Below are 136,224 nucleotides of genomic sequence, written 5' to 3' on the forward strand. Positions count from 1 at the left end.
TAGTAACAACTGCTGTTCCACACCGGGGAGGCCGGGTGCCCCAGCATGGGGAACAGTGGCTGTCACACCCTGGAGACGGTGACAATCCAGTAGTTGCTCCGTCCCTGAGGCCAGGTTCCTCCGTAGTCCCAATCTGGGGCTGGTGACCTGGAAATTTCCTGCTGCAGAAGCCCCTGGTCCTTAGTCCATGGTGGGAGCCTGTCAACACTGGTTCTGCCAACAGTAAAGGAATCAGCGGAGCAACAGAGCCAGCAGCTCGGGAAGACTGAGATGGCTGAGCAATGGTGGGGGATCTTCCTCTTGCCAGACATCTAACGGAATGTGCCACCCATGCTTGGGAGACGGGTTGTCCCACATCAATTAAAGTCACTTCTACAGGTGAGGCTCCCTACTTCCTACTCAAATGAACTTTTTTTGAAACAGGATTTCTCTATGTAGCCTTGGCTCACAGAGATCCACCTGCCTTTGCCTCTGAAGTGCTTGGATTAAAGACCTGTGGCACCACACCCAGCTCAAATGATTCTAATTTGTGGCAAATTGACATTAAAGCAGCCGTCACAGGCTCCCTGTCTGTCCTGGGGTGCTCTCCCGAGTCTGACCACCTATGAAAGCAACGGCTGCACAGACTGTCCCCTGCCACAGCTCTGCCTTGGACTCACGGGTCTGGCCAGGGACCACCACCCTGCCCAACCATCAGTCCCAGCTCCAGGGGAGGCTGCTCAAATCTCAGTCCTCCCCCTCCCCCCAGCTTCCTGCCCTGTTGACCCAGGATCTGAATGAATGTCTGGGTCCCGGCCCTAACCCCCCCTCGTCACAGGAAACACATCACTGGGGGACTATGGGACCACAGACCACGCAGAAGGCATTGAGGGCAGGGCCGAGGGCTCTCGCCGGAAGTGGCCGCCCAGCTCTCTGAGGTTCAGGAAGTAGGGGTCTCAGAAGCTTCCTCTGGGCCAGACGTGCCTCGGTGGAGCTGGGCAGTGGAGGGTCAGAGGCCTGGCCGCAGCTGCCCCTTCCTCGCCAGTCAGTCACCAGCTGGGTGGCCTGGATGTATGGGCTGGGAAGCGGGGGTGGGGAGGGTCCCCTGGGCTCCCACAGGTGACCAGCAGTCAGACCGGAAGACTCTGAGCCCAGCATCGTCGGAAGATGGGGGAAGGACTGCCTGAGACAGAGACTCTGGTGCACATGCGCCCACCTCAGCCCGGGCCTGTACGCTTCTTGCCAAGATTGGCCTCAGCCTCAGTTTACCCATCTGTACAGCAAGACGCCCATCACTGTGCTCAGGGTCAGAGGGGCTGACATGGAACTAGAAACTTTGTAGGTGGCTAGGTCTGTGAGACACGTCAGCCCAGGCCTGCTCCTCTGTACACACACACGCGCACGCACGCACGCACACGCACGCACGCGCACATACACTGAGCTCCTCTTTTCTCTACCTGATGCCAAGTTCACCCCACAGTCATAGCACTAAGGGACCTGCTTGGGCTCTTCTAGGGCCTGGGCCGTGTGCCCGCTCACATGGGTAAGTGTGGGTGCAGGCAAGGGCTTGGGGGGGACCTCAGCCCACAAGGCCAAGAGTGTCCTGGGCAACAGTGGCAGCTAGGTCTGGAAGGCCCACACTCCAGCTTGTCCCTCACTTGCAGAAGAGGCCTGGAGTAGAACTCTTACACACCGCTGGGCATGGTGACTCCAGGGAGCCCCCTGGTTGTCCACCCTGGAAGAGTCTCAGAGGAGGTGGGGCCGGCGCCTCAGCTCATGTGTGTCAGCTGGCCTGGCCTGGCCCACACATGACGAGTGGCTGTCCATCAGCACGGCCAGCCACTTTGGCCATCCATCAGCAGCCGGCAGTCACAGGAGGAGCAGCCTGTTTGTTTTGCCAGGTCTGTGCCGCTCCCTGGGGCGGGGCCAAAGGAAATGCCATTTTCTGCCTGGGGTGCAGGGTGGACAGCAGGGGAGGCAGGCAGATATCAGGAGGGGTGGAGCCCCAGGGGCAGGGCCAGGCTGGGATATAGAGGGACCCCTGGCTAGTCCAAGCTCCATGTAGATGCCCACAGTCTGTCCCTGTTCTGTCCCTTCTGGAAGCAGGAGTGTGACACTGAGGTCTCCTGGTTCCCATGGTGACTGTCTTCAGCCAGGTCACTCACCCCTGTTCCTGGCCACTGGGTAGGGCGGACTCAGGTGTCAGCTGCCACCAGTTGGGGGGTGTCTCTGTATCTGAAATCCAAGATGCTTGATCCTAGCTGTCCACACTGGTATGGGAGCTGCTCCGGGGATGAGGGCTGGGACAAAGACTAAATGTTTTGGCGAGGTGGGGGCTACCAGGAGATTTAGAAGGGCACTGACTTGGAAGCATCCAGCCTTAGAGTCAGAGCCAGGGATACACGAGGCCACATTAAAAGAGGCAACATATACATAACTGGTGTCCAGACCCTGGGACAATGTCCTCAGCATCCACACTTGCTAAGTCATCCAACTATTATTTGTATTAAACGGAGATTCAGTCATACGTGTGTCTGCATATGAAGTATATGGAACAAGTTATTTAGTGTGCTGAGGTTCAATGATCATTTGTTTCTTTTTCAAGATTTATATATTTCTATTTTATATGTTTGACTGTCTTGCTTGCAGGCATGTATATATACCATGTGAGTGCAGTGCCCAAGAAGGCCAGAAAAGATGTTGGATCCCCTGGAACCTGAGTTACAGACGGTTGTGAGCCACCACATGGGTGCTGGGTACCCAACTCTGGTTCTCTGCAAGAACAGCAAGTGCTCTTATGTTCTTGCAGTGCTGAGCAGCTCTCCAGACCCCTATCTGTTCTCACCGGGCCATGTGTGTGTGTGTGGGGGCACACCATACATTGATGTACGTGGGGGTTTGGAGTGTTTTTTAAAAATGGGATCTCACTATGTTGCCTGGTCTGATGCTGAGCTTCTGGGCTCAAGTAACTTCTCTCTTTTTTTCTTTTTCTTTTTCTTTTTTTTTTTTTTTTTTTTGGTTTTTCGAGACAGGGTTTCTCTGTGTAGCTTTGCACCTTTCCTGGAACTCACTTGGTAGTCCAGGCTGGCCTCGAACTCACAGAGATCCACCTGCCTCTGCCTCCCAAGTGCTGGGATTAAAGGCGTGCGCCACCACCGCCCGGCTCAAGTAACTTCTCAACTCAGCCTTCTGGTAAGCCAGGGCTACAGTCTCCCACTCCTGTGTCCAACCTGGGATATGTGTGTTCGTCCATCTGTCTGTCCATCCACCCATCCATCTGTCCATCTGTCCGTCCGTCCTTCCTTCCACTGCAATGTTGAAAACTGACCTTAGCCCCTCCTCTACCATGTGCTCACACTATACACCTCCAGTCCTGGGTGACCAAGGACAGTCTATGTACAGTGAAGATGAGGCTCAGAGTCCATGGCATCTTGGCAGGCTTTGGTGGTCTCTGCTCCCGGGGCAGATGCTGACACTGGGACCAGAGTTTGGCTCTGTCGCTGGGATGCAAAGCCAGGAAGTACTGGGGTCAGGATGATGCCTGTTACCTTAACCCCTATGACGCTGTCCTGCTGCCCACGGGGAAGGAGGGCTTCCGGGAAGCACACCTCTTCATGAGAAACTTTCAGAACATTCCTCCCTTCCGCGAGGACTGCTTCAACATGAATGTGACCTCATGACAGCTCTGCAGGTGTTTGCAGGGTGTGTCTACCTTGTGTGGCCTCCCCAGACGAAGAGCTGCTGTCAAAAGCGTAGACGGCGAAAGTAGACAGCAGGGATGCCACAAACTGGATGCGTCTGTGCCGACAAAACAGAGTTGTGAGCAGAGCACAAAGAGGCTGCGGTTCTCCATGGAGGGAGCAGAGCCCAAAGAACTCAACAACAAAGCCAAACAGCCACTTCAAAAACCCACGGGAAGCCCTTGGAAGACTGAACATGGGCTTGGGAATGTGGCTCCGTGTATAGAGCATTTCCCTTGCATGCATTAAGTCCCAGGCACCATTTCAAGGACTGCATGAAACCAGGCACAGCGGAACACACCTAAGGCCAGCACATGGGAGGTGGAGACAAGGAGAATCAGAAGTTCCAGGTCATCATCCTTAGCTACACGGTGAGTTTTCCAAGCCAGCCTGGCACACATGCCATCTTGTCTCAAAAAACAAAACCAGGCTGAATAGATACTTCTCAAAAAAGACAATCATGTGGCCTGTAGATCTAACACCAAACACTCAAAATAAAGGGTACAGAGAAAGGGGACCCTTACACACTGCTGATTGGAGTGAAAAGTAGTGTAGCCAGGCAGTGGTGGTGCACTTTAATCCCAACACTTTGGAGGCAGAGGTAGGTGAATCTCTGTGAGTTCGAGGCCAGTCTGGTCTACATAGAGAGTTACAGGCCAGCCAAGATTGTTACACAGAGAAACCCCATCTCAAAAAAAAAAAAAAAAAAAAAAAAAAAAAAAAAAAGAATTAAACTCCCATTTGATCCAGCAATCTACAACCAAAGGAAATGAAAGAGGTGACATCTGCATGCTCATATTTGTGACAGCTGTGTCCATGATGGCCCAAACCTGGCAACAACCGAACATCCAACAAACGATGAGTGGAAAAAGAAAGCACAGTAGAGCTCTTTAGTGGTAGACCATCCAACCACTGGAAAAAAAAAATGGAGATCCAGGCTGGGCTTGAGTACTTGCCTGTAATCCCAGCGCTTGGGATGTGCAGACAAAATAATCAGTAGTTCGTGGTCTTCCTGCCTGCACAGGGAGTTCAAGGACAGTGTGCAGTACGTGAGACCCCATCTCCTAACACACTGGGCTGTCTGGGGAGAGAGCTCTGTCAGCTAAACGTTTGCTATGCAAACATGAAGACCTAAATTCAATCCCAGCACTCACATAAAAAAAAAAAGTGGGTGCTAGGGAAATGGAGACTCCTTGGAGCTTAGTGGCCGGCCAACCTATCCTAACGGGCAAGTGCCAGGTCCTGTGAGAGACCCTGTCTCAAAGAAATGAGGTAGATGGCACTCGAGGGACACCCCTAAGGTTGACCTCTGTCTTCACAAGCACTGACAGGCATGCACATGCATGTGTGCCCATGAACACATGCAAACATGCATACTCACCTGCACACCACACACACACACACACACACACACACACACACACACACACACACACACAAATAAGAATAAAAAAGAAACAAGATCTCCATTTGCCACAGAGTAGATAATGCTATATCCAGGGGACAAGCCAGCACAGGAAGACAAATTCCACATGTTCTCACTTACGTTGTTCTAAAATGTTTGTCTCCTAGAGAGTGGAGCTGGGGAAGCTGGGGAGAGGGGAGTTAGGATGAGTAGTTACAGTTAGACAGGGCGAAGAGAGCTGGGGGCAGCATGGCGACTGTGGTCCATAAACCACGATCCTGAAGAATGCCAGGAGACCAGATAAGCGTCCCAACAAGCACTGCAGCTCTTCAAGGCCATGCATTTGCTGGCTGCATCTGACGTTTCCACAGTGCACATATACACACCTCAGTGTGCTGTACTGCACATGAGAAATACGTACTATCTTACCTGCTGATTTGAGACGTAAACACATTTGAATTCTCTAAAAGTAAACAAATGTTATTAAACTCTGGCTGCTCAGAGCAAATGTTTGCAAAAATGTGCAATTGCAGAAGTCCCCTGTGAGGTGGGGGTGACAGCCACCCCGTTTGCAGGGACAGAGCTCCAGTGGTGGCAAGAGCGCCTAGCCTGTGCTAACTTGAGCATTCTGGAGCGAGAGGACCCATGGGCTGGTCCTGCTTGTACTCAAACAAAGGGGGACTTCCCTGCACCCCCAGGCCACACCGCCCCAGCTCCACCTCATGAGCATTGCCTTAACTGGCCTCTTGGGCCACTCCCTGATGGTTTTGGAATCCACTCACCAAGACGTCCATTTCCTTTTGCACATTTCTCAGCTGTGGGCCAGTTCCCTAGCTTTGGTGTCTTGGAGACCTTGAGCTAGCCTGGAAGGAAAAAGTCACACACTGGCAAATGCTGTGAGATTAGAGCTGTTCTGAGGATCCCAGAGAGCAAAGGAGCATGAGACCAGAGCCCAGGGCACAATCCTGAGATCTGCGTACCTTACCACGGAACGGGACAGAGAACCCAGAGGGGACATAGGGCCACGGGGTAGTCCACATGGGATCCGGGACCCAGGCAAACAGGTGATGCATAAAGCCCACACGGTGCCATCTACCTGGCCTGCTCCCTGCTGTCTTGTTAAGGGAGTGCTACCTCAGTTTCTCCAGGTGTGCCTTGACCTCCAGCTTCAGTGGGCACCATGGCTGCTCCCAAAAGCCTCAGGGCCTGCTTGTTCCCAGCGAAGCATGAGACAGCCTGGCGCCTGCCCGCCCACACACTGTGGGGTGGCCTCTGGTCACTGGGTCCTGGCAGACACCATGGAGGGAGGGGCTGAATTGTCTTCAGGACTCCAATAAGGGCTGCTGTCCATCTGTCTGTCTTCTTAGAACAGCTGGTACAAACCACACCCAGAAGGATGCTGCCTCCATGCTGCCTGTGACCCTCCCTACCTGACCTCCTCTCAGCCTCAGTTTCCCCATCTCTAGGAGAATCTCCTGGGGAAAAAGACCAAGGACTAAGTAGAATGGACCCTCCCCTATTTCCTAGTCCCAGGGTTAAGCTGGCTGGGGGAGGCAGAGGGGTCCATGCCTGCCCAGAGGCCCCCTCCCCGCCATGTGTGACCCTCACATCACCTCAGAGCCTTTAACAGCTTAGTGGGCACCCACATGGGGTAGTGGCTTCTACCGAAGCAGAGTGGACCCAGCCCCTGGCCTGCCTTGGAGACCCCCATGCGCAGTTGTATGCCAGGTCCTCCCAGCTGAGGAAATCTTTGTAGCAAAGCATGTAGCGGAGGAGATGGCAGAACCAGCCTAGCCTGGGGTGATCCAGGGTGATCCAGAGAGACGGCTCCACAGACAGGGACTCCGGCCTGGGGCCCCTGGGCTGTCAGGACAGTTCGCTGTCCCACAGCTGGCTCAGCTCCCATCTCCCCCACCCGCCCCAGGATTCCGATTTCACTGAAGAGATTAAGACCACCTGGCAAGAGCCCCCTCCCGATAGCCCGCCCTGGCCCCAGCCCCCCCCCCCAGCTCTGGAGCCCCTCCCCCAAACCATCTCTCCCATGCCCACATTCCCACAAAGCCTCCACACCCTGTTCTGCTGTGGCCCCAACACCACGGCCCCCTGATGTCTGCCTAGAGTCACCTCCACATAAAGCCAGGCTGCCCTCTGTGCCCCACACAAGCCCAGCCCTGCCCAGGGTGAGTCCTCAGCCCAGGCAGTCTCCGGTAGCTGTCCTTGCAGTGAGTCCTGGTCTCTGGCTGCCTGGGCTCCTGCCATCCGCAGCTGATGTTAAAGAGGCAGGACTGGCTGGTGCGGCCCTGACTTGAGGTTCTGAGCCTGGGTGCAGCCAGCAGGCCTGGAACCTCAGCCAGCTCAGACTCAGACAGACCCAAGAAGAGCCTCAGCTCTGGGAGCCACAGCTCTGAGCTCCTCGTTTGTTTGCTTTGAGAAATTCCAAGCCGGCTCAGCAAAGCCTCAGAGAAGGGATTTGTCAGGGCCTGGGTGGGGCCGGGCCATGCTCTTGGACCTGGGAAATCCAGGCTGCATTGTGACTCATGGACCAATGGAAATTGAGGAGAGGAAGCCTAACTGGACATCCCTGGAGGGTACTCCTGGGACTTTCTCCCAATCCAGGCAGACTTGAGCGGTGCAATGCCGGCATTGGCCATCATCTCACGGCGCTCAGGGACCCACCAGCTGAGATATAGGAAGGCCCAAGGAGTCTGAACAGGGACAGTGGCGGCATCAGCAGAGGAGCTGAGGAACAGCTGCATTCTTCCCATTGTTCAGGTGAAAACAGAGGCAGGAGAGGCCAGCCTGTCTCCTAGCACAGCACTCACCATGGTGAGCCCTGCGCCTGCCTCATCTCACGAGTGGGCCACATCACCCTCATGGCTCCCCCCTGCTCTGCAAGGTCAAGAAGACAGGGCCATTGCCTCAAGTGGTTCTCCTTTCCATACCCCATGCCTTCTCCACATCTGTGTGGGGAGGCACTGGCAGAGCTGGCCAGACCTGGCCAGCACCATTGTCCCCCACCAGCCTGTGTCCCAGGCCTCTGTTCCCATCAGTCCCTGGTGGCGTTGGCTCTCCTCAGGCCTGTGACAGGCTGGCCAGCTTCAGTTCCAGGCTGGTGGGAGCTTCCTGAAAAAGTGGGGCCAGGGAGAGGTGGAGATTTGCCTGCATGGCCACTGGGCACACAGGCTCAAAACATCAGACCAAATTTCTGGCCACAGCCCATGCCGGTGGGGAAGCCAGAGCCCTGGAGGACAGCAAAGGGCCAGAGTGGACAGGGAAAGCAGAGTCCTTATGGGACAAGCTTTCACCACGCACTTTCTCCAAGCAGTTCAGCTCTGCTGTTGCGACAAGTATGAGGGCACGAACTGACCGCTCGCTTCACAAAAATCCCAAGTTCATCTGGGCATGGTGGTATACACCTACAATCCCAGCATTCAGGCAGTGGATGCAGGAGTATTAAGGGTTCAAGGTCGGGCTGAAGAGGTGGCTCAGAGGTTAAGAGCACTGCTTTCTCTTCTAGAGGTCCTGAGTTCAATTCCCAGCAACCACATGGTGGCTCACAACCATCTGTAATGAGATCTGGCGCCCTCTTCTGGCCTGCAGGCAAACATGCAGACCGAACACTATACATAATAAATAAATAAATCTTTAAAAAAAAAAAAAAAAAGAGTTCAAGGTCATCACTGGCTTTATGGTGAGGCCCTGTCTCAAACAAAAACAAAATGTTCTCAGTTTGGGGGCGAGAGGGGTGGCTCTGTGTTTAAGAGTACTTGCTGCTCTTGCGGAGGCCCTGAGTTCGAATCCTAGCATCCACACAGCAGTTCACTACAATCTGTAGTGAGTACAGCTGCCTCAGGGGACCTGACCCACCCTGCTGGCTTTCACACATGGCTCACTTAAAACACACAAAAACGTACATGCACACACATAAATAAACTAAATCTTTCGAAAAATATTCTCAGTATAATATGTTTATTTTGCTACTTTGACGATCTATAAGAAAAGCAACATATGGAATGATGGATCACCAGGATCCTAGGCCTTCAGAACTGGCTTATTTACCAACATGCCAGACCCAGGACCAGCAGCTTAGCATGGAAAGGGCCTTCCAGGTGGATCCATTCCAAAGGGCCGTCTTTATTGTGTTTTCCCCGTGGGATACTCTTCTAGTACGTGTGTTCAGGACACTGGCCCTTCCCCCACAGCCCGTCACCTGACTGTGTTACCTTTAGCAAACAGCAGACATGAATGGACTAATATATTCTTCCCTTACTTCGGGGCAGCAGGTTCCACAAGGGCCTTGTCAATCAAAGGTCCACTTACGTTTCCAAAATGTGTGTCAACATCAGAGACGACCAGTTATAGCAAGCCTACATGTGTGATGCACTGTGTGTGTACGCTCCGGGCAAGTGTCTGCATGTACAGGATGAATGTGTGTACCTGTGCTCATGTGTCTTTGTCCCTGTTCAGTCTTTGCGTGAAGACAGCGATGATGACATACATATTATAGTATGTTCACCTATGCTTATACACGTATTCATGTTTCAATCAGTGCTCCCAAGTGCTCATGTGTGTGTGTGGCAGTATGTATACCTGGCATCCTATCCGGTGGGGGTGCCCTGCCGATGAGGGGAAGCTTGGATGTTTTGGCAAGATCTTCTGGCCACTCAGCCTGAGTCAGCACACCTCCTCAGAGCGGGCTGGCTCCTTCTTGAGACAGTGTGGCATCTCCTGCTGTGGCCAGAGAGGGCAAGGGAAGAGGTTGTTTTCCTCAGCTGCCCGCTCCACAGGCCACCTCCCACCATCCCTCTAGCCTGAACCCAGGCCGTCAGAGGCTCTGTACCACACCTCCGCCTGACAGTACCTGGGGTAAGAGGCTCTTATGGCCAGAAGATGGACAGCTGACTCCCCATGTGGCTGGCTTCTTCCGCCAAGTGGGCAGCTAAATCAACAGGCTCAGAAACTGGAGAGGGGCTCAGGCCCGGGCTGTCCATCAGTCTGTCTGTTTGTTTGTTTGTTCTAGAGTTGTGGGGACTTCTAGCCTGCAGGGGGCCCTGGTGACCTGGGGGGATAGTATTGCCCATCCAGCCTGACCACCCTTCTCTCCAGCTCCCCTCTGGACATCTTCTCCGACACTTGGCCCAGAACACAGCAGCCATACTGTTTCCGTGGGAGGCAGGAGGCCAGCTGTGCATGGCGGTCCTCCCAGGAGGTGAGAGTCCTCTTCTGTGACTGTATCTCTTGTCTTATTTGTCCCTGTTCACCCTGAAGTCATCAGGGCCTCAGGACCTAGACATTTCAGGGTCTGAAGTGGGTCAGCCTTTGCCTGGTGGCTCTGGGGCACAGGGAGAGTCTCAGTGAAGAGGAGCATGTCAAGTGACTCAACTCTCCAGGCCCTCCCCGAACTACAGGCTGCACACAGGGAGCTGTTCGCCAAGCTGCCCAAAAGCCTGCTCGGGGGTGCCCAGCCGGGCCCCTGAGTCCCCTGATCCTCCTCTGTGAAACCCCGCTGCAGAACTGGATGCTACTCCTCTTTTCCAGGGGGTCCTGCTTGCAGCTGTCTGCGGCAGGCCACAGTGCTGAGCCCTGAGTGGAACTCAGTGAACTCCTGGATGAAGTTCCTGTGAAAGGCTTCACACGAGGGTAGGCTTGACAGGTTTCAGCAGTGGGTCCGGGTCAGAGAGGTAAGGTACCAGGAGAGGAAAGGGTCAAAGGCCAGCAGGAGAATTTGAGTTAAGAAAGGGGAGATCTCAGGGAGCGGCCAGACAGGGAGGGAGCGCTTATCTCTTCACTATCTCTGGGCAGTGTCCCTGGGCTCATAAAATTCACGTGCTGGGCGCAGGGCACAGGAGCCATGTCGCACCTCCTGGCCCCAGCCCTTCTCTTGCCATGGGCCTGGCCCCTCTTCCAGCTCCAAGTCACACCAGGACCCACCAGCGCCTACTCCTGGCCGGGTACAGCATTTGCACACGCGGCGCTTGTGCTCGTGGGGCTAGTGGTTGCACGTGCAGGTGCTGGCTGGATGTACGACCCAGATTTCGATGGGATCCCGAGCCGCCAGCGCTCTCCCCAGGACAACTTACCCCCACAATTTTCCCCAAGATTGGGCGGCTGGAGACCAGGGAGGGCGGGAGGCCACAGTCATTTGGACCCAGCGACTGCGCGGCATGGCACGTTTCTTACCAGCGTGCCTCCAGAGCTGGGGTCTCCCGATCTGCCTTGTTCCCTAGGGTCACCCGGAATGGCTCAGTTACAGCCTCGGGCCAACCACCTACAGGGCGGACCGACGCCGCCGCAGCGCGCCCGAAGGGCCTGGGTCCCTGCGCAGGCAGCCGCCAGGGGGCTGGGAGCGGGGGAAGAGCGCAGAGCCTCCCGCAGGCCCGCGGCTCCCGGCTCCGGCGAAGGTCGAACTCCCACCCCGGCGCCTCGGAGACTCCCGCGCGTCCGCGTCTGGGGCGCCGAGGCAGAGCCGCCGCCGACGTCAACCGAGAAGCCGGGGAAGCTGTTCCTGGCGTGGCCACCGGCTTCCTTTGAGTCCTTGAGGCCGCGTCCAGGCAGGCGCTGGAGGCAATTCCCAGCTATCAATCCTGAAGTGAATTAACCGGGTCACGTAAAGCCCAGCCTCTCTCCGAGCCTCCCTCGGCGCCTTGAGGGACGTAGCCTGAGTCTGCCCTCCATGTTCTGACTTCTGGAGGAGGGGACCCCAGCGCCCCGACCTCTGCACGGATCCACCTGTGTGCATGTTTGCTCCAAGGAGCCCAGAGTCGACGCCGGGAGCCCCCTGGGCGCGCGCACTTTGTTCGGGGAGCCGGTAAGCCCTAAGAGCCGCCGCGGGCTGTCAGGCCGCCGGAGACGACGGTGCGCAGGGACTTGGGCTGCTGGCAGCCAGGCTCTGAGAGGCCCGCGTCGGTACAATAGACGGGGAGTGAGGAGTGGGGCCAGTGGGTGTGGGGGGCTGGTCTGCCCGCTCCCCTGGGGCAGCCACGTGTGCCCAAGGGAGGCGGAGCCGAGCCGCAGCGAAGCAGGCCCGCAGGATTCTCTAGGGGTCTGTCTCCTGCGCACCGGGAACTTCAGGAATTCGACTGGCTTCGCCTCCGACCCTACAGATGGCCGACCAAGGGGTGTGTGAGTTGAGGCAGAGTCCAGCGACGGTGCTGGGGTGCAGCCAGACGCCCATATGGCCTGCCGCGGGGCCCAGGGTTCAAGGCAAACAAAAAAACAAAAAAACCCAGCTGCCCAGCTTCTCAGCCCCATTCCGCTCCTCCATCTCAAGCCTCTGCTCCCCACTCCTTTCCTACCAGCCGTCAGTCTCGAAGCTAAAATTCAGTTTTAGGGCCCGTGAAATGGTCTAGTCAGGGATGTCAATCCCCTGCCTCAGCTTTGAAGAATTGCTCTTGTCGCTCTTCCTGGCACGTGGAGGAGCGGAGGGTGCAGCCCAGGCCCCAGCCACGCACTGCGCCCTCAGGACTAAGATGTGCAGCTCACGACCCCTGCGTGCAGCCTGGCTCTGTGGGGCTGCAAAGCACCGGCTCGCAGCCAGGCCTCCTACCGCCACGGTGGAAGCGCGGCCGGCAGGGGGAGCGAGGCGGAAGGGAGCGGCGGCCGGTGCAGGTGAGGGAGGAGCACTTCCCGAGGGTAAGGCTCTGCGTTCCTTCTGAACCTGTGCGCGCGGGGTGTAGGGCTACCAAACGGATTCGTTCCTTCGCGCTGCGGGCGAGAACTGGCCGTCAGGCAGCGACGGGAGGAGAGGAGCTCAGGCCAGTGACTGGGCGACAGGCACTGACCTCACAGTTTCGGGGCAGCGCCCAGGGTGGGGGCGGTCCTAAGAGCCGGGTCCTGAGGTCTCCACTGCAAGCTGGAGGCTCACTCGGGTGGACTCTCACTTGCAGGGTTTCGAGTTTCTTAAGCCAGTCTTCCTAGGGGTTCCAACTTCCTACTGTAAGGAGAGTTAGGGAGGAAGGGATGCCGGCCACCAAAGGGGTGCGCCTCTGCTGCTAGTGGAGCGGGTTGGCCACACACAGAACAGGCTGAGTGGGGCCCCTCACCCGTCCCCAGCGAGCCTCTGCTCCGGGGATCGTTTGCATCCTGCCTGTGTCTTTGCTGTGACGCGTTTACTGACCCACAAGTGCGGCCACAGCAGGAAGGGGTTAATGGAGACTAGGGAGGCTTCCCCTACCACGGCAGGTGAGGGCTAGGGGCATCAAGACAGACCCCAGGGCTGACGCAGAGTAACCAGGGGTTCCAGAGGTTTTTCACTTTCACTTCTCAGTGTTGGCCTCATTGGGGCCCAGAAGCTGGCTGCAGCCCTGGGAAGGGGGACTGGGGGAAGAGCCCAGCCACTCCACCCTGGGACGATGTACGTCCCAATCATGCAAGATCACCTGCCAGAGCCCTCCCGCTACATCTCTGCACAGAGCCTCTGTGGACAAGGATCTTGATGCTGCTACATCTCTGCACGCTGCTGTGACCTTTATGCACCTGCCCACCTGCCCAAGGCTGGGCTAGACTACGGAGGCAGTCCCTTCTGGGGTTCTGGAGGCAACTGGGGTATCCCTGCTCAGAGAAGAGGAAAATAACCTGTGGCCCGCCTAGACTCCACACTACACTCCTTAGGTCTGCCCCCAGGCCAGTGACACAGGTCACTATCAGTCCTCTGAATGGCCAGCCACTCAGCAACCAAGGAATGACCTGGTGACAGCCTCCCTTTCTTAACATGCGGTGTCCTTAAGCTCCCAGCTGCAGATTGGGGCAGGCTGAGGGTACCAGTCCAGTTACACACACCACACACACCCCACCCCGACCCATCTCACACAGCTCCTGGGGACCCACTCCCTGCACCCCTGACCTTGATCCTCCCTAGAATTCAAGTCTCCACCTAGTAGTAGCCGCTGCAGCCCAGGAAAGGAGGCCCTGAGGTTGTAAACACCCCAGGAGAGGCTGCCTGCATCCCACCACATCCCGAGTCAGCTCAGCAGGAGGCCTGGGCCGAGGAAGGCCTTGGAAACAGGGCCTTGTCTACTAGTCTACAGCAGAGTCAGGGAGGTTCTGGGCTTCATATCCTGAGCATGAAGGGCATGGGCATCCTGAACGGGTCAGAGAGGCCCCAGAGTTAGTACAGAAGGTGCAGGACAAGTGGGGCGCTGATGCACTGACCTTGGACCTTGAGGCCCAAAGGCTGAGGGCCTGGCCCTGCACCTTAGCAGCTAGGCCTTGCTGTGGGCAGGCTGGCTGCAGGGTGGAGAGGGGACAGCACCCCACCATGCGGTCTGCATTTCTCCGACGTGTCCTCAGCTCCCTCGGCCGGCCAGGCCCCGCCCCGGCCCTCCCTGCGCCCCGCTGGTGCGCAGGGAGGTCGGAGGAGCGGGCACTGCCCACCCTCCGGATGTAAAAGCGTCCTGGCCAGAGGCGGGCGGTGCGCGCGGGGTGCGCGTGACGCTGGGGCTCCCGGGCTGTGCGGCCTGGGCGGCGTCCCACGGCTCGCTTCCCCACCACGAAAGCAAGCTGACCCAAGGGGCCTGTAGGGGCATTTGCTGGTGAGGTCCAGCTCTGCGGCCGGAGGGACGGAGGACTCCGCAGCCCTGGGGCTCTCTGCCTGTGGCCTGTGCGAGAGCCGGAGCCGCTCTCCTACCCAGGTGCAGGGGCCGCTGGGGAGGAGGTGGAGGCAGGTGGGGCCAAGGGCAGGGCTAGACTTAGGCAGCCCCTCGGTGCCTCACCAGTGCCCTGCCGTCTCAGACTAGGACTGAGTGCTTGAGACATAGCGGCTTCTCCTTTGGGGCTGTAGACTCTGGTGGCGGCTTCGCCTAATAGAGGGGACGCCCAGCCTCCGCAGAAGCAGAGGGATGTTCAAGGGGCATTGGTCACATAGAGCCCTGGGAGCAGAGGCCAGGGACAGAGAGCTTGGAAAGCAGGAGGGCCCTGAATTTCCAGGGCTCTTCAACAGTTCGGACTCCCGGGCCAATACCGGCTGAAAATGGGGGGTCTCATGACGCCATAATCTCCCGGGCCTGGGACCGACGGCTGTGAGTGGCACCACAGGCCCCCGCCCCCGGGCCCCCTGCGCTGGGCTGGGCGCGGTTCTGCTGGGCGTACGCAGTCGGAGGCGGCGCCGGTCAGGCCCGGGTGCCTATGGACGCGCGGAGCCCGCTGTCTGCCCGGGCCAGCGCGTTCAGCATCGCCTCTCTTGTTGCAGCCGAGGCCTCGGAGGGCACCGCCCACCGGGGCCCCAGGCCCTCGGACTGGGCGAAACTTCGCCGGCTACCAGGATCCCCAGCCGGGATGCACTTCAGCACAGTCACCAGGGACATGGAAGGTGAGCCTTCTGTCCGCGTCTCCACCGGCCGGCCGCCCGCTGGCCCCCTGCTGTGAGGCCCTGCGGCCCAGCGGGTAGGAAGGAGCTCTAGGCTGGGTGGGCGCCAACCTTGAAGCTGGGACTCTGGGACAGGGAGGAAGGGCCGGCATTCCCCAAAGTCAGTCCACCCACCATTCTGGGACTCCAACCTCGGGGACCGAGCACAGCAGCAAGGTCTTCCAAAGAGAGGACAACGGGAGGCTTTGAACCGGCAGAAGGAAAGATGGTTAGAGAAGAGTCAGGGAACACAGTAAGGAGGTGGGGGGGGGACAAAAACAAACAAACAAACAAACAAAAAATACAAAGTATCGAGATCATCCCAGAAGAAAGTAAACTGAGAAAACAGAAAATACAACAAAGGTAAGAGAGGAAGAAGACACACACACAGGAAATAAAGATAACGAAAGAGAAAATGAAGGAAAACTTGAGACAGAAAAAGTAACGCTATTAAAGAGGAAGACTAAGAGAAAGACTTTAGATGTTATTTACCTTTAAAAGGGCAAAGACAGGAATAACAGAGAACGGACAGGAATAAGAAGAGGTTAGACCAAGGGGAGGACCAGGAGTTTTCAAAGCGGAAAGAGTGACACCGAGAAAAGAGAGAGAGAGGCAGGGGGTAGGAGAAGCTGCGGCCGCAGAAGAGGGGACGGCAATGAGACGAGAAGCTGAAACCAGGGACACAAAAGGTAGAGGAGCAAGAACTCGGGGAGCGTCTGGCGCGGAGCAGCAGCCAGCGCGCGCTGGCGGCGAGCAGGGGCCGCGCACCGGCCCGCCGTCCCCGGAGCCGGTCGGAGCGGTCGGGGGGCCCGGGCCCGCGGAGCCGCGGCGGGGGAGGGGCGGGGGGAGGGGCGCGGGCCATTGTCTCGGCGGGGCGGGGCGGGGCGGGGCGGCTCCGCGGGGCCGGCCCGCGGGGTGGGGCGGTGCGGCCCGGGGCGCGTGCGGCGCAGCGCCCGCCACTCGGCCCGCCGCGCGGGACGGCGCTCTGATCGGCGGCGGGCGGCCTTCGGGTCATGATCTCCGCCGTGTCCAGCCCGTGGCTCACGCAGCTCTCGCACTTCTGCGACGTTGCAGCCTTCGCGGCCAGCAGCCTGAGCGGCCTGGGAGCCCCGTCGCCTGCGCCGACCCGTTCGGCCCGCGCGAGCCGCCGCCTCCGCGCTACGACCCGTGCGCCGCCGCCCCGGCGCCCCGGGCCCGCCGCCGCCGCGCGCCTACCCGTTCGCGCCCGCCCCCGGGGCGGCCAGCAGCTCGGCGGCGGAGCCGGAGGGTCCGGGGGCCACCCGCGCGGCCGCCGCCAAGGCGCCGGTGAAGAAGAACCCGAAGGTGGCCAGCGTGAGCGTGCAGCTGGAGATGAAGGCGCTGTGGGACGAGTTCAATCAGCTGGGCACCGAGATGATCGTCACCAAGGCGGGCAGGTCAGGCGCCCCTTCTCCGCGCCCCTGCCCACGTGCGTGCCGCGCCTCTGACTTGAGTGTCCAAGGGATGCGCTGGAGCCGGGCGGAGAAGCGGGTGGAGGTGCGGCCCGGCCACCTGCGGGTCCCTCTGGCCTCTCTGCTGACCCGGCTCCAGCGACAACCCGCGGAGCACCAACCGCGAGTCCCGGGACTCTGCGAGGGAAATCTGTAGGCTGAGAGTGTGCCCGGCTGCGGCGGTCAGGCAGCCGCCACCTAGGAAACTCCGCGTGAGTTCAGTCTGTACGGCGGCGATCTCAAGAGCAAACACCCCCTAATTGTATGAATAATTTTAGGAAGGAATTAAGACCCTAAAAAGCCAGTGCGCTCAGTTTCCGGGAACTCGAGACCCGGTTTTCTTGGGCCTCAATTTCGGTCGCTTGTGGGCCCAGTTCTCCGTAAGCCTGGCAGGGTATCCGTGCCAGTCACCCTGTTATTTGTTTTAAGGGCCGAGAGGGAAAGAGAACAATTGCAGATGCTCCCGATTTGACCGGTAGACAAAGGCGGGTGCTGGGTTGTGTCTAATGTACACACCAGCTCGGTGGCCAAGGAGGCTCAGGGCCTGTTTGCAAAGCCTTCTCGAGGTTTCTGTTTCCCTGCTGTGCAGCCGTCCCAGGGGAACCTAGGGCCTGTCCTTTGCTGCTGCTCTGTGGATTTTCTCCAGGTTCTTTTTGCTGTCCATACCCACACAGCCTACTGAAGAAAGCGGCTAGGCCTCTTGGCCCCGGGGCAGAAGAACAAGGGCCTTGAAAGTCACTGGAGGGGTTCAGAGTAGAGAGAGGGAACCGGGAACGCATAACCTAAGTCCTTTGCAAGTAGATTCTTGGGGGAAGTGGGGACTTGCCTGTGCCCTACATAAGGTGGGAAGACTCTGGCCAGGTCTTGGGAGCTGGAGATTGGAGTTCTGAGGTGTCGGCTTTACTGGGGGCACTGGACACGGTAGCAGTGGAGACTTTTGGAATCACTGCAGCGCTCGGTTTCATTTTGTCGGAGCCGGGAACTCTTTCACTTGGCTGGATCAAGCAGAGGAGGCTCTAAGAAGTCCGGAGAAGCCAGGGTCTTAGGTATCCTGCTGCTGGTTTAGGCTAAGTCCAGAAGCTTAAGGAATTCCTTGGGCAAGGCTGTCTGTGTGGGCAAGGAAGACAGAATAGGCTCTGGGACCGTGCAGCTGGGCACCTGGTTAGCTATTTCTGTGTTTCAGAGAGGGACCCGGGCCCAGCCTGCTCCTGCCTTGCCCATGGTTGGATAAGGGCCTACTTGAGGTTAGAGGGCGAGACCTACTGGAGGTCTGGGCTGAAGACAGCAGCTGAGGAGGGGCCCGAAGGCAAGGCTGAAATAGGGGCTGCTGGGCCAGAGAAGTCAGAGCAGAGGGCAGTCCTGTCCACCCCCACCTGAGGTGACCCGACCTCCCCCCAGGCGAATGTTTCCCACCTTCCAAGTGAAGCTCTTTGGAATGGACCCCATGGCTGACTACATGCTGCTCATGGACTTTGTGCCTGTGGATGACAAGCGTTACCGGTGAGCCAGCCCTTGGGACCACTGGGACAAGCCGTGTGTCCAGGGGACAGGGAGGGTGTCCCTGGCTGCTGACAGACTTCCAATGCCACACACGCCAAGTAACTCTTTCGTGACCGGGTCCTCCTGTGCTGGCTGCTCCACTGACCGCTCCTGCCCGGCTCCCCTTCGCCCCCGCTCAGATCCCACCCCGGTTTATTCTCTAGAAGTGGCCTTGGAAACCCACTGTAGTACCCTCTTGAGCTTCCGGCAACAGGCAGCTCAGATGCCTTTGCCCCTTTACCCCTGTCTCCTGGTGAACGTCTTGTCCCCTTCCCCCATCTCTGGAGAACCGTCAGTTCCAGAGCTATGCCGGAAAGGTGGGGTGGCTGGTAAAGATTATGCAGGGCGGGCCTGGGCTGCCCGGACAATTAACAGTAATTAATAAAGGGAACATGGGCCGCCCTGTGCCCAGAGCCACTGGCCGATGACGCCAAAACCAGTCTCCTGCCTCCTGGGCCCCGGGGCAGGCAGACCCGCTTGTAGCGAAATGCGAGAGAGGAGTGGCTTCCTCGTCTTCCGCCGCAGCAGGGCCCGGACTCCCGCACCTTTGGTGTGCTGCAGCCCTAGGAAGGTTTCTGGTTTATCCACAGCCCGCTCTCTAGCCTGTGACTCGGGAGTCTTGATTTCGCCGTGAACAGAGACAGCCCTGAAGCCCGGGTCTTCTTGTTTGCCTCTACGTAGTATGACACCCCCCCCCCTCCGGTGTTCCCCTAGGTACGCCTTCCATAGCTCCTCCTGGCTGGTGGCAGGCAAGGCAGACCCCGCCACGCCTGGCCGAGTGCACTACCACCCTGACTCTCCGGCGAAGGGCGCACAGTGGATGAAGCAGATCGTGTCTTTCGACAAGCTGAAGCTGACCAATAACCTGCTGGACGACAATGGCCACGTAGGAGACCCCTCTCCGCCTTCCGGGCTACCCCCCTGTGGCAGGCCTTCCCCACGGACCAGAGGCAGAGGCAGTACTGGGGCAGCACTGGGGTGGCCTTGGCCTGAAGGGGGGTCACCTTCCTTCTCTCCCTCCCCCTCTGAGCTCACGGTGGGGGGCTCTTTAATTAGAAAGGATGGGCCCTTCATGAGAAGAGGACCGCGAGGCCTGTGCAGTCCCAGCCTGGGGGCCACTCTCCAGCTGGGTGGAGCTCTGTCTCTTAGCTACAACCCCCTGCAGGCCTGGGGCAAAACTAGGGGTCCTAAGGAAAGATCAGCAACCCCATCATTTACCAACAGAAGCATCCTTCCCTGGAGGTCCTAAATGGGCCCCGCTGCCCTGTGCCGTCTGGAGAAGGGGGGAGTTCGCCCAAACTAGCTAAGGAGATTCAGTGCATCCTCGGACTTTGTGATTCTGGCCCGAATCTTCCTCCAGCCTCAGGCTGGAGCTGACTCATGCCACCCTTGTCTTCCAGATTATTCTCAACTCCATGCACAGATACCAGCCCCGCTTCCATGTTGTCTACGTGGACCCTCGCAAGGACAGCGAGAAATATGCAGAGGAGAACTTCAAAACCTTTGTATTTGAGGAGACGCGCTTCACTGCAGTCACCGCCTACCAGAACCACCGGGTAAGGGCCTGCTGGGGGGTCCTGGTTGGGCCGGCACACCACTGCCCTCTCCCTCCGCGGGCCGGCCCAACCTCCTGTATCAGCTTGACCTCTGTAGCAGCGACTGTCACTGCGGCCTGAAAGTTTGTTTTCCAAACCATTCCGGAAACTCCCCATCAGAGGCCTGATCAGAGCTTCACCCAGATTCCGAGGGCGCCAGCTCCGTGGCCCTCTTCGTGCTGGGGGGCTGAGGAGGGCGGAGGTGACCGCATTCCCATGCCAGCCAGGGACACTCTCCCTCGTCGCTTATTTGGGGAGGCAAAGACAGGTCTAGTGAGAGAGGCGCACGGTGCGGGGGCGGGGGCTGTTGTGGGCCCCTTCTCCTCTAGACAGCGCACAGAGCCTACCCCTCCAAAGCCAGAAACCCTCCCTTGTGCGCCGCTGCGGAGGTCGGGCTGCTAGCACGGCTAGTTTACGTCGGCTTCCCCGCAGATCACGCAGCTTAAGATCGCCAGCAATCCCTTCGCCAAAGGCTTCCGGGACTGCGACCCCGAGGACTGGTGAGTGCCCTCCGAAGAAAAGGCCAGCGCCTGGGCGCTTGGCCTGGACGCCGGTGGTGACCCACTCCCTTCCGCAGGCCCCGGAACCACCGCCCCGGAGCGCTGCCGCTTGTGAGTGCCTTTGCTCGCTCTCGGAACCCCGTGGCTTCCCCCACGCAGCCTAACGGCGCGGAGAAAGGTAGGACCCGGGGTCGTGGGATCTCGGCCGCAGCCCGTGCGCGCTCCGCCCGGGTCGGCCGCCGCACCCGGCCTCGCCTGCACCCCGGGGCGTCGCGGCTTCACCAGTTGCACAAGGAGGTGGCGGGCGGGCAAGCGGGCACTCGTCCTCCCGCCCTCTGTCCCGCCCGCCGCGCCCCGGACGTCGTGGACCCGGGGTGGGTTTGGGGACTGTGGTTCGGTTCGGCAGGTGCGTCCCGGACGGTCCCTGCCCGGCTCTCACCCCCGGCTCTCCCCGCAGACGCGGCAGAAGCCCGGCGAGAGTTCGAGCGTGACTCCGGACCCACAGCGCTCGGCGACGCCGCGCACCCGCCGCAGCTGCTGGCGCGCGTCCTGAGCCCCGCACTGCCCGGGTCTGGCGGCCTCGTCCCACTACCCGGAGCGTCCGGAGGCCGGCACAGCCCCCCGCACCCCGAGCTGCGCCTAGAGGCGCCGGGCGCGTCCGAGCCGCTGCACCACCATCCCTACAAGTACCCGGCCGCCGCCTACGACCACTACCTCGGGGCCAAGAGCCGGCCGGCGCCCTACCCACTGCCCGGCCTGCGCGGCCACGGCTACCATCCGCACGCGCACCCCCACGCGCACCCGCACCACCACCACCACCCCGCGGTGAACCCGGCCGCCGCCGCCGCTGCAGCAGCAGCAGCAGCAGCCAACGTGTACTCGTCGGCGGCCGCGCCGCCTGGTGCCTACGACTACTGCCCCAGATAGTGCGCCCGCGCGCGCGCGCGGCCCCAAGGGCCACCTAAGGACGCGCTCCCCCGCTGGGGAGCCTTGCGGGCCTCCTGCCCGCCAGTGCCAAAGCTCCCGTCCGAGGCGGAAGGAAGTGGTATTTATTGTTCTCCGCGAGACCGCGTCGCCTCCGGCCCGGCCGGCAATTGCAGTGTAGACGACCCGAGTGAGCCCCGCCTGTGGGCGGTGTAGATACGTGTAGATATGTGTAGATACTGTAGATACCGCACCGGCGCCGATTTCATAAACGGTTTCGCCTCTTTTGGAAACTGCCAGTGTGGCTATTCATTTGCATCCCCTTCCAGCGGGCATCTTTGGGAGAGAGGGACTTAGTCTTTCCAGGCCTGGTCACTGGTGGGGGCTTGGAGCAGGGGTCTCCACAGCTCTAACCAGCCCTCCCCTCCAGTTGGCCTCTCTGCCTCTCTCCCGCAGCTCCCCGGGTCCCCCACAGGCTGGCTGGCTGCGGGTTCCCCAGGGCAGGCACTGGCTTTCCCTTCAGTTCCCCACACCTGAAGCTGCTGCAGGACTTGGGCCTGAGCGCTGACCTGTTTGCAGGACTAGACCCTACAGTTTTTCCGAGGAAGCCGGGAATGATGGTCCGGACAGGACACTGTCCATCCGGCCTCCGATGGCATGTGGGAAGACAAAAACAGGCGTGCTTTTCCAGCATTGCCCTGGCTTGGCACCAGCCCAGAGTTGAGTTCCTCCTGTTTATTGACTTTATTCACTGAATGTCCCCACAGAGTGACCGGAGAGGGGTGGGGGGCGGGCGTACAATGACAGTGGTCGTGAGTCATCTTGAAACTCCCGTGTGAAGCAATTTTCCCCAGGCCAGGTGGCTGGGTGACCTGTCTCCATTAACTCAACACCATCCAAGTGGCCAAAGGAACCCTTTGATCCCTCCCTTCCTGAGCAGGAAGGGCCAACCGAAGGCCAGCCAGTCAAGGCTGGCTTATGCCTCAAACGAGCGGGAAATGCCAGGGTCTACCCCTGACCCTCTGTTGCAGTGTGTTCATGGCACTTGCTGCCAGCGGAGACACCCCTTTCCCAGGCACTTCCAGAGGTTAGCCCCAAGTCTAACTTTGTCTCACATCTGACCTGTCCCAGGTTGGTGGCCAGCCCCTTCCCTCCAAGGGCATCTAGCACCAGGGCATGCAGACTTCTGCAGCATCTGTCCGTATGTCCAGAGGAGACATAGCTGTGGGGCATTCTCCTGAGGGCAGTTACGGACACTTACTCCCAAGTCCTGCCCCTACCATACCTTCAAATGCAAGTTTTCCTTCTGCAAGTGACAGCGGGCTCTGCTCAAGGCCACCTGTTCCACATTGGCCTCATACTTTAGTCCCTGGGAAGCCAGGGACTCCATGGCTACTGGAGTAGTAGCCTGGGGTTTGTCCTGCAGAGGGCAATGGTCAGCTTCAGGCAGCCCTTCTCCCCATGGAATGCAACCATATCACATTCTTTCAACATGCAGGGGAAATGGGGAAGAGCTGTTTCATTAGGGACCTCCACTTTGGTGTTCTTTAAAGCTGAAGAGAGCTGTCCCAGCACCTGGCTTTTGTAAATAAGAGGTGGAACACATCACAGAGCAGAGACCCTAAGTGTGCAACTCATTGGCCTTGAAAATACCCCTGCTCCCACAGAGCTGGCTCCCAGAGCTGGCTCACTCACAAGGAGAACTGGGCCATGGTTAGCCACACAAATGCACATTTTACGACTCAGGTCCTCACTGGTGTGCCTCCTAGTGTCGACCAGAGGCATCGGGGAAGGATGCTGTCTGCACCATGTAGAGACCTTTAAAGACCAAGGACTTCTCCCTCTGCCCCAGGGATGAACCTGAGAGCATCTTGTAAACAGAAGGCCATGCAGGGCACACTGATGCCATGTTCTCCTTGCTCCTTTATGGTTTGCTGTGTGTCTGCTTGGTGCTGCCTGGCCGCTGATCTCATGGAGCTGATCTCCCTATGGGCAGCTGCCTCTGAACAGCCCTTAATTGCCTTATGGGAGGCGGATTTCCAGAAGTTTCTTTTTCTGTGATGGCCAATCTGGGTTTTTGTTTGTTTGCTTGGTGATAGGTGTGTGTGTGTGTGTGTGTGTGTGTGTGTGTGTGTGTGTGTGTGTGTGTATGTATTTATATATACAGGCACACTATATATGCATACATGCACACACTATCTATCTATCTATCTATCTATCTATCTATCTATCTATGGAGAGAGACAAAGAGAGAGATGAGGTGAGGGGGTTTCACCATGTAGCCCTGGCTGTCCCAGAGCTCATTATGTAGACCAGACTGGCCTCAAACTCACAGAGACCCACCTGCCTCTGCTTCCTGAGGGCGGGATTAAAGGTATGCTCCACCACACTCTGCCTTGTTTCTAAATGTGCACAACCCCAGTTCAGACTCTGCGCTCCCAATGTGATGGTATTCGGAGACAGAACCTTTAGAATGTGACTCAGGGGTGGGGGCGGGTGGGTGGGAGCAGGCAGAGCTCCCCTGAGAAGGATCAGTACCCATTTAAAAGATGGTATGGGTGCTGTAGAGATAGCTCAGTGGTTAAGAACAGTGGCTGCTTTTCCAGAGGGCTGGAGTTCAGCTCAAAGCCACCTGTAACTCCAATTCCAGGAGCTATGGCAGATGCCCTCTTCTGGTCCCGTCTCCACAAGCACTACACACACATGGTGCATAGGCAAAACACCCATACACATAAAGTAAAAATAAATTTTAAAAAAGAGGCCCCTCGGGCTGGAGAGATGGCTCAGAGGTTAAGAACACTGGCTGTTCATCCAGAGGTCCTGAGTTCAATTCCCAGCAACCACATGGTGGTTCACAACCATCTGTAATGAGATCTGGCTCCTTCTTCTGGCCTGCAGGGATACATGCAAACAGAACACTGTATAGGTAATAAATAAATAAATCTTTAAAAAAAAAAAAGGGGGGGTCCCCTCATTCTTCTGCCACAGAGAGACTCAAGAATGTGGCCATCTGCGGCCCTCATGAGAGCAAACCACTGCACCACCCTGATCTCCACTTCCAGCCTCCAGATCTAAGAAAGAGAAATGAGCACACCTGTAATCCCAGCTCAGGAGACAGACAGGTGGGTCTTTGTGAATTCTAGGTCAGCCTGGTCTACATAGAGAGTTCTAGGACAGTCAGAGCTACAAAGACCCTCCCTTCAAAAGGAGACACGCCTCCTGCTCCTGTTGCTAGCCAATAGACACGCCTCCTGCTCCTGTCGCTAGCCAATAGACACGCCTCCTGCTCCTGTCGCTAGCCAATAGACACGCCTCCTGCTCCTGCTGCTAGCCAATAGACACGCCTCCTGCTCCTGCTGCTAGCCAATAGACTTTGGGCAGTCATTAGAGAGCCACTGTCTTCCCCTTCCACCTTAAGGGCTCTGCAGCCACACTGCCTGCCCACGTCAGCTGCTGTACTGTCTTCTAGGGGACAGAAGGTCTTCTTCTTCCTGCATCTCCTTCATTACCCACACCGCAGTGGCTGAGCTCCCCCGTGATGTCCCCAGGGATCCCTAGATGGTACAGATGGTCTGGGCTCCTATTCACGCCTCAGAATTCTTCAGAAACATAATAAACACCCAACTGGAGAACCAGACCAACTAGGGGAGGATGAGACGATGTCCAGAGCCACAGGCAGCCGGCGAGGGGTCCCCAGGAGCGCCTGCTCGGCAATGGTGCCTTTGTGTAAAGGAAAGCAGGGGAGCACCATGCTGCCCTGGGTCTCCCCCAGGGGAACATTTGGGATGCAGAGGACAAGGGAACCTGCGGAGGGGTGCCTAGAGTGGTGCTGACAGGGAGACCCTGGCTGTTCTGCAGCTCCAGCCCCCAGCCCCAGCTGGGGGTGCCGAGTGTGTGTGATTCCCGTGATGACAGTGTGGAGGATGAGACACCCAGCTCCAGGTGAACTAGAGATCCAAGTGGCAGCCAGAAGGAGCAGGGCACCGGCAGGGACGGAGGGATGGCCAAGGAGGCATGATGGCAGGACAGGCTGCTTGGACTGGGCTGTGCGCCTCAGTTTTCCCTCTGTGCTGTGGTGGTGCTGGGTCGGTGTCAATGCTGGGGAGCCACGTGGACTCTGGGCTCTGGGCACTCTTTTTATGTTTCCTGCCCTGTGTGTGTTTCTTAGGGTCCCATCTGAGCTTGGCCAGTGAGTCCCCTCCCTCCCCACCCCTCCTCCAGCATCTCTCAAGCCACCTTCACATCCTGCTGTGGATCCAGCCCAGAGCAAGTAGAGACTGGGCCCCTGGCCCTGAGAGGCTGCGGGACCTTCCTCCTGGCAGTGAGTCTCACGTTCTCTGCGTTTCCCTAACCACACATCAAGCCTTTGATTCAGTTCCCTTTCCTGCTTGTTGTATTACTTCAAACCAGATGGGCTCCTCAGATGAAGTCTGGAGACTCCATGTCTGTGTAATGCTGCCAGGTCTGTGTGTGGGAAACAGCAGAGGCAGAGGTATTCTGCTCACATCAGCCGGGCTGGGGGAGGGGATTCTAAGCTCTCACAGAACGAATTAAGCTGCCCTCTTAACTGTAAGGGATGGTATTGCAACACCCTTTATCAGTTTTTGTTTGCCAATTTCAGGTACCAATTGCATCCCCCTTCTACTATTCCCTGCTCCACTCCGGGACTTTGGGTTCAGGCTTTAGCCTGACAAAGTCCCCACCTGTCAGAGACATGACTGCCTGTGTCTTTTACTGGGCCCTTGCCCACACATACCCCATACCCTCCTGCTCTCCGCCATTCTAGCCCTGGTTCATGGCAGCACCCGCCTTCCACGCTTACCTTTGATCATAGACAGGTTTCTTAGATCCCCCCCCCCCCCCGCCCAAGACAGTTTCTCTTATGCTATCACCACACAGCAAGGGTGCCAATGCCCCAGGCTCCTGAGATGACTGCATTAGAGGCCTCGCCCCGAGGCCCTGGTTCTGCTCCTAGGTGGGTGGAATAGAATCATTCCCTGTACAGCTGACTCTTGGAGGCTGGTGGGCTGCTCTGGTGGACAGGGACAGCCTGGTAGACTTGGGGACATAGACCTGCCACCCGACTCTTCCTGTCCCGTCAGCTTCTGGTCCTCCTCTTGTGGTAAAGGCCCCTCCCTCAAGGTGAGCTGACTTTCCTGAGGTGGGAGTATTCACAGGAGGAGTCAAGCCCACAGCCAGACCCCATCTCACAGGAACTGGCTGTATCTCTCCTGGCCCAAGAAGCTCTCAGTGGGCGTCTGAGACCAAGCACAGGCCTGCTCCCCTCACAGGCTGCTGCTCAGCAGCTCCAGAAGGGTGTGGCCTCCTGGGGACCAGGTGCTGGGCCACAATGGCCTCTAGGCTCCTTCATGTGACTGATCTGCTGCTCTGTCGCAGGCTGTCCCTCGCTCTGGGTGCCTCAGTTTCCCTCCGGCACCGGTTCAGGGGATTCCCAGTCTATGGTCTTGCCTCTGTCTAGACTAATTGACTGTCTGGAAGGCAAGGATCCGATCACCAAAGGCTGGTTTACAATAACAGAAAGCCTGGGTTAAGCTCCGATGAGATACTACCTCACACCCACTAGGACGGCTGTTAGTATTTGTTCGTTGTTGGCTGGGTTTTTGTTTGTTTTGTTTTTTGAGAGAGTGTTTCTCTGTGGAGCTCTGGCTGTCTCAGAACTCATTTTGTAGACCAGGTTGGCCTCAAACTCAGAGATCTGTCTGCCTTGCTAGTGCTGGGATTAAAGGAAGATGGATATCCTTAGAAACAAAACAAACAGAACATAGCAGTGTGGCTGAGAGTGTGGCTTAGTGGTGGGCCTGTGCCTAATACCCGAGAGACAAAACCCAGGTGAATTCAGTCCCCAGTTCTGCAAAAAAGGAAGAAAGAAAAGCCAGCTGTGGAGGCTCTTAGCTGTAATTCCAGCTCTTGGGAGGCCAAGGCAGAGGACTGGACAAGTCTGAGGCCAACCTGGGTAAAACAACAACAACAACAACAACAAACCCCACAAATGACTAGCTAAAATAAAGAGTAACTGTAGAAGGAGCACGCAATTGCAGGTCCCAGGTACCTCAGGGGCAGGTGTACCTCCGAGCAGCTGGGGCGGGGCAGAGACTGAATGATTTTATCGTAAGTTCTGGCAGTTCTGCTTCTTGGGACACCTCAAAACAATTGAAATAGGGGCTCCACCCTGCATGTGCACACCCCTGATCACAGCTGCATCACTAACTGAGAGGCAGAGGCAACCTACGTGACCCCGGGGTGGATACATAAACTAGTGTGTTCATCCACTCCGTGGACCATCACCCGGCCTTCAGAAAGGAGGCAGACACCTGCTGCAGCTTGGAGGGGCCTGGAAGTTTGCTCAGGACACCAGCCAGTGATTAAAGGACCAGTTCTCAGTGACGTCAAGGCCACCAGAGGTCTGGAGACAGCTCTGGGTTAGGACCCAGGTCGATTCCCAGCACCCATGTGTGTCTCACAAGCATCTGTAACTTCAGTCCCAGGGGATTTGAAGCTCTCTTCTGGCTTCCTCACATGCTAGGTACTCATGTGGTACATGCAGGTGAAATACCCATGCAAATAATATAGAATAAAATAAAACTCTGGGTGGTGGTGGCATATACCTTTAATGAGAGGCAGGCGGATCTCTGTGAGTTCAAGGCCAGCCTGGTCTACACAGAGACTACTGGGCTAGTGAAAGGCTACATAGTCTCAACACACACACACACACACACACACACACACACACACACACACACACACTGAATGAAGTAAGAATAAATTAAAAACAAAGTAACTGAATTTTGTTTTTAGTTTTAGTTTTTAAAGACAGGGTTTCACACATCTGAAACCTCCTGCCTTCTTAGAAATGACAAGATGGCACCATTTGACCCTAGTGTGCTGATGACATAATTTGGTGTTGCAGTTTGAATGTGTCCCCTTCAAATGCCACCTGTGGGATATTATTATGAGGTGGGGCCTTTAAGTGGAGTCTCCTTCCCCTCACAGGTCCCTCCTCCCCTTGTAAAGAAGTTTCACATGTAGCCTTATGGTTTGGATGTAAAATGCTACACACACACAAAATAAATAAATTAATAAATAAATAAAGACAGAGTTTCTCTGTGCAGCTCTGGCTGTCCGGGAACTCTGTAGACCAGGCTGGCCTCAAACTCGGAGATCCACTTGCCTCCTCCTCCCGAGTGCTGGGTTAAAGGCGTGGAGCACTGTGCCTAGCTGAATTAAAATTTTGAATGGGGAACTGGGGAGATGGCTCAGCGGTTAAGAGGACATGTTGCTCTTGCAGAGGACCTGTACCACATAAAGGTTCACTACAATCCATAACTCCAATTTCAGAGGATCTGAAGCCCTCTTCAGATCTCTATGGGCACCAGGCACAATAGTACATATACATACATGCAGGCAAAACTCTCGTACACAGAAAGTAAAATAAATCTGAAAAAAATTTTGAATGGGAATTTGAGTGGAATAGGTTAGCACCCCCTCCCCCCCTCCCACCCCCCTCCCACCCCCCTCCACACCCCCACACCCCCAGCAACAGCCCTGTCTGTCCTGGAACTCGCTCTGTAGCCCAGGCTGGCCTCGAACTCACAGAGATCCGCCTGGCTCTGCCTCCCAAGTGCTGGGATTAAAGGCGTGCGCCACCACACCTGGCTCAGGTCCGTACTTTTAAGAAAGAAACAAACAAAAACCTTCAAATAAAATAAGGAAAGTAGAGTGGTGGGTGCCAGGGGCCGGGAGGGGGGTGGGGCTGTTTACAGAGTCATTTCAGTTTTGCGCAATGACATGTTCTTGAGATGGATGCTGGTGACAGTCGCACAAATTTGTGCACTCAGCACACTGGCCCACACTTACAAAGGGGTCCGGTGGCCGTGCTTATAAATGGGTCGGGTGGACGGCAGTATTGTTGGGTCCGGGGGCGGTGCTTACAAAGGGGTCAGGTGGACGGCAGCATTGTTCTGCTTTTTGCTGGAGCTGGAGCTTGGTGCCTTTGGACATGCCAGGCAAGTCCTGCACCACTGAGCAAACCCCTAGCCCCAAGTTGCGTGCATTTACATCCATTTGACAATAAAATAGATGCAGCCTTTGCAGACCCCACCCCAGTGTCCCTCCCTACCAGGAGTGATTCTGTCCCCTACGAGGTTTCAGCAATGGCTGGGAATGCTTCTGTTGTCTGTCACTAAGGCGGGGTTGTATCCAGGTAAATGGTAAGTAGAGACCAGGAACGTTCCTCAGCATTCTTCTGAGACACAATCTCTACATAGATAGCCCTTGCTGTCCTGGAACTCTCTCTGTAGATCAGGCAGGTCTCAAAGCCACAGAGACCCACCTGCCCCTGTCTCCCTAGTGCTGGGGATTAAAGATGTGCTCCACCATACCCAACTCTGCTCAGTGCCTTACAATGCATGAACTGCCTCTCACACATGGCTATTGGGTCCAAGCATCAGAGAGTCACAGTGGAGAGGTATGTGATAGACCCTTTCAGACAGCTAGTGTGTCCCAGGCAAGAGTTCAGCCCGGAGCCCCAAGTCCTACTGAGCATAATGCTTTCCCGTTCAGTGGGAGCTGTCTTCTGGAGCTTCTGCCCCAGGTAGCCCTACACCTGCTGGTGAGGCTGCTGCCCAGAGTGGATTACCCGAGGGGGCCCAACTGCAGTGGAGGTATCCTTGAGAGACTTAGGAAGGCTGGTGATTGCCTTGTGGGAGCCCAGCTATTAGTACCATTTCCTTAGACGTGGCCTCTGCAGACACCCCTGCTCTGGCCATGTCTCCTTGGCCCCAGAGTGAGGGTATCCATGAAGCCACACATGGGGCTGGTCAGTACTGCCATGCCACTGCCACCAAGAAGACAGGAAGTGTCCCAGGGGCCTTCCTCGAGACCCATGCCCACCCAGCTCCTGGCCACTTGAGGTCCCCTGATGCCTCGCTCTCAGTTCCCTCCTTGTGCAGTGTTGAGATCATAGACGCACAGTACGGGTCCCTGACCCTAGGGGACCAGTGACACTACTTGCTCTGTCTGGGTGGGCCCAGTCTGCCCCAGTAGGGGGTTGGCAAAAGTGCGGAGCATGGGGCCGTTCACACCGCTGATGGTATCGGAAGTCACAGCTCCTGCTCTGAGGAGCCACGTGTGCCCTTGAGGAGAGAGGTAATATTCACAGGTAGCCAGGTCGCTGTGTCTGGCAGGATAGAGGAGTTCTGCTGTGGATGTCTTTCTGCATGCTGTGAACGTGTTGCTCTCATTGGTTGATAAATAAAGCTGTTTGGGCCGATAGCCAGGCACAATAAGGTTAGGCGGGACATTCAAACTGGCGGTGAAGAAGGGCTGAGTCAGGGCAGGCACCAGCAGCCGCTGAAGGAGCAAGATGCCAGAGTACCAGTAAGCTACGGTCCGCATGGCAATACAAGGATTAATAGAAATGGGTTAACTTAAATGTAAGAGTTAGCTAGTAATAAGCCTGAGCAATAGACCAAATGGTTTGTAATTAACATAAGCCTCTGAGTGATTATTTAAAGGTGGCTGCAGGATGGGGCAGGACAGACAAAAGCCTCTGGTTACAGAGTTCAGTAGTGGGTAGGGGATGGATGTAGGGAACCATGATGCTCCCACATCTGAGGTTCACATCAGCCTGGGATCAGGCAGTGGAATCTAGGAACAGCTGGCATGCTGCCCAGCAGCTGACCCAGTTGATTGGGTGAGGCTTGGAGCAAGTATGTCTGCAAAGAGGTAAAGAGATGTGTGCTCACCTGTCACAGCAGCCCCTGTCCAGCCCAGGACAAAGCCCAGGTGTGCCACAGCAGCAGGGTGGTGACTGTGCCAGGAAGAACAACCCAGCAATGGAAAAGGAAGGAAGTGCTGACCTAGGGACTACAGAGGCCCCAGCCATGGTGTCGAGTAAAGGAAGCCTGGCCTGGCTGGCACTACGCTGCAGGACTCCACACATGCACAGAAAGGACCAAGCCACGGTGAGGGTCAGCGTGTGCCAAGGGCTGAGGGCGTGGGAAAGGCCAGTCACCACAGGGCGGGAGGATTTTATTGGGAAATAGAACTTTTGCTAAAACTTTGTCAAAACTGGGGCAATGGCTCAGACAGTAAAGTGCTTGCTGAACAGGCAGGAGTTGGATCTGCAGAACCCAAGTGGAAAGCTTCATGCAGCGGCACATGCCTGGAACCCAGCACCGGAGAAAGGGGGACAGGAGGAGCCCTGGGACACTGGCTGGCTGACCCAGCTGAATCTATGAGCTCCAGGTTCAGTGAAAGACCCAACTCAAAACATAACATGGTACATGACCGAGGAAGACACCGGATGCGACCTCTGGTCTGATACCCATGTGAGTGCATCACACACACACACACACACACACGCACGCACGCACGCACGCACGCACGCACGCACGCGCACACACACACCCCTTGTCAAAACTCACAAAACTGGACAGTAAGAGAAGGTGAATTTTACCAAATGAAATTTCTCTTGTGCTAAAGAACGACTTGCTGGGGCCTTTTCCTCTCATCCCAGCCTCTTTCTGGTTATCTTCTTTTCCTCCTCTCCTGCTATAGCATGAACATGGTTTGTCTCTCCAGACTGACTGACATCCTGCCGGTGTTGGGCAAGACTGACCGACACCCTGCTGATGTCAGGTGGCTCACGCAGAGGAAGACTGGTGATCTTTGCAGGGTGAGTTGTTCTCTCCGGAGCAGCTGGGAAGGGAGGCTGCAGTGTGCTCTGCCTCTGGCACATTCCTGTACCCTCCTACCCTGTGTCATAACCTGAAGTAGTGCAAGGCCAGCTACGTGGAGCCTTACCATCTTGGACCAGTCAGCCTCTTCTCTAAATAACCTATCTTGTCTCCTATTTTGTTACAGCAACAGAAAATGAACCAGCCATTGCTTGTCCTCTCAGCCCCTTTACCTGGGCTTCATGGTGTGTTTGGTATAGCCTTGAGTATTATTATTATTATTATTATTATTTTATTATTATTTGTTGATGGTGCTGTTCTTGTGCTAAGGATCAAACCCTGGGCCTCATGAATGCTGGGCAAGGGCTCTACCACTTAGCCAAGTGCCAAGCTTTTCCCACCCCAGGACTTGCAGAGCCAGAAGGACAAGGGATGGAGAGGGGACTACCAGCAAGGCCTTTGTTTAACACTGAGGATGGGCAAGGCCTGCAGGGCTGTGTTTCCCTTTACTTTGATTTACGTTGGAAATGTCCAAACCAAAAAGCTAGTATATTAGTTACTTTTCTGTTGCTGTGCTAAAACAACGTGACCAAAGCAACTTAGAGAAGGCAGGGTTTGTTTGGTTTATGGTTCCAGAGGGCTGAGAGTCTGTCGTGGCAGGAAAACGTGGCAGCAGGCGACAGGCATGGCGGCGGGATCAGCTGAGAGCTCATACCTCAAACCATAAGCAGGAAGCGGTGAACTGGGGATGTGACCTCAAAGTCTGCCCCCAGTGGCAGACTCTTCAGCAAGGCCACACATCCTAAGCCTCCCAAAACACTGCCACAAACTTGGGACCAAATATGCAAATGCCCGAGACTATGGGTGACATCTCATTCATACCATATAGTCATTCAATAAATGCCCAGGGACAGGAGACTGTGTTGTACAATTAGCAGCTCTCTAGCCAGCCACAGGCTGACTCAGTGGAGTGTTCACATCCAAGCGCTGTGGATGTAGAAGTGTAAAGTCCCTTGACATTGAAACATTGTAACGAGGCCGTTAAAACACTAGTAGAAGGCTCGAGCTTAGTGTCTGGTGCCTGTCTACCGTGATGAGGTCTCAAGTTTGATCCTGTACTGCAGAAAAACCTACCAACCAAGCAGCAAACAGAAGCACCTAAACCAAACCCACCCAAAACAAAAGTCAGCAAACATGAAACAAAAACCAGAGGGCGAGCATTTCAGACCTGAGGACGATTCCAAGTCTCTGGGAAGACACGCTTGTCAGGAAAGAATGAGTCTCTGAGATTACTTGGAGAGTTTGCCCATCTGCTCTCTACAGGGCGTCACTACACAGGATGGTTAGCTTTAGACTGGAGATTCTCCTGCCTCAGCTTCACCCCAGAAACATTACAGCAAAAGAACATGACATATCTTTCTTTTCTGTTTTGTTTGTTATTTTGAGACAGGGTCTTTCTTTGTAAACCTGGTTGGTCTGGAAGTTGGTATGTAGACAAGGCTGACTTCAAACTCAAACATCTGCCTGCTGCTGCCTCTTGAGTGCTGGGATTAAAGACGTGTGTCACCGTGCCTGGCCAATTTGTACTTTCTCTTTTTTCTTTTTTTCAAGACAGGGTTTCTCTGTGTAACAGCCCTGGCTGACCTGGAACCAGGCTGACCTTGAACTCACAGAGATCAGCCTGCCTCTGCCTCCCGAGTGCTGGGATTAAAGGCGTGTACCACCACTGCATGGCTAGACTTTTCTTTAATCGCTTTTTATGATGCTGTGGATGGAAGTCAGAACCTTGGGCATACTGGGCAAGCTTTACCAATGAGCTACATCTGTAGGCTAAGTGTTTGTTTGTTTGTTTGTTTTTCAGAGCTGAGGACCAAACCCAGGGCCTTGTGCTTGCTAGGCAAGCGCTCTACCACTGAGCTAAATCCCCAACCCCAGGCTAAGTGTTTTTTATTTTTGTTTGTTTTTGTTTTGTTTTGAGACAAGGTCTCACACTGTAGCCCTAGCTGGACTGGAAACTGCTATGTAGGTCAAGTTGGCCTAGAACTTGAAGGCAATCTTTCTGCCTCGCCATCCACAGGGCTGGGATAACAGGCATGCCAGAGCCAGCCTAAACCTGTTTTGTTTGTTTGACTTTTGAGACAGTATTGTGTGGTTTGAATGAGATGGCCCCCACAGGCTCATATATTTGAATGCTTGATTACCAGGGAGTGGAACTGTTTGAAAGGTTTAGAAGGATTAGGAGGTGTGGCCTTGTTAGAGGAAGTGTGTCACTGGGGTTGGGCTTCGAGGTTTCAAAAGCCCATGCCAGGTTCAGTCATATTCTCTCTGCCTGTGGATCGGGATGTAGTTCTCAGCTACTGCCCAAGTGCTGTGTTACCATGATGATAATGGACTAAGCCTAGGAAACTGAAAGCAGGTCCCCAACTAGTGCTTTCTTTTATAAGAGTTGCTGTGGTTGTGGCGTCTCTTCACAGCAGTGGGGTATTGCTGTGACAGGGTGACCACGCTGCTGGTTGGCAGAATGTGGACTTTGGGATCAGGAAAGCAGCTGAAGGCTTTAAGTAAGGCTTAAGAGGCCATGGAGCATGGACGACAGCGGTGCTGAGAGCAATGTAAATTATAATGGCCCAGCTCAACAAGTTTCAGAAGGGAAGACTTTAGTGGGTGGCCTAGAGACAATTCTCGTGATATTTTGGCAAAGAATATGGCTGCTTTTTGCCCTTTGTCCTAAAAATCTGTCTGTGGTTAAATTGGAGTTTTGGACTCATGGCTTTGGCAGAGGAGATTTCAAGATAACCTAGTATTGATTGTTCTGTGGTTTTTAGTAATCACTCTATAATGATCTATAATGAAAAGGAGCTAGCCAGACAAAGAAAAATGCAAAATGTACAGTTTGAGGAGAAAAGGAGCACCAGAAAATGCTTTGTTGGAACCAAGTGCTGTGCTCAAGGAGATAAAAAGTTTAAAGAAAAGCCTGATGCTAAATGGAATAAAAGGAGTGTGACCTCAGGGCCAGACCCCACCAGCTAAGCTTCAAACTTGTGGAAAGGAATTAAAGAAAAGCTTAAGCAGTGAAGGAAACCATCAACAACAGAAAGATGATGCAGATGTGATTGAACGAAGGGGCCAAGTTCCAGCCCCATCAAGCCACAGGACTAGGCAGGCTCGGCCACATGATTTTGGAGTCAAGGATAGAAGAAAGGGGTTGTGGAATATCTGTGACTAGGAATGAGGCTAGGCATGTGTCAGGGTGTCCCTGCATGGAGGCCTAGAGAGGCCATTGCATGAAGCGGTGAAGGTGAAGCCTGGATTATATAGGAGACCCCAAGATGTTGGAGCTGCCGAGGAGAGCTGCAGACGGGGAGTGGACCCAGCCCTGGGAGAGGAGTGTTGCAGTCAACAAAGCAGAAAGGAGTTGTTGCTCTCAAGAGACAGCATGTTAACACTGGGCACTGTTGGGATTTTTTTTTGGGGGGGTCTTTGTTGGTTAAGTGGCGGTGCTCGTGGGCAGCGGCCATGCCAACAGATGTTGCAGTGGCAGAAGAATCACGAGCCATGGTTACCTTTCTAGAGCTTTATTGGGAGAGAAAGGGAGAGGGAGAGGGAGAGAGAGAGAGAGAGAGAGAGAGAGAGAGAGAGAGAGAGAGAGAGAGAGAGAGAGGGAGAGGGAGGGAGAAGGAGGGAGAATACAGAAGGAGGGGCGATACAGAAAAAAAGCAGAGAGGGGGCATGCCCGCTTTTTAGGCTGGGACGCCGTCGCGGGCTGGTGACGTAATTAAGAACATAATCTTTACAGTCTTGTCATCCAGGTCCCAAATAAATCACACACGGAGGCTTTTTCTTTTCTTTTTTTTTTTTCAGTTTGGTTTTTCGTGACAGGGTTTCTCTGTGTAGTTTTGGTGCCTGTCCTGCTCCCTCTGTAGACCAGGCTGGCCTTGAACTCACAGAGATCCGCCTGCCTCTGCCTTCCAGTGCTGGGACTAAAGACGTGCGCCACCACTGCCCAGTCACAGAGGCTTATTCTTAATTATGATTACCGGCCTTAGCTTGGCTTAGTTTCTAGACAGCTTTTAACTTAAATTATCCTATCTACCTTTTACCTCTGGGCTTTTCCCATTCTCTTACTCTGTGGCTTGCTGTGCACCTGGATGGCTATTCCCTACAGTCCTCCTCCTTTTCTGGCTCCTAGATCTCTTCTCCCAGTTTTCTCCTATATATATTCTCCGCCTGCCAGCCCCGCCTATCCTTCCTCCTGCCTCACTACTGGCCATTCAGTTATTTATTAGACCATCAGGTGTTTTAGATAGGCACAGTATCATAGCTTCACAGAGTTAAACAAATGCAACATAAATAAAAGTAACACACCTTAAAATAATATTCCCCAACAGGACACAGAGATGCAGAATTTGGAGTTTGTCTTGCTGGGTTTTAGCCTTGTTTTGGTCCAGTATTCCCTCACTATGCTCCCCTTTCTTCCTTTTGAAATGGTAATGTATATTCTGTCATTGAATATATATTTTAAGTATGTGATCTGTTCTTTGATTTGATTTCACAGGGGGTTATAAATTGCCATGAGTCTCAGAAAAGACTTTGGACTTTGAAACAGTGTTGAGGCTGTTATAGACTGTGGAGACTTTTGAAGTTGGACTGAATGCATTTTCCCATTATGGTATGTCTACAAGCCTATGGGGGTCAGGAATTGGAATGTGGTGGTTTGAATAATAATGGCCCCCACAGACTCATCTATGTGAATGTTTGGTTCCCAGTTGGTAGACTATGTAGGAAGGAGGATCAGGAGGCATGGTCTTGATGGAGGAGGCACATCACTGTCGACTACAAGTATCATAGAGAGCTCTGGGTTACCCCTGGCTTGTTGGATGTGCTCTTGGGGACTCCATGTAAGAAGTTTGCCTCCCCTGAGATCATTCTGCCATGAAAGAAAGTCCTTTGTGCAGCCATCTTGTCACCAGTCCCTAGCAGCCCCTGCCGAGGGGCCGGGTACATAAATGAGGACACTGAAGGCTGAGGAGGGAGAGCAGATGCTTCAGACATGACTGCTATGTGGCAGAGACACACTCTGTGGCCAAGCTTCTCTTAGACCCCTGACCACAGCCTGGCAGATGGCTGTCACACCATCACTTTATTATCCAGCAACAGTGACAGGACAGTGTTTACAAAGACAGAACTAAATACCTCTAGCCTTATGCCCTGGGTAAATGCCCTCCTGTGCTGGGCCCACCTTGATGCTGAGGTCCCTCAGATCCATGCAGAAGCCCCAGAGATGCCCTGGCATTGTGAGGCAGAGTGCTTGGTAGCAGCAGTCAGGACCCCTCATCTGCACACAGTGGAGGTGAGCATCTTTTAAAGTGAAGGCTGACATGCTTTCTCTGTAAAAATGGCTGTGGCTTGGGTTCTGTCATCCCTGACTAGACATCATGGGGCACTGTGGGCTGTAGGCAGAAGTTTCTGTCCCACCAGCAACTCCCTAATACCCAGTAGCCGCTTCCCAAATTACCACACAGAGGCTTGTATTAATTATAAATGCTCAGCTGATAGCTCAGGCTTGTTACTAGCTAACTCTTATACTTAAATCAACCCATATTTCTATTTATGCTTTGCCACGTTTGTGGCTTGTTATCACATTTTTTACACGTCCTGCTTATTTGGTGGCTGGCTCCTGACCCTGCCTTTCTTCTTCCAATCATTCTCAGTTTGGCTTTCCCACCTAACTTCCTGCCCAGCTACTGGCTTGTCAGCTTTTTATTAACCAATGAGAGTAATCCATATTCATAGTGTAGAAAAGGATTGTTCCACAGCATTTCCCTTTTTGTCTAATTAAAAAGGAAGGTTTTAACCTTAATATAGTAAAATTATATACATCAAAAAACAGTTACTAAGTAAGAACTACAGTAACACTATCTAATCCATTTGCATTTGGCAAAATTAGAGAAAATACTTAATTACCTATCTTGGTGAGTCTAAAGTTTTGTATCTAATTTACTTTCTATTATAACTAAGGAAAAATATAACTATCTAGTCTTCAACACCATCAAAGACCCCAGAAGGGTGAGATGTTATCTAATGACAGGGACATGAGGCTATCTGGACAGTCACCCAAAGTTCCTCCGCAAAGTTGGGGCATCCATCTTCGGTCTATAGGTCTAGCTTATCTGACAGACTTTCCTGTGAAGCAGGAAATTTTGAAGAACTGTCCTACTTTGTCTTGGCAAAGTTTGGCAGTCACCTTTCTTGTGTCCTGCTGGTCCGGTTTGGACAGTAGCTGTCAGCAATTGAGGCAAGGGCAGTTTCTTTGCCCATATGGCTAGCTTTTGCTACAAAGAAAACAAACTCCATATGGAGATTCTTTGATGCCCGTCATCCTCTTTGAATTAATTGGTGCTGTGAGAAGCAAATGTGTCTCACTGTCAAAAGCCTAAGTTCTTGAAACATTTTAAATGCCATATTCTGTATGTCTTTGAAGTGTTTGAAGATTGCCTATCTATCTGAAATATATCTCTGTATGACCTTGAAAACCTAACTAACATGACTATAAGTTTGCTACTATAAATGACTATTAATATGTATTTCTTAATTATATGTTATATTTTTAAATGAGCTGCAAAAACACAATACCTTAAACAAGAGCAGAAATATGCATATAGTATAAAATTAAATTTGAATCAATAGACCAAAATCCATACTAACATAAAATATTTAAGATTAATAGTTGTTTTTCAGATTAAAGTAGATTCAGTATCCTATCATTTCTATATTCTTCCTTTTGTTTTTAGAACAAGATCCCTGACTCTAGTTTTCTTTGTTTAGCTTTTTTCCTGACCATTATCCATAACAACTTGTAACTAACCCTCCTCAATGATGACAAACATTCATAATTTATTTTTTTGGAATGTGGCATAGTTCTCTAGACCATTTCCTGTTCATTGGGAGTGCTGGTAATCTTTGGGGAACCCTGAGAAATTTTAGGATTATGGTCAAATCTTGACTGGAATATTCTGTGAGGCTGGATCATCTCAGCCAGTAACTCTGAAGCTGTTCTGGATGCAGAACTCAGAGGAAATTGCAACAGTGACACTCTGAAATGTTGGATCATCTGGGCCATCCATTCCCACTGGAGATTTTCCAGGGGTCTTCCTTGATCAAACCTGATTTTTCTTAACCAGAACAAATCCACAGCCTCTCATTTCCTGTGTAAATAAAAGCAGAACTTCTTTCCCAAAGTAACATATCTTTTGACTTAAATTTTGAAGTCAAGATATTTTAAAAATATATAGGTTGGTTTAATCTAGCAGCTTTCATAATCAAATGTCTCTCAGCAGTTATCATCTGTTCATTAGCAGTCAAAAAATTAAAAACAACACAATAACATACAGTATCCAGACTCTGTATTTTCCATCTTTATGTGGCTTATTTTTTATTACTCTATTCCTTTTTAAAGGACTTTCTCTACGCTTTTCCTATTTTCTCCCAAGCCAACACATGTTTTTAAACACACTGTGACACATTTAGAGGCTCTTTTTGTCTGAATCTGTCCTTACTGTACATCTGTAACCTTTTGTCTTCATGAGCAAAAAAACTGCTGTGTAACTTAGATCATGGCATGCTGGCTCTGGCTCCTCCCCCTCGGTTCCCTGAGAGTCATGGTGGAGGCACATTTACTGCCAGCTCTGAGAGTCTTGTTTACCGTCCCAACTCTGGGAAGTTTCTAGATGCATGTTGCCACAGAGCAGCATGCTTCTGGCTGTTCATAAACACCAAATAAAAGTGTTTGGTGGTTGAGCCTCTTAAAAGAGCTGCCTGGTTTTGCTGCTAGTACCAAGCCAGGAAGCCATTTCTTAAAAGAGTCATGCCTCTGCTCATGGCCAGCGGACAGAGCCCACTGGAAAAAAGGCAGCTACCAGGAAGCCATGCTTGACTCTGTTCTTGTGTGACTAGAATCCATTTTTAAGCTTTGTCAGGTTTTATGTGGAAATTTCGGCCACATGTTGAAATGCCACATGTAAATGGATGTTTCCTGTCTCGACTGTCTAGTCCCAAATAACTGACTCAGAGTGAATATAAATTATAAATGCTCGGCCAATAGCTCAGGCTTGTTACTAGCTAACTCTTACAGTTAAATTGACCCCTATTTCTATTTATGTTTTGCCATGTGGTTTGTGGCTTGCTACCTCCCTTATTTTTTACACATCCTGCTTGTTCAGTGGCTGGCTGGCCTCCCTCCTGACTCTACCCTCCTTCCCATCATTCTGAGTTTGGATATTGTACCTAACTTCCTGCCCAGCTACCAGCCTGTCAGCTTTTTTATTAACCGATGAAATTCATATTCACAGTGTGGAAAAGGATTGTTCCACAGCACTGGGCCGTGCACTGGGGACAGCTGTGGGCAGTGCATGGGCAGGGCAGCGCATTGAGCACAGCTATGGGGGCAGCTGTGGGGGGGCAGCTGTGGGCCGTGCCTCGGGCAGCAGAGAGCAGGCATGCTGCTTCTCCTAGGCCCCCTCCCTGGCAGGGGTGGACCATGAAAGCACCCTGCTTATTTTATTCTTTTGGTTTTTTTGAGATAGCTTTCTCCTGCTGAAGCACCCATTTAGATACCATTTTTTCATTTTATTTTTTGGGGGACAGGGTCTTACTATGTACCCCTGGCTGGCCTGAAACTCACTATGTAGACATGGTTGCCTCCACACAGGTCCACTTGTCTCTCAGGTGCTAGGATTAAAGGTGTGGGCCACCATAGCTGTCTCGTTTCTAATTTTATTTACTCTTATTTCATTTTTTTGTGACATGGTTATCTTGCTGCACAGCCCAGGCTGGCTTCAAACTTGTGCTCTTCCTGCCTTCACTTCCCAATGGTGTGAGCTTCCATGGAAATAAGCGTCTGCCTCCATGGAAATGAGCGCCTGCTACCAACCCTGGCTTGATACTGTTAGCCACACCCTGTCCCTCATGGTCCATAGTGTTACATGTTCCCTGAGCAGAGCTGAGGAGTCTTCCCTGTAGAGTCCCTTCAGGCTCTACCAGGTAAACTCCCCACCCTTCCCATCTATCCATCCTGTCCAGACACTGCCTTCCTGTCTGGTTCCTGGGCCTCGCTCAAGGCCAGAGAATAGCTTGCTGACTCCAGAGAGCCAACAAAGTGTTAGGAGGGCTCATGTACCAAGCTACCTGAGACGCCCAGAGTCCTTGGGCAACTATGGGGGTTGGGGGTGGGAGTGGGGGTGAGGGTGGGGGCCTCACAGCAGAGGCGGGCCTGCAGACCCTGCAGTAACATGCCTTTCCCAGAGCTGCTAGGGTTGGTGGTTCTGCACCTTGTCTGCACGAGACACAGGCATGCAGCAAGGTCAGCTTTAATGGCGTCATTGATGCCAGCTTGCTGTCTGCCACGTCGGGGTTCCGCATGAAGTTACACCTAGTTGAGAATCAAGCGTTTCTAACGAGCCCCGAAGGGATATTTTCCCTTTGTGCAAACAGTCCTTTTGTGCAGAGGGAATTCTGTGGCTTCTTGGCAGACACAGGTGGGAAGCACTTCAGCGAACACCTCTCACTCCCTGCAGTTCAGAGCGATGCGCTGCATGTCAGCACAGCCAGCCCAGGCGGCAGGTGGCTTCTCTGCATGCTGTGCTGGGAGCCCCTCCTTGGACGGCTTCACAGCCTCTGACCCCTCAGTGTCCAGCACTAAATCCAGATGCAGTCTGTTTAGCTTCCTCCCAGAGGTCTGAGCTGCAGACTCACTCTGATCCCTGTTGTCTTAGTTAAGAGCGTCCATTGCTTGGATAAAACACCATGACCAAATGCATCTTGGGGAGGAAAGAGTTTATTTGATCTTACAACTCTCAGGTCACAGTCCATCACCAGGGGAAGTCAGGACAGGAAGTCAAGGCAGGAACCTGGAGGCAGCAACTGAAGCAGAGGCCATGGAGGAACGCTGTTTACTGGCTTGCTCCCCATGGCTTGCTCAGCCTGCTTCTTTGTACAACTCAGGACCACCTGCCCAGAGTTGGCACCACCCGAGTCAGTCATTAATCAAGAAAGTGCCAGGCAAACTTGCCATATACAGGTGTTTTCTCAATTTAGGAATTCTTCCCAAATGCCCCTAGCTGTGTCAAGTTGACAAACAAAACAAAACAAAACCCCCAACTAGCCAGCTCACTAAGTTAACCAGGGAGCAGAAGACAAGTGCTCCCAGGGTCACTTGTCCCAGAGGGGCCGAGCTAGCAGCACAGCACTAGGCAGGTGCTGACTACTCGCGGGCCTCACACCTCTATTCAGGTGGCTACACCACGACGCCAGGGCTTGAGTCCCTGTGAGTCTACCGGGTCAGCAGCAGCAGTGAAGCTGCTAGGCATCTCTGCCAGAGCTCACAGACTACAGCAGCAAACAAACCTTAGACCGAGCTACCGAAGTTACCAAGCAGGAATTCTTGAGGCTACCCTATTTGCCAGACAGAGGGAATGTGGGGCAGGACTTGGGGCAGCTCCTCTGGAGTTCAGAGCCCTGCTCGTCAGCCACAGCATCTGCTAGGATCAGGAACCATCCTTCCATCACCTGACTGCCCCCCTTGAAATGCTAAGAATAACTATTTCATGCCTGTGCTCCTGACTCAGAGAGACACCCAACAGGAAAGTTGGGTATGGAGGCAGACGGGTAATCTCATACTTAGGAGGCAGAAATAGAGGGACAGAGTTCTAGGGCAGCCTTGGCTACATAGAAAAACCAGATGGAAAGGATGTTATGACGGGATACACCAACCCGGAACCAGCACTGAGCACAAGAAATGCTGCCACTATTTCCGGCACTCGTTTTCCATGGCTGTGAGTGGTCTCCCGTGACGGAAAAGGATGTGGGCAGATAAGTGGCAGGTGAGTGGCGTCTGCCTCTCAGGTGACTGGCCAGCTGGCCGGGGGCTCTGCCTCTGCCTCCAGGAGCCCTGGCTCGTTCTGAGAACAGCACAGTGCAGGCATGGAACCTCCGCTGCTGCTCCTGGGCCGCAGTTCTGGTCTGGGACTCCTTTGCTGCAGCCGGCAGGAAGCCGCTGTTTGCCCAGACCCAGGGACAACCTTCACGGAGGCCTCATGGCTCAGCCAATGTGGACGGTGCAATTTAAAATGACCCCCAAAGGAAACAAGAAAGAAAACAGCAAGTTTCCAGGATAGGCATTTGGGCTTGGGAAAGAAACCCCAGGGTTGGATCTACACGGCCCCCATCATGCAGACCACGTACTGAGTACAGGGGGACCCAGAGCATCCCACGTACAGATGGGTGCTGGGGTTCTTCCCCATCCCACTCCCTCTGTGGTATGCCTTTTCCTGGGGAGACATCTATCCACCCCACACTGGACACAGACAGGAAAGGAAGACGTCTCACCCGAGTCTGCCCAGTGAACCGATGACGTCACTGGAGTTTACCTGCAGAAGCGTAGGTGGCGCAAAGGCAGCTGAGATGACCCAAGCCAGCGCCGGGGATCTCTCACGAAAGCTGCATGCCTGCAGCTCCCTGCCCAGCCTGCAGGCAGCAAAACTGTTCTCTCCCCAGGAACCGACACTGCTTCCTGTGAGCCTCCTTCCTCGAGGCAGGCGAGGACGGTCCCATGTGGAGGAAGCAGCTGTCTAACCACCAGGCCATGGACAGCAGGGTCCCAGGAAACCCATGACAGCTGCCCACTGGCTGCCACCTTCAGGTGTGTGACAGGAAGGGGCGGGGAGGGTTCGGCAGAGGTGTGAGATGAGGCTTCCAGAGCTAGGCTTCCTGAGGCAGCCCCAGGGGCCCACACAGGCTGGGAGGTCATCTCCAAAGGCGCTGGGGAAAGGACAGCGCTGCACAGTGCTGCTGGGGTATCACAGCACAGTCTGGGCGTGACAGGAACTGGGCTATCTTTCCCACTCATAGATGGGCTCCCCAATTTTCCTACAACCCTCCCCCCCCAAACACACACATACACATTCTTCGACCAGGTCTTTCTTCATAGCCCAAGCTGGCCTGGCCTCAGAGATCCACCTGCCTCTGTCTCCTGGGTGCTGGGATTCAAGTTCAGGCTCCGCTGCAACTGCTCTTAAGGGGCCACTGAAGCACCAGCCTGTGCCCTACAAAGCGGTCAGACTTCCTTTGTACCGCCAGTCCCCAAATGAAGGCACAGAGACTTAATATTATGAAAGTCTGGCCTTATCTTAGGCTTGTTCCCAACTAGCTCTTATAACTTATATTAACCCATTTATGTTAATCTATGTTCTGCCATGTGGCTCGTTACTGCTCCATACTGAGGCTTGCTGGCTTAATCCCGCAAGCCTCAGATTCTTCCCTAGTTCCCCTCTCTCCCCGGAAATCCCGCCTATCCTCTCCTGCCTAGCTATTGGCCATTCAGCTCTTCGTCAAACCATTCAGAAGGCGCCTTAGGCAGAGACACATTTTCACAGTGTACCAAAGGATTATCCCACAACATGGATAGCTGTGACTGACTCTCCACCCCTGCCGTGGGCTCCCTGGGGATGGAGAGCGGCTGTGTAAGTTGCATCACTGAGATGGAATACCTTCACAGACGCACCTCAAGGGAGGAAGGGTTTACCTGGCTGATGGTTTGAGGGCACACAATCCACGTGGTGAAGTGGGAGGTCACACTGCACTAGTCAGGAAGGGCAGTGGGGAGGAACTCGAGGCCCACCCCAGGGACCCACTTCTTGCAGAGTCTCTCCCTCCTAAAGGTCCACAACCTTCCCAACTGGCGCCACCACCTGGGGACCAAGCGTTCAGACACACGGGCTGATGGGGACAGTTCACACTGGGACTGTAAGAGGATGCTCCTGCTCCTCCCTGCCCGAGACACACGGGAAGCTCTGACATCTCCCCCTCTCCCTTTCATGTGTCTGTCTTCCTCCCTCCTTCTCTCCTCCCTTAGAAACTCTGGAAGAGGGTAGGGGGAGGCCAAGGCACCCCACCCTTTACCTTGAGAAACTTGGGGGCCTTGTCCAAACTTCAGACACTCAAAGCTACAGGGCCTAATATTTAGGGACTTGGTATCAGAGCTTAAACAGGGTAACACAAACAGGACACTTGGGACAGGTGTCAGGTCCCCGGGGGGAGTCTGGGAGAGGGATGAGCAGTGTGTCTTGCTGGTACTCTAGCAGGGACTTTCTTCAAAGAGTGAAGAGGCCTGTGCCTGTGGTCGAGGGCTGCTTTGGTGACCAGGGTCAGATTGCTCACTAGATCTACACGCTTCCGCCTATGTGGATCAGGTTGGCCGCCCTGTCTCTGGGACTCCAGGGCAGTCAGCCCTGTCACAGACCTCTGCTGGTCAGATTCTGCTGAGGGCGGCTCCCAATTCATAGCCTATTGCAGGAAGCATTCCCGCCTGTCCTTGGTGAATAAGTGCCACCTTTTATACATTGGCAGCTTAGATCCCCACTGCATTTAGAAATTCCAAGCTGGGGCTGCAGTTGCTGTGGTAACATCTCATGGCTTCAGTTGGAGCCACACCTTTCACAGGCATACAGAGAGAAGCAACCATGAAGCCCTCTGAAGATGCTGGGCTCCCTGGCAACTGCCTCCCTCAGTGTGGGGCGAAAGGAACGTCCTCCCAACCCTCCTGAAGAAGGTCACGTTCCCATCTCCCAACCATTTCCTCTTCCAACCGGGCTTCTTCGCTTCCCATCACGGACACCTCTGGACTGAGCCTTCTCTGGCCCTGGAGCTGTGCACCAGACCATAGTTTCTGCTGCATATGTCTGACCCGGACCACACACTCCTTCGCTGTCCTCCACATGTGCCCCCAGCTTGGGGACATCAGGCTTGGAGACATCATCAGGCTGCGGCAGACATATTTGGCCTCAGCAGGCTATGTGTAGAGTCTGGTCACAGACCAGAGCCCCAGAGTGGCGTTGGGACTCTTAAGGTCAGCGGAGCCTGGCAGGGCAGGACTGGGGTGCTCCAGCTCTTCAGGGTACAGGATTCTTCTAAAGAAGGCCCACGGTCCCCACTCCTTGGCTGCTCCCTCACCTCTGCAGTCTACAACCCCACCTGTCGACCCCACCTCAGAGGCTGCTCACCCGTCGGCCACATGCTCAGAGAGGCTTTGGGCGCTCACTCCTAAGTAAGGCCTTCTCACTCCATGTTCCTTATGGCTGTGCTTGTGCCCTGGGTACTGCCGAGGGCTCTGGCTTGTGGCCTGTCTCAGCTGGTTTCTGGGCTCTCCCCTTTACCTTCTCCCTTCAGAGGCTGGCGCCTCCTTTCTTGGCCTTCTGTCTGGCTTGTGCTGCAATCCACAGTACCTCCTTCCCTGGCCACGTGGTCACCCCATCAACCCACTCCCGCCTCCCTTTAGGGAGCTCAGTTTCATCCTTTCCTCATCCTGGCCCTGGATGTCAGGAGTTCCTGAACATTTCTGGGACAACAAGGCACTGTGGGGTTGACAGCCTCCCAAGGCCAAGCCCTGAGTACCTGCACCTAGAACTCCCTGCTTAAAGGAAGACTGATGATGGCCCTTGGGATCTGACCGCTCTGACTCTAGGGAGAACACAGGGATATCTCCATGGACAGTTCCCACCTTGAGCCTTCAGGTCGGCAATGGGAAATTTATTGTCACATGTTCAGGCTGGCCATCCTACCAGGTCCAAGCTATGCCTCTTACCAAGCTTCAGGGCCAGGTGTCTATCATCAGGTGCTGTCATCTGAATGACAGGTCACAAAAGGAACACAGAGCCTTATGAAGAAAGTGGCTGCCACAGACCTCTGGCCACCATCTGCCGTCCTCAGAGGCCCCTGCGGACTTCCCACAGGGCCAGGTCAGGACTGGAGTAAGACGGCAGTGTCCGACAGCCAAGTCACGGGCGGGGGTAGAGTGACCAGATGCTGATACGCTGGTCCTTGGACCCCGCAGCAAGCAAGCCATCGGTGGCGAAGGCCACGCAGTACACAGAGGCGCTGTGGAAGGCCAGAACAGCCAGAGGCTTCATTGTCCTCCAGTGAAACACACGGATGCGATGGTCCCAGCCTGCCGTGGCTAAGATCTTGTGGTCTGGCCGGATGGTGACTTCGGCAATGCCAGGATTGGTGAGTTCCTGAGTCTTGTTCACCTGTCAGTGGGCAGGGAAAGAAGAAGAATTAGGCTGCCCTTGGGTCTGCTGCAGTCCTTGGCCACAAATATCCGTTCCCTGGCTCTACTCTGCCATAGGCTGTGACAGCTCCACATTCTTGTCCATCTGGCCTCTCCCTCAACCCCACGGTCTCAGCAGGGGCCTCCCTAAGCACATACAAGGCCACAGGGCTATGCTGTGCTCCTCTGCAGGCTGCTTGGACAACTCTAGCCCTGGAGGAACCTGGGAGGCCAGCTCCTGGGTTCTCAGTGTGGAGGAGCTAGCACAGTCAACATTTCTCCTGGAGGGACCTCCACTGACGTTTGTGGAATATGGGTGATGCCAATTCCATCAATAGTAACACTGAGTCAGATGAGAGCCCGAAGCAGGGAAGGGGTTCTTGGACTGCCCAGAGAAGGGAGTGGCAGAGTGGACGGGGTGGCTTGACTGTGTCCCTCAAGAAGTCACAGTCAGAAACCCAATTCTCAAACTCACCTATTAGTGCTTTCTGAGGTAGGGTATTTGGCAGGGAAGTGGGATATGTGAGATGACGAGGCCTATTAGAGACTCTCTCGGAGGAGGAGGAGACCTGTTCTGTCTTGTCTCGGGATAGTCCCCATGTTGTGACTGGAACTCAGCAGACACAGGCTTTCCAGCTGCCTGGACTTCAGCATCACCAGCCAAATAAACTTATTTTTAAATAACAATTTTATTTTTATTTTATGTATTTGAGTGTTTTGCCTGCACATATAATCTGTGTACTATGTGTGTGTAGGGCCCCCAGAGGCCAGAAGAGGGCATCGGAGCCCCTAGGACAGGAGCTACAGAGAGCCGCCATATGGTACTAAGAATTGAACTTGGGTCCTCTGCAAGAACAGCTAGTACTCTTGACCACGGAGCCATCTCTCTGGCCCTAAGCCTCTGTTCCTTAGACACTGCCCAGGCTTGGCAGTCTCAGGCATTTGGTAATAGAAAATGGAGTTAGGTGCAGGGGAGGGAAACAGCACTGGAGGAGGAGGAAGGAATCCAGATGTGCTCCTCACTGGCTATGGACCCCGTTTCTCAGGCTCGGCTGTCAGTGCGGTCTGTTCCTCTGTATACCCTCCGCAGCGCCGTTCATCACTGCGCCCTGCCAAACGCAAGACCAATGCGGCCACCCAGACTTTAAACCCGGAACATCAAGTCAAATAAAAAATTCCTTTATAAGTTAGCCTGCCTCGGGTTCTTTGCTACAGTAACGAAGGCAGCCCTCTTGTTACACAGGCCTAGCCTAGGTTCTTTGCTACAGTAACGAAGGCAGCCCTCTTGTTACACAGGCCTCGCCTGCCTCAGGTTCTTTGCTATAGTAATGAAGGCAGCCCTCTTGTTACACAGGCCTGGCCTGCCTCGGGTTCTTTGCTACAGTAATGAAGACAGCCCTCTTGTTACACAGGCCTCGCCTGCCTCAGGTTCTTTGCTATAGTAATGAAGGCAGCCCTCTTGTTACACAGGCCTCGCCTGCACTCTGAAGGCCAGCTCTGTTCCTGTGAGTGGCCTGCCTCTGAGCCACAAGCTTTCTGTTAGTCTCTTTGTCTTCAGTGCCTTCTTGCAGGAACACATCTCCCTTTGTAGACAACGATTCATCTCCACAAAGATGACAAGGAGGCTGGGCACGGTGGCCCGTGCCTTTAATCCTAGCTCTCTGGAGGAAGAGGGACAGGTGGTCTCTGTGAGTCTGAAGCCAGGCTGGTCTACATAGTGAGATTTTGCTTTAAAATGGAAGGAAGGAAGGAGACACAAGGAAAAATGAGTGACGGTACCCATGGGAGTGAGCAGAAATGGTCACAGAGCAACTGACTACAAATTAACAAAACACAGCCCGATGAAGTAGGCTATTCTTAAAACAGTCACTGTGGGACTTGGCAGGGCTCAGGATGAGGCCGAAAAGGATGATAAAGGGAATGAGCACCAGTGGAGACCTTGAATGAGGTAGGATGGGGTTCAGGAGGGCAGGAAGATCAGAAAATAAACCAAGTGAGAACAAAGCAGTTACAATGGACCAGAGAAAACATGGAGGGCAGCAGAAGAGCACTCAATAGTAAGATACACTCTAAAATTATTAGGGCTAAGAGTAAAGAGAGACCTTCCAATAACCAGGCAAAAAATCACATGGCAAAGCACAGTAGAAGCTGTCACCAGGAAGTTCCAGGGCTACATGTGTGCCAGCAGAGGGCGGGGCAGTGCTCTTACAGGCAGAGGGGAACATGGCCCAAGAGTTTTATATCCAGCCAAACTGTCACTCAACTGTGAAAACAGTAGACAAACATTTTTGAACATGTAAGAGCTGAAAGAATATTGCTCCCGTAAGTCCTTCTGGAAGAACAAGAAGATTAACTCCAGTCTTGCAGGAGATGGCTAGAGGACTACAGTGAACGGTCTGGCAGACAGCACTCATCTACTCACCTACAGGATTAGGTCCAAGACATGGGGATTATGGCTAGGAGAACCAGTTATGTAACTAACAGAAGCATGGGCGGTGATGAGAAAGACGGGGTGCTGCTCAGGACTTGCTCACTGTTTGACCTCACATCTGAGATGATCTGACCCCCACCATAAATGATGGCAACTCGGCACATCTCTTCTCCTCTTCCACCTGAGAAGAGATGCCTTGGTTTTCTGGTATTTGCTTTGCATATCTGTATATGATAATACAAAGCAATAAAAGTATAAATATTCTCTGACTTTAAAGATTAAATTCCATCCAAAGTTAAATCAAATCTGAGCTATGTACAGAAGGACTTCAAAGGGCCAAGCATCAGATAAGACAGACACCAGTGAGAGAAGCTGGGCATCACTTGGGTTCCAAACTCAAGGCAATCAGTAAGATAAGACTTGGTACCTAACACTGATCAAAGGCACAGTTCACACTCAGGAGTTGTGACTGCATCCAGCAAACAGGCTCATCTTTCATAAAGTGCCCAATGCCTAACTAGTCATCTTGTTGGAAACAATCATGAAGGGGAACAAAACACACAAGGTAATTGTTGACAGGTCCTGGACAGCAGGCAGGGTGGGGCCCTGGCATTCTCTGCCTGGGGACAAAATCTAGCTAGAATATAATAGTCACATTAAGTTGAGGAGACAAATAAAAATCTGGGGCAGCTCGAAGGCTGAGGTCTGTGGGGTTGAGGTGGTGGAATGAAGGGAGACGTGATGTTCTGGGGACCGAGGACTAGATGTGTGTCCCCTAGAAGACCTTGTTTGAGGTCTAGGCTCTGTATGTCATCACAGCAGGTGAGAGGTCAACAGTGAGAGCTAAAGACAGGCTGAGCCGCCAGGCCTCACATCAGAAATAATGATCCAACCTAGGAGTGCGGCCTTCTCTAGATATCTAACAAAGTGAGAAGCCAGGCCTGGCGGAGTCTAAGGGGCTGGGGCTTCAATGCCACCACAATGAAGGCGGCTGAGATGGCTTTTCCACAAACCTGCCCCAACACAGCATGAAGCCACGCCCACACAAGTCCAATGTGACCAGCCAGTCACTAAACACCAGAGAAGAGGCAAGTGAGCATCGGCACAAAGTAACAGAATCCAGTGTCTTCAACACACGAATTTACAATGTCTACCCCACTGGCAGTACACAGAAAGGCAGGACTACATGTTCCATAATCAAGGGAAAATCCCGTCAGTAGAAACTGACCCCCCAAATGGTGCAGGTACTGAACATATCAAAGAAAGATGTCTATGAAAGGGCCGTGCAGATGGTGCCAAGTGTGACCACCTGAGTGTGAATCTTTGGGACCCATGGAAAACCCAGGAAGGCAGGGCGTCCAGTGGGAAGGTGGAGCAGTTTACCTGCAATCCCAGTATCTGGGAGGCAGAGACAGAGGATTTGGGGCCAGCTGGCTAGCTAGTCTAGCTAGAACTGGGGAGCTCTGGGTTCAGCAATAGTGGAGAATTATCAAGGAGGACACTCAATGTCAACTTTAGGGCTGCAAACACATGTGCATGCTCACATATGAACACACGTGTCCATACACATGTGCACAAGGATACACAAACACATGTGCACTACACACACAAAAACTAAAGAAAAATAAGTCAAGAAAATTATAAAATTATATGAATTAAGCAGATAGTAATTATTAGTACAGAGTAAAAATTATAAAAAGAATAAAAATATAGAACTAAAAATATCAATTAGAATAAAATGGACAGGACAGGGCTAATAACAGAGCAGAAATTTTTTTATAAGAAAGTGAACTGGGCCACTGAGCTGGTTCAGAGGGCAAAGGTGCTCGCTACCAAGCCTATGATCCTTGGGACCCACAGGTAGGAGAAAACCTACTCTTGCAAGCTGTCCAGCTGTCCTCTGACTTCTGCATGTTCACAGTGCACACGCACAGTACACAAGCACACAAAATAAATAAAAAATGTCTTCTTCCAGATAAAGGGATTGAACTCTGGATAGGACCTGGGCCTACAGGAAAGTGCCAGAGGTGGCAGCTGCTGATGAATATCAGACACTCTGTATGTGAGTGCGTGTGTGGACGTGTGATGTCTGTGGCGGGGCAGGGATGCTTAGCAGGAAGAGCGCACCGGCTGCTCCTGAGCACCCACCTGGTGGCTCACAGTCAGCTGTGACTCCAGCTCCAGGGGATCCAGTGCCGCCTTCTGGGCTCCGCTGGCGCTAGCGTACATGGAATACACTCACGCAACACAGAAACAAAAACTAAAATATAAATTAAGAAAATACTGTGTTTCAAAGTTTAAAAAAACTGTTTAAAGCAAAATTAATGTAAGATGGGTGTAGCAGAAGCCCAGGTGACAGCAGCGACAGACTCACGGCGCTTGTCTGAGAACACAGGCGCAGAGGTACTGGATCAGCGTGGAGAAACAGAGACGAGCAGCAGAGGGTTAAAGACGGGGCAGCCTGAGGACTGTGAATACTAAGAGTGCAGACCCAACCCCATTCCCGACCAGAACACTAAGTACAAATGCACCAAAGGCCCCAGTTAGAAACCAGTGATTGTCGGGCAGCATTAAACAAAGCAACACACAGCTTGGTGTGATGGTGCACACCTTTAATCCCATCATGAAGGGGGCCGGGGCAGGCAGAGCTCTGTGAGTTCAAGGCCAGCATTCCAGGCAAGCCAGAGCTACACGGTGAGCTCTTGCCCCTCTCCCCCCAAAAAAGGACATGAAATAACATGTTATCCATAAAGGTAATGTTTCAAACACACATAAAGACATGCTGAAGGCAGAAGCGTGGAAAAGATGTACTGCCAAAGAGCAGAGCTAAGAAAGCAGAGGCTGCTGTTCAGTATCAGCTCAGGCCGACTCAAGACAAAGAGCACCATGAGGCACTCCAGGCTGGGTACAGGTCAGGAGCAGGGCTTGCCTAGCACCTGGGAAGTCCTGGGTTCCACCCCAAGTGTTCTCTCCCTCTCTCCTTCCCCCTCCCCTGCTCTGGCATACTTACATACAACACACACACGGACACACAGACACACACACAGACACAGACACAGACACACACAGACACACACACACCCCTACATATAACCTCAGGAAGAATGGGCCATTTGCACGGAGGAAGCAAGCATCTGAAACGCTTCAAAGACCATGAAACAAAAGTGGCAGAAATGAAGGGTGACTAGGCACAGGAGAACAGGGTCCCGAGACCCTTCCTCGGGAACTGGTAGAAAACCAGACTGCAGCCCGAATCAGTAAGGACTTGAACTGCAGACTGGCTTATATGACCCATGTCAAGCTGACAAAAATTGCCCAACATCGGCACTGCACTTGTCTTCTCTAGTGTGTGAGGTCTGCTCTCACAGACAATGCCACACACGGGACCACAATCAGGCCGTGCGTTCATAAACACTGAGACTGACAACAGGGTGAACTAGATTAAAGACACCTACAAAATCAACAAGTATTTGGAGATTAGCTAATTTCTTCTAAAGAAGTCATGGATCAAAGAATAAATCACATGAAAAAAGATTTAGGCTGGGCATGGTAGATCTTGAGCTCACTATGTAGCCAAGACTGGCTTTGAACTCCTGATGGTCTTGGCTCCACTTCCAGTGCTCAGATTGTAGGCATGAGGCACCGTACATGGCTCTGAAGACTAAAACAAAGACACACTGGGCAGTGGTGGCGCACGCCTTTAATCCCAGTATTCAGGAGGCAGAGGCAGGCAGATCTCTGTGAGTTCGAGGCCAGCCTGGTCTACAGTGGGAGTTCCAGGACAGCCAGGGCTACACAGAGACCCTGTCTTGAAAAACAAAGCAAAAAACAAAGACATAATGTCTAAGGAACCTGTATGGGATCCACTTCAGGAGATACCTAGGCTGGGGTTGACCTGCCAACAGCCCCTGCAGGTGGGATCCAGGACTCTGGGCCCCACAGAGGCCCTTCCAGAGCACAGGTGCATCAGAACCGACTCACATACACTCAGAGGCCACCACGCCGGCCACCGTGAGATCCTACCAAAGGACTGAAACATGGCCTTAGTTTATGGGAGGAAGGCTACCATTCAAGAACATCCCAGCATGCCAGGCATGGTGGCACATGCCTTTAATTCTAGCACTTGGCAGGCAGATCTCTGCAAATTTGAGTCTACTCTATAGCAAGTTCCAAGACAGCCAGGACTATATAGAGGAGACCCTACATTTCAAACAACAACAAAAACCCAGGACTGCTATGGTATAAAATGAGACATTCTGGGCTGGTGTGGTACACATGTCATCCCAGTACTTAGGGGCAGGATCAGGAGTTCAAAGTCATCTAGGCTACATGGCGAGATTGAGGGCAGTGTGGGCTGCATGAATCTGTCTCAAAAATTAAAGTAAGGGGCTGGAGAGATGGCTCAGCCATTAAAAGCACTCACTGTTCTTCCAGAGGACCCAGGTTTGATTCCCAGCACCATATGTTAGTTCACAGCCATCTGTAACTGCATTTTCAGGGAGTCTGTCGCCCCCTCTGTCCTCTGCTGGTACTGCACAACATGGTTAACAGACAGAGACACAGACATAAAATAAAAATCTTTTAAAAATTTAAAAGAGGGACTGGAGAGATGGCTTAGTGGTTAAGAGCACTGACTGCTCTTCCAGAAGACCCAGGTTCAATTTCCAGCACCCACATGACAGCTCACAACTGTAATTCCAGTTCCAGGGGATCTGACACCCATGGCACAACATCAATGCAAATAAAGTAAAAGATTAAAAAAATAATAAAAGATAAAAATTTAAAAGAAAAGAAAATTTATGAAAGAATGAAAAAGAAAAAGAAAGCATCAGTAGGGCGAAAGATAGCTCCATGAGACACAGCTACATCTTGAAGGTCAGGACTAAGAAAACTAAAACCCACATAGGGAACTCGGTGTGAGCCCCACTAACAGCCGGTGGACAGACTTCTTTTCCAGAAGGTGGATGAAGAACACCAGGAAGATAATTACTTTATTGGCTGTTCTTAAGCTAGCGTTCAAATGCATAAAGCAAGGAACGATGGGAAGAGGGGAGAGGGGCAGGACAGGGCCAGCGGGAGGCTCTCCTGGACCTCAGGGCCTGGCCATGTGTGTGCCTAGGCAGGCGTCTATGTGTGCGGCGGTGTGTCTGGAGACAGACATTTTCTTCTCAAGCACATGTGCGCCACTGATGCAAACTGAACCAGCCCTCTGCATTTCAAAGAACTGAAATCATTCAGACCTTGTTCTCTGACCACAGCGTAATTAAGTTAGAATTTGAAAACTAGAAGATAACTGGGGTGTGGGGTGGGGAACCAAACATTTGGAACAATAAAAAACACTCCAATCAGCTCAGAGGCCAGAGAACAAACCAATACAGGGTCCACCTAAAAAACGAGGGGCGATGATACCTGGGGCAGTGTGGGAACCAGCTCCAGGGCTGACAGGTGCCATGTTCAACAGAAGTCGGGTGACCGAGTATGCCCAAGGACAGTAAGAAGAGACAAGGATGGGACTACAGAATATGGCTGACATTCACTTACCAGTCACCAACAACTACAACATGTTCATCAGACAAATATGTAGATCTTCACACTTGAAGTTAAAAGTCTAGAAAAGGATGTCTCCCGCCCCAAGCCCAGCATGCAGACTGAAGCCACTCAGGCCAAGTGTGTGGAGCAACAGGAGGCTCCAGGTCCCCCACCCTGGACCTCTGGCTCTGCAGCACAACAGCAATCAAGAGGTTAATTCCTGCCTGGACTTAGCCTCTGAGCAGGAGAGCGGGGACCTCTTCTGCAGCTCCCAGCCCCTCAACACCACCAGCAGAACTACGTGGTAAAAGCGTGGGTGCCAGTCAACGGCAGACCCAAACCAGCCCAGCCAAGCCAGCAAGAAAGCATGTGCTGCCAGGGGTTATCTCAGAACTAGTCTTCTTTGAAAGGGAGTCTCACTGTCTGGCAGGAACGGTCCAATTCCTTGGCTTCCGGAAAGCTGAGACCACAGGTGCACACTGCCACGGCGGGCTTTATTTCATTGCTTTGATACTAACGGTGTGAAAACAATTGCATTTTCTAGATTAACAGTCGAGAGGAAAATCCAGGGCCGCAGAGATGGCTTCGCTGGTAAAAAGTGTTGGTTAAGCGAGCACAGGGACCCGAGTGTGCACTGCCGGCACCCACATGAAAACCTAGAGCAGTGGAGAGTGCCTGTAACCCCAGCACTGGGGGGTAGAGACAGCAGGATCCCGGAGGCTTGCTGACAGCCAGTCTAGGTGAGCTGGTGAGCTCCAGGCTCAGTAAGAGACTCTGTCTCAAAAATGTGAGACTGGCTGGGGCTGGAGAGACGGACGGCTTAGCAGTCAAGAACAGGCACTGCTCTTCACCCACGTCAGGCAGCTCACAACTGCCGGTAACCAACTCCAGCTCGAGGGGATCTCACACCCACTCTGGCTTCTGCTCACATGCACATCACACACTTTAAGGTAAAACAAATCTTAAACAAAATAGAGCGGAGAGTGACTGATGAGGATACCAGAGGTCAACCTCTACCTGCACAAACATGCAGACACACGCACACATGTGTGTACATGCATGAACACACAAATAAAAGAAGGAAGCCTGTGTCAGTCAGAGAGGCGACAAACACATCTGTCAAAACCCAGCATCCATTCACAACCCAGTTCACCCCCCACGGGCATGGAAGGAACTTCACCCACTGAGAATCTGTCACTGCCCAGTTCCATCCAAAGTGACCAGCTCACGTATGACAAGTCCGGGTCCCGACCAGTGCCTCCAGCAACTCCTCCTCCAGCTTTCTTGTTGCCACGCCCTCCCTGCCCTTCCAGTGCTGGGCTCCCATTCACGGAGCTGCTGACATCCTCTGCTGTCTCCTGTGGCCTGGATATTCTGTCCGCCCTCTATGTTCTCACCCAGCAGAGCCCCAGCCTTAGATGGGCACAGGCAGTTAGAAGGGCCGCAGATCGCAGCTGTCCGGGAGCTCAGGTGGGTCCTCGGTGTGCAAGGCACCCGACTGCTGATGTGGACCCTCCAACACCACCTCCACATTGTCCTCTGTCCTCACTGGGCTGCACACACAGGCTGCACTCAAAGCCTGCACTGGGGCAGTGGGGGGCCGAGGCTGTGGCATGGTGTGCCTGAGCACGCATGTGGGGCCCACCCCTGCCTGCAGACAGACCCGGTTGCTCCTCCTGAGCCCGGAGTGCTATCTACGGTTCTGGGGGGGCCTGGGGTCCCGGAACATATGCAGCAGACTGGATTAACACTGTTTTTTGTTGTTGTTTGTTTTTTGTTGTTGGTTTTTTTGTTTGTTTGTTTGTTTTTGTTTTTCGAGACAGGGTTTCTCTGTGTAGCTTTGGAGCCTGTCCTGGAATTCACACTGTAGTCCAGGCTGGCCTCGAACTCACAGAGATCCGCCTGCCTCTGCCTCTCGAGTGCTGGGATTAAAGGCGTGCGCCACCGCCGCCCGGCATGGACTGACACCGGTTTATCATTGTCTCCCTAGGAATGTTGGCTTGGCCAAAGTAGCGAGGGGACTTTGGGCACAGAGGGCCCCACTGGAACCCACTCAGGGCCCTGTTTCAGGGACACTTCCTGGCGTTAACTCCTTGTCCCAGGAACTAAACACTGCTGATTCCCAGAGAGACGAGAGCAGCTTTTATCCTATCCTGGCTGCTAAGTATTCTGTGCCCTGGCGAGGGGGTCCAAAGAGCCCTGACTGTGATCCTCAGAGGCAGAGGTATGCAGAGGGGCAGAGGGCAGTCCTCACACTGACTTTTTCCTGCCTCCCTATGAGTTCTTCATGTTAGAGGGGCCAAACTGCTGACTCTGACATGGCCCTCTGGGTTAGGAGTAAGTCCGCTTCTACCTCATCCACACCTGGAAACAGGCATAGATAGCATGGAGGTAGAGGCAGCCCAGCTGGAGGACTGGAGCCTGGTAGGAAGCTCAACTGGAGAAAGAGCAGCACTCACCCTGGAGGCCATGCTCCTGAGTACGGGAAGATCTGAGGAGCAAGGGAGAGTGGCAGGGCCCTGGGCTCCTACATTCCTCATGTACAGACAGCGGTATGCACTGTACCACGATCCCACTGCAAACCATGTTCTGCTCCAGGAGGCACAGGCACTCTTGGGGCACATGGATGACCAGCGGCTTTGGGGAGGCCATGACTGTAGCACAAACCAGAGCTGCAGAGGGACACAAGGCTGGGACTCTGCTCAGCACATTGGGCTGCTCTGGCCCAGGGCTCTCTTGGGTAGGGGAGTCTTGTTATTACTTAACGACCTAAAATACTACTGGCTGTAAATCAATCCCTGCTTCAAGGCTGTGGGCCCTACTCCACGTGGAGGAAAGAGCAGGGCCTGGGTACCACCTGGATCTCGAGGCCCAAACCTGGCGGCCAGGAGCAGAGCCACCTCAGGGAGGCAGGCGTGAGCTAATGTCCCTGGGGTTCCGCAGGCACTCTCCAGTAGGCTGTCCTCTGCAGGCATCCTAGTGGTCATAGCAGCTCCTCCCCGACAGCCCCGGCCAGGGCTCAGGACCCTCCAGAAGGATCTCTGGCCACCAGTGGCTCTTACAACTCATGACCTCAGGTGCCAGGAATGCTCGGCGCGGCACCATCTGGTTCTGATTACCCATGCTAGGCTGCGGGCGCCTCAGCCAGGGATCTGTGTCCCGAGTGGCTGGGAGATTGATTTGGGCTCCTCGGAGGTTTTAGAAGGAGGATGTGAGGAAAGCACGTCTGAACCAACGTGGGGTTTGGGCCAAGGCAGGCGGCCATGTTTTGCTGTCATGGCACCAGTAAGGACGCTGTGGACCGGAGGCCATCTCACTGGCTCTCAGGTGTTAAGGATGACCTCAAATAGCTTGCCTTGGCAAATTACCAAATGCTTCCTTTCCCAAGCCTGGGCTTTACAGCACCAGGACCTCGGGGGCCTCTAAGACTGGACCTGCCTCTGGGTTGAACAGCACTGGACCTTCACCAGACTCGGGAACCGTTCTCACCCTCCCGAGCAGGAAGGCAGGCGAGCTCAGCGGGGGGCCGGGGGCTCCCTACCTCCTTTGATGTAGCTGGGGAGCCAGGCCCTGCCCACCTCACCCCAACTACTTCCAGGCTGCAGCGCCCCGCTCCCCTTCTGCTTTAACTTTTCGATTCATTAGTAGAGTAAAAGTTCATCTCTGGACTGGAACATGCCCATAAATTAAGTCTTAAGTTCCTGCAGCTGTTTCCCAAACATGGAGGGAGATCCCAAGAAGACATGGGCTGGAAGGGTCTCTTCCCAGGTGCAGGGCACAAGAGGCCCCAGTCGGAGGCGCACAGATCTCACAGGAGCTGCTGCCTAGGCCTCAGCCCTCTGCCTTCCGGCTGATGAGTCAAGCCGTAAAGGAATGGATGCTGGCCCCCACGGGGTGCTGCTGCTACCCTTTACCAGGCCAGCGGCAGGAGCGGGTGTATGAGGAGACCCCAAGCCTGCCTGCTGGGCTCAGCACCTAGTGAGGTGAGGACTCTGGTACACAGGTCCAGTGGGTGAGTACCATGCTTTCTCCTGTGGTTCTCAGGGCTTAGGGACGCGTCTGCAGGTTGGCCACCCTTCTCTTCACAGCAGGAAACTCTCAGACAGAGGGAAGGATGCATGGATGGATGGATGGATGGACGGACGGACGGACGGACATACAGACAGTTTTACTCTCCATCCACCATGTGCCCAGCACAGCTGGACCCCCAGGATGGTGGATATGTGCCTGCCTTCCCGGTGGGCCTCCCTGTCCACTTTCCCTCTCCTCCTGGGCGTGGCTGGTGGGGAGGCCAAGTTACCTGTGCTGTCTCTGCTTCCTAGGGAGGCACTCCTGCATCTGCCCCTCCTTGGCCACAGTCACTGTGCCCAAGCCAGGGCATGCCGTTTTGGGGCACCTCTTACAGTTCTACTCCACATCAGCCACCTTCTGATCTAGGGCTTCCCTTGGCCCCCTATCTACTGTCCACAATCAGCCCCTTTCCCAGAATGGCCTCATGCTAAGGCCCTAACTTATCCCCTGGGTTTAGTGACGCCCTCAGGACCCTGGGTGCTGTGCAGCACCAACGTAGCCCTGACTTTCCCCACCCACATGCTTCAGGAACTGTGATGAGTCACTTAGACCTGGACCTGATGTGTTCAAAGCAAACAGTACCCTCAGCTACAAGGCTTGAGCTGGGCAGCGTGAGGCTGCAGTAATGACCTCTGAAGCCTCCTATCAGATGGAGGCAACTTGGACCACCATGCCCCAAAGAAGGGTTGGCATGGCCCCCCAGCCAGGTCCACGGAGGCCAGGAGCTGGGCTATGGCCACATGATACTCTGTATGGCCTGCAGCTCTCCCACCAGGGCCGTTCCCAAAGTTTGGCCAAGGCCAGGTCTGCCTTCTGAGACTCCTGGTAATAGGCTCCTTACCTACCCTGGGTCAGGGTACCCAGGCCACCTCTGTGGTCTTTGCCGGGCCTGTACAAAACCAAGTCCTGGACATCTATTCCACAGCCCCTGCCACAGTCCCTCCATCTCAAACGGGAACAAGCCAGCTAGGCCCGTTATGCTGCACTCCAGGGGACAGAGGCAGTCCTGGGGCCATTCCAAGTGGGATGGTCCACGAGACATTGTACTGCCTGGCGGGCTTTCCTGTGACCTGTGAGCAACAGTCTCCCCAGGACCAGCTTACAGATCCCATCGGGCCATGGCTTTGCAGGACTTGCCCATAAGTTTTCTTTTTTCTTTTTCTTTCTTTCTTTTTTTTTCTTTGATTAATCAGTTCCTTACTGACCAAATTCCTCTGAGTTTTCACAAAGGAGTTTGGTCTGCCTGGACATTACGTGCCTTTTTTCTAGATGGACAAGACTTGATGGCTGTTAACCCGAGGTCCAGGAGAAACCCAAACCATGTGAATGGTGAGCCCACGCCCACTGGCCCTTGCTCCCCGACTGCCTCCGAGTGATTAATTAGCTAGGGAACTGCGGCCGCTCCTCTTCATGCCTAAATATTGTTTCGGCCTATCAGACTGTTAGTGCAGAGCAGGATAAATGAGGCCCGGGCCTGTGCACTGACCTGCAGGGACTGTTGGCTGTCCAGACTCCAGACAGCCAGCACCTTCCCGGCAGAGCCCGAGACGCCCTTGGCCTTCTGAGAGTCGAAGTCAAGGCCCATGACAGGTTCTTCATGGCAGGCGATTCGGCTGCACACCTTCCGCTCCGAGATGTCCCACAGGGTTACCGATCCATCCTCATAGCCAGCCAGAAGGAGAGGGCGGGGACTGGAGTCAGCCTGTGGGGAACAGCACAGTTGTTGGCTCCCAAAGGGTCTTGTCTCCAATGAGCGTTAGGGCCGTGCGAACATCTCTCTCCAGCCATGCCCACAGTGGGGCTGGCCCAGCCAGATTACAGTTCCTTTGCTTTCTATAATCTTAGCAGCCTCCCCATCCCTCTCATGGGGCTGGCAGGACCTGAGGAGCTGGAGGTGGAGTCCAGACCAGTCCAGCTGAGCCCCCAGGACTCACAGTCATGCATTTCCACCTATACTGCATCCTGTCCACAGCAAGGATGACATGACACCCACTGCCCACCCCACCCCCCAGCACCCTGGGGCAGCTGGGGATGGACGCAGACTTCTTCCTCATGTCCTCCACATAAGATAAGACTTGAAGTCACTCCTTGTTGGGAGCAGTCATCTTCCAGAACCCCCGGGCAGGGAAATTTCAAGCTCGGTGAGAAGGGCTTTCTGGGCTTTGTTAACGTAGCCGCAGAAGCCCCCACCCTTGGAAGCTCAGTGTGAGAGGCCCTCACTGTCGTGATGGATGAGGGCGAGGGTCAGAGGGCTCCGCGCCCTGGGCTGACGCTCGTTTATTTAGCCTCTGAAACAACTACAAAAGAAGAGTGCTGCAGGATTCCGAGTCACCCTCAGGGACATGCCATCAGTCCCTGCCCCGCACAGCGGCCCAAGAGGAACTGCACAGGGCTGAGCACCGAGGCCCAGGCTGGCTGGAGGCCTACAGCAGACAGCTAACGAACAGCACGAGGGCCAGGGCTCTCTGAGCCAGCCCAGGCTGTGGCTGGGGTGTGGTGCAGTATGAGCCTGGCGGGGAGGGGGGGGGCACTGCAGACCAGGATCTGGAAGGATGGTAATACCAAGAAAAGAAGGACACAATTACCAGACTTTCTGCAAGTACGGTGAACTTGCCAAGGCCAGAGCCACCAAGGGGGCCTCTATCTGTCCCTACAAATGGCTTCTAAACTGATTGCATCCTGCTGGCAATTCAAGTTCACGCATACAAAACAGGAAGGAGTGTGGCTCCTGGAGGGGACCTAGAGACAAAGATTGGCTCTGCTTCTCCTGCTCTTTGGAGTACAGCCTGAGAGATGGGAGCAGGCCAGGGCCCACAGGAACCCCAACGGTGTGTGCGACTCAGCTGGAGAGGCCCAAGCCTCAGACAGGGAGCCTTCTCTGAGGGTGGGTACCGATGATGTTAGCTCGGGCCTGATTTACAGCCTGACCTATCCTGTAATTATTACTGCAGCAATGTAGGGCAGCTACTTTAAAGCATGAGTTAAAGATGGACCTGAGTGTTTCAGAAAATACATCGGGTCAGGACACTTTGCCACACTCAGATCAGTGAGTTCATATCCTAGGATTTCTGGATTTAGGAGGACACAGAGCATTCCTATAACCAGAGGCTTTTTGCAGCTATAGGCTTTACATTGGATCTGTATCACCAACAAGACCATGATTTGTCCTTCTGTCAACTCTATTAATTACCTTAACAAGTTTGTACACCCCTTTCTACACATCTTTTTTCTGATGGAATTTTTACATGATCGGGCAATGACCCATGTTTTCCAGTGTGCAGAATAGGATCGGTGCAGCTATGGGCGCCTGTGCCAGGGCCTGTATGTATCATGGTCATCTCCTTGGATACTTCAGCGTGAGTAAGGTTGGGAGGCAAAATGAAGATACATTTATTTTCCCAGGAAAACCCAGAAACTCTTGAGAAACCCCATCTGGACACACTGAGGCCAAGAACTAGGCTCTGCCTGAGTCAGGCTACAGACTTGTGGGCCCAGGAGCTCTGTCAGCCCCGAAGGCTTTTCTCCGGGAAGCTGCACAGCAAAGGCTGCGACTAGGGTTGGCTTACTCAAGACTTCAAATCTAACGCAGCCCTCAGTGGAACTGCAAGGGGCTGCAGGGATGCCGGAGTGGTCAAGAGCACTGGCTGCTCTTGCAGAGTACTCGGGTTTGATTCCCAGCATCTACATGGCAGCTTGCAACAGTCTGTAACTCCAGTTCCAGGGGATCTGAAGCTCTCTTTTGACTTCCACAGACACCAGGCACACAAGTGGTGCACACACATTCATGTAGCCAAAACACTCATACATATAAGATAAAAATAAAAAAGGAAGTTGCAAGGAGAGCCAATTGAAAGCAGGCCAGACACCTTTCTGCCTTCCATGCAGACAGAATCCCTGGGGCAGGCACAGAGATGCCCTCCCATGCTTCTTGTGGGTCATATGGGATTCCAAACTGAACAAGCCCATCTCACCTCACTCACAGAAGAGCTCAAGGAGGCAGCAAGCCACGATGCAGAAATCACCAATGAGAAGTCAGAAGATGGCCAAAAGGGTTGCGTCCCCTCCCCACATGGGCGCTGCCCTGTGACCCGCCTACTGCAGTGTCTGTACCGGGTAAGACTCGGAGGCTTCCAGAATTCTTTGCAGATGACATAGTAAATAGAAGTGACCCAGGAGGGAAAGAGGCTGACCTGGATGTGGCCAGAGGAAGGCTTCACCTTGAAAAGGTGTGTAGGGCCTGTTTATGTGTGTAGGGCCTCCAGACCTCAGGCTGTGATGACTGCCTGGGTCCTAGTTGTCACAGCAGCCCCAGGAGATGGCCCGACCCTCCAACAGAAACAACTATCAACCACAAAGGAAACAGTTACAGGTTAGACTTCCCTTCATCTGCTAATGTTCCTGGGACCTCTATAAGGTAGGGAAGTAGCAAAAGTGAACGCCCAACACTGCAAGGTCCAGGCATGGTGCTGACATCAGTCAGCTTCCCCCACAGCCTCAGCAGAGCCAAGGACCACAGCTGGCCCAATTATCCCCTCCTCACAGCCACATCTGGGCATCTGTGGGGCAAGCCAGTCAGGGCCTGTGGAGGGTGGGTACTGGAATCTGGTTTTCCTGCAGTGTTTCTGTTAGGGTTTCTTCCAAGCAACAGCAGCAGCCTGGGAGAAGCGATGTCCAGTCAATGTTGGACCACGGAGGACAGCAGGTACATGTTCTCTAAAGGATAGTGCCCACAGATTTGATGACAAACCCAGCCCTGAGTGGGGCATGACTCAGGGCTGTCGGGTGTGGCTGGCGCACGCTGTCTTACCTGCCACAGCCCCAGGCACATGGGCATGCCTGGCTTGGCATCTGCCTCCGGCTTCAGGGTGCACACTGACGTCTTGGATGGCATCTCCAGAATCTGAACCTGACAGTGAGAAAACAAGCTGATTTGGGCTGATGCCAAGCTGAGTCTATGCTATGCAAACAAGAGACATTTAAGGCGATTAGCCAAGGCTGCTTCGAGTTTCTGTCTGCTCCTCTCCCTGTAGGGACCTGAGAGCAGAGCCTCCTAATTAGTTTGCACAGGCTAAAGGGCTTAGATGCTCCTGGGGTCCTTGCAAAACAAATGCTCACCTCATTCCTGAATGACCAGCCCTTCGCCAGCAAGCAGCCACGGCACGCCTTTGCCCCAGTTTGTCATTTGGGCAAAGCAGCCTGGCTTACTTGGTCCTGCTTACTCCGGCCATCCTCCTTCCTTTGCTAGCCTCAGTCAGGATTTGCAAGGGCTCTCTTTGAACAACCTCACACACATAAAATGATGCAAAGTCTTGTTCAGAAGGCCTCAACTATCTACCTAGGAAGTCAGCAAGTTGCCAGAGCGAAAGCCAGGTCCACTGAACCCTGGTTTCCCTGTACCCAAGTACCTGACTTACCAACCCAGACTACCTAGATGCCAAGCCCTTCTGTGCCTGGGTTGGGATGGCCCTCGTGGCCCATATGGCCCAGCTTCCCATTGGGCATGCAAATCCAAGTGGACTGCTTGTATGCTGACCAGCACCATCCACAAGGACCAGGCTGGATTGGGTTCCCAGACATCCTGTATCTACGGTGCTAACCTGGTACCCTTATTCATTTGGGGAGATGTGACACCTCTCCTGTGAGCTTAGCAGAACAGAAGGGCCCCATATGACATGCCGCAGCCCAGCACAGACCAGATGTTTCCTATGCCTTTTATCTGCCTGGGGTTCTACTGCACTGTTGTGCCTATGTGTACCTTCTGGGGTCATGTGAGCTGAGCCGATTCTGGAATCCTGGAGTGTCTCTAGGTACCAGCAAGAGCAATTCTCCATGGCAACTAGCAAGAGCATGAACACAAATCTGCTTAGCGTGCCTTGGTCTACACACAAGGCATCAGAGCTCCAAAGGGATGGAGAGAATTAACTGGACAGCATATATACCAGTATGGCCAGGCTGGGACAATTTCTGAGAGGCCAGAGTGTGGGCAGCCACCCGAGTCCTGTGGGGCTGGGTCCAGGGCTGCTTCCAGGCAATGCAGAATGCCAAGCATACAGCCTGGTCCTTCAGTTGGAGTCCGGCTGATGTGCCCACTTCCGATAATGGGGGCCAGGGTGCTTGCTCTGTGGCAGGGTAATCTCACCAGAGTCCCCATAGTGAGTGGACTTCTAGTGGCCGAATTAAGCACCAGGAATGGCCCACGGCTCTCTGTCTCATCTGCTGCAGGCAAGTCTTGTAACCCTGCCTTTGCATGTGGGAGGAAACATGCTCAGGCCTTTAGGAGACAGACTGAAGAACACTTGGCTGTCTGTGGGAGGCGGTAAGGGAGAGGCCTAGGCGCCGGTAATGTCGAAGGACAAGAAGGCATCAGGATGGCTGTCACTGCTCCAGGGACCAGTAAGCACGACAGTGCCCAGAAGATACGCTTCCAGGGAGGCAGGGAGTTACCGTGAGGCAGTACTCGGTGCCCAGAGGGGCTGGGGACTAGTCAGACTACACAGCAGACACGCCACCCGAGGGCAGAGGAAGCAGAATCCATCACGGGAAGGGGTGCCCAAGATACGGAAGGGGGCGTGTATGGAGGGAGCCGGGGCAGAGGACAACACAGGCCGGGAGGTAGGGCTGCTGCGGGGAAACCGAGATGAGCGGAGGCGGTGGGCCAGCAAGTGCGCATTAGAGCGGCTCCCAGGCCGGAAGGCAGGGAAGGGGAGCGGGCTCCTGCCCACAGTCCTGTCTCCTCAGGCCCACGGCCTCCACAGCCAGCAGCACGAGGAGGCAGCTCCTGCCGGGGCTGGCAGATCAGGCCTGTGCACCGGGTTAGGCCTGGCTCCTGCCCAAGAAAAGTCATTTTGTCTCCAAGCAGATCTAGTTCATAAATAATGAGATAGTAACAGGCATTTATTTGTTCATGATTGCATTTAAATCACCAATTAGGAGCTACATACACTTTTCTTGCCAGTTTGCCAAAAACCTGTTAAAAGTTTTATTAATGTGAGGGGTGGGGGAGTTGCTTCCTCCTGTACAGCAGGCCAGGCAGTACCAGGTCATCGAGAGCCACAGACCCACAAGATGCCACGCAAAGGGTTAAGAGAGCTCAGATACTCTCAGGCCGCTGATCAGAACAGTCTTCCTCTGTGGAGGTCACAGGTTTCTGTGCAGTTTTAACCAGCTTCCTGGCCCTAGTCCTCAGTGCAGGTGGCATTTGTATTTTCAAAAGTTTCTATTACACTTATGTATTCCTCTGTGTGTGTGTGTGTGTGTGTGTGTGTGTGTGTGTGTGTGTAACTTCTGTGACACGGTTCTTTCTCTCACCGCGCAGGCTCTGGAAACTGACTCAGGTTGCAGCCAGGCAGCGACACCTTTACCTGCTGAGCCATCTCAACAGCCGGATGCTGTATTTTCAGAAGCTGCCAGCCCGTCCTGGGCAAATGGTTATTTTCCAGTCTGCCTGGAATCTGCCTAAACTGGCTTGGGCCCAAACAATGCCTGGGAGCACGCTCCCACTCCTCACGGCCGTCTGGGTGGCCACACTTGCCCAAACCTAACATTTTCCCTTCTGGAAACAAAAGCTGGCGTTGGGTGCCAGATGGAAAGCTCGAGCGTCTGTAGGAGGCCCCATGCTCAGGGTGGCTGGGCACTGCTCCTTCGGCTCCCAGAGGCCTGGAGAAGCAGGCTAGGCAGGGTGCTGCCCTGGGTCTGACCCTGGGATCCTGCCCCTCTGATACAGGACGGATGCTGGGTTGTCTATGCTCTCAGTACATATCCAGACTGGGCTCCTAGACAGCCCGGGGCTCACCATGGCTCCTACCTGAGCCCCTTAGATCCAGCCTCTCCCTGCTGCCACAACGGGGTCTCCTTGAGCTCTCGCTCACGTAGGGACAGTCCCTGTCACGGTCTGTGGACTGTGCAGATTTTGTATCTGCACCAGCCTTCCCAGAAGGCACACGTGTGGAGTGCAGTTTCCCTGCCCTGAGTGTCTGCGCTGAAGCACAGCCCTGGTGTTTTGGCTGCTCACCACTGGCCATGCCCTCTGCCCACAGCTCTGCATACAGGGTGATGGCGACTCCACAGGGAGAAGCCCTGAGACAGGGTTAGTTCCTTACAGAAAGCAGAGGGTTCTAGCGCTGCCGCCCGGGTCCATCTCCGTCTCCGGGGCTCCCGGGGCTCTCGCCTCACTGCTGCCGGGCTGCGGTTTTCAGATGTTGTGTGTGTGTGTGTGTGTGTGTGTGTGTGTGTGTGTGTTCCCCCTGTTCACTTTCTTTTTGCCAGTGTGTGGAACAGTTTGGTTCACAGAAGGCTTGGATGCCCCGGAGTTCCTCTGCACCTCTTCTTACCTCCAGACTCGTCCCATTCTGGCTTTGAAATTCAGGCTTTGTCCTCCCTTCCCCAAGCTGGTGGCCACTCCCTCCTCCTGCAGCCTCCAGAACCTTCTCTCCCTGGGATGCAGCTCCACCCCCTTGTGAAGTCCCCTGCAGCCTCAGTTCTCTTCACCCTGTCCCTGGACGCGTGTCTCTGTTGCCTCTTCCAACAGGCTAGCACCAAGGCCCCCGATTTCTGGAGGTTCCTCTCTCTATATATATAATGTGTATGTACATGAATATGTGAGCAGACATGTGTGCTTATGTGCATGTGTGTGCACAAACACTCAGGCCTAGACACAGCCCTGAGTGGCCCTCCTCCAGGAAAAGCATCATGCTGAGAACCAAGGTCTGCCGGAACCCTTCTCGATTCTCACCATTGCCCTGGAAGGGTCAGAGCTCACAGGCTGTGCATCAGCCCGAGGCTGCTGGAGCTGCGGCGGCGGCGGTGGAGCAGGTAAGTTGCAGAGAGTCCTGTGCTAGCACTGGGCCCTCCTTACCGGGGGAGGGCAAGTGTGTCTGGTTAGGACAAACCCAGTGTCATCAGTGCATGGAAGGGAGCTTCAGAGGGCCGGTCCTTACCTCATCGCTGCCCTTCCCAGGCACAGCAAGCATCCAGCATAGCTGTCCCCGGGCCAGGACTGAGCTCTTGCAGAAGCCCACGCTGTCCAACTGAACTGCGTCCATGATGGTGTTCCTGCCCTCTGCCAAGTCCCACAGGCACAGTCGCAGGTCCCGGCCCTGGCTGACGAAGCAAGGGGAGGAGGAGATCTGTGAGACACTGTAAGCATCATGTACCCACTGGACTGGCATCTATCTGGTCTCTGGCCCTTCAGTGCTGAAGGAGGCCACGTTTCCAGAAGACGGCCAAGTAAGCTTTGTACCACCCAGGCTAGCAGCCTCGGATAGGAGGGTTTCTCCCTCAGTGTTCACAGCTGAGTTGGCATCTAAGGCACTGAGGCCAGGACATTCAGTAGACTAAGAATGTGGACACTGAGGCATGCACCTATGGCCAGCCTCCTGCCGCTCAATGCCACTCAAGTATGCCTTGCACCCCTTCCTTCTCTGTAAACTGCCTGTAAGGACTCAGAAATCTCCCTCGGGTCTCTTCCAAAGTGTATCTGAGACCTACATTCAAAGTGCCAGGCAAGCATGTAGAGAGCAGCTCGAGGCATCACCACCCGAGCTGGAAACAATCCAGCTGCTCGGCAACAAAGGAACAGCCAAGGACACTGTGCCACAGAGTGCCACTCAGCAAGGGACGGCGCCGACTGCTGACACACGCAACAGCTGGGAGGAAGCTGGGCCACGGTCTGCTAAGTGAAAGAGGCCAGATCCGAAGGATCTGCAGTGTGTAACTACAGCCCTGCGGTTTCTAGAAAAGGAATGGGCACAGGGATGGAGAGCCATGAGAAAGCGGACCACAGTGGGCGGCTCTAGGCTTTGTGGGATGACAGGCTGCTTCATGTGGCCTTGGGGAACCGGACACATGGCAGTGCTGTGCCAAACCCACAGATCCACAGACAGTGTGACTGTCATTGTGTACAATGAAAACAGCCCCAGCCAGCTGAGCAAGAGCCAGGAGCCGGTGAGGGACTGCTCTGACTGTGTAGATGACAGGACACTGGTTCAGGAAGCACACACGGAAGCTGAGCTGAGGCACGTGGAGAGGTGCTGACTGAGACTGTATGGCTAGATTCCTAACTGTAAAACAGTGGGCCTGAGCAGGCCTGGACCCTTACAGGCACTGGCTCTGCCCTCTCTGGCAGAGCCAATATTGGCACCAGTAGTGGATGTAGGGATGTGGTTCCTTTCCAAAGAGCTGCGGCACAGCTGGTGAGCACATAAAACTGTGGGTCACGTCAGAGCCTAGAGGTCAGTGTGAACATGTGTGTGGCCAGACACATGCAGATAGGACGGACACACAGCAGAACACAGGTGGATGTGACAGTATGGGCAATGTAGGTTCAAGTTTCCGTCCCCATGTGCCACCCATGGACAGCCCGGGGCTCAAACTCATCAGTTTTCTAATCACCACAGTCAGATTTCTGGAGACGTGGATTCTGGGGCTGGAGTCAGGGAAGACCAGGATGGGGTTCAAGTGTCTTGCAGTGTGGGAAGTGAGGGAGCATCAACAAAACAAAAGAAACAAAAGATGCTCTTGGCAGCGAGCCAGGGAGCGCTCTTCCTCATGGGCTCCTCAGTTCTGATCACAGCAGCGTTCTACCAACCGGAGTGAGGAGGAAGAGGGAAACAGAGTCCGACGAGAACACAGACAGGACTACTGCAGGCAGAAGCCACTAGTGGGAAAAACCAGGTATGAGCACAGGCTCGACGTGTCCCCAGAATTTTCTAGGGCCTGGACTGGCTTTAGCAGGCCTGCATGTCCTTGGACACCCCGCCCCCTTCTATGACCTGATTCTCAAGAACCTAGGAAATACTACAGGTGGAGGGCCTTTTTTCTTTTCTCCTCCTCCTCCTTCTTTTTCTTCCTTCCTTCCTTCCTTTCTTTTTTTTTTTTTTTTTTTTGTATTTTGAGACAGGGTCTCTATAGAGTTCCTGGCTGTCCTGAAGCTCACAGAGATCCTTGGGCCTCTGCCTCCCAAGTCCTGGGATAAAAGTCCCCTGCTTCCCCATTTTCTAAAGGCCTCACTGCCAACAGCATCTTTTTATTTCATTTGTTTTGTTAAGGGCCATCAGGCCCACATGAGGACCTCTTTTCTAAAATATGTGGGACTGCAAGTGCTCAGGTATTTTCAGAGTTTGGAATATTTGTGTAAATGTCACCAGGTAAGCCTCCCTATTGTGAAAACAGGAAATATGAAACGCTCTGAAATCTGAAACTTTTTGATGCTAAAACTTTCAGATTTTTATGTAGGCAGTGGTGGTGCATGTTTTTAATCCCAGAACTCAAGAGGCACAGACAGGTGAATCTCTGGGAGTTCGGGTCCAGCCTGGTCTACAACATTCCAGGTTAGCCAGAAATACATAGTGAGACCCTGCCTCAAAGACCAACAAGAAGCAAGCTTTCAGATCTTCAGATTAGGGAAGGTCAACTTCTTGGATGCTGACATGGGCCCGCAGACACTTGGGTGACTGAGGCCGGTCTCACCTGCCACGGAGACACAAGACTCACGCACCTCCAGCACCACAAGGTCGGCAGTCACCACACTGGGCTTCCTCCCCAAACCCAGGGCCTGTCTTACCCTGACCCTGGGGGCATTCTGCAGAGCACCTGAAAAGTACCGGGATCGTGGGAAACAAGGACCGGGGAACCGATCCCAGAGCCCACACGCAGCTGTGAGCATTTCCTTCCTGTCCCTGACCTTGGACACTGCTGTCAACAGGGCTGAATATGGAGGGGAAGAACAGAAAGGATGATGGGATGGCGGGCTTTGCCTGCATCCCACATCAACAGAGGAACTGGGAATCTAAAAGAAGCAACAGTGAGCTCTGGAGGTAGGCTAAGATTGCCCATGTCTTAGCATAGGCTCCTTCACAAGACTCAGGAGCCCGACCACATGGGGAAGGCCTTACCACTGTGACTCCATTACCATGAAGACACCCCTAGGAGAGTACAAATATATGTCACCCTGTTGCAGAGATAATCTGCGATAGAATAATGATGTTATGTAAAATATAAATAGGACTTCACATATCAATAAGAAAAATGCAGTCAGTCCAGTAGAAAAATGGGCAGAAGCCAGTGGTATCCCAAACTGGCCTGAAACTCAGCAATCCTGTCTGGCTTCCTGAGCACTGGGACCACAGGTATGAATTAAGTACCCGGTAGTCTTTTGTTTCCCTAACTTAAAGTTAGGAAAAAACTCATTAAAAAAAAAAATCTGCTCTTTTTCCAGACATTCAGCAAGACAGTCTAGCAGTCCTGGGCTGCTGCCCACGGCACGGTGGGCGGTGCTGCGTCCTTGACGGGGCAGTGGTTACTCAGGTGCTATAAGGGTCTGCGTACTCCTCATGAGCCTGTAAATAAGTGGTTTCATGATGAGGAAGGTAAAGAAACGCTAGCCGGGGCAGCTCTTGTGGCCCAGGTGCAGCCAGGGCTGGGGGTCCTCCAGCCTGGGAGACATGAAAGCACACAACCCTTGCAGGGCCTCTCGGAGAAACGTGGGCCCAAACACAGCTGAGGCCGGGCAGCCTTGGTGGGCCGTGGTCTCCAGCACAGTGCAAATGCACCTGGCCATCCACACCTGCAGCCCCCCCCCCAGGCCTCCCGACCTCAGGGGGGCTGCAGGAGGGGCTGCAGCACCACCACCCTGGCTGGGAGACAGGCTGATTATGTAAGTGCCAGCCCCAGGCTACCCGTCATGCCTTTCAAGCCACCCAAGTGTCCGGGCCCTGGGTGAGCAGGGACTCCTGAGGGCTGAACTTTCAGCTCTTTTGAGCCTGGGCCCTGCTTTATTCGTCCCTGACTTTTTTTTTAGCACATGGTGCGATCACCTCTGCCCACTTCTAAGCCACAACCCAGAGCCTTTCTATCAGCTGCCTCTGGGGCTGGTATCGGCTACCTCAGACGGCACCTCCCAGACCTGTCTACTTCCCAAAGGCTAGAGCTGGTCCCACACTCTTCACAAGCCACAGCCAAGCTGGCAAGATGCTCCTAAAGCCCTCAGTTCTGGCTGAAGGTAGTCACAGGGGTCTGTCAGAGTCCCCAGCATAAGTCCCCTGGGACCTGGTGCTCCCTTGTGCTGCTGTGACCCACCTGAGGAGCTGGTGCCCCTGGGGCAGTGTCTTCAGCCAGGTCACACCCTGGCCCCTGTGGCCATTTAGAGTGGCGACTATCCTTCTGGTCTGCAGGCTCCAGATGTGCACCAGGCCACTCTGCGACCTGTTGGAGTCAAGCACAGGCGGGATAGGGGCTGCCGTCAGTAGACATCTTGAACATGTTGCTCCAGGCCAACACCACACACAGCCAGTGGAAGGCGACAGACCCCAAACTGAAGGTCAGCAAAGGGGGCCAGAGGGCCTGCAGGTGGGGCATTAGTCAGAACTCAGCGGTGTGAGACAGAGGCATGACTCTCTGCTTCTCCAAGGAGTTCCAGAATGGACAGTGTCTCAGGAGGTTCTGAGAGGGTGGCAAGCAGTGTCTTCTGCCAGCACCTTAGATAAGTACCACGCTCTGTGAAGCCCAGTGCTGGACATCACCCTGGGCTTGGGGTGGGGCAGCTGTTACTCACCCCGAGAAAAGGAGTGGGTTCCCCAGGGCTTGGGAGGCTGGGCAGAAATGCAGCGTGTTCACAGGTGACTGTGTGCCTCGGAGGACAAATCTGGGACCAGGCGGTGGTGGGAACGGGCCTGCCATGTGGTGGATGCAGACCTGGGGTGCAAGGGAGAACACGTGAGTGGCAGAGAGCTCTACATTCTCCAGAAGGCAGCTGGAGAGAGCATCTAGAAAGCTGTGGACTCAGTACCCAACTTCTGCCCCTTCTGGGAAAAGGATGCTGCTCGCCATCATGCAGACAGGTTCTGTGGCTGCAGAACAGCCAGCTCTTCATGGACCACCGGGCTGCCGGAAGCGCAGCCCATCCTTACCCCAACTGCCAGCCTGTCACCGTTCCTGGTGGGCACCTCCAGGCTTCCCGTCCCCACGTCCCCATCTTATCTGTCAGCTCTGGTGCTACAAAGATCCAAGTCTGTCGTCCCTCCTTGGCAAGCACGATCTGGGAACCCCGTATGGAGGTCTTGCTGCCTCTACAATAGAGCACTTGCTACCAAGCTCAAGGCCCCGGGTTCCATTCCAGCACCACAGAAAAGGAGCCTTTGCTTAGCCAAATTTGATTCAGGTTCCTGGACCTTCTGGCAGGTCCATGTGAACACTTTTGGCAAAAACTCTAAGTCAATTTAATATCACCCCATACCCATTATCTGCACGCTTTCAGAATGATCAGGTCCCCTCAGCCTTTACTGCTTACCCTGGCCTGCCTTCAGTCTGGATCCCCAGACTCCCGATACATCCTCTCACTTTTTTCCATGCACTGTGTGAAGATGTATTGCTGTAATTGGTGTAATAAAGAGCTGAGTGGCCAATAGCTAGGCAGGAGAGGATAGGCAGGACTTTGGGGGACAGAGAGGACTCCAGGAGAGGCAGAGTACACAGGATGTGCAGGAGGAGAGGTGACAGCCATGAGCCACAGGGCAGAATGCAGATTAATAGAAATGAACTCATCTAAGTTGTAAGAGCTGGTTGAGAACAAGCCTAAGCTATAGGCCAAGCTTTCATAATTAATAAGAAGTCCGCATGCCATTATTTGGGAGCTGGCAGGACAGAGAAAGACTTGTTACACTTCCACCTGCCCCCTGCTACAAACCCCGGCTTGTCACACTTTTCAGTTAGGCCCAATCTCTTTCTCTCACAAGAGTCCACGTCCCTCCCGCTATGGTGCTCCCCGGGGCAGTATTCGGGACTGCCCCTCCCACAGTGACCCTGCATACCCACAGCACTCATCCTGACACGCACTGGGCTGACCCTCCCAGCAGGCGGGTGACTCCCTTGGGAGCCCTCCACTCTGGAGTCCCTTGTCTTTCCTCCCTAACGTAGAGTAATGGCACACCTGGATGACGGACACCATCCCTGCCCCATGCCAGCTTGGGGAGTCTGGGCTGTGCCACCCCTGCCCTGTGCCCAGTGCCAGCGCCTGCTCAGCAGACGTGTTTACAGATGAGAGCTGTGTGGGTCCTGAGAGTACAAACAGCCCTGCTGGATCCCGGCCTCAACTGCCAAAACTTCTAAGTATTTTTGTTGCTTGTTTGTTTGTTTGTTTTTCAAGACAGGGTTTCTCTGTGTAGTCCTGGCCGTCCTGGAACTCTCTCTATAGACCAAGCTGGCCTTGAATTCAGAGATCCGCCTGCCTCTGCCTCCCAAGTGCTGGGAATAAAAGTGTGCACCATCATCGCCAGGTCAAAACTTCTAATTATAACCACGCTGAGACTAGCATTTTTTTTTTTTTTTTTTTTTTTTTTTTTTTTTGGTTTTTCGAGACAGGGTTTCTCTGTGTAGCTTTGTGCCTTTTCCTGGAACTCACTTGGTAGCCCAGGCTGGCCTTGAACTCACAGAGATCCGCCTGGCTCTGCCTCCCGAGTGCTGGGATTAAAGGCATGCGCCACCACCGCCCGGCGAGACTAGCATACTTTTTACTTTTGAGAAACTGAGGCGGGAAATGATTGGGTGAGGTGCCCCACATTTCTGGGAATGGGGCTGAAATGCTCTCAAGGCATGTGCCACCAAGAGGCGGAGCAGCCAGGAAAGGTACATGGGAAGGGGCAGGACCAAGTCATCTGGCCGCATCCACAGAACTGCTGGCCCAGCAGACAGACCACTCCACAAAACACAGGACTTGTATTTAAGACCTGCTAGGGTCTGCCTTGCAGAGGAGAAAATTCCAGTGCCCTAGACCACACATTCAACGTTGTCTGCAGTCCACCCCTCACACCAGCCCCGTCCCTCAGCTGGCTGCTCTTCACAGGCAGGGGTGGCCCCAGAGCCACGAGCTGGGATGAAGGCACAGGAGAGAAGGTCAGAGGCAGACGGCAGGGGAGCTACCGCAGGTCGTTTCAGGAGTCTTTCCACCGGGCAAGGGCACATCCTACTCTCCTTACAGGCAGCCCGCACAGCAGGGAGGCGCAGCTCTGCCCAACCTGGGTGGTAGCTGCTGCCCTCAAAAGAACACGGCAAAGAAAAGAATGGAGCAAAAGAGCCAGGCGGGATTCTTCCAGAGTGGAGACTGGGCTTTAGGGCTGGTGCGGAATGTGGGAGGAGAGCCTACAGGCTGAGGCCACACACAGCTATGAGCAGTCCAGAGGCCAGGGAGGCAAAGGCTTCTGTGATAGGCAGCCTCTCCTGTTGTTCCCCATCAAGGACATCTTCTCCAGCATGGCCCAGTTCCACACCTCTACACTATCCTATGCCCTCACCCTTTCCTCTGTTACAGGAGATGCAGGTATGGGCTCTGATCCATACCACAGTGGAAGGCAGTCAGCAGTCAGAGCCAGGCTCCCAGGAGACCCGGGCCCTACGGAGGGCAGTCTAGGAGGACGGGGTAGGATCAGGGCCGTGCCAGGGAAGGCCAGTGAGGTCTTACCCATGACAGTGGCATGAGATCAGACAGGAATCTAGTCCTACTGACCTGATGTAGGTCCCGCCAGGTCAAGCCCTAACTCTACCCTTGGACCCTGACTCCCTCAAGGGCTTTCAAAGAAAACAAGGTCACCGGGAATGCACGTATAAACTGCCAAATCCCTTCTTTTTTTTGGGGGGGGGGGGGTTAGGGAAGGAGCTTTAGCTATACAAAACTCATCATCTGCTAAAAGCTAACTCTTCGCAAATGTGAGGTGACTTCTGCAGAGAAGACATGACCTCTCACTGTTCAGACACGTGACCCTGGAAAGATCACATGCTGGAAGAACTGCCTCAATCAGGTGGCCCAAAGTACAGGTTCAGAGGGCAGCTGTGGGCCCTCCAAAGCCCAACTGTGTTCTCACCAGATCCAGGTCCACAGGCGCTAGCCCCACCCACCACTGCCAAGAACTTAACCTCTTACAGCATGTTCACCCAAGAGGAAGCCCCAAGGCCAGGATAGGGGCATCCGCCACACGGGTCCACACAGTGAGGTCTGACAGGCTATCCCCCTGTAGGAGGCCACTTCCGGCAGGCACGGGGTGTAATCCAGATACCACACATACTGTAGCCATGTGCATATACACAGACACACAGATGCTCACACTTATACATGCATACATACACACCGACCACACAGATGCACCCCCTTCAGATGCATTCCGCACACAAGGGCATACAGACCCTCAAGTACACACCAAAACACATGTGTACACTTGTGCTCACATGCACACTCATGCACATACATGTATAAGAGTTCTCACACACATGACCCTGGGCATTGCCAGCCTAAGCTCAGCCCACACTTGCCGCCTGCCTGCGGCATGGTGGGAGTTTCCAGAACCTCACAGCAGAAGGCTCATTGTGAGGTGATGAAATCAAGGTCTCCTCTATTGTCTCCCCAGAAATGCAGGGAACAAACCCGTCACGTCACGCTGTTACAACAGCCGAAAAGCTCAGGCCAAAATGATGCATCAACAATTAAGGGCTCCATCATTTCAGGCAATTAAAATAAACGCTTTATTTGAAAACTAATTAATTCTACCTACATATTTTTCCTATGACAATATCCTATGATTACTTGATTTATGACACCTAATTATTCTTTATTAATCTAATTGAGAATAATTGTATTATCCTATCTCTCCTGGCCCCTGGCCGCCCCAGTGGAGGCCTCGGCCCTTGTACCCGGCCCATGCACAGGCGGCTTCTGCGTGGTGTGAGGCTGTACCTTGTCTCTCCCACTGTGAGTGGGAGGGCGAAAGATCAGGAAACGATGCAGCACACTGGGTTCTGCCTGCTCTTCAAGATGTCGGAGCACGATAAATTATTTTAAAAATTTACAGGAGAGACAACCTGGCCATTTGGAAATGGATGACCTTTCCTATAAATGTTACAAGTGCCAAAGGCCCTTGGCCCACACAGTGAGTGATAACAGTGTCCCCTGGGCAAATCACAGCAGCCTTTGTCTAGAGGCCCCAGGGTCACCCTCATGGAGAGGCTCCCTCTCTATGACTCTACTGTGCTGCTAATTCTAGGTCAACTTTTACACAAGCTAGAGTCATCCATGAAAAGGGAACCTCATTGACAAAATGCCTCCATCAGGTTGGCCTGGGCATTTTCTTGATTGATGATTGAAGGTCCAGTCCACCGGTGGTGGTACCATGCTTGTGCAGGTGGTCCAGGTCACATAAAAAAGCAAGCTGAGCGAGCCATGGAGGATAAGCCAGTAAGCAGTGTTCCCCCATGGTCTCAAGTTCCTGCCTCTGCTTGAGTTCCTGCCCTGAATTCACTCAATGACACTCTGTGATCAGGACAACTATGCCCAACAAACTCTCCCAGTTGCTTCTGGTCCTGGTGTTTTATCACAGTAACAGAAAGCAAACTGGGGTGGAGGGGATACATCCCAAATCAGGTCTGAAAAAGATCCAATCTGGTAAAAAGTCGCTGGGAAATAGTTTTCCAGGGTTACTCTTTTGTGGTTACTAGTCACAAAGGAAAGTGTACCTTTACAATGAAGACACCTAGCTGTCACCACCTTCCCCAAATGATAGAAGCATTGCTTATCTCCTGATGATATGCGATAAGATGTCATGGCATAATCTGCATGAACCCATGCTGACAATGTCCAAACATGAATCTGGCCATGAGAAACAGACATCTCCAGACACGGGACTGCACAAGAAAATTAGCTTAGGCATGTGAAAATGGCTAAGGTCAAGAGAAACTACAGAAACAAAAGGCAGTGATTCTTTGATATTAAAGTAGACTGTAGACATATCAAAACCAGGCGGGCAGCTCTCAGGAGGTAGAGACAGGCAGGTCTCTGAGTCCAAGGCCTGGTTTACAAAGTGAGTTCCAGGCCAGCCAGGGATACACAGAGAAACCGTCTCAACCCCCAATCCAGAGAAAGAGAGGGGGGGAGGGGGGGAGGGAGGGAGGGGGGGAGAGAGAGAGAGAGAGAGAGAGAGAGAGAGAGAGAGAGAGAGAGAGGGAGGGAGGGAGGGAGGGAGGGAGGGAGGGAGGGAGAGAGAGAGAGATATCTCACAACCCAATGTGCCGTGAGCCTCAGATATTAAATTAGATACAGGATCAAAACAGAGAGGGCCAGGCTGGGCACGAGGGTGCACCCCTTTAATCCCATCTGTAGGAGGCAGAAGCAGGTGGGTCTCTGTGAGTCTGAAATCAGTCTGGTCTACTCAGAGTTCCAGGCTAGACAGATAGGGCTACAGAGATACCTTGTCTCGAAAAACAGGGAATGGGGTGGGGGCTTAGAAAAGAAAGGCTAGGATCAGGAGGATGGCTCAGTGGATAAAGGTACTTCCTGGAAACCTGAGTTGAGCCCCAGAACCCACATGGTGGCAGAAGAGAACTCTATAAAGTTATACTCCAACCCCCACACACATGCCGTGACACCCCCCATATTACGCATATGCATACAAATGATAAAATGAATAAATAAAAATCAAAGGGAGAGCCAGGAAGGCTATTTGGGGGACATCTGACTTTGGAGATATTTGAGAAAATCTGGGTATGGACAATAGATTGTGTGTGTGTGTGTGTGTGTGTGTGTGTGGTGTGGTGTGTGTGTGTATTTGTATTTTTTTTTTATGTTTAGGGATGTTTGCCTGCAGGTATGTCTACGTACCATATGCATGTCTGGTATCTGTAGCGGTCAGATGGGGGGGGGCGTGCCAAATTCCTGAAACTGGAGTTATGGATGGTTCTGAGCCACCATGTAGGTAAGGAGAATTGAACCTGGGTTCTCTGTGACAAAATGTGATCTTAACTACTAAGTCATTTCTCCAGGCATTAGTTTTTGTTTTGGGTTTTGGTTTTTGGTTTTCCTGGTTTTTTGAGACAGATTTCTCTGGGTAGCTTTGGAGCCTGTCTTGGAACTCACTCTGTAGACTAGGCTGGCCTTGAACTCACAGAGATCTGCTTGTCCCTGCCTCCTGAGTGCTGGGGTTAAAGGTGTGCGCCGCCACTGCCCAACCACTTTTGTTTTGTTTTGTTTTTAAATTTGGTACAAACCAGGAAAAAACAGGGAATATTATGACTGATGAACAGAAATTCAATGTAAAATCAGAAAGAAAAAATACTGAAATAAACCATCAGAGAAGCAGAGACATTCGGGGCAATAAAGTCTAAGAAATATGAGAGACGAGATCAGAGCAAAAGGAAGCACTTAAATCAACAAGGACTGAACACCTGGGGAAGATGAGCATCACTCGAGCCACTGATGACTACATCATGGTTAACCTCTAAAAAGCAGCAGGAACATAGTCATGGGAGCCAGGGCAGCTGATCTGATGGGTTCGCTCTCAAGGACACATGTGCTAAAGCTCAGTCCCAATGCAGTGTGAGAACCTTTACAGGGAGGTACCTATTTATAACAATTCACACCCACTGCCGAGGGAGCCCTGCCTCAGAACTAGTCTCCAGGTTTTGGGCGTGAACTGCAAGAGAGAACCAGGTCCTGGAGCAGCCCTCTGGATCCCTGTCTATGAAGGGCCCATTCCCTCTTACGCACACATACATTACGATGCCATCTCCTCTGGCTCTTTACCAGAGGCCACCACTGGGGCTGGCCACTCGGGGACTTTCATTCCCCCAAACTGTGTGCTAAGTAGCCTCTCTGTTCTAGTTAGCATCCAGCAAGCACTTCACTGTGGTAACGGAAGCAGAAGAAGCATCTTTAAAGCCAGATTTCTTTCACTTAGACTCATCAACCTGAGAAAATTTTATACAGCCAGTGGGTTTACTGATAGTAAGTCATAAATTTATTCTAAAACAATTCTTGGATATACAGACACCTATTAAAGATAAAACCAAGATTACATGCTAATAAGATGAATATACTTATTTATTTTTATATAAAAAATTAAGTCTTGTCCGAACATTTAATACTACAGTATATAAGGAATCTTCAGTGTTTTCAGGGCTGATAGAGAACTTGATTTTTATTACTGTTGATTCTGAGGTCATGGCTTTAGATTAATATATAACAAAATGGCAGAAGTATGTTTAGACTTATTTCAAACATTATTGGAGCCGGTTGGTGGTGACACAAGCCTTTAATTCCAGCACTGAGGAAGCAGAGGCAGGTAGATCTCTGTGAGTTCAAGGCCAGCCTGGTCTACACAGTGAGTTCCAGGACAGCCAGGGCTACAACAGGGAAACCCTGTCTCAATAGGAAAAAAAAAAAAATAGAGGGCATTACAATTTTAAACATATACTCACTGAACAGGAGTGAACCTAATTTTATACAAGAAATACTACTAAATATATGGTAATGAATTAATCTAAGATAGTAATACTGGGTGACTCCACCTGCTCTCTAGTACATAGCTCATCCCAACCAAAAAAGAACAGAGAAATATCAGAATAAAAATCAAATGGACTTAATAGACATCTACAGAACATTCCGTCCAAACACTGCAAAGTACACGTTCTCCTCGGCAGCCCCTGGAGCTTTCTCTAAAATATATCATATTAGGAAACAAAGCAAGTGTCAGCAACACAGGAAATTGTAATTACTTCTTATGTCCTAACAGACCACAAGGAAAAAAGTTAGAAATCAACAAGAGAAAATACAGAAAATTCAGACTCAGGGAGATTGAACAGTCCTGGGTGATAAAAAGGTCACTGAAGAAATCAAGAAGGAAACTAAAAAAGTCCTAGAATTGAATGAAAATAAAAATATAACATGTGAGATAACAAGGAAAGAAGTTCTAGAAAGCATTTCATAGCTGCAATCGCCTACACAAGAAAAAAAATCAGAGAGCTCTCAAACAAATAACTTTTTTTAAAAAGATTTTATTTATTATGTATACAGTGTTCTGTCTGCATGCATGCCTGCAGGCCAGAAGAGGGCGCCAGTTCTTGCTACAGATGGTTGTGAGCCACCATGTGGTTGCTGGAAATTGAACTCAGGACCTCTGGAAGAACAGCCAGTGCTCTTAACCGCTGAGCCACCTCTCCAGCCCCTCAAACAAATAACTTAATGGTGTATCTCAGGGCCTGAGAAAAATAAGAACAAGCCAAACCCAAAAGGAGCAGACAGAAAGAAATAATCAAGGTCAGGGCAAAATTAATGAAATGGAAACAACAAAAAAAAATCACCACAAAGAATCAATAAAACGAGCCAGTTCTTTGAAAAGGTAAACAAAATCAGCAAGCCCTGAGCCAAACTAACTAAAGAAAGAGAGAGAAGACCCAGAAATCACCTGAATCAGCAAACACAGAGATTAAAAGGGAGATAGTACATCAGATAGCAATCAAATTCAAAAAATCGTAAAGGGCAAACATTAAACACATATTTCGCCACATTTAGGACCAAGGTTAAACCAAGAAAAGGTAATAATTTACACATACCTATAACAAATAACAAGGCTGAAACAGTAATTTAAAAGAAAAAAAACAAAACTCCAAACTAAAAAAAGGTCGAGGCTTAAAAGGATTCACTACAGAATTCTACCTGACCATTATCAAGAAATATTAACATCAATCCTCAAATTATCCCATAATAGTAATGGAAGGATGCTTTCAAATTCATTTTACAAAGTCAGAATAAATGTGATGCCAAGCGAGATAACGATGTAGCAACAGAAAACTGCAGACCAATTTGCCAGATAAACACAGATTAAAAATTCTCAATAAAACACTTGGAAAAAAATTCAAGAACACATCAAAATGATCACTTGGCCAGGTACAGTGGCACATACCTTTAATCCTAGCACTCAGGAGGCAGAGGCAGGTGGATCTCTGTGAGTTTGAGGTCAGCCTGGTCTACAGAGCAAATTCTAGGACAGTTAGGGTTACATAGAGAGACTCTGTTTCAAGAAACAAAAAACAGGGGATAGAGAGATAGGGAGTTTAGAGCATTTGTTGCTCTTCCAGAGGACCTGGGTTCAAGTCCCAGAATCCACATGACAGCTTACAGCTGTCTGTAACTACAATTCCAGAAGATATGACACCCTCTTCTGGCTTCCTAAGCACCAGGTATGCACATGATGGACATCCATACATTCAGGCAACACACACACACACACACACACACACACACACACACACACACACACACATAAAGTAAAATATACATATTAAAAATATATAAATGGGGTTGGAGAGATGGCTCAGAGGTTAAGAGCACTGGCTGCTCTCCCAGAGGTCCTGAGTTCAATTCCCAGCAACCACATGGTGGCTCACAACCATCTATAATGAGATCTGGTGCCCTCTTATGGCCTGCAGGCATATGTGCAGGTAGAACACATATACATAATACATATATTCATAACATATATACATAATACATAAATAAATCTTTAAAATATATATAAAAACGAAGCCGGGTGGCAGTGGTATATGCCTTTAATCCCAGCACTTGGGAGGCAGAGCCAGGCAGATCTCTGTGAGTTGGAGGCCAGCCTGGTCTACAGAGCAAGATCCAGGACAGGTACCAAAACTACACAGAGAAATCCTATCTCAAAAAACGAAAACAAAAACAGCAACACCAACAACACACACACACACACACATATATTATATATATATAAATATATAAATGATCATTATAATCACCTCAATAGATGGCCTTTGATAAGATTAAAAAAAGAGGTTTTTGTTTTTTTTTATATATATATTTATTTATTTACTTATTACGTACACAGAAGAGGGCACCAGATCTCATTACAGATGGTTGTGAGCCACCATGTGGGTGCTGGGAATTGAACTCAGGACCTCTGGAAGAGGAGTCAGTGCTCTTAACCTCTGAGCCATCTCTCCAGCCCCAAAAAAGAGCTTTGATAAAATCCAAAAATCCCTTAATGATAATAATGAAGACATTATGGATGGAAGGAGCATACTTCAACATAATAAATATAATATTAATATAAATACTAATAGCCAACGTCATGTTATAATGGAGAAAAAACTTAATCAAGAACAAAATAAAGACAACTACTTTCTCCATTCCTGTTCAATATAGTACTTGAAGTCTTAGCTACAGCAACAGAATAAGAAAAGGAAATAAGTGGAATATAGATGGGAAAGAAAAAGTCACGTACAGGTGATATGATCTATACATAAAAGGCACTAAACACTCTACCAGAAAACTCTTAAGACCATAAACACCTTTGGGCAAAGTGTCAAGATAGAATATTAGCATACAAAATCAGTAGCTGGGCGAGGAGTAACTCAGTCAGCCACGCGCTCACTCTCAACAGGTTTTCAGTTCACTGAATGCTGTGTGGACTGGACTGAAACCTTCTTCATTGTCCCCAGCATTCAGTTGACCAAGTTTTAGCCTACAATCCTATGATAATTGGCCCAAGTTTCCTGAGAGTGCGCTTCATGGGAAAACTTGAAGAAAAACCAAACTAAAATGTGGATTCTACATCTTACCACAAAGATGCTTGCTCATCCATGTTTATTGCTGCTCTATTAACAAAAGATAGGGAATGAAATCAGCCTAGACATCCATCAACTGATGAATGGTTAACAAAAATGCAGTATATATACACAAAGAATATTTTTTAAAAAATTGTTCAAACCAGGTTTTCTCTGTGTAGCCCTGGCTATCCTAGAACTCGCTCTGTAGACCGGGGTAGTACACCACCACCACCCAGCTACACAAAGAAATTTTATTCATCTGTAAAGAAAAATAATATTGGGAAAATGGAGTTAGAAAACATTACATTAAGTGAAGTAACCAAGGCTCAGAAAGACGAACACAACATATTCTCTCATGCAGAGACCCTAGCTTCTAACTTTTATATATGTGCATTTGTGCATTTATGTGGGAGTGAGTATATGTAAACATCAGGAGATGAGAAAGAGGTCCCAGCGGAGAGAAGAAAAGGCTTTAAGAGGAGGAGGGCAGTAGAAAGTGGAAGGGGAATGCTGGGGTAGAAAGGGTTAAGCAGGGAGTAGGGGCAGGAAGCTGGGGAGGAGAAAGGAGGAAGGAAGAGGGGGAGGGTTGTTGTGTGATATTTTGTTTGTGTTCTGACAAATAAAGCTTACCTGGAGATCAGAGGGTGGAGTTAACCACTAGTTAACCATAGAGGCCAAGCAGTGGTGGCTCACACCTTTAATCCCAGCACTTGGGGGAGGAAGCAGGAAGATCAGGAGTTCGAGGCCACCCTGGGCTATATGAGATTGAACTAGTCTAAAAGAGAAACAGAGCTGGGCAGTGGTGGTGCAGATTTTTAATTCCAGCACTAGGGAGGTGGAGGCAGGCTCTTGGCCCCCCATTCAGTCTGAGGATTTGTAGAGGTAAGAAGTCTCTAGTGGCTGCTGCTCTGCTTCTCTGATCTTTCAGCCTTCACCCTAATATCTGACTCCGGGCTATTATTAATAAGACTAATTAGAATTGCACTTCAGAGGGTCACCCAAACTACAGATATATGAAAAAGCCACAAGGAGACCTGATATCTGATGAAGCAAATTTTAAAAATAGAGATGGCTCAACATAGTAAGGGCCCTTGCTGCCAAGTGATAACACAACTTCAATTCCTAGGACCCAGTCGTGGAGAACCAGCTCCCCTTAAGGTAGCCTCCAGACACGTGCCCCACTCCCCATACATGCCACAGCATGAGCATGCCACAACTTCCACACAAAATAAACAAGTAAATGAAACGAAAAGTACCCTAAATGGGTGGATAAAGATGCTCCCAGAAACCGTAAGTTATTAAGTGACGATCTCAGTTCCAGGGGTGAGCCATCTCCACATGCTTTTGGTCAGGGGAGCCCCTGGGTTGCCACTGGGGTTGGTTACGGACCAGAACTATCTGGTGTCTCAGTCATGCTCCTACTGCTGCAAAGAGCCACCATGACCAAACAACTCTTAAAAAAGAAAGCTTTTAACTGGGGGCTCGATTACTATTTCAGAGGTTTGGTCTATTATCATCATGGTGGGAAGTACAGTGGATGCAGGCAGACATGGTGCTAAAGAAGTATCAATATCCTGATCATAGGCAGAGAGAGAGACTGGGACTGGTGTGGGCTTTTGAAACCTCAAAGCCACCCCCACGACACACTTCCTCCAACAAAGCCACACCTCCTACTCCTTCTAATCTTTTCAAAGAGTTTTACTCCCTGGTGACTAAATATTCAATTATATGAGCCTCTGATGGCCAATCTTATTCAAATTATGACAGATGGTAAGACCCTATTGCTGAAAACATATGTGTCTCTGTTGTGGAATATTATTTTAAGGTGTGTTGCTTTTGTTTATGTTGCATTTGTTTAACTCTGTGAAGCTGTGTTACTGTGCTGTGTAAAACATCTGATGGTCTGATAAAGAACTGGCCAATAGCAAGGCAGGAGAAAGGGTAGGTGGGGCTGGCGGGCAGAGAGGATAAATAGAAGGAGAAAACTGGAGAGAGGGATCAAGGATTGAGCAGGCAGAGAAGGAGGACTCCTCCAGGGGCCAGTCACCCAGCTACAGACACAGCAAGTCACGGAGTAAGAGTAAGATACAGAAGTAAGAGAATGGGAAAACCCCAGAGGCAAAAGGTAGATGGGATAAGTTAATGAAAGCTGGCTAGAAACTAAGACAAGCTAAGGCTGGTCATTCATAATTAAGAATACTTGGGAGCTGGGTGGTGGGCCGCCAAAAGAAAAAAAGAGAGAAAAAAAAAGTAACATTTTGGTGCCCAATGTGGGGCCATGCAGGGCTTAAGAAATCTGAGTTATAAAAAAAAAAGAAAGAAAGAAAGGAAGGAAGGAAGGAAGGAAGGAAGGAAGGAAGGAAGGAAGGAAGGAAGGAAGGAAGGAAGGAAGAAAGAAAGAAAGAAAGAAAGAAAGAAAGAAAGAAAGAAAGAAAGAGAAACAGTATATGGCTCCTTTAAGAGTTTTGGCCGGGCAGTTTCTGCTGGGCAGTGAGCAGGAACAGCTAGTACATTAAGTAGAAACAAAAAACTAAGTTAAAAACGCCTGCCACAGCACAAGCATCAGCATTCTAGAGTTCTAGGAAGGTTGAATGCAATTCATGGTCAGACAAAAAGATAGAAGTAATATAAAAAAAGAATAAGCCACATAGAGATGGGAAATACACAGGGAGTCTAGATTCTGTTTGTTACTGTGTTGATTTTGAATTTTTTGAATGGTAATGAGCAAAAGACAGCTGCTAGGACTCATGGGATTGTGAACTGGACTACTAAATTGAACCAATCTATATATTTTAGGAATGCCTTAACTTTAAAAAAGAAGCCAAAAATATATTTGTCAAGTGGAAATCAAAAATGCTTTGGAGCTTTGTTTCCACAGGAGATGAGAGGCTGCATTCCTTCAGGGTTAATATGGGTCAGGTTTGATCAGGTGAGACCTCCTGAAACTTGACAGGTGATATCTATCAGCAAAGGTTACTGCTGGTCTTCCCAGGACTTGGCCATTATCTTAAATTTGCTGTCTAGGACCTTAAAGATACTTCATCCACAGACAGCAGGAAGAAGTATGTTGAAAACTATACCCACGTTCCCAAGAGTTGGGGGATGTGGGAGGCTTTTGGTTATTTGGTGGATTATGGATATTATAATTTAGGAGAATATAGTATATTGATATAAATTTAAAGTTATTTTTGTTACACTGTATATATGTTTCTATTCTTGCTTAAAGGATTTTTGCATATTGATACAAATTTAAGGTTATTTTGTTACAACATATTGTATATATGTTTCTATTCTTGTTGAAGGTATTGTACCTATGCAGTTACTTTAAAAATGTAAGGTAGAATTTTGGTTTTTTTTTTTAATATTTATTTTTATTTCATTTGCATTGGTGTTTTGCCTGCACGTATGTCTGTATGAGGGTATTGGATCTCCTAGAACTGGAGTTACAGATAGTTGTGAGCTGCCATGTGGGTGCTGGGACTTGAACCTAGGTACTTTGGAAGAGCACTCAGTGCTCTTGACCACTGATCCATCTCCCCAGCCCCAGAATTCTAGTTTTTGAAAGCTATTATAAACTATATAGGACAACCAAGAAACATAGGTCAGTAGTTAGTCATTTATTACAATCAAAATTGCAAATATGTTAGGTATGCTTTCCAGATCATATAGAGACATATTTTAGATAGATGGTCTTCAAACCTTTCAAAGACCTACAGAATATGGCAGTTGAAATATTTTGTTAACTTAGGGCTTTTCATGACAATGAGACACATCTGCTCCTGGTAGTATCAATTTACTTCAGAGAAGATGATGGGCATTGAAGAAATTCCTTATGGAGTTTGCTTTTATTGTGGCAAGATTAGCCACTGGGCAAAGAAACTGCTCGTGCCTTTTACTGCTGACAATATTCTGTGCAGAATGGACATGCAAAACACACAGGAAAAAGACTGTTGAACTTTGCCAAAACAAGGCAGGACAGTCCAAAATTCCTACTTTATAGAAGAGTCTGCCAAATATTCTAGGCCTATATGCTGAAGATGGATGCCCCAACATTGCAGAGAAACTTTGGGTGACTGTCTAGGTGACTGTTATTGTATATAGTATTACTATGTTTAAGTTAAAACTCTTATTTTTATTTAGATAAAAAGGGGGAAATGTAGAGTATTTTAAGGTGTGTTACTTTTGTTTATGTTGCATTTGTTTAACTCTGTAAAGCTGTGTTACTGTGCGTGTGTAAAACACCTGATGGTCTAATAAAGAACTGGCCAATAGCAAGGCAGGAGAAAGGATAGGTTGGGCTGGCGGGCAAAGAGGATATATAGGAGAAATCTGGAAGAAAAGGAGAGAGTTAGCAGCCAGAGGAGGAGGAGGAGGACCCAGGAGACAGCCACCCAGCTACACAGCAAACCACAGAGTAAGAGTAAGATTTACAGAAGTAAGAGAATGGGAAAATCCCAGAGGCAAAAGGTAGTTGGGATAATTTGAAGTTAAGGGAAGCTGGCTAGAAACTAAAACAAGCTAAGTCTGGGCATTCATAAGAAAGTATAAGCCTCCGTGTGTGATTTATTTGGGAGCTGGGTGGCAGGCCCCCAAAAGGAAAAAAAAAATGACCTAGTCCCACGACATAAAGAAATCTAACTGGAACTGAGATGGAAGGTTCTTCAGCTAGCTCTCACAGTGCTGGAAAGTGCTGCTATAGGCTGCTGGGGAGAGCTGTCCTCTCAGATGGGGACGCTGCCAGACAGGCTGTGCCCATAGCATGCTTGTGTAGACAACTGCTTTCTTTATTTTTATTTTTTTGTAGAGTGCTCTATCTGCACACATGCTTGCATGCCAGAAGAGGGCACCAGATCTCATTACAGATGGTCGTGAGCCTCCATGTGGTTGCTGAGAATTGAACTCGGGATCTCTGGAAGAGCAGTCAGCACTCTTAACCCCTGAGCCATCTCTCCAGCTCCTAAACAACTGCTTTCTACAGAACTGAGGTTTGCTCCACAGGAGGAAACTCACGTCTGGACCATCCATCTGGTTAAACGCCTGTGGCTGGGGAAATCGCAGGCCCTAGTGGACAAGCCGCAGCTACTGTCTTGCTAACTGGACACGATGAGCCTATCACCTTGCCTTCTACTAACGAATGTAGACCAGTATACAGGCCAGCGCTGCTGTCAGCTTTCGTCAGAGAAGCTTCGTTATGCAGTGGTCAGCAGTGACTGCAGAGGCTCCTCATAACTGGGCCAAGTGATGAGAGCAGTGACTGTTGAATGCTCAGCCCTAAACAGGGCATCTCAGGCCCTCCGAGGTTCAGAGAACTCACACAGAGACGACAGAGGAAGGGTAAGAGACGAAGGATGAGATGACGTATGATGGAATGCCACCTTCTGTGTTGACACAGCCATGACACCCTTGAACTCACTGCAGCTGTGATTATCTGCACAAGATCGGGCCCATCAACATCTTGTCACAAAAGAGAGAAGGAACTCATGAGGCTCCACCTCTTACTGATGCAGTTTATAACTACTGGGGGAGGGAAGGAAACTTTGTCAGTAGACCAACCACAGGTAAAATGCCCATGATCCCGTAAACAGTCCCTCACCCATGCTCACACACACACACACACACACACACACACACACACACACACACACACACACACGATCCCCGTAAACAGTCCCTCATCCATGCTCGCGCGCGCGCGCGCACGCACACACACACACACACACACACACACACAAACACACACACACACACACACACACACACACACACACACACACGATCCCGTAAATAATCCCTCACCCATGCTCACACAACACACATGATCCCGTAAATAATCTCTCATCCATGCTCACACACACACACACACACACACACACACACACACACACACACACACATGATCCCGTAAATAATCTCTCATCCATGCTCACACACACCCCAATGTAGGAGGGCTGGGTGAGAAGAAGAAAGTGACCAGTGGGGGAGGGGACAAGAGAGTAATAGCAGGCTCAGTGTTTTCAAAGCACATTATAAACATGTGTGAGAATGACATAATGAAACCCACTACTGGGCATAATTAATATATCCCAATAAAAGATTAACTATGCATGTTAATAAAAACACATAGCCAAAAACAAAATAAACAATTAGAATACCTACCTAGGCATGGTGACACACACCTTTAACCCCAGCACTTACATGGGAGACGGAGGCAGGGAGATCTCTATGAACTTAAGGCCAGCCTGTTCTACACAGTGAGTTCCAGGACAGCCAGAGCTCTGTAGAGAGAGCACCTGTCTCAAAAACAAACAAACAAAAAACCCAAACAGGTTGGGCTTCGTGGGCTGTTAATGTCTACTCAGCTCCAAGCACTCACAAGGTAGCTCCCAAACATCCGTAACTCTAGTTTCGGGGGACCCAGTCGCCCAGAAGATGTTCTGCCCTCCGTGGGCATTGCACATACATGGTGCAGTCATACACACAGGCAAAACACCCATACATATGAAATAATAATTCTTTAAAAAGCAACACTTTATAGATTATAGAGTTCACATGCATTAAAGGTTTGGTCTTCAGAGTGCTTCTACTGGACGGCGATGGAATTTTTAGGAGGTGGGACCTAGTGGGAGACCCTTAGGGTACTGTGGGGTGTGCCCTGAGCAGGACTGTGGAACCTCAGCCTCTTCCTTTGCTTTGTTGTGTGCTCTTCTCCGTTGCCGCCACCAGGCATTCCTGAAGCCCCAACAACTGGTCCCTAACCGAGGACTGGCACCTCTAGATCTGTGAGCTAAGAAATCTTTTCTTTCATAAATCCATCTTCCTGGGTATTTGCTTTGTTAAAGCAAAACTGACTAATACGTGATAAGAGACGCAGTACTTAGTTTTAGTCTCTGTGTAAAATGTCAATTTTCCCAGTCCCATTTACCTAAAGAGAATGCCATTTCTCCAGTACACATTCTTGGTGCTTCCATTAAAAATCAGCTGACTTAGCCGGGCGGTGGTGGCACACGCCTTTAATCCCAGCACTCGGGAGGCAGAGCCAGGCGGATCTCTGTGAGTTCGAGGCCAGCCTGAGCTACCAAGTGAGCTCCAGGAAAGGCGCAAAGCTACACAGAGAAACCCTGCCTCGAAAAAAAAAAAAAAAAAAAATCACCTGACTGAAGAACAGAGAAGCTGCCCACCTACAGAACTATCCCACTGCCTCAATTCAGTTCCTAAAGACCCAATCCACTGGGTCTTTGGCCACCCCTTCCCTCTCCACCACCCGCCCCTACTGCTATGTGCCTACTCAAGTTCAGGTGGACACCCCTGCTCAAGTGCAGGTGGACCCCCTGCTCAAGTGCAGGTGGACACCCCTGCTCAAGTGAGGGTGGACACCCCTGCTCAAGTGAGGGTGGACACCCCTGCTCAAGTGTGGGTGGACACCCCTGCTCAAGTGTGGGTGGACACCCCTGCTCAAGTGTGGGTGGACACCCCTGCTCAAGTGCGGGCGGAGACCCCCGCTCAAGTGCAGGTGGACAAGTGCAGGTCACACCAGCCAGAACAGGTAGGCAAACATGTGGAAACTCCCTGCTGGACCAGAACTCTAGGCCACACAGATCAGAAGACCAGAGAGGAAACAAAAACCCAGGAACAAATCACCCATCCGACAAAGACAAACTTAGAAACTGGCACCTAGACCTATAATCACCCCAAACCCGAATGCCTAGACACCAGCATTAGAAAACAATCCACACCATGGAGCCCACTACCTATGATGGGGCACCTCGTGCAGCCCTGAGGCAGGGGGAGGGCTTGGACTTGCCTCTACTGGATGTTCCTCCCCATGGGAGGCCTTGCCTTCTTGGGGAGGCGGGGCAGTGGGAGGCGGGTTGGGGAGGAGGCTGGGGGAGTGGGAGGAGGGAAGAGAGAGATCTTTGGTCTGTAAAATGAGTGAAAAAATTTTCTTAATTAAAAAGAAGAAAAGAAAACAATCAACAACAGCCAAGACAATGCATCTCCACTAGAGCCCAGCTAATCTACCACAGCAGGCCCTGACTATTCCAACACAGCTGAGGCATAAGAAAAAAACCTGAACATCAGCTTTGTGAAGATGGTAGAGGTCCTCAAAGAAGTGAGTAAATCCTTTAAAGAAATCAAGGAAAAGACAAAAGACCGGAGGAAACAAAGAAATTCCATAATGCAAGCCAAGAAAAAAACAAACAGTTGAAGGAAACAAATAAAACTGTTCAAGACCTGAAAATAGAAATAAGAAAACACAAACTGTGGGAATTCTGGAAATGGAAAATCTAGGTAAGCTAACAGGAACTACAGATGCAAGCATCACCAACAGAATACCAGAGATGGAAGAGAGAATTTGGCATTGAAGATATGATAGAAGAAATAAACACATGGGTCAAAGAAAATATAAATCTAAAAAATTCCTGACACAAAACATTCAGGAAATCCAGGACACTATGAAAACACCAAACCTAAGAATAATAGGAATAGAATAAGGAGAAGAATCTCAGCTCAAAGGCCAACAAAATGTTTTCAAGAGGATCATAGAAGAAAATTTTTCTAACCTAAAAAAGGAGATGCCTATAAAGGTACAAGAAGCTTACAGAACACCAAATAGACTGGACTGGAAAAGAAAGTCTCCTGGCCTCATAAATAATCAAAACACTAAACACACAGAACAAAGAAAGGATATTAAAAACTGTAAATGGAAAAGAGCAAGTAACATGTAAGGGCAGACCTATCAGAATTACACCTGACTTCCAATGGAGACTCTAAAAGCCAGAAGGGCGTGGACAGATGTGCTGCAGACTCTAAGAGACCATAGATGCCAGCCTAGACTACTATATCCAGCAAAACTTTCAATCATCATAGATGGAGAAAACAATATATTCCACGATAAAGTCAAATTCAAACAATATCTATCCACAAATCCAGCCCTACAGAAGATACTAGAAAGAAAACTCCAACCCAAGGAAGTTAACTACACCCAAAAACCCAAGGAAAAAAATAATCTCACACCAGCAAAACCAAACCAAACCAAACCAAAAAAAAAAAAAAAACAAAAACAAAAAAACAAACACCAACACCAAAATTATAGGAATTAACAATCACTGGTCATTGATATTTCTCAATAGCAATGGACTCAATTCGCCAATAAAAAAGACATAGACCAACACAATATATGCAAAAACAGGATCCATCCTTCTGCTGCAAATAAGAAACATACCTCAGAGAAAAGGGTTAGAAATAGATTTTCTATTAGCAAATGGAGCTAAGAAACAAGCTGATGCAGCCATTTTAATATCTAACAAAATAGACTTCAAAAAAATAATCAAAAGAGATGGGGAAGGTGGTGGCGCACGCCTTTAATCCCAGCACTCGGGAGGCAGAGCCAGGCGGATCGCTGTGAGTTCGAGGCCAGCCTGGGCTACCAAGTGAGCTCCAGGAAAGGCGCAAAACTACGCAGAGAAACCCTGTCTCGAAAAACCAAAAAAAAAAAAAAAAAAAAGAGATGGGGAAGGAGACTTCATACTCATCAAAGGAAAATCCACCAAGATGATCTTTCAATTCTTAACATTTGTGCCACAAACACAAGGGTCATCCAGACAAAAACTAAACAGAGAAATACTGGAGCTATGGGATGTTATGAACCAAATGAAATGAATCTAACAGATATTTACAGAACATTTCACCCAAACACCAAAGAATATACCTTCTTCTCAGCACCTCATGGAATATTCTCCAAAACTGACCACATATTCAGTCACAAAGCAAATCTCAACAGATACAAGAAAGTTGAAATAAACCTCCAAATTCTATCAGACCACAGATTAACTAAATTTCAACAATAACAGAAATAAAAGAAAGCCTACAAACTCATGGAAACTGAACAACTTTCTACTGAATGACTCCTGGGTAAAGGCAGAAATAATGAAAGAAATTAAAGACTTCTAGAAATCAATGCGAGTGAATTCACAACACACCCAAACTTAGGGGACACAATGGAAGCAGTGCCAAGAGGAAGTGGATGGCTCTATCAACTTCCCTACATAAATAAACTGGAGCAATCTCATACCAGCAACTCAACAGCACACCTGAAAACTCTAGAACAAAAAGAAGCCAAGTTCACCCAAGAGGAGTATAGGGCAGGAAATAATCAAACTGAGGCCTGAAATCAATAAAATAGAAACAAAGAGAACAATGCACAAAATCAGTGAAACAAAGAGCAGGTTCTTTGAGAAAATCAACAAGATAGACAAACCCTTATCCAAATAAACTAAAAGATGGAGAGAGAAAGAATATCCAAATTAACAAAATAAGAAATGAAAAGGGGGACATAACAACAGACGCTGAGAAAATCCAAAGACTCACTAGGTCACAATTTAAAAACCTATATTCCATAAAATTGTAAAATCTAAAAGAAACTGATGATTTTCTTGATAGATACTACTTACTAAAATTAAATCAATATCAGATAAACAATTTAAATAGACCCATAACCTCCAAGGAAATAGAATCAGTCATTAAAAGTCTCCCAACCAAAAAAAGCTCAGGGTCAGACGATTTTAGTGCAAAATTCTACCAGGTTCTCAAAGAAGAGCTAACACCAATATTCCTTAAATATTCCACAAAATAAAAACAGGAGGAACATTGCCAAATATATTTCATGAGGTCACAGTCACCTTGATACCCAAACCACAGAAAGATTCAACAAAGAAAATTACAGACCAATTTTCCTCATGAACAGAGATACAAAAATATTCAATAAAATATTTGCAAACCAAATATAAGAACACATCAAAAAGATCATCCACCATGATCAAGTAGGCTTCATCCCAGAGATGCAGGAATGGTTCAACATATGAAAATTAGTAAATGTAATCCACCATATAAACAAACTGAAAGAAAGAAAACCCACATGATCATCTCATTAGATGCTAAGAAAGCCTTTGACAAAATCCAACACCCCTTCATAAAAGTCTTGGAGAGATTAGGGATACAAGGAACATACCTAAACATAATAAAGGTAATTTACAGCAAGCCTATAGCCAACATCAAATTAAACGGAGAAACTTAAAGCAATTCCACTCAAATCAGGAACAAGGCAAGGCTGTCCACTCTCTCTGTATCTATTCAATATAGTACTTGAAGTTTTAGCCAGAGCAATAAGACAACTGAAGGAGACCAAGGGGACACAAATTGTAAATAAGAAGTCAAAGTATCGTTATTTGCAGATGGTTTGATAGTATACATAAGCAACTCCAAAAATTCTACCAGGGAACTCCTACAGCCGATAAACACCTTCAGTCAAGTGGCTGGATATAAGATTAACTAAAAATAAAAAAAATAAAAAAAAAAATAAAAAAAAACCCTCTTATTTACAAATGGCCCTCTTATATACAAATGGCAAATGGGCTGAGAAAGAAATCAGGGAAACAACACCCTTTATAATAGCCACAAATAATACAAAATATCTTGGAGTAACTCTAACCAAGCAAGTGAAAGACTTGTATAACAAAAACTCAAGTCTTTGAAGAAGGTATCAGAAGATGGAAAGATCTCCCATGATCATGGATCGGTAGGATTAATATAGTAAAAATGGCCATCTTACCAAAAGCAACAGATTCAACGCAACCCCCATCAAAATTACAACACAGTTCTTTACAGGCATTGAAAGGACAATATTCAACTTTATATGAAAAAACAAAAAACCCAGGATAGCTAAAACAATCCTGCAAAATAAAAGAACTTCTGGAGGTTATCACCATCCCTGAGTTCAAACTCTACTAAATAGTTTTAGTAATAAAAACTGGATGGTATTGACATAAAAACAGATACATTGATCAACGGAATCAAATAGAAGAACAAGATGTAAATCCACACATCTACGGACACCTGATTTTTTTTTTTTTTTAAATAAAGAAGCCAGAAACACACAATAGGGGAAAAACATCTTTAACAAACGGTGCTGGTTTAACTGAATGTTTGCATGTAGAAACATGCAAATGGATCCATATTTATCACCCTGGACAAAACTCAAGTCCAAGTGGATCAAAGACCTCAACATAAAACCAGATGCACTGAACCTGCAGAAGAGAAAGTAGGTAGTAACCTTGAACGCATTCACACAGGAGACAACTTCCTGAACAGGACATCAATAGTCTAGACACTAAGACCAACAATTTATAAATGGGACTTCATGAAACTGAAGCTTCTCTAAGGCAATGGTCACTATTAATAGGACAAAACGGAAGCCCACAGAACGGGAAAAGATTTTCACCAGTTCCCCATCCGACAGAGGGCTAATATCCAAAATATATAAAAAACTCAAAAAACTAGATAATAACAAACAAAATAATCCTATTAAAATGGGGTACAGATCTAAACAGGGAATTCTCAACACAGGAATCTCAAATGACTAAGAAGCACTTAAAGAAATGTTCAACATCCTTAGCCATCAGGGAAATGCAAATCAAAACTACTTTGAGATTCCATCTTACACCTTGTCAGAATGCCTAAGATCAGTAACACAAGTGACAGCTCATGCTGGAGAGGATGTGGAGCAAAGGGAACACTCTGAAAACTTGTACAGCCACTATGTAAATCAATATGGCAGTTCCTCTGAAAATTGGGAATCTATCTACCCCAAGACCCAGCTATACCAATCCTGGGCATATACTCAAAGGACACTCCACCATACTGCAAGGATACTTGCTCAGCTATGTTCACAGCAGCTTTATTTGTAATAGTTAGAACCTGGTAACAACCTAGATGTCCCTCACCTGAACAATGGATGAAGAAAATGTGATACATTTACACAATGGAGTATTACTCAGCTGTTAAAAAATGACACCATGAGCCGGGCGGTGGTGGCCCATGCCTTTAATCCCAGCACTTGGGAGGCAGAGCCAGGCGGATCTCTGTGAGTTCGAGGCCAGCCTGGGCTACCAAGTGAGCTCCAGGAAAGGCACAAAGCTACACAGAGAAACCCTGTCTCGGGGAAAAAAAAAAAAAATGACACCATGAAATTTGCAGGCAAATGGATGGAACTAGAAAAAAAAAAATCCTGAATGAGGTAACCCAAACCCAGAGAGACAAACATAGTATGTACTCACTTATAAGTGGTTATTAGTTGTTAAGTAAAGGATAATCAACGCCACAACCCACAGACCCCGGGAGACGAGGTAACAAGGAGGCTCAAGGCGGGATGCACGGATCTCCCTGGGAAGGGGAAATAGAAGAGATTTTGTGGGTGGACTGGGGCAGGTGGGGATGGGAACAGAAGGGATGGGGGTAGAGGGAGAAAGTACTGACAGATATGACTGGAATTGGGGGGAAATGGGAGGGGTGCTGTAAAAACCTAGTGCAGTGGAAACTCCCTATAATCTATGAGGGTGACCTAGGGAAGACTCCTAGTAATGGGGATATGGAGCCTGAACTGCCCATCTTCTGTCACCAGGCAAGGCTGCCAGCGGAGGGACGGGGACACCAACCCAGCCACAAACCCTTTGACCTATAATCTGTCTTCCTGCAAGATGTGCTGGGGCAGTGGTGGCACAGAGCTTGTGGGAGTGGCCAACCAATGGCTGGTCCAACTTGAGGCCCCCACGAGAAGCAGCCCAAACCTGACACTGCCTGGGTGGCTAGGAACCACAGGCTGGACATCCCAGAGACCCACAGAACGAAACACAACCGGCAAAAAAAGAAAGAAAAAAGTAAACGATTCCTAATGACATTCTACTATACTCACAGATCAGAGCCTAGCCTGGCATCAGAGAGGCTTTATCCAGTAACTGTTGGAAACAGATGCAGAGACCCACAGCCAAACATTAGGTGGAGCTCGGGAACCCCGTGAAGAGGGGGAGTGTGGTGGTTCGAATGTAATTGGCCCCCATAACCTCATAGGGAGTGACACTATTAGGAGGCGTGGCTTTGTTGGAGTGGGTGTGGCCTTGTTGGGGAAATGAGTCACTGTGGGGGTGGGCTTTGAGGTTTCCTATGCTCAAGCCACACCCAATATCCCAGACCACTTCCTGTTGCCTGCAGGTCAAGATATAGATCTCTCAGCTCCTTTTCTCCAGCACCATGTCTGCCTGTATGCCACCATGTGGCACCATGATTAACAGACGAAACCTCTGAAACTGTCAGCCACCTCAATCAAATGTTTTTCCTTTATAAGTATTGCTGTGGTCATGGTGTCTCTTCACAACAACAGAAGCTCTAACTAAGAGGGAGGAAGGATTGTAGGAGCCACGGGGTCTATGATACCAGGAGAACATGGTCCACAGAATCAACTAAGCAGGGCTCATAGGGGCTCACAGAGACTGAAGGGACAAGCATAGAGCCTGTATGGATCTGAGCTAGGTCTTCTGCATTTGTTATGGCTGTGTAGCTCAGTGTTTCTTGTGGGACTCCTAACAGTGGAAATAGGGGGAGGGTCTCTGACTCTTTTGTTTGTTCTTGGGACCCTTTTCCTCCTACTGGGTTGACTAATCCAGCCTTGATATGAGGGTCTGTGCCTAGTCTTATTGTAACTTGATATACCATGTTTGATTGATATTTCTGGGAGGCCCAATCTTTTCTGAAGGGAAACAGAGGAAGAGTGGATCTGAGGGGTGGGGCTGGGAGGAGTGGAGGGAAGGGAAACTGTGGTTGGGATGTAATGAAAAGAAAAAAGATCACCTGGCTAGGGACTTTAGGTATAGCTCAGTTGGTGGTACTTGCTGCACAGGCCTTAGGAGCTGAGTCTGAGCTCCAGAGCCCATGTGCAAAGCCAGGCATGTGCTGGACACTTGCAATCCAATGCCAGGGAGGCAGAGACAGGCTGACCCTGGGGCTCACTGACCAGCCATCCTGGCTTACTCAGGGAGTTGTAGGGAAGTGAGAGACCCATCCCAAAAAACAAGGTAAGGGCTGGAGAGGTGGTAGAGTGCTTACTGCCTGGAGTTCAGATCCCGGCACCCACACTGGGTGCCTCACAAACACCTGTACTCCAGCACCAAGGGATCCAATGTCCACCTTCTGACCTCTGTGGAAGCCTATACACGCACACAAACACAAATAAAGTAAAATAAAATAACAAATCTTTCGGCTGGTTTGGCTTGCTAACATTTCCACGTGCACATTCATTAGGGACACAGTCTGTGATCTTCTGTGATTGCTGGTCTCACAATGAACTTGGAAGAATTCCTTTAACTTTAGAGAAGGATTTGAGACTATTCTTTCTGGTTTAGGTTTTCTATTCATGTTTCATTTTTTAATGTTCTCTGCATCTAGAAGTTTATCCATTTCTTCAATGTTTTCTGAGCATATAGATATTTACCTTACTTTTGTGGTATTAGTTATAATGTCTCCTTTTTTCTCATTTTTCATCTTTCTGGGTTCCCTTAGTGGTAATTATGGTTCCCTGTAAAACCAAACTTTGTCTCAGTGATATTTTGCATCACACTGTTCTCAGTTCATTTATCTCTGCCAGGCCTTTATTATTTCTTTCCTCCTACTACTGTGGGGCTTGTTAGTTCTTCCTGTATTGTGAGACAGGGCCTCACTATGTATCCCTGGCCAGCTGGAACTCAGTATATAGACCAGGCTGGCCTTGAGTCCAGAGACCCACCTGCTTTTGCCTCCCAATCACATGGCTGGTTAGTTCTTTTAAAAAAAATATTGATTGAGTGTGTGTGTGTGTGTGTGTGTGCGCGCGCGCGCGTGTGTGTGTGTGTGTGTGTGTGTGTGTGTGCGTGCGTGCATGCACGCCACTGTTCATCTGAAGTGGGCAGAGGACAGCACTTGTTTGTATCCTCCACCTTGTTCAGTCTCTTGTTTCCGTCACTGTGATGAGCACCCCAGGCTAGCAGGCCTACAGACTTCTGGGCGATTTTCCCATCTCACCGTAGGAATCCAGTATTACAGACACCACCACCACATCTGTGTTTTCCTGGTTTTGTTAGTGTGTTCTTAACGTGGATGCAGGGGCTGGAGCCATCAGCTGAGTCACCCCCTTGGTTCGTTCCTGAGCCACATGCTCTGCACCGCTCATCTGAACCCTTCTCCCCCGCGGGTATAGGACTTGCGGTGGCAAACATCTTAATACTACTTTTGCTGCACCCCACATATTTTTGCTATATTGTATTCTATTTTCATATATCTCAAAACATTTTCAATATTTCCCTTTTAATTTCTTCAATAACCTACTAGTTGCTTGGGGGCATATTGTCTAATTTTCATTTACTTTTATAATTTCCAGAGCTCCTATTGTTGGTCTCTAGTTTTGTGGTCAGAAGAGAGATAATTCTGATTTTCAAAAATTCTTTTAGAGACTTGTTTTGTGGTGTACGGTGTGGTTTACACTGGTGAGTTGCACGTGCTAAGGAGACAATGTATTCTGCAGCTGCTGGAAGGAAAGCTCTGTGTATACCAATCTATGTGGTCTATACCATAGTTTAACTTTGGAATTTGTCTACTGGGATGCTAACATCCCAGCTATCACTGTGTGAGATCCTATCTCTCCCTTTAGACGTAGTACCATTGACTTTATGTATTTGGGTGGTGCTGTGTTGGGTACATGCATTATCAACAGATGAACTGAAACTTTTTATCATTACATAATGACCTTCATTTCCTTACAGGCTTCTCTATTGGTGTTAAATATATTTTCCTATTCCTTCACTTTCAATCTGTGACTTTACACAAGAAGCAAGCAAAGAAGCTGCTCTTTCAACTTTATTGAGGGATCCTTTCCCCAAGAGAGACGTTTTCTTGTCGAGGGGAGCTGCCTTACCTTATCAGTTTGTCATATTGCTAGCTTAGACTGCAAGTGGACCCAGTCGTTAGTTTAACTGTGATGCTCATTGGGTATAATATATAAAATATAATACACTTGGCTGTGCCGGTGGTCTAGCCTGTGGGCGTCTGTGATGCAGTTGTGTGGTATGCTTTGCTAGGAATAAAGCTGTTGCCTGGCAGACTGTGGAGCCACAGACTGGTGGCTGTGTGGCAGGCTCTCCAGTGGGTGGGGCTGTCACACTGGGTTTGTGTCCTTGGGGACACTGTGGGTTGGCCAGCTGGTTCACAGGGGCAGAGTGAGGCTGGACATGACTGGCTACCAGTCATGCCCAAGTGTTCACAGCATGTCAGGCTTGTGGTTATATGTCAGTTTCCACTCTGTTCTCTGGGGCAGGGGTACCACATCAGTTTAGAAGTCAGAGTCCTGACTGCTAGGTCTATAATTTCAGAAGCTGGGGCTGTGGTACGGTAGCTGATCAGGACTGTGACAGAATGATTGCAGATCCTCAAGAACAGAGAGACACAGCATCTGCTGGTCTCTGGGGGTAGATGCACTGTAGAGGTAGATTTAGACTCTCGATGGCCCAAAGCCACAGATACTTAGGTGATAGTATGTGGAGAATGTAAAAACGTGAGCTCTTACTCTTGGCACGACAGCCCTATGAACTCCAGACAACTCTCTAAATATCTCAGGTTCTGTGAGGGCTGCTGAAGTCTGTCTACAGAGACAACAGGGACTCTGAGGTCTCCTTGTAAGTAGAAGGTCGGCTCTGGATCCTGCTGTGTCCGCTCTTTCCAGTCACTCCACTCGATCTCGTTTTTGTGGGGAGAGTGAGTAAAAGGCAACTCCATTTGGCCAACCTCTCTCTTCTACAGGGAAATTCAGAGCATTAGAATACAACACTAAAAAGAAGGAAGGGGACCAGACATGGCTCTGCAGCTAAGGGTACTTGCCACCAAACCTGATGACTTGAGTTCCATTCCTGGGACCCACACGGTAAAAGGAGAACTAACCACCACAGGCTGAACTGACTTCCACATGTGCACCAGGGCACACACGGGCCTACACACACATACAATGGGTAAGTGTAATGAAGCATTTAAGAATATAGGAACGTAGCCAGGCAGCGGTGGCGCACGCCTTTAATCCCAGCACTCGAGAGGCAGAGGCAGGCGGATCTCTGTGAGTTCGAGGTCTACAAAGTGAGTTCCAGGAAAGGCACAAAAGCTATACTGAGAAACCCTGTCTTGGGGAAAATGTGTGTGTGTGTGTGTGTGTGTGTGTGTGTGTGTGTGTGTGTGTGTAGGAATGGTCTCCAAGGCAGGCATGGTAAACATACCTATAATCTCAGCACATGGAGGCTGATGCAAACAGGAGGAGCATATAAATTGGAGGCCAACCTGAACTATAAAGTGAGTTCTAAGCTACCCTGAGCTACATAGTAAGACCCTGCCTCAGATACAGGAGAAGGAGCCAGCCACAGTCTTCAAATTCCAAATTAGCAACTTAGCTTCCATTTTAGAAAACCAGAAATAAGCTGGGCGGTGGTGGCACATGCCTTTAATCCCAACACTCAGAAGGCAGAGGCAGGTGGATCTCTCTGAGTTCAAGGCCAGCCTTGGTCTACAGAGTGAGTTCCAGGACAGCCAGGGCTACAATAGGGAAACCTTGTCACAAACAAAACAAAACAAACAACAGTGTACAGGCTACCCACCTACAGTTTCTCTTAGGAGAAGCTGAGTCGGTATCAAAAGAAAAATTGATATAAATACAAAACACTGAAGGAAACTGCCCAATCACACCAGCTGACAGAGATCATCCTGGGATAATTCAACGTTCACTCATGATTTTTAAGAAACTTTCAGGGCTGGCAAGACAGTTCAGCAGGTAAAGGCACTTTAAGCCTGGAAGCCCAGGTTTGGTCCCAGAACCCATTAACGGTAGAAGGAGAGCCCCAACTCTACAAAGCTCTCCCTGACCTCCATGTGCACGCTGTGACAAGTATGTGTACACATACACGTCATGTCCTCATACACACACAGTAATAAATTAAAAACTTTCAGGAAGCATAATCATAAGAGAAAATTATAAATTTGACTTAAACAGAATCAGAAACTTTTGCTCTTCAAAAAAATGCTCTAAGGGTTTTGAGTCTGGTGGTGCCTGCCTTTAATCCCAGCACTTGGGAGACACGGGCAAGCAGATCCCTGTGAACTGGAGGTCAGCCTGGTCTACATAGTGAGACCTGTCTCAAAACAAACAAACAAACAAAAACCCCACAAAACCACACCAACTAACCAAACAAACAAAATACTAAGAGGGGCTGGAGAGATGGCCTAGCACTTCAACAGAGCTCACTGCTCTCCCAGAGGACCCACGCTTGGTTCCCAGCACCCATCCCTGCAGCTCAAAACTGCCTGTACCTCTCACAACCACCGTAAGCCCACTCGGCAGAATCTAACACCCTCTTCCAGTCTCCACAGGCACCTAGTACGCCTGTACACATGTGACACACACACAAACAAAGATAATTGTCTTGAAAGTTGATTAGAATTTTTTGAATATTTGTGTGTGTGTGTGTGTGTGTGTGTGTGTGTGTGTGTGTGTGTGTGTTTTCCCTTGAAGCTAGAGCTACGGCAGTTGTGAGTCCTAACTGACGTGATGCTAGGAAGAGAACTCAGGTCTTCTGCAAGAGCAGCAGTAGCTCTTAATCACTGAGCGTCTCTCCAGTCCAAGTTATGAAAAATTAAAAAAAAATACTGTAAGAAAATATAAAGATAAGCACCTGGGAAAAATACTTGCAAATCATATATTTGTATATCTGATAATTAATCTGTATGATGAGATCTGATGTAGTTCAATGGTAGAATGCATGTAAGCTTGATTCCAAGGTGGAAAGGTAGAATTTGTATACTGAATATTAAACAAAAATTGGGCTAGCACACATAAATGGTAGTATGTATGTGAAAACACATATACACAAAACAAACAAACAGCCGGGCGGTGGTGGCGCATGCCTTTAATCCCAGCACTCGGGAGGCAGAGGCAGGCGGATCTTTGTGAGTTCGAGGCCAGCCTGGGCTACCAAGTGAGTTCCAGGAAAGGCGCAAAGCTACACAGAGAAACCCTGTCTCGAAAAACCAAAAAAAAAAAAAAAAACAAACAAACAAATAAATAAAATGTCCTTTTAAGTTATTTAAACATGTCCCAGCCATGGTGACACATGTCTACTCCTAACACTCAGGAGGCTAATACAGAAGGATTGGTGAGAGTTCAAGGTCAGAATGAACTACTCAGTATGCTGAAAGCCAGCCTAGGATACAAAATGAAACTCTGTCTCAAAAAACAAACTAATAAATTCAATGCTGACCTGCAGCTTGCAGTTCCACACTTCCTCCCATGCAAGACCCTACCAGGAGACCCGAGTGTGCAAGACCCTGCCGGGAGACCCGGGTGTGCAAGACCCTGCCGGGAGACCCGGGTGTGCAGGACCCTGCCGGGAGACCCGGGTGTGCAGGACCCTGCCGGGAGACCCGGGTGTGCAGGACCCTGCCGGGAGACCAGGGTGTGCAGGACCCTGCCGGGAGACCCGGGTGTGCAGGACCCTGCCAGGAGACCTGGGTTTGATCACCAGCACAAACCAAAAGAGTGTTATTATTAGTGACAGGGACACACAGTTGTAATTCCAACACCCTGGGGGCTGCCTGTACTACACAGAGAGCCCCTGGGAAACACAGTAAAAACAACAAAATGTATTTTATTTTATAAGACAATAAAAATATATTTTAAATTAAAAATAATAAAAACATTTAAACAAACATTTCACCATAAAACAGTGATTGACAAATAAAAGCACGAAAACATAGTGTTTTTGGTCATTAAAGACGCACAAAACAAGACTATAATAAAATGTCACTGTGTACTTAGCAGAATGGCTAAAATAGAAGAAGCTGTCACCAATTCCTGGAAGATACGTGAAGCAGCAAACAGCCACACTCTGTAATGGGATTATACATACAGTGGTACAACCACTTTGAAATAAAGTTTGGTCATTTCTTCAAAAACAGTCCCAAACTGGAAACAACCCAAACATCCATCAACAGCTGAGCAAACAGCCGTGTACCCACACAATGGAACATATGCACACTCGACCGTAAGAGGGGAAGTACTGACACACGCTTCCCCGTGAATGCATCTCAGAACAATCAGAAAGAGTAAATACTCCGAGTCTATTTATATAAAATTCTAGGAAATGCTAACTGACCTACTGGGAACCAGGGAAGGGAAGTGTGGAAAGGGGGAGGGGAATGCACACAAGGGCCGGAGGAAACTTTGAGGACAATGTGCCCATTGTGCTTAAGACAGTGTGGCAGTTTATCCCAGGTGTTGAAAACTATCAAGCTATTACTTTAAATATGTAGTTTAATGTATATAAATGTTTCATTTTTTCTAAAACTTAACAACTAAAACAAAATTAAAACCAATTAAAAAATCCATAAAAAAAAAAAGGCAGAAGATGCCAGGCCATGGTGGCACACGCCTTTAATCACAGTACTCAGGAGGCAGAGGCAAGAGGATCTCTGTGAGTTTGAGGCCAGCCTGGTCTACAAAGCAAGTTCCAGGACAGCTAGAATTGTTACACAGAGGAACTTTGTCTCAGGAAACTTTGTCCAATGAAAAAAAGCAGGGAGGGGCTGAAGAGATGACTCAGTGATTAAAAGAACTGGCTGCTCTTGCAGAGGACCAGGGTTCAGTTCCCAGCACCTACATAGTGGCTCATAACCCCCAGTAATTCCAGCTCTAGGGGTCCAATGTCTTTTTCTGATTTCTGCAGGTATCAGGCATACATGTGGTACACATACATACATGTAAGCAAAACACTCTTACACACAGAACTAAAGTAGTAATAATAATTTAAAAAATAAACCACAAGCCGGGCAGTGGTGCATGTCTTATACCAGCACTCGGGAGGCAGAGGGAGGCAATCTCTGAGTTCAGGGCCAGCCTGGGCTACAGAGTGAGTTCCAGGATAGTCAGGGCTACACAGAGAAATGTACAGGGCTGCCTGTACTACACAGAGAGCCCCTGGGAAAAACAGTAAAAACAAAATGAATTTTATTTTTCCAAATAAGACAATAAAAATATATTTAACATTAAAAATAATAAAAACATTTAAACATACATTAATAAAATCAAACCTGAGCCAGGTATTGGGGTGAACACTGGAAGATCAGAGAGACAGAACAAGCCACAGCTAACCTCACCTGGCCAACTTCTCAGCTGATCTTGTTTCCTCAGACTGGAAGCTTCTGAGTCCTCATTCAGAATGGGTCTCAGCTGAACTGTGCTGCTAGAAAGCCTGAAAGCTTAACCAAATGCTTCTAGTTTCTGGTCCTCACGCCTTATATACCTTTCTGCTTTCTACCACCACTCCCTGGGATTAAAGGCCTGAGTCACCATGCTTGGCTGTATCCTTGAACAGATGGATTTCTGCCTCTGGAATGCTAGGATTAAAGGTGTGTGTTACCACTGCCTATCCTAAGTATCTAGTGGCTTTTCTGTTCTCTGACCCCAGGTAAGTTTATTAGGGTACACAATATTTTGGGGAACACAATACCACCACAGAGAAACCTTGCCTAAAATCAAAAAACAAAAAACCAACAAACCACAAAACACCGTCTAAGAGGAACAAATGTAAGTAAGCAGAAAAAGTTGCTCACTCAGCCACCAGGGAGATGCAAATTAAACAAAAACCAAGATCAGTGAGTATCGATCGAGTGGCTAGAAGAAAGAAAGGAAGGCAAAACCAAATGGTCCCAAGAATGTGGCAGCTGGTCGGGCGGTGGTGGTGCACACCTTTAATCCCAGCACTTGGGAGGCAGAGCCAGGTGGATCTCTGTGAGTTCGAGGCCAGCCTGGTCTACAAAGCAAGATCCAGGACAGGCACCAAAACACCAGAGAAAGCCTGTCTCGGAAAAGAAAAAACAAAAAAAGAAAAGAAAAGAATGTGGCAGCTGAAACTCTGAGGCGGCTGGTGAGAAGGCATGCTGGGTGAGCACTCTGAACCCAGCAGTTCCATTTCTAGTGTTTCAAGAGAGATGGAAACTTAGGTGCAAACAAAAAAGTCTCTCCATGAATGCTGAGTTTCATTCATAATCTTTCCACACAGAAAATAACCCAAATGACCCTCCTCAAGCAAACCAACTACAATTGAGGACCAAGCTATCAACAAATCCAACAGTTGGATTAATTCCCAGAAAATTAATGTAAGTAAAAGGATACATGATGTTCGGTTCTGTTTCTAGAGCATTCTAGAGAAGGCAAAGTGGAGCTAGGAAGGAGCCTGGCGGCTACCAGGGTCAGGTATGCTGCTGCAGTCATGCTAAGCCTCACTCTGACAAACGCTGCCACCACACTAAAGTATCTTCCAATCTACCCTGAGGTAAAGATTTGATGGGAGCCAAGCATGGCGGTACACACTCAGAATTCCAGCACTTGGGTGACTGAGGCAGGGGGATTACAAATCTCAGCCAGTCTGGGGTACAATGCCAGACCCTGGGGGTGGGAGGAAGAGGAAGATAGAGAACTGAGTACATAAACAAAGAACTGGAGATCTCCGAGCAGAGTCCACTCCCACACGGTACGCTCTGGCTATGCACTGACCCCCTTCCTCAAAGGGCAGGATGAAAAGGGCAAGTGCAGCGGAGAAGCCCGGGGAACACCAGCTCTGCCAGCCGACCAAGGTCAACACTGGCAGTGCGGAGTCACACGGATGACACACACTGATGGTTTTATGTGAGAACACAGGCACCTTATCTTGGTGTTCTTCCTCCCTATACCCACGGCCACGGTGTGATCACGAGGCAAACAAGCGACAGGCCAACCGAGGAACGTTCCCGGGCACCAGATGCTGTGCCTCACAGCTGCCGCGGTCAGCAACAGTAAGGAGGAGACCGTCAGGGCTAACGGGCTAAGGGGACAGGAGAGGAGACGCGAGGGAGGGGTCCTGGGACAGAACAGGACATTAGGTTCAATTCAGGAGTCTGCATTCAGCCTGGATTTCGCCCTCAGTGGTGCCCAACTTAAGATCTCCCTGAGAGAGAGCAGACTCCCCCTTCTGTGTACACTAACATGCTCGGCCCCTGCTCGCCTGGCCATTCTATGGAAGTCTATATCCAAATAAAACATACTATGCCATACATGTGGGGTCATTTTCTCGTACTCTTGTGGATGGTACTTAATTGGCCACTACTAGATGATGAAAACTCAATTCTTGTTTAGACATTTCTGGCTAAAAACATTGCTGCTGCTGCTGGGCTTTGGCGGGGGGGTTGGGGGGCATTCAAGACAGGGTTTCTCTGTATAGCTTTGGAGCCTGTCCTGGAATTCACTCTGTAGACCAGGCTGGCCTCGAACTCACAGAGATACACCTGGCTCTGCCTCCTGAGTGCTGGGATTAAAGGCATGTGCCACCACTGCCCAGTTGCTGTTGCTGGTAAGATAGGTTCTTCCTATGTAGTGCTGGCTATCCTAGAACTCACTCTGTAGACCAGGCTGGCCTCTGACTCAGATCCTCCTGCCTCTTCCTCCCAAGTGCTGGATTAGAGACTGTGCGGATGGTGTTTTGCCTCCATGTATGTATGTGTACCACATGTGTGCAGTGCCCACGAGACCAACAGAGGGCATTAGAACCCCTGGAGCCAGAGCCATGAAGGTGCTGAGAACTGAACCCAGGTCTTCCTCAAGAGCGCGTGCTCTTAACCACCAAGCCCTCTCCTAGCCCCAGAAGGCACTGTCTTTGGACACAAAGCAGCATGCCGGGAAAGAAAGGTCAGCGTTTCCCTTCGGTGCAGGGCACTTGTCAGAGACAGGAAAGCCTCAGAATCCAGAATCCACCAACGGGGCAGGCTGAAGGAACACAGCCAAGGCCATACGCAGGCGTGCAGGAGATGCACATAAGGGCGCAAGTGGGCTTCCTCCCACCTCCGCTTGGCCAGCACCTTCCAGGATCCGCTAGAACAGCGATCCCCGAACACTTCTGGTCTGAGCAGAGGCCTCTCTGACGGAAGAAATCAGTGGCCCCATGCAGCTCTAGCCAGCCTCCTGGCTGCCATGGCCAGTCCCACGTGCTCTCTCTCCTCCGTGGAGCTGCGGCCCTGAGCTGTCCAGCCAGACAACTGGCCTGGTGGTCAGTGTAAAGCCCAGGCACCCAGGATTGAGCACAGCCCTCTGTCCCGTGGATTCCACAGTCCGTCAGAAAACCACTTCCAATACCTTCTCAGTCACTGAGACTGAAAGCCACTGAGAAATATCACTTTTGTGGCCTTGGCTCTGAGCCCAAGACATGGGTGGGAGCTGCTTCCAGAGCAACCCAGCAAGAGACCTCAAGGCCCGTGAGGGGTGGTCCTGCCATAAATAACACCAACATTTCCACAGAGGCAAGGCCTGCCTCCAGTGTGGCAGTGAAGTTGTTCCCTGTCCCACAAGGAACTCAACACACCCCCAGGCAGGGCTCATGTGCCGCCAGCTCTGGCGTCCCGAGACCTGGTCTCTACCTACATCAGATGCTGCAGCTCAGCCCAGGAAAGACCCCAGGAGGCTGGACCTGCCCACGCCCATGCAGCCCCTCCCTGCCCCAAGTGCGCGGGAAGCAGGTCTGCCGAGGTAACTCAAGCTGCACAAAGAAACCATTCCTGGAATGGGGCTCCGTGTGGCGACTCCGAGTCAAAGGCACACTTCATTGCTGCGCTCCAAATCCCAGGCATTGTCAGGGCCTTCCCCCTTTGAAGCCTCGCTGAGTGATTGAAGCGTCTACTTTCTGAGGGGCAGATAGCGCTGGGCCAGTAATCTGACTCTAAGCCACGGGATAAAGGTAGTTTGTTTCCTCTCAGCCTGTCTGTCAACACCTCCTCAGTAATTAGCCCTAATTATTACAAAGGGCCAGCCTCCCATTCGGTTATTAAATCAGAAATGGTATCATGGCTGGGCATCTGTCAGCGCCCCAACTGGCGACCTTCGATTCACTGAATCCTCTGTCAGTCTCCGCCTTGGGAAGTACCCAGGCAGGCAGGGAGGCAGCAGCTTCAAAGATGCGGAACCCAGGAAGCATTCTGGGGCAGCGGGGAGGCAAGGAGGACGGCAGGAAGATAAGGAAGACAGCAAGGAAGCCCAGTGCCAACGTGGGAACTGGCACCTTCCCCAGGCCTGGAGGGCAACACTCCAGTCACAGCCTCACCTCGTGCACTCCAGGGCTGACCGCTATCCTCTGTGAACGTGTAGACAGCGCTCTTTCCCCTGGAGGGCAGGATGCCCCGGGGCTGCATGGGACATCCTCCATGAGAAAGACAGGCAGGCTGCTGCCTTGGCAGACGGCTCCGCCTGAGGCCCAGGGAAGCCCTTACCTAGCCTGTGAGGTTGCACAAGGATGTTCTCCAGCTTACACCATACTCCTGAGAGCCCTGAGCAGGCAGGACGACCCCACAGCCTGGGCCAGAGCCTCGACGTCTCCCCAGGAGAAATAGGTAGCTGCTCGTTCTACAACAGAGGCCTGGCACCTGGCAAGCGTTGCTCTGGCTCTGAGGAGGTGCTGACCAGCAGGGCTCATGTACTTCCCTGGGGGCAGCGTCCAAGCCCAGTCCTCCACACCTCCTGGCCAGCAGTACCTTCTGGTCACTCATCTCATCAGGTCTCAACAGGCCCCAGTGACTTAGGTGACAGAGAGCAGCCCTGCCTCCTATTGGGCCTGCCCTGCTGGAGATACAGCCCATGTGATAGACCAGGGCAGTACGCACAGGTCACCACAGCCCTCCTCCCGGCCCACCAATGCTATTCCTCTCGTTTCTCAGGAGTGCCACCATCGAGTCCTTGTCAGGTACACAGACAGCCGAGTCCTCACGGCTAACAAATGCCACAGTGGCAAGGCCGGGCTAGTGGAGTAGTGTGAGTAGGTCTCACCCTTGCTGCTTAAAAATCTCCCTGGAGTATGTGAGGCGGAGTACTGGTCAGCCCTGTCTACAAGGGCTTCCAGTCAGTGACTGAGCTGAAAGGTAATGCCAGGATGGAGCTTCTGAGCGGCAGGGCGGATAGGGGTTCTCCAAGAGCAGGCACCTCAAGCTGCACCCAAGGGCGCTCACTGCTCAGGCGTGGTCTAAGGAGCCCGAGAGGAGTGAGGAAGGAAGCCTGCTCCGAGGCACTGATGGCAGAGGTGGGCCCAGCTAGCACCGGGCACAGCCCTTCTCTGTCTGAGCACACGGCAAGTGTGCTGCCCTACGGAATGTGACCGTCCTTTGTGCTAGGACCAGCTTTAGGGCCCAGTAACCAAGTCCCCTTGGAGAAGGTGTCCTTAGCCATGGTGGTGGGGACACTGTCCACCAGCGCCAAATGTCTGGGCCCTTGTACTGTACAGACAGACACCAGGGACAGAATGGGGGAAGGGAGCAGTTGGATGTCTCTTTCCATCTGCCTGGTTGCTCAGCCACTGGTAGCTCAGCCATTGGTACAGCAAAAGAATCTGACAGACAGACAAGCATCTAAGAGCCACCTACACGCCACGGCACTTAGCGTGCTGGGCTCACCCACCCACAGAGCCCTCCAGGGCTTAGTGCCTGCTACAGAGGACACAGCGGTTCAAGGTTACTAAGGTAACTCGGGATTCTGCCATCCTAGAGAACTGGACCAAGCGTGCTGCCCACAGACACAGTGATCCCAGGCTGTGAGACACAAGTACTGAAGAGCCGGGGGAGGGCACCCCAGAGCCCACTGCACTACACTCTCCTCCCCTGGGACCAAATGGGGTTCAACAGTTAGCCAACTCGAGGAACAAGGTGCAGGTGGACATTTCTCTACCATGAAATCGAGACTCCTTGTAAAACCAGCTAACTACGGAGAGACTAGGCCAGAGTGCAGCCAGGGAGCAGTCAGTGGCTGAGGCCAGACCCAGGCTATGCTCCATGGAGAAGGGAGAAACAGGATCCTCTGTCAGTCAGGATACAACAGGCTGCACTATGGCATGTGCATGTACACACACACACACACACACACACACACACACACACACACACACACACTCCTCAGTGGCCTCACACATGAAAAATTTATTGCATGCTCAGATTACACAGCCATTATGGTTGTCAGATTCTCTGCCCATCACAGGCCTTGACAGAAGACTCTCCCTTATCCCAGTCACACTAACAAGGAGACTCCAACTCCAGGCTTAATGTCAAAGGCAACACATGAGACTTTAGGAAAACAGGACAATGCCTTTGAACCCTCGTGTAGGGAAAATTTTCTTAAATAATAAATGAAACAAGCCCATGTACAGAACAGCTAGGAACAGCCTACTCAGGCTAGAGACTAGCAATTCCACACCTCAGCACTGGCCCCAAGACCCTGAGGGGCCTTGCTGCACACAGCACAGAGAGCTGCCCACAGCACTGCTGAAAACTACATGAAAATAAAACTCATCGCCGGGGTGGTGGTGGCGGTGGCGGTGGTGGTGGCGGCGGCAGCGGCGGCGGCGGCGGTGGCGCACGCCTGTAATCCCAGCACTCGGGAGGCAGAGGCAGGCAGATCTCTGTGAGTTCGAGGCCAGCCTGGTCTACAGAGCGAGATCCAGGACAGGCACCAAAGCTATATAGAGAAACCAAAAATAAATAAATAAATAAACCTCATCTTGAGCATTGTTCTAGGCTGACATACCCCAAATTCTTCAGCTGAAGCCCTAGTCCTACTGTGTGCCAGAACATGCTTATATTTGGATACAGTGCCTGAAGAAGTGATACTGGTAGAGTATCTTTAGGTAGGCCTGATGCGGTATGCTTAGTGTCCCCGTAGATTAGGACATGGAAACACATGCAGAGGGATGATTGGGCAAGGACACAGGGAAGATGGCCACCCACAAACCAAGGGGAGGTCTTAGGAAAAACCATTCTGCCTGAAGCTTGACCTTGGATTTCTCCACTCCAGAATCATGAGGAGACACATGTACACCATAGGTTACAGGCCCCCCCTTTCTCCACAATGGCCTCCAATGTGAACAGCTGCTTACTCAGCTTAATACTGAGTAACTCGCCTGTGGTGGTCTGAATAGGAATGACCCCCATAGGCTTATACTTGAATGCTTAGTCATCAGGGAGTGGCACTATTTGAAAGGATTAGAAAGATTAAGAGGTGTGGCCTTGTTAGAGGAAGTGTGTCACTTGGGGTGGGCTCTGAGGTGTCAAGAACCCATGCCAGGCCCAGAGTCTCTTTCTCCACATGCTCCCCACCGTGGTGAAAATGGACTAGACCTCTGAAACTGTAAGTAAGCCCCCAGGTAAATGCTTTCCTTTAGCCAGGCGGTGGCAGCGCACGCCTTTAATCCCAGCACTCGGGAGGCAGAGCCAGGATCTCTGTGAGTTCGAGGCCAGCCTGGGCTACAGAGCGAGATCTAGGACAGGCTCTAAAACTACATAGAGAAACCATGTCTAAACAAAACAAAACAAAACAAAAAATTGTTTTCCTTGAAGAGTTGCCTTGGTCATAGTGTCTTTTCAGGGCAATAGAACAGTGCCTAAGATGCCACCCCACATGCGGAGGACCTTTGTAACTCAGGTGCAGCTGTGGCTTCCTTTGGCCACAGTAGTGTAGGTGGGGTGACACATACCACCCGTGACCCACGGTTCCCCACAGCATCACTGGACTGTGCAGTAGTATGTGCAGATGGGGGACCTGCTGCTAAGCGTTTCTGAGGTACAGCAGTGAGCAGAGCATATCCAGTCCATTCCCAGACACACACGGGGCAGACGGCAAACGAGGTGTCCACTCAGGTCACTGAGGTTCTTAAGATCCTGACAGAGGCTGTAGGAGTGACAGCTTTACTTGCTCTGCCCTACTGCTGGGTCTTGAACTCTTCCAGTTTTGCTGATCACAACGTCATGGCAGACAGTCACAGGGACTCAGGCCGCAGCCAGGGCACAGTGGATAACCTCATTTCCTTCAACCCTCCTGAGCACCCAGTGAGGACAACCTAACACCTAACAGGGGTCAGGTGAAGAAGCAAGTGTGACTAAACTCGAGCCCACTCTCAGATCCCACACACCGCGATTACATACCACAACCGCCACGGCGTGAGCGTGTGGTCAGACATATGCACGCCTAGAACTGTTAATGTGGTGAACCTAAGCATTGGATATCCCTACCAAGAGCAAGAAGGAGCCCATCTGCCATACCGCTGGCAACTCCGCACATGTAAAACATAAACTCACAGAACTACTGGTTTTCTGTAGAGCGGCTCCAGTTTGGGTCTTAAATGCTCTACAAAGCACATGTGTTAAAGGCCTGGTCCCCATCTTGGCTCTGCTGGAAGGTAGTGGAACCTTAGGGGGGTCTCATGGAAGGTTTCAAGTCACAGAAGTGCCCTTGAAGGGGATACTGGGTCCTCTGCCCCTTCTTACCATTTTTTCCTCATCCTGGACATGAGGCGAATGGTTTTGTTACGTGTTGCCACCATGATAAGCTACCAACAAATAGTGGACTAAAACTTCCAAAACTGATTATCTCAGTCCTAGTTACAACAGGAAGCTAATGAGTATTTTTATGACCTTTAAAAATGTCATCTTTAGCCAGGCGGTGGTGGCGCATGCCTTTAATCCCAGCACTCGGGAGGCAGAGGCAGGCGGATCTCTGTGAGTTCGAGGCCAGCCTGGGCTACCAAGTGAGTTCCAGGAAAGGCGCAAAGCTACACAGAGAAACCCTGTCTTGAAAAACCAAAAAAAAAAAAAAAAAAGTCATCTTTAATCCATCTTGAGTGTATGCTAGCACACTGATATAGGTGTCCTGCTCTACTACATTCTAGAAAGCCAACCAGTTATCCAAGTGGTTTTACTGACATGCATCCAAAACACCAACAACAATGTACTAAATTTTCAATTATATGCCTCTAACATGGTTTTCCTCACTATTGTTTCTCTCTATTCCAAAATCCAAGTGCTTCAAATGTTGTAGTTTTACAAAGTACTCCAGCATCTCAGAGGACTTTATTACCAGTCTTCTCTGGTTTATGGTTTTCCTTGGAGATAGGTCTTTTAAAAACCTTTTGCTAGTGCCCATGGTCTATTTTTTAGAGATAAGATGTTGGGATGTTTCCCAGGGAAGTGAGAGGCACACACTAATCAGAGCCTTGTCTGCCACCTTGTCAAGTCCAGGGGAGTCCTCCTCTAGGCCATCTGTCCGAGTGCCAGCATGGGTGAACGGCCAGCCCCCCCCACACACACACAGGTCTAATCTGATCGCCTTCTCTCCCAGGGACTAGACCACCTGGTGGCGGGTGGGCGCTGCTGTCACTGTTGCCGTAGACAAGCTCCTCTGTAATGGTCTGAAGACCACAGTCCAACCTCTTGTTCTTCCCACAGACACCTGGGAGCAGACAAGCTGGTTGCTGCAGCTAAAAGGCCCTCCCTCCTTTCCTCAGTAGCAAGAACCCAACCACAGTGGGTAGACTCATCTTCTAAATAGGACCAGATTAATTTTCTAGATCACCTAGACTCTGCTGACTGCTCTCAAGCCTGCCAACCAGAGATGCCAAGCAGTGGGCCTTTGGACATAGGCAGACCAGTACACAGGCCTTCAAGAGATGCCCAAGGAAGATCAGGGCCAGCAGGGACGGTGGCAATTTCAAGCACAAGAGTTCACTTCAGGTCCAACAGAGGGCAGATGCATTTGGGGCCAGCAAATGGCGAGGGTCAGCGAGCAACCATCATCCCAGAGAGCCATTCCAGGTTCCACCATCAGAGCCACAGGCAGGCCCAGCCATAGGCAACTAAAGAGTAAGAGAACAGTCCATTCCAGCAATGAGCACTCATAGGAACAGCTGGGCAGCCTGGAACAGAAGCCGAGGACTACAGCAAAATCATTTCTGTTAGCAACATTCCCAGCTCTTTTGTGTATACAATGTCTGTGCTTACAAACAATTGACAAATAAACCACTTGGACCCAAAATGTCTCCTTAGTAAGTTACCAAACAACCCAACAACCTGCTCTAAGTCTCACCGGATGTTTGCTCATCACAGCCCCTCCGAAAGCAGCCAGCTGTATTTTCAGTCTATGGAAGCTTTCCTCTCGTCTAAGAACTCCTAAGTAGACGCACGCTGTGTGCTGGGCAGCTACGTCTCCATCCTCAGATCGACTTGGCTCAAAGGAGTGTGCATGCTCTGCTCTCTCTAAAACTCATCCTTGTGCAGAACTGGTCTTTCTTCATTCCAGGCCTCACATTCCCATCTGCTGCCCGCTCTTCTCTTTACCTAGAGCTCTCAGAAGTCAGATCCCAAGGCCACCCAACACCTGGCACTCCCTCCCCCATCTAGCTCCCCCCCTCCTCCTATCAGACCCTCTCACTTTCGTAGCCTCCATTGGGAACCACCGCTGCATACCTGTGACCCTTGGCTGGGCTCTGCTGACAGAATGGGTAGAGAACTTCTGTTCACAAACACTGTTAGCAGCGACCATAACACAGCAGCATGCCAACTCGGGTTTATTGAGACCAGCAATGGAAGCTCAATCTGCCAGGAGATGCAAGTCATTCCCATCAGCGGGGTGAAGTGTTGAAGCATCAATGTGACAGAACACTCTGTGTGTGTGTGTGTGTGTGTGTGTGTGTGTGTGTGTGTGTGTGTGTGCAGAGCAGGGGCAGGGGCTTTTGTAAGGATAACCAGGTGTAGTGAGAACGTTGCCATGTAAAAAGGAGAGTGACTAGAGGTGAACCTAGCAAGAGGCTTAGCTCCTACCCTCCTGCATTCAATCCTCCCAGCTGGCCAGGGCTTCAAATAAGACCCCAGGAAGTATGGTTCTCAGCCAAGATGTCATCTTATCCCTCAGAAGGATGACTATGGCTGCTTCTGCACTGCTCATAAGAAATAAATCCACCCAGTGTACTATGACAGATGAGTGGCCCAAGCAACATTTTTGGAACCAAAGGCACTATTAAGTAAAATAAGCCCAGGTAGAGATAAATGCCACACATGTCTATATGACGAAGCCATCAGGGTTGATGTGGCAGAAAGAGAAGGCAGATAATACTTAACACGACAGAAAAGACCAGGAGGAGACACGAAGCTCAGATAACTCCATGACACAGTGTGCCCTTAGAGATGACAATAATGTATTTCATATTTTACAAGGAACCACGAGGGGAGTGCAAATACAATCCCATACAAAGAAATGATTAATGTTTAAGAGACTAGCCATCACCAGACTGAATCATTATTCATCTATGTATCCAATTATATTGTACTCCATAGATATACTATTTAAAAAAACAAAAATAAAAAAGATTTAGTCCTAGCATTCACAAGGCAGAGGCAGGGGGTTTTCTGTGAGTTCAAGGCCAGCCTGGTACATATCAAGTTCCAAGCCAGCCAAGGCTACATAGTGAAACACTGTCTCAAAAACAAAAAACCAAACCAAGCACCCAAAGGATTCACAAAGGAGCCGAGGCACCCTTCAAGCAGCCTTCTTTGCATTATAGGCTAGCCTGGGAGGTCACAGAGAGCAGGTAGAAACACCAACAGGGTTCTTTGTGGGGGCAGCATCTGGCCACCGTGCTACAATCTGATGGGGCTGATCTACAGTCCTTCCTGCAGGAACTGGCAGGTGGAACAGCACGTCCAGGTGTGGGGTGGGACCTCAGCTAGGGGCCCAACACAGGCCCACATTCTGGTAGGAGTTGGGCAAGCTCACATGCCTGTCTGTCTAGCTATCCAGCCACAGGTCAGTGGAGTCATCTGTAGACAGCACTGTGCTGTCTGGGTGCTGTGGGACTCCCTCGCTATGTATGCACAGCGCTTTCCCACGAGGAGCATTGCTGCACACCTGTCTGTGTGCAGAACGCAAGGATGAGAAGTAAGGAACATAAAGGTTGGCTCTTGCGGGATCTCTGGGACACTATCCAGCCACCATGGGGTACCCAGAGATTCTTCCTGGTCTCCTTCGGCTTTAGAGCTCTTCTCTTTTCTGGGGTTCTCAGCTCCCCATATGAGCTGATTCTAGCTTCCAAGAATAAGAGTTATTGAATTTTGAAGATACTGAGACAAGTTTGGAGTCTGCGTCCTTTGGATGGGAGGCAGCTAGCCTTGCAGCACTATAATCAAGGCTACATGCACAACCAGACTGGTTCAGGGGCTCTTGGGGTCCAGAGGAGCTCTTCTTGGCCAGCTGCCACTCAGGCCAAGAACTTCTGGATATAGAGTTAGGCCTCAACAAGCAGGGGTTGGAGGGAGCAGGTAAAGCAGGCCTCAAGGGATCATCCATATTGAGAGCTAGGGCCACTGGGAACCTGACTATGTGATGCCTTACTGTGGGTAGCTGTGCAGCCACACTGGTGGCTGGCCGGGTGTGGAAGGCACAGGACAGGAGACAGTGGCATCGCACTCAACAAAACTGTTTGGGTCTTGAATAACTGCTTTGAGATCCTGGCAGAAGAGTTCATAATCATCTGGCAAGGGCAGGTCCCTGTTGAGGTAAGGAGCCACCCAGGCCCAAGCTAGGCTAGGCCTGTCAGTCAGCTGAGGCTCTCACGGACACAGTTGAGATTGTCCTGATAGTGTTCAAAGTGGAGGGCATATAATCTCCCAGCTGGGTCAAAAAGTCGTCTAACAGCCATGGAAAGCTAGGAACCCAGTGGAAGTCCATCCGGAGTGGCCAGGGGTCTGGTATGCATCCAGCTGGAGAGCCCCTTTCTGTAGGCTTAGTGCCAGAAGAATCATTAGCTGAGCTATTCCAATCCATGGTGGTGTCCACACACATGGGGTTCCCATGGCGGGATCTCTCAATCCAGGAATCCACAAAGGGGTCGTGCCGTGAGGTAGCATCCATCTGCTGCCAAGGGTGTGCATTGGTAAAACTGGCTGTCACCTTCATAGGATTACCAGGGCTCTGCTGACGGTACCTGCCAGGAAGCATGCCACGAGCAGAGGAAGGAAAGGCCCACGTAAGGCCTGGTGCGGACAGAAGAGGCAGGCACAACACAGCAGGCCAAGAAGCAGCTGGACAGGGTGTGACAGACTGCCATTCCAGGGAAATGCTGAGGGCCGGGGGAGGCGAGCCGGTAAGAGTTGAGAGACTGTCAGATGCCGGCCATCATCCAAGGGAATCTCTCCAAAAACAAGGTGGGGAAGAGCAGGAACCAGGCCCAACCACCATCACTGAGCGGGCAGGAGAGGCCCAGGGGCTGGTCTGGGGAGGCAAAGGAAAGAGACAAGTGCTGCCCGTGACTTCCAAGGTGTAATGACAGATGCTGTCAATCCTAGAAGGGGCCAGATCAGAACATCAGGGATGCTAGGGCAATGGCAGTCGCAACTGTCATGTGGACCATTCCTGCTGAGTGCTGACCACCCACCACCCACAGATGGAGTACTGTTACTACTGCCGAGGAAGTGACAAAGTGATGTGTGTGCAGCCACACACCAATTAGTAAATGACAGCGAAGGGGCAGACCCCGTCCGTGGAGACACATGCACCCACAAATCATGCCGGAACACTACGGTATGCCGCTGGATCGGAGCGTGCCACAGCATCCCTGCACACCCAGCACCAGGAACACCTGAGAGGTTGCCCCGCTTGGTCTGTTTCCTCCTGCTCCCAGGACTCCAAAGACCACCTGCAGGCAAAGCTACCCAATCCTGAGCACACACACGTTCCTCACCCTCATCCCAGTCAATAACCTGGCACCCTAACCCCCAAAGGTGAAAGTCTGCAATTCCACTTTGGAGTCTTCTGTTGCCACCAGACCTGGCCAGAGCTCCCTCTCACAGCTGGACCCACCCTTCTTCCAAGCTGTAGTCGCAAGGCCACACAAGGAAGTAGGACAAGGAGCCCTCCTCTGGGGCTCACACACTGCTCCAGTCTCTCTACAGAGGGAAGCCCACCACTTGAGACCTCCTCTCAACTCCCTGCACACAGCCCAGTTCTCCATGGGCTCTCTCCTAGGAGCACCAAGTCTAGCACATATCTTCACACCTGGTTTTTCCATGTGTTTACCCCCGACCCAGAGTCAGTTTCCCCAGAGAAGTTCAGCAAGGTGGACCTCCCAAGTGGCTTGCAAGTACCACCAGCACCTACCTCTCCCACCCAAGCATTCTGGACCATTTCAGGTAGGCCCCTAACTCACACCTGAAAGCCCAGCCCTTGACCTGGAATCCACTCCATAATCATGAGCCAGATCCAGTCTCTCGGTGAGTTCTCAAAAAGTCGTGCCCACAAGCCAGGCCCCAAGCCAAGCCCCAAAGCTAGGTGTCAGGCTGCCCACAGACACCTTGTCATACATGCCCAGAAACCAGTATGCCACCCATACCTCCTGCCCCAACTACTAACTTCAGATGTTATCTGCCCACTCACCTGGGTGCCTGCGTGCCTCTAGCAACCTAGGAGAGAGGCGCCCCCACCCTCGCACAGTCAATTCCTGCTTCAGCCTAAGTCTTCCTAACCCTGAGCCAGTCACTCACTTTTTGAGCCTCAAGATCATCCCAAACGCCCTTGCCTATTAGTCTGCGGAACGCTCTCTCTTCTCTCCATCAACCCTCCCTGGTACTAGGTAGTTTTCGCTCCTTTTCCTGATTGGACAGTAATCTACTAGAAGAAGGAGGGCCGCGGCGCATGGGAATCTTCCTCCGCAGGCTGGGCAGTACCTGGCACACCGGCTGCGTTCTTTGCTCTAAGACCCAAGAGACCGGGGGACAGAACTTGCCCAAAGCCAGAATGTGAATGGAGGCAACCTGCACCGCCCACCTGCCATCCAGCCACCGCCATGCAGAGCATCCAGCTCACAAGCTCGGGGTCAATGAAGCCCACCTACCTGAGAATGTGCAAAGCGAGGCCGCCCGGGGCCAGAGGATCTGCTGGCGGACACCGGACAGGGCGGCGGGCTTCCGAGGCCAGGATCCCACAGCCACCTGCAAAGTGAAGGGCGAGGAGAGCCTGAGCGAGATCAGGGGAGCGGGAGCATGACTCCGCAGGACAGAGCCCACACCTCAGCCCGCCGCCCGGCCTCGCGCCGCCACGCTGACCCAGCCCCACTCACCCCGCCGCCGAGGTCCCGGCCGCTTCCTAGGATTTTGCCCAGCGCCTCGCCAGCCACGCCCCCCTCCGGCGTGCGCTCGGGCGCCCCGCACGCCCCACGCTCGCCTTCCCGCAGGGCTGCGCGCGCACGCTCGGCTCGCCGCGCCTGCGCCGTGAACCGTGAGGCCTCTCTGCCTTGCAGACGTCCCTACGGTGCCAGCGCAACAGCCCGGCGCGGGGGGTGATGGGAGTGCGCGCTCAGTGGCTTGCCGCGAGGCCGTGTGCGCAGGCGCCAGCTGGTCCTGTAGCTCGCAGGAGCAGAGGCGGGGCTGCTGCGTTCTCATTTTTTGCTGTCACCTGGAGGACTGCCGAGAGCCAGCGTGGGTCGCGAGGGCCCCGGTACTGAGAGGCTGCTGAGTCTGCAAGCCTGGGGAGCGCATCTCCCCGAGTGGCAGGTCCACACAGTACCTCTCCCCGCCTGGTGCCCATGATCAGAGCCTAATGAGGCCCAACGTCTGCATATCTCCACCCCAGCCGCGAGAAGCAGGGCAAGCTGGCAGCACACCCCTCCGCTTGGAATCATAGCTAACAGCTGCAGGCAAGGCCTGTGGCTTTCTTCGTCTCGCGTGTGCGCGTGTGTGTGTGTGTCTGGACCCCGAGAGGACGATGATGGCTGGCTGCCAGCGCCTGTTGGACAGGGCAGTGCCTAGCCCAGCGTGCTGCCCAGCACTGGGGCATTGTAGAAAGACCAGGAGATGAGCCTCTGTGCCCCTCATGCATATGAGGAACTGTCCCTCTAGCTCCTCCGTGTCCTCGTCGTTTCATCCCACAACCCAGACATATGTTTAGATGGTCCAAGGACCAGTCCTTGGACCAGGAACAGAGGGCTTTGCTACACGGTAATACTCCTGAAATCAAGCACGTGTGTAACACACCAGCTCCCTGTCTGCCCTGCTCCGGTGACTCCTTTCATGAAAGATCTCTGAAATGTTATCTGCATTTACACCCAAACTCACTCGCTTTGATCCTTGAAACGGGAATCAAAGATCACATTGTACTTTCCAAGGGTCTGTGGGGTTTTCAGTAGCCTGGGCCAAAAATAATAAAAGTGGCACCCAACCAGGAAACACCTCCTTGAAGTGTGAATGAAACTTGGATTTTTTTTCAGTTGTATCTTTCCTAATTGACCTGATAATTTAAACTTCCTCCCTTAAGGGAGGGGTTGTTCCTGTGAATTCCAATCGCCCTCAGGCCCCAAGCAGCTGGAACCAGCTCATGACTAAACAGCAGAGAGTGAGCAGCAGGCTTGAGAAAAAGACCACACAACCAAGCCCCTCCTACAAAGAAAGCCCTTTTTTCAAATTGCCTTTTAGTTTTATTTTAGGGCATTACCTCAAATGTGCATGACAAGATGTATTGTAGTAACCATTGTAAAGCATACAATGCAGTAGTCATATTAATAAATACATTCACAAGGGTGTGCAGACATCACCACCATTCCCAGAGCCATCTCATCGAACTAGAAACTACCCATTAAACACTGAGTCCTCATCTCCGAGCCCTGAGCACCACCGTTTTGAGTCTGAATTTGACTGTGTACCCCACATACCTGGTGCTCACACAACATTTGTTCATTTGTGAATTGTTTCATTTAGTATGTTTTCAAGGTTCATCTATGCCATAGCACGTGTCTGCATCGCCTTCCTTTCACGTGTTGACTGAGGGACTGGGGAGGGGGCGCAGATGTAAGAGCACTGACTGCTCTTGTATAGGGCCTCCATTTGTTTACCAGCACCCACATTGTGACTCACAACCATCCATAACTCCAGCTCCAGGGTATCTGATGACCTTTTCTAGTTTCTTCAGAACCGGGCACTTGCATAGCTCACATACAAGCATGCAGGCAAAAGCACTCTTACATATAAAAATAAATAAAAAACTTTTTTTCTAAGAGCCAGCCTTTAATCCCAGAACTCAGGAGGCAGAGGCAGGTGGATCTCTGTGAGTTCCAGGCTACTCTGGTCTACAGAATGAGTTCCAGGCCAATGGGGGAGGGCCCAGCCCATAGTGGGTGGTGCTGGTCTACATAGTCAGACTCTATCTCAAAAACATCCAAAAATAAAAAGAAGTGACTGGTCCTTCCTTTGAGTGTCCATATTCTGTTTACCTTTCATCCCTCATGACACTGAATTGTCTACACCTTTGGCCATTGTGGGTAACAGTGCTGTGGAATCATTGTGTCCTAGTCAGGGTTTCTATTGCTGGGATGAAACACCATGACCAAAAAGCAAGGTGGGGAGGAAAGGGTTTATTTGGCTTACACTTCCACACACTATACATCATTGAAGGAAGTCTGGACAGGAACTCAAACGACAGGATCCTGGAGGCAGAAGCTGATGCAGAGGCCATGGAGGATGCTGCTTACTGGCTTGCTCAGCCTGCTCTCTAATAAAACTGGGGACCACCAGCCCAAGGACGGCACCACCCACTATGGGCTGGGCCCTCCCCCATTGATAAATAATTAAGAAAATGCCTTACAGCCCTCTTTTTTTGGTTCCCTCTTTTCAGATAACTCTAGCTTGTGTCAAATTGACATAAAACTATCCAGGACACACTGTAAAAGATCTGTTTGAGTCCCTGGTTTTAATGTTTTAAAATGTATGTGTTATGAATGTTTTATGTTCATTTATATCTGCGTCATGTGCATGCCTGGCATCCTCAGAGGACAGAAGAGGGTGTTGGATCCCCTGGAACTGGATTTACAGATTGCTGTGAGCTGCCGTGTGGGTTAGTTCCTCTAGGAGAGCAGCCTGTGCTCTAAACCACTGAGCTGTCTCTCCAGCCCTGATTTTAATTCTTTAGCTATACAGCTATAAAAAAGAGCAGAACTGCCAAGTTTCACAGTGATTCTGTTTGTGATGAACTCCAGTGTTCCAAGCCGGTTGCCAGCAGTGGTATCCAAGGGTTCCAGTTCCTCCACCACCTGCCGACAGGTGGTTCGGGCTAGGGTTGTGGCTCAGCAGGAGCTCACATGCCCATTATGAATGAGACCCAGCACAAAATACCAAGTTTTCCAATCTGTGAGCATAGTATGTCTTTTCCTTTCTTTTTTTAAGTCTTCTTTAATCCTTTTCAGCAGAACTGAACATAATATCAGTGCTTGCAATCTCAACTCAGGATGGTGGGTCAGAAGGATCCTGAGTTTGAGGCTAGCCTGATCTTGATAGCAAGAGTGTATCCAAACATTATTTTAAATGTTTATTGTTATTATTATTATTAGTGTGTGTGTGTGTGTGTGTGTGTGTGTGTGTGAAGGTCAGAGGACAACTTCTGGGGGAAATCCTCTCCTTCTACTGTTTGTGTCCCAGGGATCAAACAGGCAAGAAGCACATTTACCCCCTGAACTATCTCACCCCTCACCAAATACTTCCTGTCACAGCTGGTTGAATGTGTTGATTCAGAAGACTGTATGTAGGGCACCTGTATATCATTGTCTTAGTTAGGGTTTCAGTTGCTGTGAAGAGACACCATGACCATAGCAACTCTCATAAAGGAAAACATGTAATGGGGACTGGCTTACAGTTTCAGTGATTCAGTCCATTATCATTATGATTGGACATGGTGGCATGCAGACAGACATGGTGCTGGAGCTGAGAGCCCTACATCTTGATTGGCACACAACAGGAAGTGAACTAAGACACTGGGTGTAGCTCGAACATATATGAGACCTCAAAGCCTGCCTCCACCGTAACACACTTCTTCCAACAAGGCCACATCTACTCCAACAAGGCCACACTGCTGTGGAACAATCTTTGTACACTGTGAATGTGCATTGCTCGAATTGTTAATAAAATGTTTAGTGGCCAGTAGCCAGGCAGGAAGTATAGGCAGGGCTGCCAGACTAGGAGAATTCTGGGAAAGACAAGGTGGAGTCAGGAGTCACCAGTCAGATGCAGAGGGAACAAGAGATGAACATACCATTGCTAATAAAGGTACAGCCACGTGGCAAAGCATAAATAGAAATACGGGTTAATTTAAATGTAAGAGTTGGCTAGTAACAAGCCTGAGCTATTGGCCCAGCATTTATAAGTAATATTAAGCCTCCAAGTCAATTATTTGGGAAGCAGCTGCCAGGTAATTGGGAACAGGCAGGCGAGAGAGAAATGTCTGATTACACCACATCTCCTAATAGCGCCACTCCTTAGGGGGCCATTTTCTTTCAAACCACCACAGTTATCCTATACTGTGCGTATCACACACATACATTGTTGTTGTTGTTATTATTATTATTATTGCCCGTGAAGTGCTCAGGAACTTCAGTGACACAGGAAGGTAGTAGCAGTGGACACCTTTGACCTGTTCCTTCTTCACTCGCCCCATGCTTTTGCTGGTTTGAAGGAGTTTTGTTTCATATGCAAGATGTTTTGCCTTGCATGCATGTCTGTGTACCACATGTGCGCCTGGTGCTCTCAGAGGCCAGGAGAGGGCATGGGATTCTCTAGAACTCGAGTTACAGACCTCTGTGAGTCACTGTGTGGGTCCTCAGAAGAGCAGTCCGTCTCTTAACTGCTGAGCCATCTCTGCAGCCCCAGAATTTTTTTTTTTGAGAGTGGTTTTCAAAACAATGTTCGATAAACTTAGCCAAATGCACTTCCTCTAGTGATGTAATTATGATATTTTATTTACCTTTGGTTAACGTACTAAATTATATAAAGTATATAGATAGAATGTTCAAAAGAAACAATCTTGCATTCCTTTGATAAATCCCATTTGGTCACAATAAATCCCTTGTATGTGTTGCTAACTTCAATATGTTCATATTTTAAATGGAATTTAGCATATACATCTGAAACAGGTATTGGTTTGTAACTTTCTCTGTTTGTAATGCTATTGTCTATATTTTTTTAATTTAACTGCAATAACATCCTTTCCGGGGTCTGATGCCCTGTTCTGGCCTCAAGGGGCTCCTCCATTCACATGGTGCACACACATTCACACAAGTACACACATTTGCATAAATGAATTAATTTAAAAATTGTTTTAGCCTTACCTATTTTGTGTGAGTGTTTTGCCTGTTTGTATGTATGTGCGCCGTGTATGGCTGGTGTACTCCCAGGTCAGAGAGGGCCTCAGATTGGATCCCCTGTGCTGGGGTTCAGATGGCCGTGAGCCACCACATGGGTGGTGAGAAAGGAACCTGGGTCCTCTGCAAGAGCAACAAGTGCTCTTACCACTCAGCATCTCTTTATCTTTTTATTTACATAAGTTTTTCCTATTTTTGAAAAAAGGTTTATTTTTATATTTTTCTGTGTGTGTGTGTGCAGGTGCCGGTGAGGTTCTCCTTAACCACTGAGCTGTCTCTCCCATCCTTCTGTTGTTGTTGTTTGGGACAGGAAGTCTCAACTCTACAGCCGAAGCTAGCCTCGACCTCACAACACTCCCTTCTCAGCCTCCAGCGCGCTAGGATGATTGATGTGAACCACTAGGGTGGGGTGTGTCTGGGTTTCCTATTAAGATAATATCAGATCAAAAGTTGGAGAGCGTTTCTTTCTCCTGTATTTTCTGTAATAATTACTGTGACTGACATTTTCCCTCAACGTTTTGACAAAATTTGGTTAAATTACCTGGGCTGGGAGTTTTCTTTATGACATATTCTCCGTCTGCCTCTCTCTATCTCTCTGTCTCTCTGTCTCTATCTCTGTTTGTCTCTCTGTCTCTCTCTTTCATGCGCTTGCATGCACAGGTGTGTATGTGTGCCTGTGTGTGTGTGTGTCTCACTGTGTAGCCTGGGCTGGCTTTGAACTCAATCCTTTTGCCTCAGTCTGAGTGTTAAAAGATTCCAGACCACCATATCTAGATTCAAGAATTTAGTTGTGGAGCTGGGCATGGAAGTCCACGCCCCTGATCCCAGCACTTGGGAGGCAGAGAAAGGCAGATGGATGTGAGTTCCAGGCCAGCCAGAGGTACACAATGAGACCCTGTCTCAAAAAAATTAAGCAAATTAAATAAAACATTTTTTAAGAAATGTAATTGTGGAACTGGGTCTGGGTCCCAGAACCCACATGGGGCTCACGACCATCCCTAACTTCAGTTCCAGAGATTCCCACCCTCTTCTGTTGTCTGAGGGTACCAGGCACACATGACGCACATACACAACAGCAGGCAAACACTCATACCTGTAAAATAAAAATAAAACCTTAAAAACAGGGGCTGGAGAGATGGCTCAGAGGTTAAGAGCATTGACTGCTCTTCCAGAGGTCCTGAGTTCAATTCCCAGCACCCACATGGTGGCTCACAACCATGTGTAATGAGATCTGGTGCCCTCTTCTGGCCTTCAGACATACATGCAGATAGAACACTGTATACCTAATAAATAAATCTTTAAAAAAAAAAATGAGGTTCTTAAAAATGAACCTCATTGTTTTATAATGAAGCTCACTAGCATACATGCTATAAAACTAATACAAATAATTTCATCTTAATACATATAGGGCTCCTTATATTTTCTACTTATGTAAGTTATGAATCCTGTCCACTTCATCTAAATTGTCAAGTTTGTTGAAATAAATCTGTTCATATTATTACCTCATCACTATGAGTGTGCATGTGTGCATGTGTGTCACTGGAGATGAGCTGAGGGGTCACACATGCTAGGTGAGTGCTTCCATTGCCGTCTACTAGCCCCCCAGTACCTACCTGTGAAGTCTCAAACCTTGGGACAAATGGTTGAGGGGCCTGTGTAACAGAGCAGAGCAGACCTGGCCACCAGGTTCTCCCAGCTTCCCTCAGTCCCTGCCTGCTGGCATACGCAGCCCTCTACCCTGCACTGGGGAGTTAATTAACAGAATATTAACAGAAAGCAGTTAATTGGGGCTGGGCTGCCCTTTCCTCTAGAGGTTCTTCCCTGTGTAATTCAGACATTTCGGTCACCTGGCCGTTGTACCTTTGGCCTCCTGGCAGCTGCTCCTGGTTCCCCTCTCCCCCTCTTCCCATGGCTCAGGGGCGTGTCCACTCTGGACCCTCCCAGATGTCCCTGCCTCTGGCTAAGCGCTCCCTTTTATCCATAATAAACTTTCTCCTCCACCACACCTAGGAGCAGCCATGGCCTTTCCTTTACTTCTTTTTTTTTTCATTCAATATTTTTTGTGATAGTGTTTTCTCTTTCACAACTGAAGTTGAAAAATATTTCAAATATCCAACACTTTATTGATTTTCTTCAGACTTTAGCATTTTAAAATGACATTTATTAATTGTGTGTGTGTGTGTGTATGCACCACAATGCATGTGCGGGAGTCAGAATACAACTTCCAGGAGTTGGTTCTCTTCTTCCACCCTGTAGGTCCCAGGGACTGAGCTCAGGTCTTCAGACTTGGCGACAAGCACCTGGACTTGCTACACCATCTCATCAGCACCACACTTTAAAAATACTTTGGGTTTTTGTTGTTGTTTTTCTAAGACAGTGTCTCATATAGCCCAGGCTGGCCTTCAACTTCTGAGTGGCAAAGGATGAGCTCTTGATCCTCCTGTCTCTAGCTCTGGGAGGCTGAGGTTAACAGCAGTGTGCCATCATGCCCGGTATTACAGGGTTTCGTGGATGGGAGGCGAGGCAAGCATTCTGCCAACTGAGCTGCACACAGCCCTGCTTCCTGTACTATTGGTGTCCGTTTTTATTCTCACTCCTGTGAGTAGTCTGAATTTCTGCCGTCTTCTGGAAGTGCTTGGGTAACGGAGCGTGGACCTCTCTTCTCAATTAGTGTTTATTATGATATATACCCTCCTGTGTGTCCCTTCGCCTATCTTGTCCTGAGATGGGTTCTGGCTGCGCCGCTGTCTTAGGAAGTGTTGTATTGCTGTGAAGAGACGCCATGACCTCAGCAACCCTTAGAAGAGAAAGCAGTTGATTGGGGCTGGCTTACAGTTTTAGAAGTTTAGTCTATTTTCATCATGGTGGAAGCATGTCGGCATGCAGGCAGATATACTGCTGGGGAAGTAGCTGAGAGATCTGCAGGCAGCAGGAAGAGAGAGGCACTGGGCCTGGCTTGAGCTTCTGAAACCTCAAAGCCCAACCCCAGTGACACACCTCCTCCGACAAGGCCACACCTCCTCCAACAAGGCCACACCTCCTCCAACAAGGCCACACCTACTCCAACAAGGCCACACCCACTCCAACAAGGCCACACCTACTCCAACAAGGCCACACCTCCTCCAACAAGGCCACACCTACTCCAACAAGGCCACACCTACTCCAACAAGGCCACACCCACTCCAACAAGGCCACACCTACTCCAACAAGGCCACACCTCCTCCAACAAGGCCACACCTACTCCAACAAGGCCTCACCTACTCCGACAAGGCCACACCTCCTCCAACAAGGCCACATCACCTGATCTTTCTCAAGTATGGATGCCACTCCCCTGATGACTAAGCATCCAAATATACGAATATATTCTTATTCAGACCACCATAGCTGCCCAAACTGATCCCGAACTGTGGCTTCAAGGGGTCCTTCCACCTCAGCCTCCCAAGTAGCTGGGACTGTGGGTGCGTGCTGCCAAACCTGCACTTGAACAGATGTTTAAAGCTGTAAGCCTCAGAGCTCTAACAGTTGTTAGGCTACACCCCAGAAACACCAGCATGCTGTTCCAAGTCTCACGTCATTTCCCTTTGATTTAGCCTGAAGAATTTTTGCTTTTTTTTTTTTTTTTTTTTAATTTTCGAGACAAGATCTCATGTAACCCAGGCTGTCCTCAAATTTGTTGTATAGCCAAGGAGGGTCTGGAACTCTTGATCCTCATGCCTTCAACTCAAGAGACTGGGATTACAGGCATGCATCTCCATGTCCAGTTACAGCTGTTTTAAAATTTCATTCCAGGGGTTGGAGAGATGGCTCAATGATTAAGGACCTGAATTAGATTCCCAGCAACCATATCGGTTTTTTCATTTTTTCCCCCTAAACATAAGAAAAAGAAGGCCTTGGGCTGGAGAGATGGCTCAGTGGTTAAGAGCACTGACTGCTCATCCAGAGGATCTGGGTTCAATTCCCAGCACCTACATGGCAGTGCACAGCTGTCTGTAACTCGAGTTCCAGGCGACCTGACACCCATGTCAAAATATCAGTGTACATAAAATAAAAAGAAATAAAATTTAAAAAAAAGAAGGCCTCTTTGGATAAGAGAGAAAAACACCCTTTCAGATAACAGTATGAACATTCTGTAGGAGCCCTGACCAGGTGCCTCCCTTTGCCAGGTACCTGGAAAAACACCCAGGAGGGAGACCCTGTACCTAGTACTACCCAGTCAGAGGAGGGAAAAGCCAGCCAAGGCACACTTCTGGTCTATGGCAACCGCATAGAACAGGCAGAGGCCAGCCCTGGTGGCTCAGCACTCCAGGCAAACAGACCTCTGTAAATCTGAGACTTGAACATAGAAAGTTCCAGACTGGCTAGGCTAATTGAGACTTTTTCAGAAGCAAAAAAGAATATCTAGACAGGCCAGCTGTGTGCCGAGGAGAATGTTCATGGCAGAGGAACAGTTCAATCCCTGCGGCATCAGGCATCTGGTCCTCCTCGCAGCCTTCAGCCAAGTGGGTAGGGTGGAGTGAGAGCCTGTCTGAGCTGGTGGCGGCAAGACTCACTCACACTGTGTCTGGGTCTCCGGGTATGCCTGGCGCTGGGGAGCTGACAGGGACAGCAGCTTCTGAGAGAATGAAGGCATGGGATAGGAGACTGGGCCTTGCAAAGAATGGGCTGACGGGGAATAACAAACTCCATTTACACGCGGCTTCCCTCGCAGAGACTTACTTTGAAAATTAAATACTCCCCAAGCTATGGAAACCCAGCCACTGGCTGAGTGCTAGAACTTTATTATTATAATGGGTCGGCCCAATTCCAGCCACCACAGGCAGAACAATGAGCCATTGAAGCCTCCCAGCCACCCTCTCCCTCAGGCTGGGACCTGGTACCAGGCCTCCGAGGGGAGGGCAGTAGGGCAGACATGCCTAAGTCCTGGCTTTGCCATCTCGGCTCGCAGAGACTCCTGGGGGGTCTGGGAACTGCTTTCCTCACTCATCAAGCAGGGCCCCCGTTAAAAACTACGAGCAGGAAAACCATATGCAGAAACAGGTTTTACGCTGACACTCTATTGCACAGCTTGATGCTTCTGGGTTTGAGCTAATTGTACCTGCTCCCCGGGGAGTCACGTCAGGATGCCGGAGACACAGGTGCTCTCATCATGCCTGGCCAGTGCGCCTTTATAACAAAAGTAAAGGAGACAATGGGGTGCCCCTGCCCCACGTGGGATGCCTCTGCCCCATACAGGGATGCCCCTGCCCCACGCGGGGTGCCCCTGCCCCACGCGGAGTGCCTCTGCCCCACGCGGGGTGCCCCTGCCCCACGCAGTGATGCCCCTGCCCCACGTGGGATGCCCCTGCCCCACGCGGGGTGCTCCTGCCCCACACGGGGTGCCCCTGCCCCACGCGGAGTGCCTCTGCCCCACGCGGGGTGCCCCTGTCCCACGCAGGGGTGCCCCTGCCCCACGCGGGATGCCCCTGCCCCACGCGGGATGCCCCTGCCCCACGCGGGGTGCCCCTGCCCCACGCGGGATGCCCCTGCCCCACGCGGGGTGCCCCTGCCCCACGCGGGGTGCCCCTGCCCCACGCGGGATGCCCCTGCCCCACGCGGGGTGCCCCTGCCCCACGTGGGGTGCCCCTGCCCCATGCAGGGATGCCCCTGTCCCATGCCAGGGTGCGCATCAGGCCCTCACTCAGTGCAAAGCCCTGGGGTCAGTGGGCACAGCTCTCAGTGGCCACAGCTGGGTCAGGGAGCTGTGCCCGTCTGGCTATCAACCTCCAGTTGCTGCGTAACAAGGTCACACTATATCTTGTTTATGGTCCCACTTTATTCCCAAGCATTTGGTGTTATTTGATCATCAGTTTTAAGCCCCAAATATCCAATTTTATTGGGAGAGAGCACATTTAATTTTATGGAACCCCAAGGCTCACTCGCTGTCCCATGAAATCCTAGAGGGGATTGGGCTGGGTCTCCTCACCCATCCCTGCTGCCTTTGAGATGAGGCCTCGCCCTGCCCAGTCAGGCAGCTGAGTCCGGTGTATTCGGTGACTCCTTGGGTCTATCTGGATTGGATTTCCAGCCTCTGAGTGCCCAGCACTCTGCTCAATCCCTGGTGAAGGCCTGTGATGGGAGGCCTCTTACTGCCTACTGGGAAGGCCTCATGTGCTCCTCAGAAGGCACTAGGACGGCTCCTGGGACCCCAGCTTGGGTTTCAGGATTAGGGTAACCTGAGTATCATAAACCGCAGCAGGGCTGAGATTAGGCAGGCTCAGGTCTACGTTGCTTTGCTAGGCCCCTGGGAGATGTGAAGGTCTCCTCGATACCCTTGTAGCCACAGGTGCTTGGCTGTGGACCAGAACACGCAGGGCTCCCCAAACCCTCTGGTGGCAGGACCAGAAACATGAGAGCTCTTGGAGAGCTTACGGGGTTCGGGGACAGCAAGGGGGTGTGGCAGAAGCCAGGTCCCAGCCGCAGGGATGCTCAGGGTGGTTGGTTCTGCAGGAGAGTGAGAGTCAGCAGCTGCCAATGGGTGAGCAGCCATGGCCCTGGCTGGCTCACCATCAAAGCCACAAGGTCACCATCAAATGGGCCTTCTCTTCCTCCTCCTCCTCCTCCTCCCAGGACAGCGCCCCATCCAGAGTGGACAGCATCAGTCTTGGACCTTGGGTGGACCGGGGCCATACCAGGCGGGCAATGGCAGTCATGTGACCATGACACTGCATGGAGAGGTCCAGGGACCACCTTCGGCTCCTGGATACACAGGTAAGTGTGACTGCAGTTTCCTTACTAAGGATCTATGTGTGGCACCAATGGAACCCCATGCCTGTCACTGTCTTCAGCCATTGTCTGTTTTGGGGGTGCCTGCCACCCAGCTCCCCAAAAAATCACATATGGAGGCTTATTCTTAATTATAAATGTCCGGCCCTAGCTTGGCCTGTTGCTAGCCAGCCTTCCTTAAATTAGCCCCGTCTATCTTTTGCCTCTGGGCTTTTCTTACTCTTACTTCTGTAAATCTTACTCTGTGGCTTGCTGTGTAGCTGGGTGGCTGGGTGACTGACCCCTGGAGTCCTCCTTCTTCTTTGGCTACTTCTTTTTCTCCTCCCAGATTTTTCCTTCTATTTATCCTCTCTGCCTGTCAGCCCCACCTATTTCTCTTTCCTGCCTCACTATTGGCTGTTCAGCTCTTTATTAGACCATTAGTCAGGTATTTTAGACAGGCAAAGGAACACAGCTTCACAGAGTTAAACAAATGCAACATTAACAAAAGTAACACACCTGAAAAATATTTTACAACAATTAACAATTGGCAAAACTTCACCCTGTTGCGATGAGTCCTGGAAACAGGAGCCATGACCCCAGTCATGCATGCTGGGCTTTGAAGGCAGGCTGCACATAAGGCCCAATGTATAGCCCGATGGGAGCCTGATGCCTCGTGGCTCAGACCCTCTATCCGTCAGCCTGTGTCTTAGTGCTGACTCCCAGTCCTCGGGAGACCTCTTGGCACCCTGTGTTGAAGAACCTTCTGCCCAGTTATTTCACATCCTGAATATCTTGGTTCATGGTTGGGCCAGCCCACACCGGGCCTCTCTGGGAAGCTCCTTTTATTCTCTGCCCTGTCTGGGAGGGTTGCTGAGCAACCAATGGCGTGGCTATGTCAGGATAGAGGTGTTTGCACAATCCTGGGGACTCTCCCATCTCACCTGGAAGGAGCCAGACCAACAAGACCCTCACCTGGCTGTGAGGGACGAGCCGGGCTTGGGCCTGGCCGCGCCTCCTGTGCAAGGCACAGCGTGTGACTCTGTTTCCTTGTTTGTGCCTTTGCCTAGTTCAGGAAGCACATGAGGAGCAGCCCACAGCAGTGCAGCCTGAGCCTGGATCAGGAAACAGCCCCGTGGATTCTGGTGGCTCTGGGCTTCCACCGGAAAAGGCACTTTGTGGGGACAGGGAGAGGAGACGGGATGAGGCAGGCTTAAATGGTAGCGGCTTGCGTTTAGCTCAGGTTCCTCAGACATCTTTGGTGCTGAGGACCCATTAGGGCAGGTTTGGGGGATCTGGTGGTTGAAAAAGAATGGCCCCCATAGGCTCCTGTGTTTGAATGCTTAGTCATCAGGGAGTGGCATTACTTAGGAGGAATTAGGAGATGTGGCCTTATTGGAGGAAATGTGTCACTGGGGGTGGGCTTTGAGGTTTCAAGGGCCCAAGGCAGGCCCAGTCTTTGTCTCTCTTCCTGCTGCCTGTGGATCCGGATGTAGAACTTTCAGCTACTTCTCCAGCACCATGTCTGCCTGCATGCCGCCATGCTTCTCGCCATGCTCTTGGCCATAAACAACAACAACAAAAACCAACAACAACAAAAAAATGGACTAAACCTCTAAAACTGCAAGCAAGCCCCAATTAAATGCTTTCTTTTCTAGGAATTGCCATGGTCATGGTGTCTCTTCATAACACTAGAACACTGACCAAGACAGGGGCGGCTGCTTGAGCTCCACAGATGTCCAGGAAACAGTCTGGAAGCCCTTGTTCTAGTCCCTGCCCCGGTTAGTGTTCAGCTGCGGCTCCTGCACTCAGTACTAAGTCCACAGCCTGCAAGTTTGGGGCCAGAAGAGTACACCTTCTGGGCTGGGGTTGGCCCCCAGGAGCTAGGCCTGTCTCAGGTCATTTGGATGGAGAATCAATTCACAGATGCTTCCAAAGGGAGCTAGGTCTGTGTGGTCCACTCCCAAGTATCCAGTGCCTGCCTGCTGGCCTCAAGCTATGGGAATGCCTGCCCATGTCTAGGTGTGACCTGCACACACCATTCCCCCCATGCATCCCATGCAGAACTAAGAGTGGACTAACCAGGGAGGAGGGAGGAGAGGCCAGGCCAGGAGAGGCCAGTGCATCTGGTCAGGCATTGTATAGAGGGGGCCTTCCCCAGAGTCTGCCACCCAAGGTTACTAGGTGCAGGGAAGTAGCATCCAGAGGGGAGCAGGAACAGACAGTCCAGTGCAGCCACAACCACGTCTCATGTGGTAGAACCTCCTGATCAGGGGGACCAGACACCTTGAGCCTGAATAGTGACGTGGCCTGTTAGTCCTGGGTCTCTTCAAGGAGACAGCCTATCGGACAGACATGCTGGGCAGCTGCAGGCATTTTTAGGGCCTGGCTTGCCCATAGCTCCGGGCAGCATGCAGTATGTGAGTGCTAGGTAGGGGTTTAGGCTTGCCACATGGTGGCACTTCCCGGGTTCTGTGTGGGCACCACTGCATATGCCAGGTAGCAAAGAACAAAAATGTGGGTCTCAGGTATAAGCTCCTGCCTGAGGCCTCAGGCAGACACTGCTGTTTCTCACAGGCAAGTCCACTTGCTGGCAAGTTGCCCAGCCAGGACATGGATACAGTCTCCACTGCCAGCAAAGCACAGTAGGGACCCATGCCCCTGCCGCCAGCTGAGCCGAGGTCCCCAGAGGGCTTGGTCATATGCAGCCTCAGCCGCTCTACCACTCTAAGAACTGATGGCTCTTTTTATATCCTCTCAGAGCTTTGCTGGACTCTGCCCTCACTACTGTCTGGCCCTCAGTCTGGCCCTCAAAAGCACCTGCCACCCTTCTCTGTGTGCCTGCTGCACAGGGGTCTCAGGACAGCAGGAAGTGGGGATGATGTGGGAGAGGGCGAGGCGCTAGGAGATGGGAACTCCACTCTTCTTCCCAGGACAGGCAGGCAGGGAGGGAGCTCCTACCAACTCCTTTCCTTCCCATGTCCTTGCGCAATCCAAAGCCGCAAGCAGAGGTGTGTAAAGCATTGCCGGGGGTAATTGCAGGTTACATGGAACAATCTGAGGAATTAAAAACATATTTTCATTGCATCATAAAAACATGCAAAGGCAGAGAAGAGGCGGCCCAGGGGAGCACCTGGCCCTGGGTTGGGGAGCACCTGGCCCTGGGGCATTCTAGCCCTTGTTGCATTTTCTGGTCCAGAGAGGGAACTGGCCCTGCAGTGATCCTGCGGCTAGGTGGGGCAGACACTCAAGACAGATGCCACTGCTGATGCAGCTCATCTGTGGGTTCTGCTCCTTGGCATTGACCCTGCCTTTAGCACAGGGCACAACAGCCCTCCGTGAGTAGTGCAAAGTAGTCCCTGGTCTGTGCACATCGCCCTAGGGGGGACCTCCTGGTCCTGTTCTGGCTCCACAGTGCTGAGTGAGGCTCTGGGTCTCACCAGAGCAGTGGGCTGCCTTTGTGGTCTCCTGAACCTGCCCCTGGGCCCCATAGCTAGGCCACTGTGTGGGGTTGCACTGGGCAGCCCCAAAGGTAGCTTGAGTGGTAGCTCATCCCTGTGGTAGTGCTTTCTCTGCAACACTCACTGCTTGTGAGTTGATCAGACTCCCGCTCATCATTTTCCAGGAGTGCAGAGGGAGCTAGGACCTGAAGCCACATAGAACATGGATTTGTGGTGCCGGGCGGCGGTGGCGCATGCCTTTAATCCCAGCACTCGGGAGGCAGAGGCAGGCGGACCTCTGTGAGTTCGAGGCCAGCCTGGGCTACCAAGTGAGTCCCAGGAAAGGCACAAAGCTACACAGAGAAACCCTGTCTCGAAAAACCAAAAAAAAAAAGAACATGGATTTGTGGATGTCTGCACCCTCCTAGAGGCTGGCACAGGCGGAGACAAAGA

The 136,224-nt window shown here is 51.0% G+C and overlaps 2 protein-coding genes across 2 annotated transcripts; one reads left to right on the plus strand and one right to left on the minus strand.

Annotated features, from left to right (window-relative positions):
• The first annotated feature begins 15,246 nt into the window (after positions 1–15,246).
• Positions 15,247–21,792, plus strand: Tbx1 (T-box transcription factor 1). The gene is given in 10 exon segments (XM_028854179.2): positions 15,247–15,430; positions 16,541–16,582; positions 16,585–16,641; positions 16,644–16,881; positions 18,334–18,435; positions 19,189–19,360; positions 19,875–20,030; positions 20,502–20,569; positions 20,647–20,747; positions 21,027–21,792. Coding segments are annotated over 10 exon segments (1,590 nt in total). The 3' UTR covers positions 21,497–21,792.
• A 24,931-nt stretch (positions 21,793–46,723) lies between these two features.
• On the minus strand, positions 46,724–120,643 carry Gnb1l (G protein subunit beta 1 like). Its single transcript, XM_028854178.2, has 8 exons — positions 120,530–120,643; positions 120,305–120,401; positions 72,871–73,010; positions 72,396–72,521; positions 68,258–68,420; positions 64,129–64,227; positions 60,808–61,023; positions 46,724–47,270 (listed from the first exon to the last, which is right to left on the minus strand). The coding sequence occupies exons 3-8, from the start codon at positions 72,993–72,995 to the stop codon at positions 47,019–47,021; spliced, it is 981 nt and encodes a 326-aa protein (XP_028710011.1). The 5' UTR covers positions 72,996–73,010; positions 120,305–120,401; positions 120,530–120,643; the 3' UTR covers positions 46,724–47,018.
• Between the last annotated feature and the right edge of the window lie 15,581 nt (positions 120,644–136,224).

This window comes from Peromyscus leucopus, chromosome 12 (genome assembly GCF_004664715.2).
Source record: "Peromyscus leucopus breed LL Stock chromosome 12, UCI_PerLeu_2.1, whole genome shotgun sequence".
Taxonomy (NCBI): Eukaryota; Metazoa; Chordata; class Mammalia; order Rodentia; family Cricetidae; genus Peromyscus; species Peromyscus leucopus.

What these genes read in the sequence shown, in the direction of transcription:
- Gnb1l (XM_028854178.2), bottom strand. Translation starts at nt 72,995, where the DNA reads ATGGCAGGCCCGTTCCCACCACCGCCTGGTCCCAGATTTGTCCTCCGA. An exon ending in AACCCACTCCTTTTCTCGGG is followed by an intron (nt 72,522 to 72,870) that starts GTGAGTAACAGC and finishes TGACTCCAACAG; the next exon opens with GTCGCAGAGTGGCCTGGTGC. An exon ending in CTGGGAAGGGCAGCGATGAG is followed by an intron (nt 64,228 to 68,257) that starts GTAAGGACCGGC and finishes TCTCACTGTCAG; the next exon opens with GTTCAGATTCTGGAGATGCC.